This window comes from Triticum dicoccoides, chromosome 6B (genome assembly GCF_002162155.2).
Source record: "Triticum dicoccoides isolate Atlit2015 ecotype Zavitan chromosome 6B, WEW_v2.0, whole genome shotgun sequence".
Taxonomy (NCBI): Eukaryota; Viridiplantae; Streptophyta; class Magnoliopsida; order Poales; family Poaceae; genus Triticum; species Triticum dicoccoides.
In genome coordinates, this window is record NC_041391.1 from 526,685,190 (window position 1) to 526,829,368 (window position 144,179).

The window sequence follows — 144,179 nt, forward strand, 5'->3', positions numbered from 1 at the left end:
CGTCACCCGATTCGGGAGATCCAGTTCTATGGTTTCCGCGGAACAGCTGTCACCCGGAGGAAGAGGGGCACCCATGTAGTCCTGCTGTGGCATCCCAATTGGCCTGTCAGTCATACATATATATATATATATATATATAAAACAATGATGATATTCTTCTCCTGCGTTAGCTCCTTGTGAATGCAGTGACTGCTTAGTCATCCATATTCTCCTCAAACAAAACCTCTATTGGTCCAAGTATAAACTGGGCTTGTTAGCATAATCATTATACAATCACATTCCCTGTCGGCATCGTGCTATTTTATGCTGCCTGCTAGATCAAATCAGGTTTGTTCCGTAGTGGCTTCCATTGTCAGTTTTATCAATTGCAGAATTCAGTGGCATGTACTACCCTTTGACTCACCGGTCATTTCCCCATGTCCACATCATTAATTTAGAAATCATCCTTGTCTGCACACGGAATCTGGCGCTCCGATTATCAAATCCTCAATGCTGGCGTAGATGCCCTAGGTATGCGTGTGCGCCACAGTGAGCACGGGATAACAACATGTAGTCTACTGCTGTACGCCAGTACTGTACTGTACTGAAGTACTGGTAGTGGTATAGTATTAACAGGGATGGATAGATAGGGTTTCCTTCTGAAAAGAAAAGAGAGAAGGACTGGGTGGGTAATATGGTGGTCAATCCGTGGGCAAGGTGCAATTGTGACTGTCGGTAGTTGGACCAGGCCACGGAAACGGCGGGGGCCATATGAGATAGGCGGGGCCAGCCGGCCACGAGCCATGCATGCACAGTGCATGGCTAGTGGTGTGGTGGGCGTTCGCAATCTAATAAGTTGTACTGTAGTATGCAGGTCACCCGCTCCTTGGGCATTATGTGTGCATCCACTTAACACATTTGCAACTGCGCCCGAGGGGTTGGTCTCCGTCCTGTCCCCATCCATGCACATGGCGTGATGTTGGAGATTGTTCCTGTGGATTTTTCTTTTCTCTCTTCTGCTCCAGTGTGCGACCAAGAGCGCCACTGCTCATGCCTCAGGGAGGCAATGTAGTGCAAATAATGCGTGCAGAACCATGTCTCCATGCAATACAGGCCTTTCTTTCTTTGAGCATTTCACGCGCAAGCAGGCAGGCAGCTAGCTACTTGCTTGCTGGTGAGCTGCTTTCGCTGTCCGGGCAGTTTAGCGCCCAGAAACAGATGGGCATGTTGGTTCCGGGCGATATGGCCGCGAGGCCAGATCGTCGCTGGCAGATGGATCCACGAAAGCAACAATTCCCCTGTAGGCTCAAGATCAGAGGACCCATGCGTGCATGCTTGTTCCTCTCCGTGCATGCACAACAAGCACATACGACGAACGACGTCACAGCGTCGTGACAGCGACGAATGGACGAATAAATACGCACCGCCTTATTACTAACGCTGTCTGGCGATCTCATTAGCAGGTGCGCAGTATTCGTCGATTTTGCCAAATGAATGATGGGGCCGAGTTATTAGCTGTAGCTGTACGATGGCTAACTATCACTGCACTGCACGCTACAGTGCTGTAAGTGCGATCGCTCGCGCGCGTGCATTCAAACGGCCTGGCCCCGGTTCGGTCGAGCCTAAGTACGTGCATCTATCGATCGATCGATCACTGTATCGTGCCGCAGAAAGTACCTGTCACCTTGCTGTGCGAGATCTGGCGGTCGTCCATGCATCAAACCGGGCTGGAATGTTCACAATGCCTCACTTTAACTTAATCGGCGGTGGCGGTACTTGGATGGATGGATCCTGGGCGGTCGAGTTCTTATTAATAAGTCCTGCCGGAAGCTGCGCCCAGCATGCAGCTGGTAAACGATCCATGCGTACGGCGGACCCAATTTACGCACCGTCCTGCCTTGCGTGCGGCATGTGCGCGGGCGGGCGTGCCCCGGAGACCGACAGTGAGGTGCTTTCTCCGCGCGGCGTGTTAAACGAAGGTACTACGTCCTCGACGAGAGGGGGAGAAGGAAATCTCCGGACGGATCGATGAGCAGGCGCATCCACCAAAACTGCTAAACATCCTACGGAGAATCACCTCGCGTACCCTCCCTGACGCGCGCATTTGCTTCGCCTGCGGCATTCGCGTGTGCCTACGAAGATTCCACGCTGAACGGAACGCGGTACTGGCTACGATCTCATAAGTTCGGAACAGAAGTAGGTCGTCTACCGCTTGCTTGCTGCTTTGGGAGATTGAATTCTTGGAGAGTAAAAACCTCTCCCAACGGTTGAGTTGAGTGAGTGTGCGTGGTTTTTGGTACTTCCGTCTTCAGGTACCTGGTTTCGGCACGCATTCAACTGGTTTGGTGTGTGTTTTGGCTCTTCATGAAAATTGGAAGTAAATGTTGTGCTTGGGGTACGTTGCTTCTTGTAGCTAGATTACATTCTGGAGCATAGAGTATGAAGGCAGAGCTCGGTCAAACGTGGGTTGAGCATTTGGGGTAGTACCACTTATCTGTACCTCGCTGTGTGTGGTGGACTCAGCAGGGGCTGCGGTAACTGAAGCCCCAGCCCTGCTTCCTCTGCCCGAACCATGAGGTTGAGGGAATACCATCAAGGTCGGGTGGTAAGTTATATGCCATGAAGCCTCCACATTTGTCACGTGGAAACCAAATTCTCAATATAACTTGGTAGGCAGTACTACTGAAATGGCAATAAACCGTTAATGAATTGTGAAGCTTACCTGATTACACAAATATCAGGCGAGTACCACTACGGATTCATTACATAAAAGTGAGGAAAAACGAACCTTACTGCTCCACCCATCAATTGTTCCGTAAGTACACATTACAATCTCAACAAACTACGGATATGGTCAAAGCATTTGGTTCTGACATCCAGTCGCTCTCGGTAGGATCTGCCGATAATAACTTAAGGATCAAAGACCAAGGAGTGAATAGATGACTACAAAGTTTAAGTTAGTGTTAGTTTCGTAGAAATGCAACTAAGGTGAATCACCCTATACAATAGAAGCAACTAGCTAACAAACTAAACAATTCAAAAAAACTAAACTAAACAAGATAAGGGCATCTCTAGGAGATCCCCTATCCTAAAAGTTCAAAACATTTTCTCTATCTCATTTTCCTATTCTTTTATTTTGCCAGTTTTTCTAAACCTTTTCAAACTTATTAGAACATATTATTTAATAAACTTGAATGTTGATGTACACACAATTCAAATATATAAGAATTTAATATTCCCAAACATAACCATTCAAAGTGAAACACAACATATGGTCCAAATGAACTAAGAATCTAAATGAACATGAATACATGATATGCTGTAAGAGCATATAACAGATGCGTTGAATAAGCCGCGCGCTGGATAAAACGGATATATAGCGCGCGACCAAAAATAGCGCTCCAGCAATCACGCTATAATCCCGCGCGCAATAAACAACATTCAGCGCGCTGGGAAAAACTGCAGCGCGTGCCCTATATTTCATGCACCAGCTCCAGCGTTCTCGGTATTTTGTGCGCCAGCTCCAGCTCCAAGCGCCGGCTGGGCGCGCGCGCTGGATTTACCACGTCTGATGAAGCGCTACAGCGGCATGCTAAATTTTACAGCGCCTGAAAAAGCAACCACCCTCCCGCGCGCGCTAAAACGCTATTTTAGCGCTGCAAATTTTTTTTGGTGTGCCACCCTACCGCACGTCTGTTGAAGATGCTCTAAAGGTATCAATGACGCTTAATAAAATCTTCTTGAAGCAGATCGCGAGCTTGACGCTTCTCGATCGTTCGGTGTGCTTGAGGGAAGGCCTCAATCCTGTTTGGGTCATGTTCCGACTTCATGGAGTGCCCATTGAAGAGATACCCAAATTCATCTAGGTTCTCTCTCTCATCCTCAATAATCATGTTGTGCAAGATAACACATGTTGTCATGATCTGTCATAGGGTCTTAGGTTTCAAATACTCAAAAGAGCCATCGACAATCGTGAAGTGTTTTTGAAGCACACTAAAAGCTCCCTTGACATCTTTTTAGTAGATTATTGGCAATCTGCAAAGGGAGATTTCTTGTTACCTTTAGGTTTGTCCATACTCTTCATAAATGTGGCCCATGGAGGATAGATGCCATCGTCAAGGTAGTAACCATGTTGTACTCATGGCCAGTGACAACATAGTTGCAAAGTGGATTGTCATCGACAACAAGGCATGCAGGTCGCTGGAGGAGAATGCGATCATTGTGAGAGCCAAGCATCCCAAAGTATGTGTGCCAAATCCAAAGATCATGTGATGCAACAGCCTCAAGAATGATGGTTGGATCGTGGCCATGCCCTCGGTACTATCCTTCCCATGCCACATGATACTTTTTTCCATGTCCAATGCATACATTTAATTGATACAAGCATCCCTGGCCAACCTCCCTCTTCATTTTTCGCCATTATACTTTCGGTATCTTCTTCAGTGGGAACCCTCAAGTACTCCAATCCATAGATCTTGATCACAGCTGCTTAGAATCGTCTCACACATTTGAGATATGATATCCTCCCCAATACAAACATAGTCATTAATGGAATCGTTCGGGCATCCATAAGCGAGGACTCACACGACTTACTATAATCTTAACCAATGAAGTTGCACTTGTTGCTCTTCACTGCATTCCTTCTCGGTTGAAACCAAGGATTATATTTCTCCACATCTTTTGCAATGGTGTTAGAGAGATACAAGTGCATTGGGAATTGTAAGTGGGATATAATGCATTCGGCGCAAGCAATCCCTCACTAGACAAAAATGACCCATGACCTTATCTCAAAGAAATAGTCTTGACCAAAATGAGAACCGTGTCTTGGTGTCATAATATCCTCCATCATGACCACCACGACCATCAACTCCAATTCATCACCTTCTTCTTCCTCCTCCAAAGATGAATCATCAAATATCATCTCCCACAACCTCTTTATCTAAACAGAAGAGAGTTTAATAATCCATTTGAGAACTTCCATTGATGAAAAAAATGCAGTGGCAATTTGACAAACATCTTGTGTGCGGACGGGGTTGGTGTGATGGTGGCGGGTAGTGAAGCCCCGACTAGAGGGCCAATGCAGCGGAGAACACCGATGACGCCACCTAGCATGTCACATTGACGGTTCGAGCGTGGTGGCGATGAACGTGGATGGGAAGTAGGGGTAGCGGTGGCGGTCTAATTTGCCGACTACAGCAATGCCGACCGGCCAAGGATGGTGATTGAGCTTCCTACGCCATATCGAAGGTCGGCCCATCGGTTTTCGGGAAAAAAATGACCTTGGCGGCAACCGAGCGGAGTTAGGGGACAACAGGCTCATTGGTGGCAAAAAAGCCGATTTTGGTGCCATCAAGTGAGGATAAGGCGTAGAAGAGGTTCGCTGGGCAATGTGACGATGTTGTGATTTAATTCCTTCACCAATGGGGGTGCTACTAAGACGACGGGGGCGACGATGGCGAGGGGTTATTTGGCACCAAGAGGAAGGTCGAGTGACCGCCTAAATATCCTGAGAAGCCGCATGTCTAGACTAAAACTAGGCGGAACGACTATGCTTTGAGGATGAAAAGTTATACTCCTTCTGTCTGGAATTACTTGTCATAGAAATGGATGAATCTAGACGTATTTTAGTTCTAGATACATCTATTTTTATCCATTTCTACAACAAATAATTCGGGGCGGAGGGAGTATTTTTTTAGGGAGATACAATTTTGGGGATTTTCTAGATAGGCCTTTGATGTCTACTACACAACTTTGTTCTTGTATACTTTGTTGAGCCTCTAAGCGCAAGGTTTTGTAGGCCAGCAACAAGTTTTGAATGGCTAAGAACTTGTAGCGTTGTTGCAATTAATTTTAGCTTGTGATATGCTGACTTTGGTTGTTGCCTCAGTATGAATTAATTCATTTGCACATTGAACTTTTTGAGAAGATATGTCATAATTAATGCGTTTCTTTAGTTTTTTAAGATACGTACATGGTGGTTTTCTAAATTCCTAGAAACTCATTTTTTCCCTACAATTGTAACTGATTTAGCTTTAAATATTACAGGATGAACGAAAGTGTTCTTACCTGGAGTGAGTTGATCAAGAGTGGCTAACGTCTCTAAAAATGTGCCTAGCAAAGCTATGGAGCATGTATGAGGAAGTGAATAGAGATAGGCTTAGACAAAATGTTGTCAATGCTGAAGAATATTTCAAGATATGAGAAGAAAAGAGGAAGATGGAGAATGAGCTCAAAATTTTGAAATTAAACTTTGCTAAGATGGCGTTTGAGAAAGAGGAGGTGAAGGGGAACATTGCATGCACTAGTGCAGAAAAGCCTAGTTATGGCATGGAAAAAATGGCCTTGCCGGCGTGGACATCGGCGCCACCAATATGGTGCCCTCAACTTATTATTCTTCTTAACAAGATGAACAGTCTCGTTGTGTAGCTCTTTAATCTCCCCCTTTAGCGAGGCATTCACCTGTTGCACACTATTGATGGTATAGTGATGAGCCTCTAGGAGATCTTTGTTGAGCATCTCCACATCGTACACCTCCTCGTTGTTGCCTCTGAAATTGGCCATGACCTGATGCACTTTAATTTGTTAGAAACATAAATAATTTTTTAGACAAATTAGTTCAACATATGCACTCCTAGTGTGGCACACAAATGTGGATGCCACACTTGTGGCACACAAGTGTGGATGGCAACAAACATGCCATGTGTATCAAAATGTGATTTCGCACTAATTTGGCTCACAAGTGTGGAGACCAATTTGGCCACCACAATAACCATGGCATGCCACACTTGTGGCACACACGTGTGGATGGCAACCAAACATGCCATGTGTATCAAATGTGATTTCGCACTACTTTGGCACACAAGTGTGGAGACCAATTTGGCAACCACAAAAACAGTTGCATGCCACACTTGTGGGGCACAAGTGTGGATGGCAACCAAACATGCCATGTGAATGTGATTTCACACTAATTTTGCACAAGTGTAGAGACCAATTTGGCCACCACAAAAACAGTGGCATGCCACACTTGTGGCACACAAGTGTGGATGGCATCCAAACATGCCATGTGTATCAAAAATATGATTTCACACAAATTAGTTCCTAATTTTCCGTACCTAGTCACTTCACATTGGATTCAATGTCGTGGAGGGGATGAACTCACCGACGATTTGTAGTCAATGCCGTGGAAGGGGATGAACCCTAGCAGTTCATCACCGCCATCGACGAAACCCTAGCGATGCAAATCCAACAGAACCAAATCAAACAAAATCAAAGGAAATTAAATCAAATGGTTGTAGAGTAGGGCATGGAGAGAGAGGGAGAGGGAGATTTACTTGTTACCTAACGACTGGAACCCGCCGGAATCTGAGGGCAATGACCGGAATCTGTTGGCGAGAGAAAGGGGATAGAGAAAGAGGATCGAGAGAGCGAGGGAAGAGATAGGGGGAGCGGCAGCAGAGAGAGAGAGAGAGAGAGAGAGAGAGAGAGAGAGTAAGGGTGAGGCGAGGTGGTCGTTGCCCTCGACTTTGACCCCCACTGACTCCTAAAAATTATGGGCTTGGCTCAATAAGCAAAAAAGTAAATTTAGCAAATAAAGTAAGAATAAAAGCAATACATTATTCTTAATTTTAATAAAATAATTTTCTTAACTTAATAAAAGTAATACAAAATAATAATAGTACTTTAATAAAAGTGAAAACAATATTCTTAAATAGTAGACGCAATTAAAATAAAAGCAATATAATATTCTTAATTTAAGAAAATAATATTCTTAACTTAATAAAAGTAATACAAAATAAGTACTTTAATGAAAGTTAAAAAATATTCTTAAATTAGTAGAAGCAATTAAAATAAAGGCAATATAATATTCTTAATTTAATAAAAATAATATTTGTAACTTAATAAAAGTAATACAAAATAATAATAGTACTTTAATAAAAGTCAAAACAATATTCTTAAATTAGTAGAAGTAATTAAAGTAAAATAAATATAATATTCTTAAATTAGTAGATATAATTAAAATAAAATAAATCAAATATTCTTAAATTAGTAAAAACAATTAGACCCCATGTCATGTAGTGCTGAAGTGGCAACGCGTGACACGCCACAACTAAACATAATAGTGCTTGTGTACCATGTTATACTACGCTAACACTATATTACACCTTGTACAAAGTGTGGATTCCATATACCTGTGACGTCCAACTATTTTCCTATGCCACCACTATGTCCCTAATAATGTCATACCAAATAAGCCGACGCCACCAACATTTGAAAAAAATATTGATGCCATCGGTTGAAATTGGCGCACCAGCAACAAAAGTCGTGGCTAGCATTTTTTCTGCTAGTGATGGAAAAAAAATTCCTTCGAAACATCCAAGATTTATTCTATGTAGATGCTAGCAATGAGAAGGGGGAGGGGTGTCTACATACCCTTGTAGACCAAAAGCGTTAACGATCTAAAGATCGTGCTTGGTGTAGTCATACACCCTTTGCGACCCAATGGGATCCAGCGCCATACGTACGTCACCTCCGAGATGTGCACACGTACACTACAAGAAATATGTCAACTTGTGACCTTGACTATTGGTCATTGAAAGATCATTGTTTTTTATTTGTGACCTTTTTATGACCAAAAACAGAAGGTCAAAAGTTGGCGGTCGTAAACTGAAATTAATGACCTTCTTTGTGAGAAGGTCGTAGACGTTTACGACTAAAACAGAAGGTCGTTGAACCCATGACCTTTTGTTTTGGTCACTGGCTGTTTGCCCAGGCCACGTCGGATCCGACGTGGCAAAATTGCGACCAATTGAAAAGGTCAAAAATTAGAATCGGCCCGGTCCAATTAGGTGTTTATATGGGCCGAGCCCATTAATTCAGCCAATTTAGTGTATTTTTTCTGTCAATTTCTATGGGCCATACTTCCATATTAGGGGGCCTTGGCCTTTTTGCAATATATTTATTTTTTTATTTTCTAAGGCTTTTTTGTTTCACTTTTTAAACAGACCAATGCTTGTTGGGCTGTGGCCTTTCTCAGCCAATTAGTTGTCCACTATTAGATCTCAGATTTTGAAATAAATGTTTGAACAAAATTGTTTGGGCACAAGACCTCTTTAATCCAGTTACACACACGCATCCGACATTGTTTCATATTCAAATCAGAAAAAACTCAATGTCGAATTCAAATCATCCATCATATCACATCACATAACACATCTCCCAGGTTTAGATAACATAACAAAATCATCTCAGGAATACATTTCCTTACACAAGAATTATGGCACATCTACTACTATCCTAACATGTACGTATATGCATGTGAGATTGCTTGACCGGCGCATGCATCACTGTAGCAGCCAAGCAAGTAGGCATCGTTGATGTCTACTCACAGATTTCCTCGCACCAGAGAAAGATCAAAACAAAAAATATTAGTAACTTTAAATCAGAAAGTATATCCACATCACCATAAAATAGTTGCAAACCATCACACAGAAGGCAAATACTATAAACTGATGATTAGTAGGCACGGACATGATTCAGCTACGTAATGGCTACCACAAGCAAAAGTGACAAGTGTGTAAGCAAGCTGCTAGTGTACACAAGGTGATTGAGCTCCTGTTTAGTACGCATACACGGTAGGCTACTGCTGCTAGTGTTCTAAGCCAACAGAGCATGCTATAGGAGAAGAAAATAGGGAGCTAGGGCTAGAAGATGGAGCCGACTCACTAGAGAGCTTGTGGTCGCCGCCGTACAAAGCCGCCATCACGCCGGTCGCCTCAAGAAGCACCACCGCGCCGGAGATGGTGCCAGACGTGTGCAAGAGCAGAGCACCTGCTGCATCCATTTCCAAATAGAACAAGAACAAAAAATTAGGAAGGGCTGCAAACAAATTAGGAAGGGTTTCAAAAAAGAACAGTTATTTAGAATGACAACAGAAATTCAGCTAGTACCATGCTTTTCGTTCTCCAGCTAGTTAAAATGAGATACTCATTCATACAAGAAAACATAGACACAATATGAATATTCATTGCACAAGTGCAAGTCATGCAAAATACTTCACTGCAACACATTGCGCCTAAACTTCGCATAAGATATAATTGATAAAAATCAGTTTGCTGCTACTGCCATTGGAAAACCGGCACCGAATTGAGCGGTAATAGAGATATATTTGATAAAAATCAGTTTGCTGCTACTGCCATTCAAAATCTAACTGACCAACTGGTTCGAACACTAGGCAAAGTAAGACATAAACAAGTAAATCGGCACCGAATTGAGCGGTAACAGAGAGGGGAGGGGAGACGTGCAACTTACAACATCACTCATGGACTTCCACTTCTCACCACCGACCTTGCCAATCTGCAATTCAACCAACCTAAACCATATCAGGACACATAATTTTTTTTGACCAGTGAAAACAGCAGGAGAGCCTCCTATTGTCGTTTTTCTTTCATTATTTAAATAATGTTAACCATGGGTTAACATTATAGAAAATGTTTGATTTACATGGCTAAAACAAGGATACAGGAGGTTTAAAACTAGCCTATGTAAACCAGGGGGGTCACAGAGATAAAGAGTTTGAAAATCCCTCTAAAAAACTCAAATTTTGGGGGTTGATCCTATAGCCCAGGATCACAAAATCTTCCTTAAGCTTCCTCAGCCACTCAGCATGCGTGGCCACCTCTCCATCAAAGATCTCTCTGTTGCGTTGCTTCCAAATATTCCAGGAAGTTAATATAGTTATGTCTTTGAACAAAGGTCCTCGCCACCTCACTCTAGCTCTCTCATATCTGTGTTGTATGTCTGGATCATTGTCCCAATCAATGTCCACAACCTCCCAGCATTTGGCGGCAAAAGGACATTCATAAAATAGATGAGCATTTGTTTCTACAACTCCCATATTGCACATTGGGCAATCATGATCTTCTCCAATATTAAAGTGCCTTCTTAGCAGCAGATCTCTTGTGTTGACCCTGTCATTTAACATCAACCATGCAAACACCTTATGTCTCATGACACACTTAGACTTCCAAATGGATGTGATGCATGGGGGAGCCAATACATTTCTGAACATGTATTTGTAAAACTTCTGGGGTTTGAAATCCACATCACCCCAGCAAAGAATCCACTCATCCGTTCCCATAGCTTCCAGGTTAATTCCTTCCATGATCTCTCGTAGATTATCCAGTTCAGTTCTGGCTTCCATTGACAGTGGGAGCATAAAGTTATCCGCGTGATCATAGTTGTTGTAGTACTGTGCCAACGAGATGTCTTCGTCTTTAGCAAACGAGAAAAGATGATCATGAGATTCCATCAAGGGTATTTCGTTTATCCAGACATCTTTCCAAAGAAGAACCGTGTCCCCCGCGGCCGGTATACATGTTGTAATCCCATGGTAAATATCCATCAGAGAGAACATGTCACGCCACCAAAAGGAGCAACAAGGTGGCTTCGCGTGGGGGGTGTATCGTCATAATGGGCATTCCAAACTAACATTACCCAGGGGACATCTTGCTTATGAATGAACTTATGCAAGTACTTGAGCAGAAGAGCCTTGTTTTGGATTTGCAGGTTTAAAATTCCCAGTCCCCCTTTTTTCTTTGGACGACAGACCATTTCCCAAGCAGCCAAGGAGTGGGTTTTAGCATCCCTATCCACTTCTTTCCTCCACAGAAAGTGCCTCCTTGATCTGTCAAAGATCTCAATCAACTTGAGTGGGAGTTTGAGAACACACATAGCAAAGGATAATAGCGACGAAAGCGCGGAGTTAATCAATTGTACTCTCTCCCCGTAGGATAGCCAGATAGCTGATCCTGTCAACCTCCTCTCAATTCTGTCGACCAAAGGCATTAACTCTCTAACAGTGGGTCTTGTTGTGCCCAGAGGCAAACCTAGATAGGTAAAAGGCATGTCCCCCACTTGACATCCAAGAGCATTGGCCAGATCCTTAGTCTTTTGAGCATTTAGATTGATTGGCATTAATTGAGACTTAGTATAATTAATTTTTAGGCCAGTTGCCCGGGCATAAGAATCAAGAATGCCTTTGATTGTCTGTAGCTCTTGTTGACATGCATGAAGAATGATTAATGTATCGTCTGCATATTGAATGACTGGATAATCTTCAGAAGCAGGCTGGTTAATTGGTAATGAAATCAAACCATCCATCCATGCTTTATTAATCAAAGACTGTAATAAATCTGCCGCAAGCACAAACAACAATGGTGAAATTGGGTCCCCTGTCTCACCTCCCGCTTACATTAGAATTCTGTACCAGGTATACCATTCAGAAGAATTGAAGAGGATCCAGACTGCAGCAACATCTTAATCCACATGCACCACCTATCATCAAAACCCTTGCATTCCAACATTTTCAAAATGAAAGAGTGTTCCATCGTGTCAAATGCCTTCTCGAAATCAAGTTTTAGAATTACAATTTCCTTGCTAGAGTGTTTGCATTGGTGTAAATATTCGAAGGCCCATCCGAGGCAATCCTGAATTGTCCTAGTTTTAATGAAACCATACTGGTTACGATGAACAGCCTTTAAAATCCAGCGTTGAAGCCTTTCAGAGAGAATCTTTGTTATAACTTTGAGCACAAAGTTTAACAAGGAGATTGGTCGGTAATCGTTGACAGACTCAGGCGTTAGCTTCTTCGGTATGAGAGTGATTAATGACGTGTTCAAGCATTGCAAATTTATTGTCCCTTGCCAGAAGTCCTCACAAAGGGTGTAAAAATCTTCTTTTATTATATCCCAACATACTTTGAGGAAAAGCCCATTGAAACCGTCTGGCCCTGGTGCACGATCAACCGGAATGATTTTGATCACATTATCAATTTCTTCTTTCGAGAATGGAATAGAAAGTTCCTCCAAACCCTGACATTTTTGGACTAAGTCTGCAAGCTCAAAATCATAGATAGGTTGAGAAGACACTCCCATTCTCCTCTTAAAGCAATCGTAAAATGCTGCAGCTTTTTCCTCATGATTTTCTATCAATCGTCCATCAGGTAAAACTAGAATGGTGATTGCATTTCTCCGCAGTCTTTCAGTTGCACGCGCTTGAAAATATTTAGTATTTTCTTCACCTTCGATAGCCCACCGAAACGTGCAACGTTTTTTCCAGTACTCACTTTGATATTTAAGCAATCGTAACAGATGTGCTTTAAGGATTTTTCTAAAATTGGCTTCAGGGATATATAGCTGTCTCAGATCCTCAAGGTTGTCAATTTGAAGCAAAATTCTATTACAGTTTTCAATTAACAGTTTAGGTTTTGAGATTGATTTGCTCCATTTTTTTAAGGCATACCTCAACCTCTTTAATTTTGCAGATATTCTAGTAGGACTGGAGGAGGCCTTTATGGGAGCATTCCATGAAGATTTCACCACCTCTAAAAAACCAGGGTGCGAGGGCCAAAAATTCTCAAACCTGAAAAGTTTAGATCTTGGGATTGATGTTTCGACATATAGAATACAAGGCACATGATCAGAGATTGGACGGGCAAGAGGTTTTGCAATTGTATTGGGGAATTTCAAAAGCCATTTAGGGGAGGAAAAAAACCAATCTAATTGCTCGAGTAAAGGAGTTTCCTGCATGTTACTCCGAGTGTACCTCCTCCCCTTAATAGGGATTTCCAACAAACCAAGATGACTGATAATCTCATTAAACTTAATCACATCTTCCACATTTCCACCTGGGAGGTTTCTGTTTTCCAGAGAGCGCATGAAGTTGAAATCACCCATGAGAAGCCAAAGATCATCAGGTTCAATATTTAGGCTGTCCAACCAATCAGTGAACATTACCCTCTCCAGTCCATCGCACGGCCCATAAATATTAGAGAGGAACCAACTTTCATTTGTTTGAACCGAGGTCATTTTCATAGTTATTGCAAATGAAAATTGATGGATTATTTGTCCCAAAAATTGGCTGCTGCACCAAATAATAACTAAACCACCCGAGGCACCATCAGATGGGATAAACTCAAACTTATCAAAACGTCTTGGGCAGCACTTCCTAATAAAAGAATGATCAAAGTCAATCTTCTTAGTTTCCTGAAGGCATACAATCGAGCAGTTGGATTCATCAATCTTGTTACGAAGTGCATCACATTTGGAGCTAGCATTTAGGCCGCGAATATTCCAGCACAAAATATTCCACATAACAGTAGCCATTTAAGTTCACCACACTAATCAGGAAAGTAAATAAAAAAGTTCAGGAGACTTCTAAGAAATTGCACAACTTAGGAGAATAGATAGTGAAATAAAAAGGCCTAGGCCTCGTCCTTCCCCAGTCCTTTGAGAGGCGCCAGAAGCTTCTCCTTGGTGAGTTCTGTCAGTGGAATGGCACATTGAGTTGTTCCCAAATATTGCAGAGTTTCAAGGGAAGTGGGGGGAGGGACATGAGCAGAAGCCGAAGTTTCAGCAGTGATCGTGCCATGCTGCATCTCCAGCACATCCGGATTCCTCCGTGGTTTGACATGTGAGGGTTTGCGTTTATTATCTGCCAAAGAGGGAGGTTTAAAACCCTGGTACCTAGTAGCGCGTACACTACGTCTGACTTCAGAAATGTCAAGCGGTGTAGTCATTCTTTGCTTTCTCTTGTTCATGGTCCCATCTATATCCATCACCTCAGGTTGTGAATCAATCAGAGGGCTGTTAAACTCTTCCACAACCATGGACTCAGCACCAATCAGTTGACAAGCTCTATGCATTTGAACATCCACAAAGTCACAACAGATCGACCAAGCCTCATGAGGAAAACAGATAACATTTGTGCCCGTAGCAAAGGGTGAAAATGGGAAGTAAGAGAAACATGTCGTACCCACAAGATCCACCAAAGTAGTCTGTAAGCCCTCCGCAAACTTGAACCAAATCTTAACCTCGTTGTCGCCCTCAGATTCCCAACAGAGTCGGGGGGTGAACACAGTACTATAAAAGCAGATCATGAAGGAAAGCCAGTTCTCCTCTTCTCCATGAACTTCCACAACCACTTGATGAGCATTTACCTGTTGAAAAGAAAGAGTACCAGTAGGGCTACCCTGAACAAACTGGTCAGCCACATCTTCAATCATTGCAACATGTTCATTCCAAAGGCGTAATCCATCATCAAAACCAGAATCAGCAGTCTGAATCCCATCCATCATAGAAGGTCCCTCATAACCAGTGTAGTTTCTGTAGCTAAAACCTTGATACACATGTGGAACTGGAGGAAGCACTGGCCATTCACCCCAGCCCTGCTGCAGTGGAGGGGGTTGCGGAGCAGCCTCCCAAGCATTGGCCGCATTCTGGAGCTGCCACACTTGTGCATCATGCTGCTGTTGTTGCATAGCATTTAGAAACGGGAGATGTTTAGGATGTGGTGAAGCACCCAAAGGCGGCGGTGCTTCCTCATTCCCCTCAAGCCCCTGACTAGGATTCCTGCCATTGAACACATAAACAGGGACCGCCCAAGATGTGCCTAGCCCACTGATGTCAGTAAATCTCTTGATCACAAGACTGAAATGCACTTGAGCAATCTCATTGATCAGAACACGAACTAACACGCGCAACTTACGGTGCCCAGGTCGGTGCCAGTACATACACCTTCCAAAACATGACATTGCCTTAATGATGTAGTGCTCTGTTTGATAGTTTAGGGGAAAACCAAGCAACATGACCCAGGCATCTCTTTCAATGATAGGTCTACGCATATTCGGCCATTCATCGTGTCTCAGCAGATAGAAGCTTGAATGCTCATCTAAAGGTTGCTCCCCTCTACTAATCATCGTATCTTTAACAAGACTGTCATTGAAATGGATTAAACCCACGCAGAAAGGATAGATCTCACCCACCACAGTAGGCGCGCCATGATCATCTCGAAGAACTCGATGAACCTCAGCAAGAATAGCTTCTCTTTGCAGATCTCCAGGGGGCGGCACCGCCATCACAAGAGCATGTTGCGAGTGATCCAGCAGCGGATCATCCACAATGACCATGTTGCGCTGAAGCCTTCCCTCCGGACCGTGATGAATGTCCATCTCCCCCGGCACAAACTGGTAGGGCAGCACTGGTAGGTTCGCCATCGGAGATTCAAGGTTTCTGGTGGGGGAGAGTTCGAGGAGAGGGGTGGAGGAGGACGCAGGGGCGCAATGGTGGCGGGCGAAACAGAGCAGAAACTGTGGCCTCGGGAATCAGGATGTTGTTGATAGGTTGGAGAGGATGTGAAACGTCCGGGGTATTTTTGGTATGTCTAACAGAAGAATCTGCCCTCTCTCCCCCCTTTCGCTTGACAATCCAAATTTGCCTCTTATCCTTATTCTGTTGCGCCGGATTCCCCGATTTTCTGCGCCAAATCTTTTTCTTCCTGACAAATATCGGAGAGGTATTGTACTTCCCCGAAATCCGGTCTTTCCTTCGCCAAACAACACGGTTAAATGAACTTGCACGAGACTAGCAATTCCAATGGACGTGCCCTCTGACACCACAAATATTGCAACATCTATTATCAATAGAGCACATGGAAGAAACATGACCCAAGGTCCTACATTTTGTGCACCAAACTAAATTCGCCATGTGTGTTGTCTCATCATTTTTCTTAGGGGGCTGCTTATTGGGCAAATTCACATTATCACAATGCACTGCGACATGACCACGTCTCCCACATAACAAACAAATATGAAGCTTGTTGAATATAAATTCCTTAGTAGGCAGAGAAGAAATACCAAGTACCGATTGAATAGTATCAGTTGAATAACCAGCTTGCCTTAAATCAAGAATTTCCTGAAGATTTGCATCTGCGATTAACTCCCAAGATAAATTCATAAAAGTACGTCCAGAGAAACGTTTACCAGTAACCCGAAGATTGTCCCGATTGATACAAACATGAAGGCTCCCAAAAACCATCTTATCGGAGGAGTCATCCGAAACGAGGGCTTCATTAGAAGATTGAGCTCGCCTCAAATTATGGTTATTCAAATCTTGATCATGTAAAGACGCCATGCTGAAATCCGGAGGCAAAAGATTGAATTTGGCTAATTCCATTCTAGATGAGGTATCTCCTTGTGCACTTTTACGAAGAAACCCTAAAGGACTTCTGATAGCCATAGGTGATCAAGCAGAAACCTCTGGAATCACATCATCAAGATGCCACTCAGATCCATCCCATGCATACTCCATAGAAGTATTGAACAAACGGAAATGACACACAAAATTTGGCCAGACACGATCCTTCAAACCATAGATGAAATGTCCAATGCGATTAGAAGCCACCGAGAACCGAAAGGATCGATCACCCAATTTTTTGACATTGAAACCTTTGGCCAAACCTCCAATACAACATTGTAAAACCACTCCAACAGCCTCTACAGAGAGAGGAAAGGAGGACGAAGAGAAAGAGATAACCAAGAAGAATTCCTTGGTTCCGGAAGAACTTTCAAAATGCACCGTAGATCTAAACTTGTCACATACCTTCTGCTCCACCTTAAGCCCCGGGGCAAAATCCCAATGGATGAGACTAGCCATTGGAACACAAGCGGATCACTACTCACCATGGGAGATCTAGAGGGAAGGGAGGTGGGATGTGGATCAAGACACATAATTCACAAGGAAACTCATCTCGCAGCATCACCAGTTCGAACGAACAACAAGACAGAGGCGGGTGGGGGACGCTTACTGTCGGTGTCAAAACCGGCGGATCTCGGGTAGGGGTCCCAATCTGTGCGTCTTAGGCTGGTGGTAACAGGAAGCAAGGGACACAATGTTTACCCAGGTTCGGGCCCTCTCGATGGAGGTAAAACCCTACTTCCTGCTTGATTAATATTGAAGATATGTGGAATACAAGAGTAGATCTACCACGAGATCGTAGAGGCTAAACCCTAAGAGCTAGCCTATGATGGTATGATTGTATATGTGATCGGCCTTCTAAGGACCATCCTTTCCGGTTTATATAGACACCGGAGAGCTAGGGTTTACATGGAGTCGGTTGCAAGGAAGGAAACATAATATCCGGATCGCCAAGCTTGTCTTCCACGCAAAGGAGAGTCCCATCCGGACACGAGCCGAAGTCTTGAGTCTTGTATCTTGACGCTTCTATAGTCCGGACGATGAATATAGTCCGGCTGTCCGGATACCCCCTTATCCAGGACTCCCTAAGTAGCCCCTGAACCAGGCTTCAATGACGATGAGTCTAGCGCGCAGTCTTGTCTTTGGCATTGCAAGGCGGGTTCCTCCTCCGAATACTCCAAGATGATTATCGAACACGTAGACCGTGTCCGGCTTTGCAAGATGATCTTCACATACCCTAGCATAAATCCATTCTGCTGGAAATTTTTGCACGTCGTGCCCTTGTATCGTGGCCTGGTCCAACACGAACCGGCGTCTCCTACTCCACCTCGACTCGCGTCGCGAGGCGGTTTTATTGGCACATCCTGCCAAAGCAGAGATCGTGTCCCCCTTAATACGGGCTCTTTTGTTAACATGGGCATATGTGACCCCACGGCGACCGTTGGTATGATTCCGTGTATTTTTAGATAAGTCTCAAGCGGTCACGCTGAAGACTCTTGGTATTCATCCCTTTTATAAAGGAGTCAAGGCCTTCGCCTTTTCACCACCTCTCCTGCTCCTCCTTGCCCCTCGAGTTCCAGCACTCAAAACCCAAGCTCCAGCCCCCCAGATCCTCCAACATGTCCGGATCTGATGCAACAGGCCGGTGGGTGGCCTCCTCGATTCAAGAGGAGTATATTGCGAAGCTTAGGGAGGTTGGATACCTGACCGCCGATATCCAGCACAGGCTTCCTACTCCGGGGCAAGTCATCCCCACGCCGAAGCCCAACGAGAGCGTCGTGTTTATCCCTCACTTCCTCCGAGGCCTAAGCCTCACCCTCGACCCCTTCGTGAGGGGGCTCATTTTCTACTACGGGTTGGATTTCCATGATCTGGCTCCAGACACCATCCTCCACATCTAATCCTTCATTATCGTGTGCGAGGCTTCCTCCATGTCAACCCACACTTCGGCTTATGGCTGAAGACCTTTAATGTGAAGCCGAAGATGATCGAGGGGTGACATGCGGAGTGCGGAGGCGCTGTAATAAGCAGAAACGCCGATGCCCCGTGGCCAGAGGGTTCTTTGCCGGAAGTATCCGATGTATGGCAACGGAGATGGTTTTATGTCACTGCTCCCAGAGGCACAAAGTGGGCAGCTGCCCCCCGAGTTCTGCTCAGGCCCTCCGTCACAGTTGGCGTCTTGGACCAATGTGGGACGGAACTATGGGCATGCTGGCGATGTACCAGAACTACAGAATCGCATCCGGGAGCTTATTGAGAGGGACATAAATCTTGTCAACATAATGCAAGTGATGCTAATCCGGCGGATGTTTCCGTGCAAACGTCGGCCTCTCGGGATGTGGGAATTTAATCCGGAGGGTCCGTGGACTATTAAGCACTTCTTCAGCCTGAAGCTCGAAGGGATGTGTAAATTATTCTTCGGACCTCAAGTAAAATGTCCGGACACCACCGAGGATGCGGGCCTAAGCTGAAATCGCCTAGATGCCCAAGTAAGTAACTTCAAAGCTGGACACTTCGTTTATATTTACCATAACCTTTATTCTGAAAACCCTGCCGTGACCAGGAATGGCTCAACAAGGCGGAGAGAATCAGGTGTCCGCCGCCACTTCCTGAAGGCTCGCCTGGTCCCACTATTGCAAAGATGCTGGGCCGGGCGCTCAGCAAAATCCCTTCAGGGAAAGGCAAAGGAAAGGGCAGTGAAGCCGAACTTCATGCGCTACGCATCCAGACCGGGGAAATCGCTACCTCTCCTATGGAGGATAGCCGGAAATGGGAGGTCAAAGCCTCCTCCCCACGCGGGAAGAAGAGGGCCGCCTTCGAAGATTTGGAGGCGGAGACGCCCAAGCAAGGGAAGAAAACATCGCCCGAGGGCTTTGCCACGACGGGCATCCTCACCGCATCATGCCCACCAGGGGGGCAACTCTCCACCGAGCCGTAAGTTATTCATTAATTCAAAAGTGTGGTGTTACTCCAAGATCCGTAACCAGGACTTTGTCTTTTCTAGTCCAGCGAGCAGCTCTTCTTAACAGAGTTCGTCTTCGGGGGACCTTCATCCGGAGATGATGGAGAGTGAGACTCCACCCACCTCTCCGCTTCATGAAGCGGGCGACACAGAGGTGTCATCATGGAGGAGTCCGGATCTGCCGAAGCCGGAGGCTAATACGTCAGCCGCCCTGAGCCTGGAGCATTTGGCTCCCACGGGGGGCGATGAGAAGGGTCCGGCGCAGTTTAGTGTCCGGCCGGACGCACTGACGGGTCGCCTGGAGCGAGCCGCGCTCTTTGAGGAGCACCGCTCCTTAATGAGCACGGTGCTCACGAAGATTTCATCCGCTACCAGCGGCTTGAATGAGGCATTTACAAGCCTGCTCAAAGGCTTTGAGGTATGTAGTAAAAAATGCACAACTTTTTGGTTATGAAGCACGCGCTAGGTGTGCTCCCTATAGATAGTAGCCCCTGAGACTCTGGTTGCCCACCGTAGGTGGCAAACGGGGGATCATATACTAATGGCTGCGCCGTATATGTGCAGGTGTACAAGGAGTCGACAGCCGACCAGTCTGTTGAAGCTGCCGAACTAAGGAGGCAGATCGGATCAATTGATGCCGATATCACGCTGGTGAATAAGCGGCTGGAGGAGTCACAGGGTATGTGCTCGGCTTTCCTTATTATGATGTATAGGGAAATGTAAGAGGGGCGGAGTATAATGCCATGTGGTTGCACTGCAGATGGTGCTGCTGCCGCGGAGGCCCTGAGGGCGGAGCTTGTTCAAGCCAAGGAACAAGCTCGGGCTAGCAATGTGTCTGCCCTAAAGACGGCCGAGGAATTGAGTGCCGAACAGGCTGCTTATCGCCGAAGTGAAGAAAGGATAGTCGAAATGGCTGGGGAGTTAAAGAATGCCACCGACCGGTACGCACTCCTCGAAAAGGAGAGCTAGGCTAGTTCGGCCGATCTGGAGAAGGCACTTAATGCCGCCAAGGAGATGGGGACCGAGATCCGCAGTATGCGGGAAGAACTCCAACAGGCCGACAAAATCGTGGCTGGGGGCTCATACTTGCTGCGGATGAAGTTCTTGGATCCCAAGTATGCTCCCCTGGCGGGGCGCTTGAGTCCGGCAGATGCATATGCGGACTTGGCGGATAGTACAGCTAACGCTGTCAAGTTCTTCGAGGGTCAAGGCGATTGTCGGTGTCAAAACCGGCGGATCTTGGGTAGGGGGTCCCGAACTGTGCGTCTAGGCGGATGGTAACAGGAGACAAGGGACACGATGTTTTTACCCAGGTTCGGGCCCTCTCGGTGGAGGTAAAACCCTACTCCTGCTTGATTAATATTGATGATATGGGTAGTACAAGAGTAGATCTACCACGAGATCAAGGAGGCTAAACCCTAGAAGCTAGTCTATGGTATGATGGTTGTTCGTCCTACGGACTAAAACCCTCTGGTTTATATAGACACCGGAGAGGGCTAGGGTTACACAGAGTCGGTTACAATGGTAGGAGATCTACATATCCGTATTGCCAAGCTTGCCTTCCACGCCAAGGAAAGTCCCATCCGGACACGGGACAAAGTCTTCAATCTTGTATCTTCATAGTCTTGGAGTCCGGCCAATGATGATAGTTCGGCTATCCGGACACCCCCTAGTCCAGGACTCCCTCAGTAGCCCCTGAACCAGGCTTCAATGACGACGAGTCCGGCGCGCATATTGTCTTCGGCATTGCAAGGAGGGTTCCTTCTCCGAATAATCCACAGAAGATTTTGAACACCAGGATAGTGTCCGGCTCTGCAAAATAAATTCCACATTCCACCATAGAGAGAATAATATTCACACAAGTTCAATCTGCTGACGTATTTCGTGGCATGACATCACACCACGGCCAAACCTTTACTCGAATCATTTTTATTGTTCCACCTCAACGCGTTTAGCGAAGCGGTTCCCTTGGCACGTCTTGTCAAAGCAGAGATCGTGTCCCCTTATTCCGGGATTCTCATCAATACGGACGTGGGTAACCCAACCGCGCCACTGATTGCGGCGCTTGGGAGATAAGCGAGTTTTACCGGGCTGGCGGGGACACATAGTTTCGTCCGCCCATATATAAGGGGATAAGGATCCACCTTTTTACCTATGCCTTCTTCCTCCTTTGCTTATCCATCTCCGTGCACTCGAGCTCCAGTGCCCAAGCCCGCACATCTCACCTCAACCTTTTCCAACCATGTCTGGAGCGAGAGGCAAGTGGATGGCCTCCTCCGTCACGGAGGGACACATCAAAAAGTTGCACAAGGCTGGATACTTGTCCAGCGATATCGTGCACCGGCTCCCCGACGAGGGGCAGCTCATCCCCACCCCCACGCCTCATGAGAGGGTGGTATTCCTTCCCCATTTCCTCCGCGAACTGGGCTTCCCACTCCACCCCTTTGTCCGGGGGCTCATGTTCTACTATGGCTTGGATTTCCATGATCTGGCCCCGAATTTCATCCTCAACATTTCGGCGTTCATCGTCGTGTGCAAGGCCTTCCTCTGCATCCAGCCCCACTTCGGCTTATGGCTGAAGACTTTTAATGTCAAGCCGAAGGTAGTGGGCGGCAGCCAAGCGGAGTGCGGAGGCGCCATGGTGGGCAAGATGCCCAACGTCATATGGTTCGAGGGCGCCTTCGTGGAAACCATCAAAGGGTGGCAATCGGGATGGTTCTACATCACTGAGCCGCGTGGCCCTGAATGGGCAGCGGCCCCCGAATTCAGATCTGGCATCCCCACACGGCTCACCTCCTGGAAATAGAAGGGCCTGATATGGGGCGATTCAGAGGAGCTGACCGGACTCCAAGCCTGCGTCCAAAAGCTGGTGAACAAGAATCTCAAGCTTGTCAATGTAGTCCAGGTCATGCTCATACGCCGGATCCTCCCGTTCCAACAACGGGCCTTCAAATTGTGGGATTTTGATTCGGCACAACACCGAACCCTGAGCAGGCTCTTCGACACTACGTACGAAGATGCCTGGAAGGTGCTGTTCAAGGGCGCCGAGGCTCCCGCATCCGCTACCGAAGATCGCGGATTCAGCTCGCAGCGTCAAGCCAGCGAGGTAAGCTATTTTACCCTTTATGGGACACTTTTGTTTCATAGTTTGACTCTATGCGGGATCTAAACTCCCTCACCTTTGATAGGACTGGTTGAAGAAGGCCGAGCAGGCTAACTATCCGGCTCCTTTGCCAGAAAACCCAGCGGACGCCCGTTTGACAGGGCTGCTGGTCCCGGCGCCTCATGTGGTGCCGGTGAAGAAGGCCAAGAAGAAGGCCACGGGAACCCGGAGGAGTTCCCGGCGCCAGGTGTTATCGGATTCATTGTCCGATGACTCCGAGGCGGACTCCTCCCACGAAGACGAGGAGGAGAAGAAAGAGGCCTCTCCCCTAGCAGGGGGAGAGAAGAAGAGGAAGGCTTCCTCAACGGGGGAGGCCGAAGGGTCCAAGAAAGGAAGGACCGTTCCCCCAGACTGTTTCACCAACACCGACGATGGCGAAGAGGAGTGGCCCTCAAGGGCCAAGCCCCTGGCGAGATCGTAAGTGTCCGGATTCCTGAATAACTCATATTTTTTGTTTTTGTCGCATAGTGTCTTCTAACGCCGTATACGACCATGTAGTCCGCCCAAGGATGATCTCCCCGCTTCGTCGAGCGGGTCCCTGGGTTCGTCGGATGTGAATAGCACTTCACTTCCGACCGCCTCCTCCCCCCGTGATGCAGACGACGCCGAGGTGGGGTACCAGAAGGGGACCAACCAGGAGGAGGAGGCCCCAGAGGTGCCACAGGGCAACCTCCCGGACTTCAGACCGGACTCCGCACCGGAACCTTTGGTGGTTCCGGAGTCCGGCGGGCGGCCCCTTCGTGAGAAGGGCAAGACAGCGACGCCGGTGGCCTCCGTCCAACCAGAGGCGCCGGATAGCTTGCTGGAGGCGCTCAACGGCGCTTCCATCGACGAGGAGCACCGCACTGTCATGAGTGCGGTGATTCAGAGGGTTCAGCTCGCCAAGAGCGGGCTGACCGAAGCCTGCACCAGCCTTCTAACATGCTTTGAGGTATGTGATTAGAATGTGTAAAAATAGTACCGCATAGACAGTAGCCCCTGTTGCTCAGTTCGGTGTTCAGAAAGAAAAACCGAACTGAGGATCTAAAAAGATATACGCATGAGTCTAACAAAAATATGTCAATATGGGAATGCAGGCTGCACTGCTGACCTCTGCCGCACTGACTGCGGAGGTCAATTCCTTGAAGCGGAGCCTCGAGCGGTCCGAGATCGAGCTCAACCATGCCAAAAAGCAGCTCGAGGACAAGGAAGGTAAGTAACACCTTATTAAAGTTGTACCTTATAGAAAAGGATTTGGTTGCAAAAAAAGAAAAATGACAGGAATAACGTGGGTACTCCAGGGGCTGCGAACGAGGTGGCGACCCTGAAGGAGGCGGTGTCCACGGCCGAACGCAATGCGGTCGCGGAACACGCCGAGCGAGAGAAGCAGGAGGCGCGGGTGGCGGAGGTGCGGCAAGAGCTCCAGGCTCTCGTGGAAAAACACGAGAGTTTGGAGCGTGACTCGAAGACTCAAGAGTCCAAGCTCGCGTCGGCTCTTGAGAGTGCCAAAGCCGCTAAGGCTGAAGCCCAGAAGGCCCTCCAGGAAATTGAGGTAGTAAGGAAGATAGCGGCGGGTAAGGCATTCTTCATGCAAAGCAAACATGTAAAAGTGAATTACTTGTTACTTACCCGAATTCGGAGCTCTCTAGGAGCGTTCGCAGATCTGCCCCGTAGCGTGTCCGATGCTACCGCGTTCTATAGAGCCGAGGAGGGGAGCTCGACGGAAAAGGTGTTCTGGTCTCAGTATGCTGAGGCCGGACATCCGGTGCCCCTGAGCGACCAGCTGAAGCAGCTGGTCGAGCTCCACAAGGTGGCCGAGTAGGCCATGAAGGGCCTCATAGTTCAGCTGTGGACCAAAGAAGCCATGCCTGGGAGCTACTTCGGTCTGGTGCGGCGGCTGGTGGACGCCTGTCCGTGGGTTGACGTCGTCAAGCACTCCGCCTGCATTGAAGGTGCCCGTCGGGCCCTTGCCCGCGCTAAGGTGCACTGGGGCAAGATGGACGCCGAGAAGCTTGTGACGGACGCGCCACCGCCGGGCAAGGAGTATCGCACGCCCGAGATGTATTATAAGGGTGTCCTGAAGGGTGCCCGCATTATTGCGGGTGAATGCTCCAAAGATGTAATTTCGAGTAGACTCGCATTTTGTTATCCTGTGCGCTGAAAACTTTGTTCATATGCGCTAAGCAACGCTTGTTAATTTAAAATATTACCTTCTGTGCGGCCGTTTATCAAATCTGAGAGATGGCAAGTCGTTGGCTTTGGCCCCCATGCCACGAGTGCTGGGGTGTTCGGGATAAACTTGAGCGCTCTTGTTCCCATTTGTGGGTCCATCTAGGGAGGCGCTCAACACAACGAACGAGGCAATCGGACTTATAATGCTTGAACACTCTCACTTAGCCATAGAATTCTATAATTTTAAATTTTGGTGAAGCCCCTAGTGTTCGGAAGGCCGAATTCGGGGCGCTATCCACGCCTGGGCCGGACAAAGCCGGTTCCTCGCTCTAAGCGGCATAAGTCTTTAGGGACTCGAAAAAACCTCTCGAACAGCGACCGACTCTCGCCCCATCATGATAGTCAGTTTTAGCTTTCTCCACTGAGGTGCTCAGCCCAGCTCAACTGGGGCACAATCGCAGTGGTTCTCCCAGCGCTACCTTAGCCAATATAACGGAACGTAAGGTACCAAAACATGGGAGCCGGGCAAACCCAACTATTGACCCAAGACATGATTCGGAGCCGATGCATATAATGCTATAAGTTAGGGGTGCCGCACTTGTGAAAGTGTTCGGACTTAGCACACCATGATTTGGGGAACTTAAGCCCCTGGTGTATTTGTCCGTACCAAAGCGTACGGATGCAACATGTCATAATTGAACATATATATAAAAAAGGAATGCAATGATAGGCAAAAAGCGATGCATTCTTTATTCAAAAAAATACTGCAATGAATGCAGAACGATACAAATAGTGCGATAAGCAAGGGGGGGGAGTATTTAACATGTCCCCTTCCGAGGGTAGGCTGCGGAATGGTGTATAAAACAGGTATAATGCTCGTAATGGAGACCACCTGGATACTCGTCGTAGCTTTTCTGCTTCCCTGGCTGTTGCGTCGTGAGTTCGGCGGGTCTACTGCCGGGCAGGGCCTCAGGGAAACGGAGTCCTGAGGATAAGAAGAAAAAAAAGGAAAAAAAAGGAAAAAAAAGATGACACATTTGGGAGCCCCTGGTGTGGTTGAGCCGCACTCTGGGCATGCCGTGGTCGTGCCCCTCCCCCTATGCCCATGGTATCTCCAGAGCGTAGTGATGTACGCGTGGCACTGGTCTCGCAATTTTGCGAGGGCCGGGGTTGGGGCCGCATTGCTACGCGTGCTCGGAACGTGCCAGGTGGTCTTGTTGTAGGTTACTCCGGGCGCGCTTGACGGTGTCCGGTCGCTTAACGGCCGGACTCGAGAATTGCCTTAAGAGGCTGCTCTGCACTTCCGCCGTGAGAGCCGCTGTATGCTCCTCCGTTTGGAGAGAGCGTTCCGTGTTTCCGTTGACCGTGATGACTCCTCGAGGGCCTGGCATCTTGAGCTTGAGATATGCGTAGTGCGGCACCACATTGAACTTTGCAAATGCGGTTCGTCCGAGCAGTGCATGATAGCCGCTGCGGAACGGGACTATGTCGAAGATTAACTCCTCACTTCTGAAGTTATCCCGGGATCCAAAGACCACTTAAGGTGTGACTGAGCCAGTACAATTGGCCTCTACACCTGGTATGATGCCTTTGAAGGTCGTCTTTGTGGGTTTGATCCTTGAGGGGTCTATGCCCATCTTGCGCACTGTATCCTGATAAAGCAGGTTCAGGCTGCTGCTGCCGTCCATCAGGACTCTAGTGAGGTGAAATCCGTCGACGATTGGGTCTAGAACCAATGCGGCGAATCCGCCGTGGCGGATGCTGGTGGGGTGGTCCCTTCGATCAAAAGTGATCGGGCAGGAGGACCATTGAACTTTGGGGCGACTGTCTCCATCACGTATACATCCCTGAGCGCACGCTTCCGCTCCCTTTTGGGTATGTGAGTTGCGTATATCATGTTCACCGTCCGCACTTGTGGGGGGAAACCCTTCTGTCCTCTACTGTTCGGCGGTCGGGTCTCTTCCTCGTCATCGCTATGCAGCCCCTTGTCATTGTTTTCGGCAATTAACTTGCCCGCCTGCTTGAACACCCAACAATCCCTGTTGGTGTGATTAGCTGGCTTTTCGGGGGTGCCGTGTATCTAGCACGAGCGATCGAGTATCCGGTCCAAATTGGATGGGCCTGGAGTAGTTCTTTTGAATGGCTTTTTCCGCTGACCGGGTTTGGAGCCTCTGAATCCGGCGTTGACTACCGTATCTTCAGTTTATCACCGTTAATGCGGCGTTTGTGCTTATTGCGACGCGACCTGCCATTGCTGTCCTTGGTATCCGGACTACCAGAATGTTTGGTGAGGTTGTTACTGCAGGCTAGCCAGCTGTCCTCTCCCGCACAGAAGCGGGTCATGAGTGATGTGAGGGCTGCCATGGATTTCGGCTTTTCCTGTCCTAGGTGCCGGGCAAGCCACTCGTCACGGATGTTATGTTTGAAGGCTGTAAGGGCCTCTGCATTCGGACAGTCGACGATTTGATTTTTCTTGGGTAAGAACCGTGTCCAGAATTGTCTGGCCGATTCGTCTGGCTGCTGAATTATGTGGCTTAGGTCATCGGCGTCTGGTAGTCGCACATACGTGCCCTGGAAGTTATCAAGGAATGCGGTTTATAGGTCCTCCCAACACCCAATTGATTCTGCTGGCAAGCTGTTGAGCCAATGCTGAGCTGGTCCTTTAAGCTTGAGTGGGAGGTATTTGATGGCGTGAAGATCATCACCGCGGGCCATGTGGATATGAAGGAGATAGTCTTCGATCCAAACCGCGGGATCTGTTGTGCCGTCCTAGGATTCAATGTTCGCGGGTTTGAACCCTTCGGGAATTTGATGATCCATTACTTCATCTGTGAAGCATAGCGGGTGTGCGGCACCTCTGTATTGGGCTATATCACGACGCAGCTCAAGCGAGCTTTGTCTAGTGTGTTCGGCCCGGCCGGAATTGCTGTATCTGGCGTGACGGTTGTCGTCGCGCATCGTGGGGTGCCCACGCAATCCGTAGATCGATCTTGATTGTCTTGCCTTATCCTCCAATATGTCCAACAAGTCCGGCGCGTTCCCCCGTGACTTTGTACTTTTCGAGCGACGCCGGGGTATGGCTTTAGTGGAGGGCCTAGAGGCCTCTCTGTCGCGGCCACGAGGTGGCTGGTCGGCCGTATTGTGCGCTGGTGATGTAGGTTCATGTGCTTCCTCTTCTAATCGGGGCAGCAGCTTGCGTTTGGGGTAGCTTTTGGAGGGGCGTTCGAGTTCATGCTCTTCGGCCGCAAGGACTTCAGTCCATCTGTCGGCTAGCAAATCTTGGTCAACTCTAAGTTGTTGCTGCTTTTTCTTTTGGCTATTTGCCGTGGTCATAAGCCTGCGTTTAAAACGCTCTTGTTCGACAAGATCCTCAGGCACGACAAATTCATCGTCATCGTCGAGGCTTGCCTCGTCTCTAGAGGGAGGCATGTAATTATCATCCCCTACCTCTTTGTCTGCCGCTCTCTCATGAGGGCTGGCTTCTCCATCCTCCTGTGCCGAATCTTGCTGGAGGGGGTTGTCTTCGACACTGTCCGGGGTGTTATTATCTCCGGTGCCGGAATCTCCATTCTTGCTGTGGTGGGATTTTGAGCGGCGTCGCTGACGCCGGCGTTTAGGCTATTTTTTGGAGGGGTCATCCTCCGGCATCGTCGTCCATGCCGTCGATGTCTTTGGAGTCGAAATCTAGCATGTCGGTTAAGTCATCGACAGTGGCTACGAAGTGGGTGGTGGGTGGGTTTTGAATTTCTTCGTCGTCCGCATCCCAACCATCCTGGCCATAATCCGGCCAAGGCTCTCCTGATAAAGAGAGGCACTTTAGCTAACTCAGGATGTCACCAAAAGGCGAGTGCTGAAAGATGTCCGCAGCGGTGAACTCCATGATCGGTGCCCAATCGGGTTCGATTGGCAGGAGCGCGGAAGGTTCGGGGTCCGGATGTCGGATTTTGGGTTCCGGCAGACCCTTGAGGTTCAAACATTGGGGTGCGCCTGGAGATCTCGCCCTCTACTACCTACCTGCACCCCGCCGCCATGCCAGGATCTAAGCTATCAAAAGAACAACACAAGAGACACAGTGTTTATACTGGTTCAGGCCACCATTGCGGTGTAATACCCTACTCCAGTGTGTGGTGTGGTGGATTGCCTCTTGGGCGGATGATGAACAATACAAGGAAGAACAGCCTCGCGAGGGTCCGTTCTTGTGGTGGTGTTGTCCCTTCGGAGGGGTCGATTCGAGATGCCTCTATACTATGGTGGCTAGCCCTATTTATAGGCAAAGGCCCTGGGCCTCTTCCCAAATATTGAGCGGGAAGGGCGCCAACAATTGGCCATTTTGAAGGGGAACATCTGGTACACTTATCCTGACTAAAGTTGGTCCTCGCCTGTCAAAGGCTCTGGTGGTGACGCCGGCTTGGGCTCCGCGATGACCTCCATCCTGCCGTTGGACTGGTCTTGGTCTTGTTGCACCGGAACGGACGCCTTTGCTTGATACTCTCGCCTGCGCTTGCTCCCTTTGCACCAAGGAGGAAAGGAGGACACTGCGCGGGCTGGCACCCGCCTGGCGCCTTTGGTCGTCATGGCTTGCGTCATGGGCACCTTGCGAGGTACCCCGCATTGATCTCTCCGCCTCCTCGCGAGCCAGCCTGAGGAGGCCGCGCCTGAGGAAGCTCCTTGTTGCCCGCCCCGCGAGGCTTGGCCCCTCGCGAGGGTCTTGAGCTTGCGTTGATGAAGAGGGCCGTGTTGGGCCCCCCTTTGAGCCACGCCGCAGGCTGCAGGCAGGCAAGTCTGGGGACCCCCGTTCCCAGAACACCGATAGTAGCCCCCGGGCCCAAGGCGCGCCCGGACTTGGCCAAGCAGAGAGGCGAAAGGGCAAGAGTGAAGCGCCGCGGGCCCTAACAGCCTGCGGCCTTGGGCGCCGCGTGGCGGTTGATTGGATATGGGTGGCACTGTTTGGTGCCACGCTAGGCGGACTTGCAGTTGTACACAACCACTCCCCTTTCCATTGCTCGAGCGCCCTCTGTCCTTCCTCCTCTCGAACTCCAGCTTCTGCTTCCAAGCCAATCTCGAACCTTTCCTCCCCCTTTTCGTCACCATGGCCCCGACGAAGAAGGGAAGAGGGAAGGGACCCGTGCCTCCGCCTCGCTTGCCATCGTCGGCGGCCCCCGCCGTGGATCGGTCGATCGTACTCAATCGAGAGGGCTTGGGCAAGGTCAGCTCGGCCCTGGCCACCATCTTCAATGAATGCGGGAGGACGACGGCCTGGCCCGCGTCTCGCTTCTCCATCGACAGGATAATCACCGATGTCCCTTATTTCGTCGACGCCCTGTGGGCGGGGCTAATTCCCCCCTTTTCCGATTTCTTCAACGCCATGCTCTCCCACTATCAGATCCACATGATGCATCTGGGGCCTGACTCCATTACTCTTCTTGTGGTCTTCGCCTTCGTTTGCAAGGCCATGGTAGGCATCCTCCCCTCGGTTGCCTTGTTGCGCCACTTCTTCTCTCTGCGCCTTGTCGACCCCGCCCAATGCTTGGGGTGCGTGAGCTTCATTGCTGCACCTGAGACAGCGGCCTCAGGGATTGACTTTGGCCTTCCTCCGCCTGCGCCTGGGTTCTGTGAGCGGTGGCTGTATGTGGATGTGGGGGTGCCCGTCCCCCTGCTGTCGAAGCCGACTTCGCCCGCTGTCCCTAATTCAGGATGGGGCCAGGAGACGCTCACGAGTCCCCTGCTCATCTTCGTCTGGCGTCGCTTCGCGTGCTTGAGATCGCTTAGCGTGACGGCGCCCAAGGTGGTAAAGGAGTTCCTGCTATGCCGTGTCGCCCCTCTCCAGCGCCACTCTCGCCACATGTGGGCCTTCAGCGGGCGTGAGGATCGTATGAGGCTCCAGGAAGAGGACCTGACACCTGAAGCGTTGAGGAAGGTGCTCTTGGTCCTGACTGGGGACCACAACCCTGGCAGCATCCAGCAAGGGGGGGCCTTGCTGTACCTCTGTTCGGGCAGGAGAGACTTTGTGAATCAGATGCCCGTCTTTGACGAATGGGGACCGTGCCCCGCCGGCCTCCAGGGGCCTCGCGAGAATCCAGTGGCGGTGGCCGCCCTTTCAGTTGGCCAAGGCGACTCGTCCTCGAGTGGCGGAGCAGGGAGGCATGAGCCGCCGGGGGCCGGGGAGGCCCCCACCGGGGTGACAGCGTCAGGTGACGCGCATGAGGGAGCAGCTCCTGAGGCCCGCGCTGCTGTGGCTAAGGGCGGCGTCCAGCCGCCCGTGGCTGAGGCCCTTGAGGCCCCAGCCACTCTTCCTGATGAGGCGACTGGCAGCGCGCTTCAGGCAGACGCCCCCGACGCGGATCGCCTTGACGCTTCTTCTTCGTCGCAGGTTGACCCCTGCACCCAACTCTTGGGTCACTTTCATGTGGACTTTGAGGCCCTCCGAAAAAGAAGGGAGGCTCTAGGTGACGACTACCCTTGTCGCCTGCTGAAGCGTAGGAAGTACTTTGCCATCGATGAGTAAGCCTCCTCCCTTTCTAGCCCCTGATCCTTCTGCTGCTTTTACTGATTCTTGCTCCGCAGGGCCCTTCCCGTTGAGCTCACGGAGATGACTGAGGATCCATCCCCATCGTCGCTGCCCTCTCCACCGTCCTCGAGCGCTCCGAGCAGCAGAGCCCTTGTGGTGAAGTCGGTTGGAGAGGCGGACCACCCTGAGGCGCACCGCGGCCCTGTGCGCCTCGCAACCTTCCTTCGCGAGCCTTCTCGTGGCATAGCCAGCCTGCCGTGGGCTTCCCGTCTGGCCGCGGACCGCGGTTGGTTGAGGTACTCTCGCCATTCTTTTGGCGATGGGCTGGCTCTAGGTCGGGCGTCTGGCGAGGCGTGCCCGGCCATCGTGAGGGTGCCAGCCCCCAGCCCCCTGCCCGGAGGGGGAGCGCTGATTCGTGGCTCCCGGCGCCCGCTTGGGGCGGATGACGGTGTGGAAGACATACTCAAGCGCGCCCAAGAGTGTCGTGCTCTTCGCCAAGGGTTTCTTCGGAGGGTGGCTGACGCGGTGAGCTTGCTCGGCGAAGAGCTTGCTGATGAAGACGCGTGCCTAGAGGCCGAGGGCCTGCGCCTGGCTGCAGAGAGGCATGAGCTGGAGGGCACTGTCGCCCTTGCGCGCCACCAGCGCGATCTTGACAATGAGGCGGCCAAGGCGTCGCTAGCGGCCTCTCGGGAGGTCTGTTCTCGAGCCGTCGAGGAGGCTCGGGAGGCTGACAGGCGGCAAGAGGCGACGGAGGAGCGGGCACGGGAACTCCTGGCCTGGTGCCACTCACTGGAGGAGCAAGTGGAGCTGCGCGAGTCGGCCCTGGCGTCAATGAAGGTGGCTTCAGGCGACCCGGCAGAGATCCAGAAGCGTGAGGAGGCGCTGACGCTGGAAGCCGCCGAGCGCGTACGCCAGTATGAACGCCTGGAGACAAGGGAGCGCTTGGTGACGCAGGCAGAGGATGATGTTGCCGCGTGGGAAGCTTGTGTTCTTGAAGTGGTTGGACGCTAGGTGGCGACGACCCGCTCGAACCTTGAGCGCGGGCTCGAGGATAGGCTGGGGTTGATCCGGGTCGAGGACGAAGGTAGGACCGCTGCCTTGAGGGTCAAACTGGAGGAGGCAACGCGGCGGGCCGATGCTTTTCGGGCCGCCCTTGAGGCTGCACAGGGGGAGTTAACCACCTCCCACGCCGAGGTGCTCCTCCCGCGCCAACGGGTGGATGAGGCTGAGGCCGTCGCGCGCCAGAATGCAGACGAAATGCGCCAGCGGCGGCTTCTGGAGCACGAGCACAGCCCCATGTTCACCATGCTCCGGGAGAGAGCCAACACGGCCTTGGGTAACATCTGCGAGGCGGCCGTTGGCGAGCCGCACGCAATTAACTATGCTGGCAACCTTCAGTTCTTCACCGACGTGGTGACGCAGCTGGAGGCGCGGTCGGTTAGAGCCGACAGGTTGGTGGAGGAGAGGAGCCGCGCCATCCTCGGGCGCGCCTTTTCTTGTGTCTTCAGCCATCTCCGGAACATGGATCCTCACTTTGACTTCGACGCCGCCATCGCCCCAGTCCCCCAGGCCGTCCGGGACGACCTGGCGCACTGGATGGAAGACCATGTGGATGCCCTCGTTAGGGCCTTCGCCTCAGATAACGACGACATGATCGTGGCTGCTGATGAGGGCGACATGGTGAACGGCCCGGACGCCGCCAATGGCGGCGCAGAGGGTGATGGCGAGGCCAGCGATGCCAGCAGCGGTCCGGGCGGTGCTCCTGAAGACGCATTGGGGGATTTATCCGACTGACTGCACATCGTTCCTATTTCTTTACCCTGCATGAATAGAACTCAGGTTTCATCCTGATGGTTGTCAGAGCATTTTGGGAGGGGGAGCCCCTCATGTAAAACTTGTGCTCATCGTACTGGTATACACTTACATCACCCGCACACCCACGCCAAGTGGTTAGCTAAGCGGCGAGCTGGTTTGCTAATTTACCTTGTGTCCCGTACGGGCCTTAGGATAGCCTATGGGAGGCCGTGGTGCTTCGGGCATCTCCTGATTGAGTCCGTAGGATCTGTAGTAAAAACCCTCCTGAGAGGATGCGGCGGCGGCAGTCTGGGCTGCACGCAAGCTAGGCCAGACCCGGCTCGCGAGGGGCTCGCGGGGGGAGGCAGCTGAGGCGAGGTGGTAAGCGAAACGCGAGAAATTGCTCGAACGAGACTAAGCACCCCTTCCCCAGACACACGCAAATCTCAAATTCGAATCCAACTTAAATTCGGCAAGGGAAAGCGACAACCAAAAGGGAAAGGGAATAAAAGCAGAAAAAGGCCGTGTCCGTCACCTAGTCTAGTCTTGGACGTCTTCTCACCAGCGCGGAGCTAAGTGCTGCCACTGGGTGTGGGAGGGAGCCCTAGGGCCTGAGGCCGGCACCCCTGAGACTCTGGGGCGTGTACAACCCCACTCATTATTACGTGAGAGTGTCACGGGGCGGCGAGCTTCACACGCACTGGGCCTTCTTCACAGGTACCGGCCTTGCTTCATATCGCCAGACGAGGGCCCCGCCTTGCGCCACACTCTAGTGCCATCAACGACGACCGGAAACCAGGACGCCGCCGATGGGGTAGAGCGGTCGCCAGCGGTTCCCCCGACGACCACGGGTTCTCCGCCAGGGGCAGGCCCTGAGGCACCTCACCAGCAGAGGGCCTACCTCCTGAGAACATCTTGCTCCGAACACCGCGGTGGTGATGCCGGATCTCGGCCCCTCTCCGGCAGCCCCCGATGCCCTCCTCCTGATGGGTAGGAGACTGCGGGAGCGGGGCAGCTGCTCGCTGCGGCGACCTGCACCTCCTGCGATCCATGATTAGCGTATGCCTGCTCCTGAGGAATTAGTGGTACCCGGTAATCGTCGCTTCCAGTGTGGCCAGTGGGGCCATCGCGGGGCTCCTGGAAGAGCTCAGCTTCTGGCGCCTCGTCCTCCCAGCTTGGGCTGAGGAGCGAGCCTTGTTCTCCCTCGTGCGGGTGCCCTTGGTCCACCATGTGGGGTACGTATTGTTCTGGGGCCGTCATCCCGAAGGTCGTGCCATAGTGTTCCGCGTGCCATGCAGCCCTACTCGATGCGCCCTCCTGGGGATGGTAGCGCGGCGGCCTACTGGGGCCGTGGGTTGCGTCGAGTCCTCCTTCGCTGGCCGGGGGTGGAGGCAGCGCTGCCTCCGGCCCGGTGCTGACAGCCTCGTTAGTGTTGGAGTAGCCTTGGAGCCCGCGGGCGCGCACGGAGCCCCCGCGCGGGCCGCCCTGGACCTGAGATGGGAGCTGGGTGCAGAAGGGGTGAGCCCCTGAGGCGGCAAAGCCCAGGAGCTCTGCCACCCGCTCAAGCAACACGCCGCGGCCGCTTTCCAGCAGCCTGCACTGTAGTAGCTCTCGGGCCATCGTGAGCGCGGCCCTTGAGTTTGCCTGCTCCCGACGGGTGTACGGCGTTGTGGCCGCGGCGTGGTTGAAGGTCCTTGCTGCCGACCGCGCCTGCCGTGGTGTGAGAGCTGTCGAAGCCTGTCCGCGTCGCCTGGGGCACGGGGTCGCCTGAGGCGAGCGGTTTTGCACGGGCGGGCCATGCCTCCCAGGGATCAGGGTTGCCCGCTTGGTCGCCGGACATGGCGATGACGATGCGAAGTGGCAGAACGTGGATTCCGGCGCACCCCTACCTGGCGCGCCAAATGTCAGATTTCGGGTTCCGGCAGACCCTTGAGGTTCAAACACTAGGGTGCGCGCGGAGATCTCGCCCTCTACTACCTACCTGCACCCCACCGCCATGCCAGTATCTAAGCTATCAAAAGAACAATAGAAGAGACACAGTGTTTATACTGGTTCAGGCCACCATTGCGGTGTAATACCCTACTCTAGTGTGTGGTGTGGTGGATTGCCTCTTGGGCGGATGATGAACAATACAAGGAAGAACAGCCTCGCGAGGGTCCGTTCTTGTGGTGGTGTTGTCCCTTCGTAGGGGTCGATTCGAGATGCCTCTATACTATGGTGGCTAGCCCTATTTATAGGCAAAGGCCCTGGGCCGCTTCCCAAATATTGAGCGGGAAGGGCGCCAACAATTGGCCATTTTGAAGGGGAACATCTAGTACACTTATCCTGACTAAAGTTGGTCCTCGCCTGTCAAAGGCTCTGGTGGTGACGCCGGCTTGGGCTCCACGATGACCTCCATCCTGCCGTTGGACTGGTCTTGGTCTTGTTGCACCGGAACAGACGCCTTTGCTTGATACTCTCACCTGCGCTTGCTCCCTTTGCACCAAAGAGGAAAGGAGGACACTGCGCGGGCTGGCACCCGCCTGGCGCCCTTGGTCGTCATGGCTTGCATCATGGGCACCTTGCGAGGTACCCCACATTGATCTCTCCGCCTCCTCGCGAGCCAGCCTGAGGAGGCCGCGCCTGAGGAAGCTCCTTGTTGCTCGCCCCGTGAGGCTTGGCCCCTCGCGAGGGTCTTGAGCTTGCGTTGATGAAGATGGGCCGTGCTGGGCCCCCATTTGAGCCACGCCGCAGGCTGCAGGCAGGCAAGTCTGGGGACCCCCGTTCCCAGAACACCGACACCGGAGAAGAGTCCAGCACCTTGGAGTCACGAGCTTCACAAGGGACAGGGTCAATATTCAGCTCCATGGCCGTAGAGGTAGCAGCCCCCGAGGCGGTGTCTAGCCACCCATCCTCGATCGGCGCAGTCGGCTCCGAGTTAAGGGTCGGAGCGGACTCTTGTGTGGCCTCCAGGGCACTGTCCGACGGCAGAGCTAAATCATGCCCATCGTGACAGTGCGGCGCGCTCGGCTGTGGCTCGAATCCGTCGAAGATCAAGTCTCCGCGGATGTCAGCCGTATAGTTTAAACTTCCAAATCTGACCTGATGGCCAGGGGCGTAGCTTTCGATCTGCTCCAGATGGCCAAGTGAATTGGCCCGCAGTGCGAAGGCGCCAAATACGAAGATCTGTCCGGGGAGAAAAGTTTCGCCCTGGACCGCGTCGTTGTTGATGATCGAAGGAGCCATCGGGCCTATAGGAGACGACACAGAGGAACTCTCAATGAAAGCACCAATGTCGGTGTCAAAACCGGCGGATCTCGGGTAGGGGGTCCCGAACTGTGCGTCTAGGTGGATGGTAACAGGAGACAAGGGACACGATGTTTTTAACCAGGTTCGGGCCCTCTCGGTGGAGGTAAAACCCTACTCCTGCTTGATTAATATTGATGATATGGGTAGTACAAGAGTAGATCTACCACGAGATCAAGGAGGTTAAACCCTAGAAGCTAGCCTACGGTATGATTGTTGTTCGTCCTACGGACTAAAACCCTCCGGTTTATATAGACATCGGAGAGGACTAGGGTTACACAGGGTCGGTTACAATGGTAGGAGATCTACATATCCGTATTGTCAAGCTTGCCTTCCACGCCAAGTAAAGTCCCATCCGGACACGGGACGAAGTCTTCAATCTTGTATCTTCATAGTCTTGGAGTCGGGCCAATGATGATAGTTCGGCTATCCGGACACCCCCTAGTCCAGGACTCCCTCAGCGATGAAGAAGTGGAGAAGCTTTTCTGGTCGCAGTTCCATGCTCCCACTCGCCCGCTCCCGCTGAATGAGAAGGTGGCTGCTATGGCGGAGCTCCACAGGCTATCCGGGCTGGCAATGCGGTCGGTAATAGACCATCTTTGGCCGAAGGGGCCTAAGACGGACAACTATTTTGGTTTGGTGCAGCAGTTCCTTGGAGTCGTGTCTTAGATTGACGCCATGAGGAGGTCGGCGTGCATAGAGGGTGCGTGGATGGCACTGACCCGCGTTAAAGCCTATTGGACGGATATGGAGGCCACTGTAATAGCGACCCAGGATCCGGCGGGAGGCCAATATCCGGCCGAGCACTACTTGGTGCAAGTGACGGAAGGTGCCCGCGTAATCACTACTAGGGAAAAGGCTACTAGCAGCATGAGTAAAATGGCTACTAGTGTCGGATTTAGGGTTCCGGCAGACCCTTGAGGTTCGAACACTGGGGTGCACGCGGAGATTTCGCCTTCTACCTACCTGTTCCTCACCGAATCGCTAGGATCTAAACTACAAAAAGAACAACACAAGAGACGCAGGGTTTATACTGGTTCAGGCCACCATTGTGGTGTAATACCCTACTCCAGTGTGTGGTGTGGTGGATTGCCGCTTGGGCTGATGATGAACAATACAAGGAAGAACAGCCTCGCGAGGGTCTGTTCTTGTGGTGGCGTTGTCTCTTTGGAGGGGTTGATTCCAGATGCCCTATACTATGGTGGCTAGTCCTATTTATAGGCAAAGGCCCTGGGCCTCTTCCCAAATATTGAGCGGGAAGGGCGCCAACAATTGGCCATTTTGAAGGGGAACATCCGGTACACTTACCCTGACTAAAGTTGGTCCTCGCCTGTTAAAGGCTCTGGTGGTGACGCCGGCTTGGGCTCCACGGTGACATCCATCCTGCCGTTGGACTGGTCTTGGTCTTGTTGCACCGAAATGGATGCCTTTGCTTGATGCTCTCGCCTGCGCTTGCTCCCCTTGCACCAAAGAGGAAAGGAGGACACTGCGCGGGCTAGCGCCCGGCTGGCGCCCTTGGTCGTCATGGCTTGCGTCATGGGCACCTCGCGAGGTACCCCGCCTTGAACTCTCCACCTCCTCGTGAGCCAGCCTGATGAGGCCTTGCCTGAGGAAGCTCCTTGTCGTCCGCCCCGCGAGGCTTGGCCCCTCGCGAGGGTCTTGAGCTTGTGTCGATGAAGATGGGCCGTGCTGGGCCCCCTTTGAGCCATACCGCAGGCCGCAGGCAGGCAAGTCTGGGAACCCCCGTTCCCAGAACGTCAACAACTAGCAGCGTGGGTACCCACACTACTAGTATCGCGCTACAACTAATAGTTAGTAGTAGCATGGGTTCAACCCGCGCTACTACTAACAAAGTTAGTAGTAGCGCGTTTCCACCCACGCTACTACTATTATGAACCGGCGCTACTACTAAAGAAATAGTAGTAGCATGTCTATAATACCAACGCTACTAGTATCCTAAATACCAGTAGCGTGCAAATTTGTCCCACGCCACTACTAACGAATTAGGAATTAAAAAAATAAAATTGACAAATTCCATTTTATGCATACAATTCAAAAAAACACTAGTGATGGAAATGTCGTTATTCCTGATTATACTATTACACTGTTGCCGTATCTACTATCATACAGTTCCTCATTCTAACATCCTCACTCCAATAATAAGAAAAATGAAAAGGAAAAATTGCGTTAATCTACCAGTGTAATGTCCTTATTGACGTTGGGATCTGAGCGGCTGAAGGGGGCGAACAAGCGGACATTGCCTTCGTCGACATCGAGGAAGATCCTGATGAGGGGCGCCCGGGTGGAGGGCGCGGAAGAGGTTGCGGAAGGAGCAAGAGGAGCGGACGGCGCCAAGCCACGAGCGGCAAGTGAGCGTGGCACGGACGAGGGCCGGCAGGCTCGGCAGGCGGAGGAAGATCTCAAGGAGCTGGTCTTGGCCGAGCGAGGATATGGTGGTGGTTCCGTCAGCGGCAGTAGCTAGGGTAGTGGTAGTGGCCGTGGAGGGAATCCACGGAGGTTTCGCCGCTGGAGCATCCGGCGGCAGCAGCAACAGCTCGCTGCTCATAGCTCGAGCCTCTCCATGTGTTAACCTGCAGGAGAGAGGGGAACATGGCAAGATGAGATAGTGTTCATATTATTAGGAAGAAGTAGGCCATTGTAGCTCACATAAACAGATCTGCTACTATGCAGAACACAAGCACCTGTTATAGACCTATTTGCAGTAGGAGCCAATGGAACTGAAACACAAGTAGGACATGAACAAACAGTGAAAAAAAATAGAAGGACGACCTTGTGTGGTGGCCAAGGTGCAGAAGGGTGTCCTCCTGGTCAGCTCGGGCATCCTCCTGCACCAAATCGAACAGAAAAAGTTTGAAGCATGTTGAATAACTAAAAATACATGTATATAATTTAGAAGCAACAGAAGCACATATATCTCCTGTTTTCTTCCTCAAAGTGTGCATATAGATAGGTCAGATTTTAGATATGTTAAGCAGGGGCAAGAGTTTTCCGTCAATCAACCTGCCGCAATAGTACTAACTAGACTAGTCAGGTACGAATTCGACAGCAAGGAAATGAACACAAGAAGCAGTAGCAACTCCAAATTTTGCACCTTCATTCAGTTGACAGATAGCAGCAGTCTGGCGCGCTTTGCTAACATCTTGAGAAATTCAACTAGACCAATCGGCAAACTAAATTATAGTGAATTTTTGCGGGAGCAAGCAAAATAATTAATTAGCAAACAATGCAGTCAGTGTCCATCTTATTCAACACAGTCTGACCAAGCAGCAAAAATTCAGTAAAGCATGTATGTATGTAGATTCAAACTAGAAGAACCTTGACATTGACATTGAACTGTTGCTGCTCACCCATAGAGAGAATACCTGAAGTTGATTTCAAATACCAGGGTTTCTCAAAAACAAGCTGAAGTTTATTTAAAATAGGTCGTGTAATAGCTACCATACATACATAGATATACTACAAAGAGCACATTGATTCTGCTCCTACTAATTATTCTCATTTTTTACCATTCACCACAAGTTCAATTAAAGCACAAAAGGCTAGTATAAGTTTTTCTCTTGTAATGCTTCAATTCCATGAACTAAAAAATAGAAAATAATACCTCTGTATAGGCCATGTCATGATAGGAGAAGGTACAACAGGACATATTTATAAATATAGAACATATGTGTTCAGGCTGACAATATAAGGTTTTCTACGGGCCTCATGAAGAGGCGAAAACATAGCAAATCTAATTACGAAGGGGCAATTAGACTGACTGCATAACCAAGGAAGCTAACACCATTGAAATATCACATACCGGCATCCATAGGCAACCTATCAGAACAGCGGCAGCAAAGACTGATGTGCATAAGCATGGTAAGAAGTATTGGAACCTGACGAGTCAAGTCCACTGCAATTACTAGTGGCTCTCCCTAATCAGGATGGATTGGGTTCCTATGCCTAATCAGCTTGGCATTTCCGCAAGTGTCAAATTTTCCTACTGTCTCCAATCACAGGAAAATATCAAACTTTTCTCCTCTCATCTCGTCTCTGAAGAAAGGTTCAGTTTTATTAACTTGTCCTCTCTAATGTTTCTGTAGCAAGCAAATTTGATGACCCATGAGCGAAGCAAAAGGAAGAGGGGAGTGAGTACCTTGGCTCGATGACTGCGCGACGGAGCTGCATCTCCACGGCCTCCGGTGCCGGTGCCGATGTCGTGGTTGTGGGGGTGGATCCAGAGCTCGCTTGCTTGGACAGGGAGCAGAGGAAGGGCGGCGTCCTCCCAAGAGAGAGAGAGAGAGCCTGAAGACAATACTAGCTAGTGACAAGCATGTTTCGTCGATTCCGTCGCGCTTTAGTCTCCTCTCGTCACAGGGCAACCTAAAGCCGATGCAGCAGAAGCAGAAGTAGTAGGCGCAGACAAGAAAGCTTGCGAGGAAGTTGCCACGCTCGTAGAAGAACTCTGCCTTCTCCACCTTGGTGTCTTCATCGACCTATATATCATCACAGGGTTGCAGGTCACTTATGTTTGAACAAAACCAATAATACACCATTAATTACTGTCAAATAAACTTACGTGGAAGACACGGACGCCGAAGAACTCGATGCGACAGCCGTGCGGAGGGTGGCCCTTGAACGGGCCCTCCATGTAGCCCTAGTGCCGGAACTTGAAGACACCCATGGGCGGGCCGCTGTACACGTCCAGCACCTCGATGGCGAAGCCCCGGGGGAACGCCGTGAGGAACGGGGTCGTGGCCGACTCCAGCGACTCCGTGTCCAGGTCGTAGATGCGGTGCTCCGGCGGCAGCATGGTCGCCAGGAACGCGTTGTAGCCGCCCATGGCCGTCACCCCCTCACTCCTGGTCTCCCTCCTCACCTGCTGGGTCGCGCCATGACCGGTGTTGGCGCAGAGAAGGGTGGATCTGGGCGCCTGGTCTCCCTCCTCTGCTGCTCCATGGGGGACGGGGGAGGCAAGGTCGCGGAATAAGGGCGACCGGCGCGCCGTGTGGCCGCGGGAGGAGGAGGGGATCTGGATGGGACGACGGTTGGTGGGGTGGGGTGGATCGGGGGTTGGGAGTGTGGATCGGGCCGGGGTGGACACGCTTAGCTGTAGCGTGGGGTCTTACCTGCGCTACTACTACTTCTTAGTAGTAGCGCCGGTTTTATACCCCTCGCTACTACTATGGCCTATCCCCGGGGCATTGTTGGAGACCATTTAGTAGCAGCGCGGATTTATACCCCTCACTACTACTATCAGCTTAATAGTAGCACGATTTTTATACCCCTCGCTACTACTAATTAGCAGTAGCGCCCATTTTTAAACCGCGCTACTGATAAACTTCTGTGTATAAGGTTTTTCCTAGTAGTGAATAGAGGTGCAGTGCTCGAAGGATGTGTCATTCGAGTGATAGGTCGAATTATTGTAGAGAACAATGTTTAGTTTAATTATGAGGCTATGTTTATACTTTTGCCCGAAAGTATGATTGTCCCCCCCTGTGCGGCCGTTTCTTATATGTATAAGTAGTCCGAAAGATAGCAGTCGTTGGCTTCAGCCCCCACGCACGTAATGCGGGGGTGTTCACAAAAAAATGTGCTTAATCACACTTGACCCAACGTCTTGGTCCATAAAGAAGGTGATTGCACGTCGAACTAGGCAACCAGACTATATAGCTGTAACACTTTCGCTTAGCCATGGGAGTATAATGGTGGGGCTACTATGTAGCCCCTGGTACCTTAGCGTGCATCCGAATACGGGCGCGTGTGTACATGGCCGGGAAACGGCGCTTCGTTAATGCGGAGGAATCTTTAGGGATTCCGGTGAGTCTTCGAGTGGTTGAAATATCTCTCGCTGTATCATGACGGTCAGTTTTCGGCTTTCTCTACTGAGGTGCTCATCCGAAATAACCAGGGCACAATCGCAGTAGTTCTCCTTTGGCCTGCCTTAGCCGGATGATAGCGGAACGTAAGGCGGCAAACCAAGGATCCGGGCAAACCCAACATTTGACCAAAGACATGATTCGGAGCTGATGCATATACGACCAAACTCGTGACGCCGAATACTCCCGAGGGTATTCGGTTTTGTAAAAGAAGATAGGCTGACTAGAGCCTATTGTAAGCCCTTTATACCTAGGTACGTGCAATTTAGTGTACCGTGGCCAAATGCCAAAAACGGCAGTATCCTCTGTGGGTATAGAACCCATGGGATGGTTTAAATAACAAGAGGCACTAGAAAAGGTTTACACAGGGGCTTAATTTAAAAAGAAACCTATTGCACGGGGCCCTGCTGCACGTCTGTGCCTTTGTCTCTATTGTGCCGTATCCTGGAAGGGTATTGCGCGAACGTTGTCTATAAAAAAAGAAAAAATTTGTAGGAGGTTGTAATGTAAGTATGCTATTAGTACTAAAAGTGTAAGCTATTGGCCTGCCAATAAGGTCGAGCCAAGCGTGGGGCTGTATTAAATATATACAGCCCCTGGTTTCCATTATGAGATTACATATACGGTGCCCTGTTTGAATTTTATCCGGGCGACCGGACTCGTCTAACCGTGTCTGTGGTTGTAATGACCAATCATGTTTTCTAGTACTGGGGGCCGCTTATAGTCCGGCCGCCAGGGCCGTTGCGTACTCCTCTGCGCGTGAAGGGCGCTCTATGATTCCGTTAACGATGATGACGCCACACGGACCGGGCATCTTGATTGTAAGGTGGCCATAGTGTGGCAATGCGTTGAAGCGGGCGAAGGCCGTTCTTCCTAGCAATGCATGATAGCTGCTTCGGAAGGGTGTGACAGTGAAGAGCAGCTCTTCGCTTCTGGAGTTGCCTGGGGAGCCGAATATTACTTCCAGCACGACGGAGCCCCTGGCACGGGCTGCAACGCCTGGTATCACCCCTTCAAAAGTGGTGTTGCTTTGTTTAATTTTGGATGGGTCTATCCCCATTCTGCGGACAGTGTCTTCGTATATTAAATTTAGACTGCTGCCGCCGTCCACGAGGACACGGGTGAGACGGTATCCGTCGCTTATTGGGTCAAGCACCAAGGCCTATGATCCTCCTTGCCAAATTGTAGTTCGGCCGTCCATGTGATCGAAAGAGATCGGATGGGACATCTAGTAGTGAGACGTGGGTACAACGGGCTCTACATCATGCGCTTCTATGAGCGCGCGTTCATGCCTTCTCGTGGATGTGTGAGTCACGTGGATCATGTTTATTGTTTTAACCTCTGGCGGGAATTTTTTCTGTCCCCCAGTGTTCGGCTGGTGAGGCTCATCCTCGTCTTCGCTTGGTGTGTCCCTCCCCTTGTGTTCGGCGTTTAATTTGCCGGCGTGCTTGAAGACCCAGCACTCTCTATGGGTGTGGTTCGCAGGTTTCTCCGTGGTGCCATGAATTTGGCATAGTCTGTCCAGGACTTTGTACATACCGGACAGTCCATCTTTACCGCCTTTGAATGGCTTCTTTTGCTGATCAGGTCGAGAGTCCCTGAATCCGGCGTTGACCGTCGTGTTGTCTGGGCTCTCTTCCTTGTTTTGGCATTTGTTTCTATTACGCCGTGGCTTCCCGTTGCCATCCCTTATTTCGGATGTGCTGGGTTCGCTGGTGCCTTTACGGGCTAGCCAGCTATCCTCACCCGCACAAAAGCGGGTCATAAGGCTTGTTAAGGCCGCCATTGTCCTTGGCTTTTCTTGGACGAGGTGTCGGGCGAGCCATTCGTCACGGATGCTGTGTTTGAAAGACACTAAGGCTTCGGTGTCTGGACAATCGACAATTTGATTCTTCTTAGTGAGGAATCTGTTCCAAAGCCTGCAGGCGGACTCTCCGGGTTGTTAGATTATGTGATTTAGATCGTCTGCATCTGGAGGCCGGACATAAGTCCCTTGGAAGTTGGCCCTGAAAGCGTCTTCGAGTTCCTCCCAACTCCCAATTGAGTTTTCGGGAAGGCTTTTCAACCAGTGTCGAGCTGGTCCCTTCAACTTGAGGGGAAGGTATTTGATGGCGTGGAGGTCATCCCCACGAGCCATGTGAATACGCAGGATAAAATCCTCTATCCAGACCCCTGGGTCTGTCATGCCGTCGTATGCTTCTATGTTGACAGGTTTAAAGCCTTGTGGGAATTCATGGTCCAGTACCTCTTTGGTGAAGCACAAGGGGTGAACAGCCCCTCTGTATCTGGGCGCATTGTGGCATGTAGTCGGTTGTTGTTGTTGTGTTCGGGGTTGATTCCGAACTGGTATCTGGCTTGTATGAGCATTTGGGTGACCAAAGTCCCTCGCTGGGTGGGTCTTCTAGATCCATATATGGACCTGACTGCACCGGCCTTCTTGTCCGGATGTTCGCGTGGATCGTGCGCAGTGTCCACAGCCACTCTGTTATGGTTGTGAAGTGGTACGTCTGGTTTCTTGGTCGGATTTTCTTTTGGTGGAACGGCCGCGTCATCGAACTCTGGCAGTAGCTTGCGCTTTGGATAGCTTTTCGTATGGCGGTCATCGCCATATCTTTCTTTAGTGTCTAGCACTTTATTCCATCTTCGGCTGAGCTTTTCCTGTGCGGCTTTGAGCCATTGCTTCTGCATTTTTAGACTTCTTGCGGTGGCCATAAGATTTCTGTGGAGGTTGTCTCGTTCCACTTGTTCGTCCGGGATGATGAATGCATCGTCGTCCGGACTGTCTTCCTGTTCTGGGGCGGTGTCATGAGCTCGTCCCTCCGGATCATTGTGATCGGGTATTTGCTCTGAACTTGATTTGGCGTGACCTGGCTTGTCCTGCTCCATCGCTGGGTCCGTGTGATCGTTATTGATGTTGAAGTTTGCGGGTATATTAGCCCTTATTGCACTCTTGTCGCTATTTTTGCCATTGCTGGACTTTGATTAGCGTCTGTGCCGCCTTTTTGGCTTTTTCCCGGGTGTTTTATCTTCCGGTTTATCGCTGTGGTCCTTATTGGGCGTATCTACCATGTATATATCATCGGACCAGGTAGCAGTCCCGCGCCCCGGGGATTCTGGAGCTTCTCCTGCATCATTGTCCATACCGTTGATGTCTTCGAAGCCAAAGTCATGCATGTCGGTTAAATCTTTGATTGTGGCAATGAAGTGGGTGGTGGGCGGGCATCGAATTCCTTCGTCGCCTGCTTCCCACTCGGGCCGGACATAGTTCGGCCCAGAGCCTCCTGACAAAGAGAGAGACCTTACTAGGTTCAGCATGTTGCCAAAGGGCAAGTGCTAAAAGATGTCCACAGCTGTAAACTCCATTACCGAAGCCCAGCCTGGCTCGGCTGGCTCAAGAGCGGGCGGACCAGGGCCAATAGCCGGATATGAGTCCGGGGGCCCAGGGTAACAGGCCTCCACAGAGGTGGGACCTGTGTTCGGCTCCACGGCTGATGAGTGCGCGGCCCGCGGGGCGGGGTCCAGCCCTCCGTCCGTAGGCAACGCAACCTGCCCTAGATGTAGATCCAGGGTTGCCTCAGGGATGATGTCCCGAGTATTGCCCGACTGCAGGTCTAGGCCGTGCTCGTCGTGACTGTCCGGCGCTCCTGGCACAGGCTCGAATCCACCGAAGATCAAGTCTCCGCGGATGTCTGCCATGTAGATCAAGTTTCCAAACCTGATCCGGCGGCCAGGGGCGAAGCTATCGATCTGCTCCAATTGGCCAAGCGAATTGGCCCGCAGTGCGAAGCCGCCGAACACAAAGATCTATTCGGGGAGAAAAATCTCACCCTTGACTGCGTTGTTGACGATTGAGGACGCCATCAAGCCTCGAAGCGACGACACAGAGGAACTCTCAATGAAAGCACCAATGTCGGTGTCAAAACTGGCGGATCTCAGGTAGGGGGTCCCGATCTGTGCGTCTTAGGCTGATGGTAATAGGAAGCAAGGGACACAATGTTTACCCAGGTTCGGGCCCTCTCGATGGAGGTAAAACCCTACTTCCTGCTTGATTAATATTGAAGATATGTGGAATACAAGAGTAGATCTACCACGAGATCGTAGAGGCTAAACCCTAAGAGCTAGCCTATGATGGTATGATTGTAAATGTGATCGGCCTTCTAAGGACCACCCTCTCCGGTTTATATAGACACTGGAGAGCTAGGGTTTACATGGAGTCGGTTGCAAGGAAGGAAACATAATATCCAGATCGCCAAGCTTGTCTTCCACGCAAAGAGAGTCCCATCCGGACACGAGCCAAAGTCTCGAGTCTTGTATCTTGACGCTTCTATAGTTCGGACGATGAATATAGTCCGGCTGTCCGGATACCCCCTTATCCAGGACTCCCTCACTTACCACGGAGACCTGCTTGACGCCGAGGTGCTTCTCCTTGTAATCCTTCCTAAAGTTGTCCCTGCGAAGACGAAACACGCACCAAATCCTCGGTCAGGACGCGACGCCACACCACAGAAGCAACACGAATCGAACCAGGAACCAAGACTGGGACTCACATGAAGATGAAGAAAGCGCTCGGGGGCGCGTGGGCTTATTGGGGTCCTTCTCAGCCTTGATCTTCTTCACCGCAAGCCTGCGCCACCACAACGGAAACAACAGCAGCAAACCAAACCGAGTCAGAACCCGACGTGAAATAGCAGCATCCACCACAGGAAACAAAAACGAGACAGGAAGACGAGGGAGGGAGGGTTCGGGACCTGGAGTTGCCGGCGCGGGAGCCCACCTTTGTTACTATGTTAAAGAAAGTTGATTTGCCAACATTGGGTAACCCCACCTGCATGAAACATGAATAGTAAACTTCATATATCCTCTTATTCCTCTACTTGGCAACAGCAGAATAGTGCGCCAATCAACATTCAACAGAAGAGTAGTCCATTATGATTTATATCGAATAAAGGATTATTGTTAAACACCATCAATGAGACTAGAAGTGCGGCATTGGCAACTCATGAAACTTCTTGAACAATAGTAGTACATAGTAACATGCTAGTGTTGTCCAAGAAGACTGAGTTACATGCATAAAACTACAATTCGTCCACCCTGAGCAGTCAAGATAAACACATGCCAATCTAACCAACTGCAGCTTCTTCTTTTATAGTCTACAACAACATAGTTCAGTAGTAAATCAGAATAGAATCAATCTATTATAAGACAACATAATGCTCATTTAACAAAATATCAACACCAAGCACCCATTCAACTGCACCAAATTAACAGTACCATAATCTATATGGTTAATTTTCAAACACACATGTGAAATCATATTGTCAAATGCATGCACATATACCACTAATATCTTTGCAGCAGCATTTGTCTGCCATTTTACACATTAAATTAGATTAAGAATGTGAAGCAGTGCATCTCCATTTTCACGACACTGAGAATGATATCAGAAAACAAAATCGACCAGGTTACAAACAGACAGCAAAGTAAGCAAGCGAGCAAGCAAAACCCTGCAGCTCAAATGATTTCTAGCGGATCCAGTGGCCTTCTTTGCACTCATCTGTTAAATGAAAGACACTTGAACACAAGTCTAGGAGCTAGAATCAGAATCTACATTGAACTAGATAGGAAACTAATTCAACATACAGAAGGCATGTGCAGTATAAAGATTAGAGACTAGAACTAGATTAATATGTAGCTGCCACAACAAGAATGATTAATTCCAACAGGATAATCAGGTCCATATATTTAAGTCAAGCCGGGAGCATGGAGCAGCAATAGCCTTCCCACTTCTTTCTTGTCCATGCCAGGAGCCAACAGGATAATCAGGTCCATATATTTAAGTCAAGCCAGGAGCACGGAGCAGCAATAGCCTTCCCACTTCTGTCTTGTCCATGCCAGGAGCTTGCTAGCGTTCGAAACCAGCAGTTTCTGTAACAAGTAACTGAAACTATGTAAATGTAAAGAAAAAGAAATCTAAAGGTGTATGAGAGCACATCAACCAGATTCAGGATTCGGCTATACCTCCTCGGACAACCTTTTAGATGGTGACTTGTCAACATTGATGGGTGGCAGCGTGGATCGGCGAGCACCCGCGAAGAGAGGAGAAGAAGACGTCGCTGCAGCGTGCTGTGGGCAACAACCCGATTCTCCTCATGCATCGCATAAATCACCAGAAGTTGAGAAGAGCCCCAGGCTTGTCATAACCTGTATGGTTATATGTAATTTTTAATTCCAACAACTATATGTTTTGAGTTGTAATAAATAAGTAGATGCTTACTGCTTATTCTCCTTTTTTTCTCAATTTCTTGGTGTAACGAACTTTGTTGGATAAAAAAATGTTTTGAAGTGGAAGGTCATGTTATAAATAAGAATAGTTGAATACAAATAACCAAGCTACACAATATTACTATGTTATAAATCAGACATGGGTTAGACAGAGTAATGTCTTGTGTCAGGATCAGATTGCATGGCAAGACTACAACATCTTACAGAGGCAATTCTGATTTCTGGTTGAGCATGCACATTAACCATTAGCATGTGCAGATATGCAGCATCGTTTGAACAGGGTACAGCCTGGGAATTTTTAGCTGTTTCGTAAATACCTAAGAGCAATAGACTCCTCTAGCCTTGGACAAACAACATCTTACAGAAGCTGACACGCAGACGCAGCGGGACAAACATGCGAGGGTTTCGCATGGGGTGGGAGGGCGAGGGAGGAGGTACCTCGCAACCGATGAGGTTCTTGGCGTAGTCCACGACCCTATGCCGGCGCCGCTCCGCCTCCTCCGTTGGGTGTAGTCGCAGCAGCACCTCGCGGGCAGCCGCCTTCGTGGACCACAGCGCCGGCGAGATGGTCGGGGGCCGCGGCCGCAGCGCCATCAGCATCATCCCACGCGGCTGCTCGTCCGGGACCCAGCCGAGGCTAGTGGGTGGCTCAGGCCCACGCCATGTGGTTGGGGGAAGCCATGGCGTCGCCGCCCCCTTGTTCGAGTTGCTGATGGAGGGGCCACGCCGGTGCTGGATCTAGCGCCCGCTGGCCTCGATGTTGCCGGATGTGGCAGACCGGCGGCGAGGGGAGAGGTGGGTGGCGAAGAGGAAGGCAGCGGCGAGGGGAGAGGTGTGGCAGAGAGAGGGGGATCTGGATCGGGGGTGGAGTGGGAGTGGCGGCGTCGCCATCGATTCGATCTGAATCGGGGGAGTGGGAGTTAGGGTTTGGGAGGTAGGAGCGGAGGGAGTTACAGTGGTGTGTGATGGATGGATGGATGGATGGATGTGTGCCTTGTCATCGATGCGTGGCACACACCTTTTCGCCAATGAGAATTTAAGTTTATTTTCTGAGTGTAGAAATGGTTTTTTAAGAACATATGAAATCTTAATGGAAAATTGGATCATATTTTGTGAAAATGCTTCAATATTGTGCACATGTGTGTATATTGGGATGGGGGTTTTATTTCTTCGCACAAAAAGTCATTTTTCAATTTTTGGAGTGGTAATAATCGAGTTTTTTGTGAACGACCTAGCAAATAGTTGTTGTAAAATTGGACCAAATAAATTTTCTAAAATACTAGGCCATATCTAATGCACAATTGACCAAATAGTTGGGTGTCAAAAGTTTCGACCCACCTCTATTGAAAAAGACAAATTTCCGCCTATTTAGCTGGAAGCGGGTCAAATTTGAATTGCAGCTACCTCATAGTTTGCTATTTATTTTTTCTAAAAATCATTTCTAGGTACGAAAGTATCTATTTAATCACAGAAACATCAAAAAATTTCCAATATTCAACCACTAGCTAGGAACGGTCATGCCCGCCATTTTGACCGCATTTTGAAATAGGCATAAAAAATTCAAAAAAAATCAAAAAATTGGAAAACCTTCACATTGTGTCATTACATGCGACCAAGTTACCAGGAAAAATAATAAACTTTTAATACGGCAATTATTTTTAAAAATTGTTCTCAAAAAAGAGCTATCATGCGTGAAGATTCATGGCTTTCAAGCCAAATGATCAATCTTGTGGCCATGTTCATGGCATAGTTTGTTCAAATGATCTCATATTGTGCACAGGGTTGCATCTTGGAATTCCAAACAATGTTGCCTAAGGGAGTTTTCACTTTCATTGCACAAAAGAGCCATTTTCCATTTTTTGAGTGCCCCAAGTGAGGTTTTTTTGTGAAGGACCTACCAAATAATTCTTGCAAAATTGGACCAAATCATTTTTCTAAAATACTAGGCCATATTTAATGCACAATTGACCAAATGGTTGGGTGTAAAAAGTTTTGATCCACTTCTGGTACAAAAGACAAATTCCCACCGATTCAGCTGGAAGCGGGTCAAATTTGAACTACAGCTGCCTCATAGTTTGCTCTTTGTTTTTCCAAAAATCATTTCTAGGTACAGAAGTATCTATTTAATTAGAGAAACATCAAAAGTTTTCCAAGATTCAACCACTAGCTAGGAACGGTTAAGCCCGCCGTTTTGACCACATTTTGCAATGGGCATAAAAAATTCAAAAAAATCAAAAAATTGGAAAACCTTCGCATTGTGTCATTATATGTGACCAAGTTTTCAAGAAAAATAATAAACTTTTAATACGGAAATTATTTTAAAAACTAAAAAATGAGCTATCATGCGTGAAGATTCATGGCTTTCAAGCCAAATGATCAATCTTATGGCCACATTCATGGTATAGTTTGTTCAAATGATCTCATATTGTGCACAAGGGTGCATCTTGGAATTCCAAACAATGTTGCCTAAGGGAGTTTTCACTTTCATTGCACAAAAGAGCCATTTTCCATTTTTCGAGTGCCCCAAGTGAGGTTTTTTTTGTGAAGGACCTACCAAATAATTCTTGCAAAATTGGACCAAATAATTTTTATAAAATACTAGGACATATTTAATGGACAATTTACCAAATGGTTGGATGTAAGAAGTTTTGATCCACCTCTGGTGAAAAAGACAAATTCCCGCCGATTCAGTTGGAAGCAGGTCAAATTTGAACTGCAGCTGCCTCATAGTTTGCTATTTATTTTTTCCAAAAAATATTTCTAGGTACATAAGTATCTATTTAATTAGAGAAACATCAAAATTTTTCCAAGATTCAACCACTAGCTAGGAATGGTCAAGCCCGCTGTTTTGACCGCATTTTGAAATGGGCATAAATTTTTTTTGGAAAACCTTCGCATCGTGTCATTATATGTGACCAAGTTTCCAGGAAAAATAATAAACTTGTAATACGGAAATTATTTTAAAAATGTGTTCTCAAAAATGAGCTATCATGCATGAAGATTCATGGCTTTCAAGCAAATGATCAATCTTATGGCCACATTCATGGCATAGTTTGTTCAAATAATCTCATATTATGCACAAGGGTGCATATTGGAATGGCAAACAATGTTGCCTAAGGAAGTTTTCATTTTCTTTGCATGGAAAATTCATTTTCCATTTTCCGAGTGCCTGAAATGAGTTTTTTTGTGTGAAGGACCTACCATATATTTGTTGCAAAATTGGACCAAATCAATTTTATAAAATACTAGGCCATATTTAATGCACAATTGACAAAATGGTTGGGTGTCAAAAGTTTTGATCCACCTCTGGTGAAAAACACAAATTCCTGCCGATTCAGCAGGAAGCGGGTCAAATTTGAGCTGCAGCTGCCTCATAGTTTGCCATTTATTTTTTCCAAAAATAATTTCTAGTTACATAAGTACCTATTTAATCATAAATACATGGTTTGGTAGTGATACGTCGAGGTTTGGATGGTGGGCGAGGGCCCCAACTCTAGAGCGCGTAAACTCGCATGCCCACCGTGTGGTCACCGCGTGACTATGGCGTTGCCATGTGTTCTGAGCGGCCTAGGCATGTCTAGTGGGTTGGGCACTCCCTAGGTAGGTTCTAGGAAGAAAATCACAACATAAGATTCTCACGAGGAGACCGATCGATGCTCAAACATGAATAAGCAGCCAAGTGTTTGATTAGCGGTACGGGAAATGCACATGGCTAATGGGTGTGAGTTTTGGCTGAGGATGATCAGTTACTAAGAAGACCATCTTCACAAATTTTTAGCTCAAAAGGATTTGCCTAGGTGGTAATTGCTTTGCAAAGTACCACACTGGACATAAATACGAATGTTGAAGCCGGGCTCAAAATAATGAATGGATTGAGCTGGCATTTGGTGGAGGATGGTTATTTGGGTAGAGGAAAGCACTGTAGAAAATGGATACCATTTGGACATGCCAAAATGGTACTTCCTTCACAAAGTGCTGCTCTGAACAGAATAGGAAAATGAATATTGTTGAGTTATTTTTGAACTAGGCAAGGAAGATTTTTGACATATTTGATGAAGATATGATCCAAACAATTTATGAGAATTTTTTGGGATTTTTGGGAATAACAGAAATATAGGTTGCTTCATAACCTAGGGAAAAAATTAACACATGGACATGACACATAGGCAAAACTGATGAGATGGCGCCTAGTCATCACAACCCACCACAATCTACAAGGTTATGACCATCTATATTGGTCGTTAACAACTAGAAATAAGGCAGTGGACCAACACTGTTTGCTTTATGACCATTTCTTGTAAGGAAATTACGACCTTTCTGACCAAAATGGTCGCAATGGTTTAGGGTTTGGAGCCCCCCGAAGAGCTTTTGACCAATTGGTCTCAAATGGTCATAGATCTATGACCAATTCTTCTAGGGTCACTGACAGAGGGTCACTAGTTGACATATTTCTTGTAGTGGTATGGCTCGGTGACGTCTCTGACTTCTTGATCTAGCAAGGGAGGGTGGAGAGGTAGATGGGATCTAGGCCAACACGAGGGCATGGTGGTGGTGGTGGCAGCGGAACACTGTCAGGGATTCGCCAAGCGCTACGCAGAGGAGTAACAAGAGGGGAAGGCGCCAAGGGGTGGAAGGGTTGCTGCCCCCTACACTTCCTCACCTTTATATAGGAGTTGGGGGTTGGTGGCTTGCCCTCGAGCTCCCCGGGGTCGTTGGTCAAAAGGAGGGAAGGAAACCCCCTCCTTTCGATCCCCACCGATCGCGGTCCCCCCCTTTTAGGGATCTTAATCTTATCCCTTCGGGATATGATCCTCTTCCTTTTAGTTGGGATCTTGGTGCGCCTAGAACAGGAGTGTGGGGACTTCCCCCACTATCGAAATCCATGTGGGCTCCCATGCAGGTGGGCCCCACTATGGAACCATCTAGAACCTTCCCGATAAAAAACCGAAAAATCTCAAACATTTTTTGGAACCCTGAATATGACTTCCCATATATAAATCTTTACTTCAAGACCATTTCGGAGCTTTTCGTGATGTACCATATCCCATTCGGGACTCTGAACAAAATTTGTTCTTGCCATTATTAATATCCCAATACTACCATAGTGTTACCGAACGTTAAGTGTGTGAGCCTATGGGTTCGGGAACATGTAGACATGACCGAGACTCCTCTCTGATCAATAATCAATAGCGGGACCTGGATGCTCATATTGACTCCCACATATTGAACGAAGATCTTATCGGTTTGAACCACAATGTTGAGGATTCAGTTAATCCCATATACAACTCTCATTGTCCGGCGATATGTTGCGTGCCCGAGATTCGATCATCGGTATCTCCATACCTAGTTCAATCCCATTACTGGCAAGTCTCCTTACCCGTTCCATAGTACAAGATCCCATGACTAAAATAATTAGCCACATGCTTGCAAGCTATTCATGATGTTGTATTACTGAGAGGGCCCAGAGATATCTTTCTGTCACACCGAGCAACAAATCCCAGTCTCGATCCTTGCAACCCAACGAATACTTTTCGAGAAACATGAAGAGCACATTTATGATTACCCGGTTACGAAGTGAAGTTTGATAACCCATAAAGTATTATTTTTGTATTTGGGAGTGGCACGATCTCATGGTCTAAGGAACAGATACTTGACATGAAGAAAGTTGTAGCAATTAAACTAAGTGATACGATCTGATGCTAAGCTTACAATTGGGTAGTATGTCCATTGCATGATTCTCATATTGATGTGATCCTGTTATTAAATGACAACCCATGTTTGTGGTTTCAAAACCTTAACCATCTTTAATCAACGAGATAGTCTAGTAGAGGCTTACCAGGGACACAGTGTCTATTTATGTATCCACACATGTATTTAGGTTTCCGGTCAATACAATTATAGCATGAATAATAAAAATTTATTATGAACAAGTAAATATGATAATAACATCTTTATTATTGCATCTAGGGCATATTTCCAACAATCTTCCACTTGCACTAGAGTCAATAATCTAGTTTACATAGTTATGAATCTAACAACCATCGAGTTCTGGTGTCGATCATGTTTTACTCGTGATAGAGGTTTAGTCAATGGGTCTGCCACATTCAGATCCATATATACTTTGCAAAGCTCTATGTGCTTGATGCTTCTCCAACTAAGTGCTCCAAATAAGTATCTGGTCTGAGACTTTTAATCATCTAGATCAGTGTCAAAGCTAGCATCGGCGTAACCCTTTACGACGAGCTTTTATTCACCTCCATAAGCGAGAAACATTTCCTTAGCCCTCTTTAGCTACTTAAGGATATTTTTGATTGTTGTACAGTGATCCGTTCCTGAAGCACTCTCGTACCTTAAGCCAAACTTATGGCAAGACACACATCAGGTCTGGTACACATCATGGCATGCATGATAGCGCCTATAGTTGAGGCATAGGGGATGACTTTTATCCTTTCTCTTTCTTCTGTCGTGGTCGGGCTTTTAGTCTTACTGAACTTCACACCTTGCAACACAGGCAAGAACCCCTTCTTTGACTGGTCCATTTTGAACATCTTCAAAATTTTGTCAAGTTATGTACTTTGTGAAAATCCTATTAGGCGTCTCGATCTATCTCTATAGATCTTGATGCCCAATATGTAAGCAGCTTCACCGAGGTCTTTCATTGAAAAACTCCTATTCAAATAACTGCTACTTGTGATAGGAGTTGGGATTTCCCTGAAGAGGAAGGGTGAAGTAGTATAGTAGTAGAAAGTATTTCCCTTAGTAAAGAACCAAGGTTTATCGAACCAATAGTAGATTCACGCAAATGACCTTTAGCAGTACCTACACACACAAGAGAAAATACTTGCACCCAACGTCAGCAAGAGGGTCGTCAAGCCCCTTGTACTCGTTATTTACAAGGATTAAATTTGATAGTAGGAGATATATAAATTTCAAAATAAAATAAATATAAATAAATCGCAAACAAGCTATTTAGGTTTTTGTGGGGACCCCGACTCGCAAGTCGTGATCACCGAATGCACGTGTACAGTGATCCCAGAGATCAATGCTCACTGAACACACAGAAGCTGAATAACAAGAGTCTTACATCCATACATACCGTCTTACACAAATAGTGACCAACATGGTCAAGTCTTACATCGATAAAGCCTTAAGGGCTGAACATCAAATGAAACATAGCAGCGGAAATCGTCGTCGATAAGTAGAACCCATGCCATCTGCCTTAACCCTACAGGCAATCTGACTGGGAACGTCCTAGTTCGCATGATCGTCTCCAAAGAACTCTTCTTCGAACTCCGGTTCTCCCATGCCTGGTCAATTAAATAACCAGTGGCAAGCCAATGAGTACTTTGAATGTACTCGCAAGCAACCCATGATTTGGTTCAAGGTACAGTAATGCATGACATAGGTAAAGTTTTGCATAAAGCTAGTTTTGAGTGCAGGACATGTTCAACATCCTATAAAGCATGCATCAAGAGAATTCAAGTAACCATAAGATCTGGTCACAGATATCAACATAAATAGAAAGGGGCACCAACCCATTTATCATAAACAGAGAGGGCACCAACCCATCTCAATCGTGTCAGGTCCTCTGACTTGATCCAAGACAACACCATCATCTCACACACACACCGGGTTTGAAAACAAGTGGACGTAGCCCAAGAGCGGTTACCCAACTGTCCTTGACCGTGGACACGGCTATTCGAATAGTTTTACACTCTGCAGAGGTTGCACACTTTACCCACTAGATCCGGGGAACTTCCGTGTCATCCACGACCCGCGGTACCTCAAGTACCCGGGGTAAGCACCCGATCACTACCTTTCCCTAGACGACACTAACATGGAGTCCACTCGATTGGTAGTAACCCCCGTGCCGAACATTTCACATCATAAAGTTGTGGAGCCTCGCTCCCATTTTCATCACATACCACAAGCACGGGGTACCAACGGTGTGTCCGGTGCCCTGTGAAAACAGTCATGGCCGCCCTACCTGGCACGACCCCGTCCCAAGAGAGAGCACCAACTCTCCCCCGTCACTAGTAATGCGGGCCCCAAGCTAGTATCGGTCTAGGTACTCAATAATGCCCTTTCCCATATAAGGGTAGAGTGGTCGCGCATGTAAGGTTGGAATAACGGTCGCAACTCCGACCAATCCGTTTTGAAAACAACACACACCTTCCTTGGCACACCACTTCGTCATCAAGTGGTCACCCTTCTCATCATCTCCCTCGGGCATAGGTGGCACCCGACGGGGTTTTCGAAAAGACGTTTGAAATCACATTGCCTCCTTCACCATGCACAAACCCACCCCATTTGCGTAGCATCTACATTTGCATCCTATCTACTCCCATCGGCATAACCCTCATAAGAAGGTAGGGCCATGCACACTGCAAGTATCAACGAGGAAGTAATCGTGGTAACCAACCCACGTGGTTCACCATCTCATCATGATTCCGATGCATCGATAATAAAGAGCTAAAAATGACATGCATATAAAGGGGTATCATAGTCATGGTCAAAGGGCTGCTTGCCTTGGTTGGCTTGATCTTCAAAGTCTTCAGGCTCTGCTCCTCCTTCTTCCTCAGCTACCTCGTCAAACACGGGATCTAACGTCGCAAGAAAACAACGGGAAAATAAGACAATAATAAAAACAGAAAAGTCAAAGTGCTCACAAAAATGTCAACTTATTTTTGTAAAATACTAAGAGGAAGGCTAGGAAGGGGACAACTTTTGGTTTTGGTTTTGGAGCAGCAAAATAGGAGTTATGGATTTTCAAAGGCCTATTTAAATGCTAAAAACCACATTTAAATATTTACAGAGAATAAAAGGTGGTTGGATTTGAATGAAAGTTGCACCATTAAATAGGTTGCAATATTCTAGGAATTTAGAAATTGGAATCAATGCATTTGGATTAATATTCTGCCCTGTGGAATTTTTGGAAATAATACAGAAAAGGAAAAAGAGAAACGGCGCTGTGCCACTGGGCCAGAGAGGCCACAGCAGCAGCAGGCCCAGTGGGGGGGAAACCCAGCCCACGCGGCCGCCACATCGAAGGCGTAAAGGCTGAATACGCCTTCAGCCGACGGCGGATCGGTGCGCGCGCGCGCGCACGTTTTAAACCTGACGGGTGGATCCCACCCGTCAGGGCGTGTGGCTGACGAGCCGGCCCCACGGCGGCCGTCGTCTACCTCCGGCCAGAGGCGACGGCGAGCTCGCCGGCGGCGATACAGGGCACAGGAAGGGGCGCGGAGGCTACCGTTGGACTCAGGAGCGAGTCGCGGTTCTGGTGGTGGTGGAGACGGTCGCCGGGGTGGCCTGCTTCGCCGGCGACGAGGTCCCGCGGCGGAGGTGCTTCGGGCGCCGGTGGTTCCGGCCGTTTCCGGCTGCAAAACGAGGGGGAAAGAGAGGGGAAAGCATCAGTGAGGCGAGGGGAGTCCAGTTCGAGAGAGAAAAGGAGCGGAGGAGGCCTGTACCCGCAGATCGACGGCGACCCGAGGCGGCGGAGCTCGAGCTCGATCTCGAGCTCGGGCGGCTCTGGAGAGAAGTGGGTGGTTCCGGGGGTGGATTGGGTGTGTGGAGGGGCGACAGGGAGGAAGAGAGAGGCTCGGGGGCACCTTATATAGGCTGGCCGCGGTTCACCGTAGGCGTGGCCTACGGGCGCCCGCGGGATCGGCTCTGGAGACCGTGGGAGAGGAGTTGGAGCTGTCCACGGCGCTCGTGGGGATGGAGTAGGGCGCCAGTGAGAAGGAGAGAGAGCGGGGGAGGGTTCTGGCGCCCGCGCGTGTGAGGCCGGCCATTGGCCGAGCCGGGCGGCGTCGGGCACGCGCTGCAGGAGGGGAGAGAGAGGGAGAGACAATGGGGACGGCACGGCGGCGTGTCGCAGACGTCGAGACACATCAACTGGCGCGATGGGAAGGCACGAGGCGGTCGGGAGGCGCGGTGTCAACGGTCGGCGCTCTGGCAGGCGCTCCAGAGCGCGACTTTGGCCGGCATCCGCGGGTTTTCCGCGTCGCGCGCGCGTCCTTTTCTGTCTGGAGGCTACAATGGAAGGGGGCAAAACCTGGAAAGAGCCTGGGATGCTCTGGGGTGCAGAGGGGAGAGAGAGAGGCTGGGAGAGAGAAGGGAAGCTGTTGTCCAGAGAGGACAAACGTGATTCCCTCCTTCCTCCACATTGCTTCCTCGGGTAGAAAAGTGTCTAAGTGACAGAGGGGAGTGAGGAGGGGTTGTGGCAAAAAGATGAACTCAAGGAGATTAGTGAAAGTGGCAAAAATAGGCCTTTTAGTATTCTGCCAGAAGGTGTTTGATGGAGTTTTGGGTAAGCTAATGACTCCCACTGGCCAAGATACTCCAAGGGGTGAAATTTCACATATATTTAGGGCCTTCCACCCATTTTGAGCTTATTTGAACAAAGTTGCCAATGCAACTTTTGCAAACCCTAGAAATGGGCAGAAATGGATTTGTGTAGATCCAGTGGAGTAAATCATTTCTCCTTGATGTACCACTTTGTGTGGTGGCCTTATTTGGTCACATGGTCAGGCTCACCAAAGTTGGGGTCTTGGAGAAAAAGTTGGTAGTGCAAAGTAGTTCAAACTTGATTCTGGTCAGAGAGGGTTTTGAGGCACTTTGACCAAGACTTCCTCTTCTCCAACCTGTGCCATTTGGTCCAGATGCATCATTAGACCAATGAAGCATGTCCACCAAGTTTGAGAACATTTGGACATACTTGGCATTGTAAAGTTGATCAAACTTCAGAATGGACAGAGATAGTTTTGAGGGGTTTTGATGGTGTTATCATGTTCTCCAAGTCCTGAGGCTTGGCAAGATCATCTAATATGTCATATGTGACATGATAGAATTTTCCTGGAATTTTTGGAGAATATTTCCTTTGTAAATATTTCAAAAGCTTGAAATATCCAGGAAGGGTTTTAGAGGGATTTGACCAATATTTTGAACATGACCAGGTGTTGAAACTCTTATATATGGACAATATATGTCCTATGAGTTTCCATAAATTTTGTCAAATATTTTTAAAACAATAAAATAATTTTTCCCTATTAAAGACCATTTCTGGCCTTAAGAAAAAGCCTTTAAATAAAATAGTAAAACAATTTTTAAAATTATAGATTTGTGGTTCCTGGGCATCCTATATCTAATAGGAGTCAAATATATTTTTGGAATGATTTTTACTGCTCTTAATCAAGTACTTGCAGTGCAAACCTCAATTCAGGGGTTTTTGGAAAACTAATTTTAGAAAATACTTTCTGGCCAAATTATTTTTGTAAGAAAATTCTATATAGCACTATTCACCTGGCATGGTCATTGGTCAGGAGCTTGGGGTAAGGAGATGGAATTTAGAGGGTAGAGTAGTTGACTTCAAGAAGCACTTGAAAGAAACACAGAGAGGAAACCAACTCCAAATAAAAGCCAAATAATGCAAAAAAAAGTTTTTGTTGGTCCAAACTTTCATGCTTTAATAATGAAAATGAAATGTTACAAAATGCAGGGTGTGACAGACCTACCCCCCTTACAAGAATCTCGTCCCCGAGATTCCTAAACTAGGCTTAAAAGAGATACGGAAATTCGGATCTAAGGTAGTCTTCACGCTCCCAAGTTGCTTCTGCTTCAGTGTGGTTGCTCCATTGGACCTTGAAGTACTTGATGGTGCGCCTTCGAGTGCGTCGCTCAGCCTCATCCAGAATGCAGATGGGCCGCTCACGATAAGTCAAATCAGGTTGAAGATCAATGGCTTGATGATTGACGTCCTTGTAGAGGTCGGGCTTGTCTGGAACTTGGAGACACTTCCGGAGTTGTGACACGTGGAACACGTTGTGCACATCAGAAAGTTCAGGTGGAAGTTCCAACTGGTAAGCCACCTCCCCTCGTCGCTCAGTGATCTTGAAGGGCCCAATGTATCTCGGAGCGAGCTTTCCCTTGACATGAAAGCGATGGGTTCCTTTGAGAGGGGTGACCCGGAGATAGACATGGTCTCCAACTCGGAAGTTTATGTCTCTGCGACGTGAGTCCGCATAGCTCTTCTGCCTTGACTTGGCAGACTTCAGACACTCTCGGACAAGCTGGACTTGCTCTTCTGCTTCACGAAGGATATCAGGCCCAAAGACAAGTCCTTCTCCGGCCTCCGACCAGTTGAGAGGTGTACGGCACTTCCGCCCGTATAACACTTCAAATGGTGCCATCTGAAGGCTGGCCTGATAACTGTTGTTGTAAGAGAACTCGGCGAAAGGGAGGCAATCTTCCCACTTAGCTCCATAAGCTAAGACACAGGCTCGGAGCATGTCTTCGAGTATTTGATTCACTCGCTCGGTCTGACCTCCGGTCTGTGGGTGGAAAGCAGTGCTGAAGGACAACTTGGTCCCCATAGCCTCCTGGAATTTCTTCCAAAACCTTGAGGTGAACTGGGTTCCTCGATCTGACACAATCTCCTTGGGAACACCATGAAGGCTCACGATTCGGTTGATGTAGAGACTGGCTAACTGGTTCCCCTTGTAGGTCGTCTTGACAGGAATGAAGTGGGCCACCTTGGTCAAATGGTCAACGATGACCCATATTGAGTCATGTCCCTTGCTTGACCTGGGTAAACCGGTGATGAAGTCCATCCCGACTCTGTCCCACTTCGATTCAGGCACCTTAAGGGGTTGCAACAATCCAGCGGGTCGCTGATGCTCAGCTTTGACTCTCTGGCATACGTCGCATTTTGCAACATAGGTGGCAATCTCCCTTTTCATCCCGTGCCACCAAAATTTTTCCTTCAGGTCTTGATACATCTTGGTGCCTCCAGGGTGGATGGAATATGGGCTGTCATGAGCTTCTTGCAAGATCAGGTTCTTGAGCTCAACCTTGTTGGGCACGCAGATGCGATTCCCAAACCACACAATTCCTTCCTCATCTTCTGAGAATCCTGAGGCTTTGCCTGCCTTGATCTTCCTCTTGATGCCTTCAATACTCTCATGCCCCTTCTGAGCTTTCTTGATATCATCCATCAAGGTAGGCTTAACTTCGAGGCTGGCCAAGAATCCTGGTGCAACCAGTTCCAACCCGAAGCTTTCAAGTTCTCCATACAAGGCGGGTAGCTTGTGCTTTAGCATAGCATTCAAGGAGCAAGCCTTCCTGCTCAACGCGTCTGCTACCACATTAGCCTTTCCAGGGTGGTATTGAACACTGAGGTCATAATCCTTTATCAACTCCAGCCATCTTCTCTGCCTCATGTTCAATTCCCTCTGAGTGAAAATATACTTCAGACTTTTGTGATCCGTGTATATCTCACATCGCTTCCCCAAGAGGTAATGTCGCCAAGTCTTCAGGGCATGAACCACTGCTGCTAGCTCAAGGTCATGAGTAGCGTAGTTCTCTTCGTGAGGTCGTAGCTGCCTTGAAAGGTAGGCCACGACTCTGCCTTCTTGCATCAGAACACCTCCCAGTCCGATTCTTGACGCATCACAATATATCACAAACTCCTTGTGTATATCTGGTGTGGCCAGAACTGGAGCGGTGGTTAGCCTCTTCTTCAGCTCCTGGAAGCTTTCTTCGCACTTCGGCGTCCATTCGAACTTCTTGTCCTTCTTCAAGAGCTGAGTCATGGGTCGGGCAATGCTTGAGAATCCTTCAACGAACTTGCGGTAATATCCCGCGAGTCCGAGGAAGCTTCTGACTTCCTTCACATTGCTCGGGGATTGCCATCCAGTCACGGCTTCTATCTTGGCAGGGTCGACTGACAATCCCTCTTCTGTTAGAACATGTCCCAGAAATCCAACTTCACGCAGCCAGAATTCACACTTGCTGAACTTGGCATACAGTTGGTGCTCTCGAAGCTTGTCTAGGACCATCCTCAAGTGTTGCTCGTGCTCTTCTTCCGACTTCGAGAAGACAAGAATGTCATCAATGAATACGACGACGAACTTGTCCAAATATTCCATGAAGACCTTATTCATGAGATACATGAAGTAAGCTGGGGCATTGGTCAACCCAAAGGACATGACCGTGCATTCATACAGGCCATATCTGGTTATGAATGCCGTCTTCGGAATATCTTGGGGTCTGATCTTCAGTTGGTAGTACCCAGATCTGAGGTCGATCTTGGAGAACACCTTGGCCCCATTGAGTTGATCAAACAGATCTTCAATCTTGGGAAGTGGGTACTTGTTCTTGATTGTAACCTCGTTGAGGGAGCAGTAGTCAATGCATAAGCGGATGGTACCGTCCTTCTTTGCCACAAACAGAACAGGTGATCCCCAAGGGGAGGCACTAGGGCGGATAAATCCCTTCCTCAACTGCTCTTCCAACTGCTTCTTCAATTCTGCTAACTCCTCCGATCCCATTCTATAAGGCTTCTTATAGATGGGTCCCGCTCCGGGTATGAGCTCGATGATGAACTCAATGTCCCGATCAGGAGGCATTCCTGGTAGCTCATCAGGAAAAACATCGGGATACTCGCGTACTACCGGCACTTGCTCCAATCCAACTTCAGTCAGACAGTTGACTTGGTTGGCTTGAGCAGAGGAGGGATTGGAGGCAAACTTAACTTCGACTCCTCGGCCATTGGTCATAGTGACCGTCCGGTTGGCGCAATCAATCAAGCCTTGGTGCTTGCTGAGCCAATCCATTCCCAAGATCACATCCAAGCCTTGTGATTTTAGGATGATAAGGTCTGCTAGGAAGTCTACCCCGTTAATGGTAATCCCGACTCCTTTACATCCTATCTTGGCTCTCATCTCTGCTCCAGGGGTTTGTACCACCATAGGGTTATTCAGGGGTGTAGGGGTCATGCCACTTTTTAATGCAAAACTTTGGGTGACAAAAGAATGCGTGGCTCCAGAATCAAACAAAACAGTTGCGGGTGCTGAATTGACAAGGAACGTACCCAGCACGACGTCCGGGTCTTCCTGGGCTTCTTCTGCGTTGACATGATTCACACGACCCCTGCCATTGTTGGGCAAGTTGCGGGGAGCTTGGTTCCTTGGTGGCATTCCACGGCCTTGTCCCGGGTTCTGCGCATTGGGGCGCGGGGCGTCAGGCTTCTTGTTGGGGCAATTCTTGGAGTAATGCCCTGGCTGTCCACATCCGAAACAAGTGACTTGATTGGGGACGACGCCCTTGCCAGCATTGTTATTGGGGTTGTTGTAAGCTGGCCTGGGGTTGGCATACTGCTGAGGTGGATAGTTGGTGCGAGGTGCAGGAGCTCTTGGCTGCTGATAGGTTGGCTTGACCGGGGCTGGCTGCCACGGGCGAGGCTTCTGGTTGCTGGAGCTACCCTTGCTGATCATCTTGCGCTTACGAGTGTCATCCAAGGCACGTCGCTTGTCCTCAAGCATGAGTGCCTTGTTCACCAGATCGGGAAAGGTTGGGCAGTCACACACAACAAGCGAGTACTGCAGAGTCTGGTTAAGGCCTTCCATGAAGCGCTCCCTTTTGGCAGCATCAGTGCTGACATCTTCAGGGGCATACCTTGAGAGAACACTGAACTTCTGCATGTACTCCTTGACAGTGCTACTACCTTCTTTCAGGGCTCGGAACTCACGCTTCTTGATGGCCATGATTCCAGAAGGGATGTGGGCCTTGCGGAATTCCGTCTTGAAGGTGTCCCAAGTGATGTCTTGCTCAACATGCATAGCCTTGAATCCATCCCACCAAGCTCTGGCAGTCCCCCCGAGACAGTGGGCAGCATACGCCACTTTATCACGGTCCTCAGTGCATCCGACTAGTGCCAGCAGATCCTCAATGGTGCGGACCCAGTCGTCTGCATCCAGGGGTTCAGCAGTCTCAAAGAAAGTGGGTGGTGCATGCTTCTTGAACTCCACCAGTGTGGAACGTCCAGGGCCGTGCCCCGCCGGCTGGCGGTTGACAGCCTGAGCAATCATCTGGAGGGCTGCAGTGTTGGCTTGGCGCTCCTCTCGAAAGGCTTGGAGAAGCTGAGCCATATCCATGCTTGGAGGAGGTGGTGGTGGTGGAGTCTGTCCTTGGGCTTGGTCCTGGCTGGCTCCGGCCTCAGCAGAACCTCCGGCTTCTTGCGGCTGGGTAGAGGTACCAGTACGTGTTACAACAGGCATCCTGTTGGAGCGGTCAAGGTCTCATGATTGGGAACAACAATGAGGGAAAGCAGTAGAGATGGAATGCCTAGCAAGGGGGTGGTGTGACACAAATTAAGTAAAACAAAGGCCAGAAGGGCCAAACTCATGCATTAAAACCAAATGGGGAATGTAGTCGTTTACAAGCTCCCAAAGGGAAAGTACGACTTCATCAAAGCAAGTTGAAAGCAAACACAACCTAACATGGTTTCACAAGAACCATTACAAGGACTCGACTTCGCAAAAGGGGTACACGACCTATCCTACCATAGGCTACGAGCTAGCCTATCCTAGTCCTGAACGGAGTCTAAGTGGTGGAATGCTCGGTCGGGTATTCTGGCTCCTCTGGATCTTCCTCCTCATCTTCATCTGTCTTGGTCTCCTCATCGCTCGAGGAAGCGGGGGAGTGAAGGAGCAGAACACGGCGCTGCTTTGCTGGTGGCGTCTTGAAGAGGTTGCGGTACTCCTTTGCCGTCATACGGCGTGGCTGAGGTGGTCCCTCGGCATGTGCGACCTGTGGGGGTTGTCCGCCTCGATACGCTACTGCGGGCTGTCCAGGGGGCGCTCCATCCTTCTTGATCCTGTCTGCCTTCATCTGAACTATGCGGAGGAGCTCCTTGGTCTCGCGGAGTTCCTTCCGAAGCTCCGTCGACTCCGAGGCCAGGTGTTGTGCCAGACTGTCGGCACACAAGCTGAAGTAGGTCTGGAAGCGGAGAGAAAGTCCCTCGTCCAAGGGTGGTGCTGGTGCGCTGCTCTCGTCATCACCTTCCTTACGATAAGGCAGGTAACGAGTGGCTGGCTCTCTCGCCATCTCTGGCAGGAGATCCCGGAGGCGAGTCAGCGCCTTGAGGGCAGCAGTCTCCACGGCGAGAAGCAGTGTCGCCATCTGGGGTCCCTCAAAGAACCAGCTCGTCGGGGCGTCATTCGCCCTCACGACTACCTCCACGTGATACTCCCTCTTGGTGCTGTCGACCCAGTGCTCGTGGTAGGAGAAGGTGGGGACTCGAGTGAACTGGCACTTCCTGAGGCTATCCTCAAGAAGCACAGGAAACCCAGTGGTCAGGAAGTCCTCGGGTACGGTGGCCATCTACAAAAAGTGGAAGGGAAAGGGTCAATAAAGGAATGTGACCTATGTTTGGGATACTAACATAAACATAGGTATATGGGTAACCTGGTGGATAGTCTCGCTCTAACTAACGTCCATGCTAACTAAGGCTTCCTACAGTCAGGATGGCTCTGATACCAGCTCTGTGGGGACCCCGACTCGCAAGTCATGATCACCGAATGCACGTGTACAGTGATCCCAGAGGTCAATGCTCACTGAACACACAGAAGCTGAATAACAAGAGTCTTACATCCATACATACCGTCTTACACAAATAGTGACCAACATGGTCAAGTCTTACATCGATAAAGCCTTAAGGGCTGAACATCAAATGAAACATAGCAGCGGAAATCGTCGTCGATAAGTAGAACCCATGCCATCTGCCTTAACCCTACAGGCAATCTGACTGGGAACGTCCTAGTTCGCATGATCGTCTCCAAAGAACTCTTCTTCGAACTCCGGTTCTCCCATGCCTGGTCAATTAAATAACCAGTGGCAAGCCAATGAGTACTTTGAATGTACTCGCAAGCAACCCATGATTTGGTTCAAGGTACAGTAATGCATGACATAGGTAAAGTTTTGCATAAAGCTAGTTTTGAGTGCAGGACATGTTCAACATCCTATAAAGCATGCATCAAGAGAATTCAAGTAACCATAAGATCTGGTCACAGATATCAACATAAATAGAAAGGGGCACCAACCCATTTATCATAAACAGAGAGGGCACCAACCCATCTCAATCGTGTCAGGTCCTCTGACTTGATCCAAGACAACACCATCATCTCACACACACACCGGGTTTGAAAACAAGTGGACGTAGCCCAAGAGCGGTTACCCAACTGTCCTTGACTGTGGACACGGCTATTCGAATAGTTTTACACTCTGCAGAGGTTGCACACTTTACCCACTAGATCCGGGGAACTTCCGTGTCATCCACGACCCGCGGTACCTCAAGTACCCGGGGTAAGCACCCGATCACTACCTTTCCCTAGACGACACTAACATGGAGTCCACTCGATTGGTAGTAACCCCCGTGCCGAACATTTCACATCATAAAGTTGTGGAGCCTCGCTCCCATTTTCATCACATACCACAAGCACGGGGTACCAACGGTGTGTCCGGTGCCCTGTGAAAACAGTCATGGCCGCCCTACCTGGCACGACCCCGTCCCAAGAGAGAGCACCAACTCTCCCCCGTCACTAGTAATGCGGGCTCCAAGCTAGTATCGGTCTAGGTACTCAATAATGCCCTTTCCCATATAAGGGTAGAGTGGTCGCGCATGTAAGGTTGGAATAACGGTCGCAACTCCGACCAATCCGTTTTGAAAACAACACACACCTTCCTTGGCACACCACTTCGTCATCAAGTGGTCACCCATCTCATCATCTCCCTCGGGCATAGGTGGCACCCGACGGGGTTTTCGAAAAGACTTTTGAAATCACATTGCCTCCTTCACCATGCACAAACCCACCCTATTTGCGTAGCATCTACATTTGCATCCTATCTACTCCCACCGGCATAACCCTCATAAGAAGGTAGGGCCAGGCACACTGCAAGTATCAACGAGGAAGTAATCGTGGTAACCAACCCACGTGGTTCACCATCTCATCATGATTCCGATGCATCGATAATAAAGAGCTAAAAATGACATGCATATAAAAGGGGTATCATAGTCATGGTCAAAGGGCTGCTTGCCTTGGTTGGCTTGATCTTCAAAGTCTTCAGGCCCTGCTCCTCCTTCTTCCTCAGCTACCTCGTCAAATACGGGATCTAACGTCGCAAGAAAACAACGGGAAAATAAGGCAATAATAAAAACAGAAAAGTCAAAGCGCTCACAAAAATGTCAACTTATTTTTGTAAAATACTAGGAGGAAGGCTAGGAAGGGGACAACTTTTGGTTTTGGTTTTGGAGCAGCAAAATAGGAGTTATGGATTTTCAAAGGCCTATTTAAATGCTAAAAACCACATTTAAATATTTACAGAGAAGAAAAGGTGGTTGGATTTGAGTGAAAGTTGCACCATTAAATAGGTTGCAATATTCTAGGAATTTAGAAATTGGAATCAATGCATTTGGATTAATATTCTGTCCTGTGGAATTTTTGGAAATAATACAGAAAAGGAAAAAGAAAAACGGCGCTGTGCCACTGGGCCAGAGAGGCCACAGCAGCAGCAGGCCCAGGGGGGAAACCCAGCCCACGCGGCCGCCACGTCGAAGGCGTAAAGGCTGAATACGCCTTCGGCCGACGGCGGATCGGTGCGCGCGCGCGCACGTTTTAAACCTGACGGGTGGATCCCACCCGTCAGGGCGTGTGGCTGACGGGCCGGCCCCACGGCGGCCGTCGTCTACCTCCGGCCAGAGGCGACGGCGAGCTCGCCGGCGGCGGTACAGGGCACGGGAAGGGATGCGGAGACTACCGTCGGACTCAGGGGCGAGTCGCGGTTCTGGTGGTGGTGGAGACGGTCGCCGGGGTGGCCTGCTTCGCCGGCGACGAGGTCCCGCGGCGGAGGTGCTTCGGGCGCCGGTGGTTCCGGCCGTTTCCGGCTGCAAAACGAGGGGGAAAGAGAGGGGAAAGCATCAGTGAGGCGAGGGGAGTCCAGTTCGAGAGAGAAAAGGAGCGGAGGAGGCCTGTACCCGCAGATCGACGGCGACCCGAGGCGGCGGAGCTCGAGCTCGATCTCGAGCTCGGGCGGCTCTGGAGAGAAGTGGGTGGTTCCGGGGGTGGATTGGGTGTGTGGAGGGGCGACAGGGAGGAAGAGAGAGGCTCGGGGGCACCTTATATAGGCTGGCCGCGGTTCACCGTAGGCGTGGCCTACGGGCGCCCGCGGGATCGGCTCTGGAGACCGTGGGAGAGGAGTTGGAGCTGTCCACGGCGCTCGTGGGGATGGAGTAGGGCGCCAGTGAGAAGGAGAGAGAGCGGGGGAGGGTTCTGGCGCCCGCGCGTGTGAGGCCGGCCATTGGCCGAGCCGGGCGGCGTCGGGCACGCGCTGCAGGAGGGGAGAGAGAGGGAGAGACAATGGGGACGGCACGGCGGCGTGTCGCAGACGTCGAGACACATCAACTGGCGCGATGGGAAGGCACGAGGCGGTCGGGAGGCGCGGTGTCAACGGTCGGCGCTCTGGCAGGCGCTCCAGAGCGCGACTTTGGCCGGCATCCGCGGGTTTTCCGCGTCGCGCGCGCGTCCTTTTCTGTCTGGAGGCTACAATGGAAGGGGGCAAAACCTGGAAAGAGCCTGGGATGCTCTGGGGTGCAGAGGGGAGAGAGAGAGGCTGGGAGAGAGAAGGGAAGCTGTTGTCCAGAGAGGACAAACGTGATTCCCTCCTTCCTCCACATTGCTTCCTCGGGTAGAAAAGTGTCTAAGTGACAGAGGGGAGTGAGGAGGGGTTGTGGCAAAAAGATGAACTCAAGGAGATTAGTGAAAGTGGCAAAAATAGGCCTTTTAGTATTCTGCCAGAAGGTGTTTGATGGAGTTTTGGGTAAGCTAATGACTCCCACTGGCCAAGATACTCCAAGGGGTGAAATTTCACATATATTTAGGGCCTTCCACCCATTTTGAGCTTATTTGAACAAAGTTGCCAATGCAACTTTTGCAAACCCTAGAAATGGGCAGAAATGGATTTGTGTAGATCCAGTGGAGTAAATCATTTCTCCTTGATGTACCACTTTGTGTGGTGGCCTTATTTGGTCACATGGTCAGGCTCACCAAAGTTGGGGTCTTGGAGAAAAAGTTGGTAGTGCAAAGTAGTTCAAACTTGATTCTGGTCAGAGAGGGTTTTGAGGCACTTTGACCAAGACTTCCTCTTCTCCAACCTGTGCCATTTGGTCCAGATGCATCATTAGACCAATGAAGCATGTCCACCAAGTTTGAGAACATTTGGACATACTTGGCATTGTAAAGTTGATCAAACTTCAGAATGGACAGAGATAGTTTTGAGGGGTTTTGATGGTGTTATCATGTTCTCCAAGTCCTGAGGCTTGGCAAGATCATCTAATATGTCATATGTGACATGATAGAATTTTCCTGGAATTTTTGGAGAATATTTCCTTTGTAAATATTTCAAAAGCTTGAAATATCCAGGAAGGGTTTTAGAGGGATTTGACCAATATTTTGAACATGACCAGGTTTTGAAACTCTTATATATGGACAATATATGTCCTATGAGTTTCCATAAATTTTGTCAAATATTTTTAAAACAATAAAATAATTTTTCCCTATTAAAGACCATTTCTGGCCTTAAGAAAAAGCCTTTAAATAAAATAGTAAAACAATTTTTAAAATTATAGGTTTGTGGTTCCTGGGCATCCTATATCTAATAGGAGTCAAATATATTTTTGGAATGATTTTTACTGCCCTTAATCAAGTACTTACAGTGCAAACCTCAATTCAGGGGTTTTTGGAAAACTAATTTTAGAAAATACTTTCTGGCCAAATTATTTTTGTAAGAAAATTCTATATAGCACTATTCACCTGGCATGGTCATTGGTCAGGAGCTTGGGGTAAGGAGATGGAATTTAGAGGGTAGAGTAGTTGACTTCAAGAAGCACTTGAAAGAAACACAGAGAGGAAACCAACTCCAAATAAAAGCCAAATAATGCAAAAAAAAAAGTTTTTGTTGGTCCAAACTTTCATGCTTTAATAATGAAAATGAAATGTTACAAAATGCAGGGTGTGACAGTTTTAGTAATATGATTTAAGTGGACCCCGGGTCCATAGCTTTCACTAGAAGCAATTGATAATGGTGGGTACACAAATTACTGTTGGGCAATTCATAGAATAACACATAGTTATGATGTTATTCATGGCATGATCAGTACACAAGCATTACGTTCATGACAAGTAGGCCGAAACAATTCTACATCTACTACTATTACTCCACTCATCCGCCGCTATCCAACTTGTATCTTACGGTATTAAGTTCATAACAAACAGAGTAATACATGAAGCATAATCACATAATGTAGATAGAATAAAGCAAAACAATATGATCAAACCCCATCGTTTTATCCTTAGTAGCAACAATACAATACGTGCCTCGCTACCCCTTTTGTCATGAGGTGAGGACATCTCAAGATTGAACCTACCACAAAGCACCTCTCCCACTAAAGATAAACCAATCTAGTTGGCCACTCTAAACGGATGGATCGGAGAGAAATACAAAGCTATAATAGTCACATATAACAAAGTTCAGAGATAACTCAACTACTTTCAATGAACAATCTAATCATAAACCCACAATTCATTGATCCCAAAAAATGCACCGCAAACGATTACGTCAAATCGATCTCCGAAAAGAACATTGTATTGAAGATCATATATATATATATATATATATATATATATATATATATATATATATATATATATATATACAAAGAGAGAGAGAGAGAGATCCATCTAGCTAATGCTATGGACCCATAGGTCCTGTGGGGAACTACTCACACATCATCGGAGGTGCAACAAGGTTGATGTAGAAGCCCTCCATGATTGATTCCCCCCTCAGGCAAAGTACCGGCAGAGGCCTCTAGATGGGATTGCAGAAGAACAGAGCCTAGCGGCAAGAAAATTAAATGTTTCGGGTCTTGCTCTAGGGGTTTGGCAATATTTTGGAATTTATAGCATTGGAATTAGGTCAAACGGAGCCACGAGGGGCCCACAAGACATCAGGGCATGCCTAGCCCCCTGGGCGCATCCTGTTGTCTTGTCGTCTCCTCGTCTGGCTTCTGGTCCTCCCCTGAAGCTTCTAGGGTCCCTCCTGGTCTAGAAAAAAAGTCAAAAAGTTTTGTCATGTTTTGGACTTCGTTTGGTAAGGATTTTCTGTAAAACCAAAAACATGCAGAAAACAGCAACTAGCACTAGGCACTGGGTTAATAGGTTAGTTCCCAAAAATGACATAAAATTGTGCACAAAGCATACAAGATTGAGAATATAATAACATGAAACAATCGAAATTATATATACGTCCGGAGACATATGAGCATCCCCAAGCTTAATTCCTGCTTGTCCTCAAGTAGGTAAATGATAAAAATAGAATTTGTGATGTTGAATGCTACCCATGTCTCATCATGTAATCTTTTTATGGTTTGAATGTTTGAGACACGTTGAAGTAATTAATATCACCATAATAATATCCATGAATACTAGAAAATAATAATTACTATTCAAAATATAGGATGCCTAACAAATGTTATCCATACTCATTAATTATGTAAGAATGGCATGACTCCGTCTTCCTCTATGAATAGTTTTCCAAACACGGTGAACATTTTTAAAATATACAATTTACATTTTTATAATATATGATGACCATTTTTAATTACTCGGTGAACATTTTTATATACGTGATCATTTTTCAAATATATGGTGAACATGTTTTCATAACACGGTAAATAATTTCTCAAACACGATGGACATTTTCTAAATTTACGCTGAATTTTCTTCTAATATACATTGAACGTATTTTCTACAGTAATCAAATGTATTTTTTGTTCATTTTGCTAAACAATCACTTAGTTGACATTTCAAAACAACATTGTATCTTCATGTGTTTTTTTGTGTGCCATTTACCTTCTAGAATTCTTCCCAGGTAAGCATCTTCGTTCTAGAAAAATGAACATCCAAATAGTCAACACATGAATGAAACAGTAAACAAACAAATAAAAAATTGAAACGGTCAGCCGAAGTAGTTAGAAAATTGGAGGAAGCAGAAAAGAAGGGTAAGAAAGTTAATGGCCACAAAATAGTCAGCCTGCCAACAATCTGTCTTAGAGAAGGCTAGTCAATTTGACGCCAATAGGCATCACCAAGGAGGTCTCCAAAAAATGAGACCACCAAATCTGAGTCTTTTTGTAAAAAGACTACTAAAAAGACCTAGTAGGGTTCTTTGCTTGTGAAGCAAACCTATGAGAAAAAAAGGAAAACAAAATTCTTAGTTTTGAGTTGATGGTGGACTTGCAACTAAGGAGGAAAAAAAGTCCTAGTCCAGTTGCAAGTCAAGGGTGGAACTGGGAAAAAAGGATTAAGGGCCTAGTTGCATGTCGATGGTGGACTTGCAACTTGGACAAAAAAAAGATTCGGGGCTAGCTCAAATGGTTGACTTGAAAATTACGAAAAATCTTGGACCTATTCCGAGTCAATGGTGCACTTGCAACTGATGCTGAAAAAAACTCGGGCTCAATTATGAGTCAAATGGTGGACTTGCAAATTGGGGCAAAAAAGATCAAAGTGTCGAGTTGCATGTCATGGTGGACTTGCAATTGCGACAAAAAAGGGGCAACCCAATTAGGAGTCGATGGTGTATTTTCAACTGGGATAATAAAAGGGTCAATCCTATTTGTGAGTTGATGATGGACTTGCAATTGGCTGCAAAAAAACCGGTCAAAGAGCATGGTGCCCCCATGTTTTGTTTTGGTAATTGATGACAATCCCTATGGACTAATGTTTGGCTTGAGTTATATTTGAAGGGTTTGTCCATATGCATTACTTGAAGACCATTTGTTGGTTTCACGGCTATTAGAAGAAGATTATGTGTAGACCAATGTGCCACTCAAGGAATTATCCGAAGATTGGTCATGCAAGAGTTGAGCCTATTGCAAGCATGCATGTCTTGAAGAAGATTGTGTGAACATTCATGTTTACCTTAAAGACATCATCTTTATAAAGAGAGAAGATAAGATACAAGGTTGACCAAGACTAATTCCAAGAGTGATTCAAGTTGATCAACACACTAAGTGTAGAAGATGTACCGAGAGGGATTAAGTGATCCCATGGTATTGTAAGCATTGGCCATTACACTTTGTGTATTAGCCCATGATCTATGTGAGGTTTCTTTGAGGGTTATGTTTGTTTTCATGGGCGTGCATCAAAATGAAGATCTCATATGACCCATGGAGGATGACATCAAGTGTGATCATCATCATGATTGCGTTGTGCAAGTTCAAGTGGAGCATCATGAAGAGATCACATGCTTGAAGTTTGGCATCCATTCTCATGATAATGGACATGTGAAGATATGCCTAAAAGAGCCTCGCACATAGTGGAGTATGGGGAGCAATTCACTAGTCTTCATCAAGTCAGGGCAATGAAGAAAAGCGGTCCAACTTGAGGAGGTCAAGATTGTCATCATCTAGCTCAAGTGGATTATGCGCAAGGCAAATGTTTGATCTTGACAGGTTTTATATTTTACCGGTCTCATGTAGTTAGTTGGGAGACTAGGTTATAGGATTGATTGCCGTACTATCAAGAGGGGCTCTCGAGTGAGTAGCTTGATCATACCATTCATTGAGAGATCAAACCATTGCATCCTTGGCATCACCTTTATTGGTTCTTATTTGGTTTTTCTCTATGTGATGTTTTAGAGTTTGTGTTCGTCTTCTTGTGAAACTCAAGTTCATCGAAAACAAAGTTCGTATGCATTTGTGTTTTTGGTGTTGGATATTTTGCTGATTCATATTTGGGGAAGGTTATCTTCCTTATCCTATTGGCATTTCTTCTCCATTGCTAGTTCTTTCGGATAGTGCTTGTCATCATCTATCCAACAAGCTCAAGTTTGCTGATTTTTGAGTTCGTTTGCAGAAGTTATGGCAGCTTTGGTCTTACTTGAGTCTTCTATTTTGTTCTGGTATTCCTGATGGTAATTAGCGGTAGTACCGCTTGTGCGGTACTTCTGTTGGTGTGCCGCGGTTACTACTAGGAGGGTCCCTGTTACCCTTCAGGAATTATGGATAGTGCCGCTTACTCCTAGCGGTAGTACCACTTGTGCGTACTTCCGCTGGAGTACAACATGCACTACTATGGATTTCTCTATTACCCTTCTGGAATTCAAAGTAATACCATTTGCGCCTAGCGGAAGGACCGCTTGTGTGGTACTTCCGCTGGAGTACCAAGCACACTCCCATGGAAGTCTATGTTACCCACCGACTAATTCGCGGTAGTACCGCTTATCGAAGGCGATAGTATCACTCTCATAGTACTACCGTGCCAGTTCCGCGCCGGTCCTCAGTGGGTCTAGGTGACTACCCTATAGTTAGCTGTAGTACCGCTCCCCTGAGGGTAATACCATTTAAGGCAGTTACAAAACATAATGGTTGGATTCATGGGGTCCTATAATAGGGGGTCTTCTTCCCCAATGACCTGAATGGTTCTTAAGCAAGCTTTTCCTCTATTGTTGACCTCCAAAAGCTTAGCTTTCTCTCTATTCCTCCCATGATTCTCGCATATTTTTAAGGGAGAAGAGAGAGGAGACCTTGTGGATCTAGATCTTGGAGTTTTTTTTTTGCGTTTTCCTTGTTCTTCCTCTCATATTCCTCCATAGCTTCCGTTGCTTTGGTGGGATTTGAGAGTGTGGGACTTGAGCACTTTGTGTGTCCTTGTCATTGCATTAGTTGCATCGTCTGAGTTCTCCATGTTGATATGTGGAAGTAAAAGTTGAGAAGCTTATTACTCTTGGGTGTTTGGGCACCCTAGAGCTTGCGACTCTTAGGTGCTTGGGCTCCCTAGATGATTGGCGATGTCGCAGAGCTCAATCATTGTGGTGTAAAGCTCCGAGCAAGCTTCGGGGTCCCCAATTAAGTTGCAGAAATTGCCTTGAGCAATTTGTATGGGTTCGATGACCGCCCCCAAGGGTCACCAATTGTATGGGTTTGGTGACCTCCCTCAAGGGCCTCTTAGTGGAATCACGACACCTTGCATTGTGTGAGGTCATGAGTAGAATATGGTGGCCCTAGTGGCATTTTGGGGAGCATTGTGCCTCCACACTGCGCTAACAGGGATTAGCATCCGCAAGGGTGTGGACTTTGGGATACATTGTCGTCTCCACGTGCCTCGATTATCTCTTACCCGATCTCTTTTCTTATACACTTACCTTGTGATAACCTTCGCACTTGAAGTTGTATATCTTGATATCACTTAGTTGTTTATCTTACTTAGCATAAGTTATTGGTGCACATACTTGAGCCTAGTATATTTAGGTTTTGTGCTTGACAAATTAAAGGCTAGTTTTATTCCGCATTTGTTCAAGCCTAAATCATAATTGTTTTAAAGCGCCTATTCACCCTCCTCTAGGCAGCATCCACGTCCTTTCGACCGGGCCCAGTTGCGGGTTGAGGGTGGACTTGTACTTGGGAAAAAGGTCAGTCACTCAGTTGCATGTCAATGGTGGACTTGTAACTAGGACAACAACAAAGGGTTAGGCCCAGTTGCGAGTTGTAGGTTGACTTGCAACCATGACAAAAAAAGATCAAAATCGTAGTTATGAGTCAAATGTTGTCTTGCAGGTAGGATAAAATAGGAGTGGCTAGTTGCGACTTGATGGTTGACTTGCAACTGGGCCAAAAAATACTTAGTGCCTAGTTGTGAGTTGAAGGTGAACTTGCAATTGAGGCGAAATAAAGTGAGGCTGAGTTGCAAGTTAAGGGTGGACTTGCACTAATGCAAAAAAAAGAGTCGGAACTAGTTGTGATACAAAAGAAACATCGAGCCTAGTTGCATGCCGAGGATGGACTTGCATCTGGAGAGAGAAAAATGTCACACCTAGTTGTGAGTCAAGGATGCACTTACAAGTGAGGAAAAAAGGATCAAGTACCTAGTTGCATGTCAATGTTGGACTTGCAACTTGGACAAAAATAGGGCCGGGCCTAGTTGTGAGTCGTCGGTTGACTTGCAACTGTGGCAAAAAAGGATCAAGATCCCAATTGTCAGTCATGGTTGTCTTGAAACAGGGATAAAAGGGGTGGACTCAGTTGCGAGATGATGGCTAACTTGTATCTGGGACAAAAAATCATCTCCTAGTTGCAAGTAGATGGTGGACTTGAAACTGAGGAAAAAAGTCTGACCCAGTTGTAAGTTAAGGGTGGACTTGCAACTAATGTAAAGAAGTGTTGGGCTCAGTTGTGATACAAAAGAAATATCGAGTCCAATTGAGAGTCGAGAGTAAACTTGCAACTGGAGACAAATAAAATGTTGAGCCCACTTGCAAGTTAATAGTGGTCTTGCAACTCAGGCATAGAAAAAAGTTTGGCCTGAGTTGCAAGTTGAAGGTGGACCTCTAACTCAGGCAAGAAAAAAGGTCGCACAAAAAAGGGTCGCACAAAAGAAAGGCGTCGGATCTAGTGAAATAGAAAGGGGAGATGAAGAGAGGGGGAATGGGCATAGGAAAAGTAGCCATAGAATGGAGGTGATAAAAGAGGTAGTGAATAGAGCACCCTATCTCTTCCGCATTTACAAAGGAGGCCAATAACAAACGACAATGATGGCCCATAAAAGTAAAGCAGAGACCAAACAAAAATAGGCCTAACAAAACAATTGGATATTGCGATAATGCGGTATGCGCGTCCATGCACTACCAGAATAGGGATCTATGCTGACGGCCCACTACCGGCGGCACAGGGGCAAACCCCATCCGGATACCCCTATGCAGACGACAGCCATCGGCATAGCCCGAGCTGTCAGCATAGTTGGCTATGCCGACGACCTCCGTACAGCTGTCGGCATCATTGCACCGTCGATAGTTTCCCCTCGTGTGACGGCACCTGATGGCGCCGTCAGTTATACGGTCGAACCAAAATCCGCCACATGGCACCGATATGTCGACGGCCTGGCCATTGGCGTAGCTCTAGATCTATGCCGACGGTGACCCCGTCGCATACCCGTGCCACATGGAGGCTGCTAGGTCATCCTGGTGCAAGTATATGCCAACGGCCGGACCGTCGGCATAGATCTAGAGCTAAGCCGACGGCCAAGCCATCGGCATATCGATGCCACGTGGCGGCTGATACATCCCAAACGTATCTACTTTTCCAAATAGTTTTGCTGTGGTTTTGGACTCTAATTTGCATGATTTGAATGGCACTAAGCCGGACTGACGTTGTTTTCAGTAGAATTGCCATGGTGTTGTTTTTGTACAAAATAAAAGTTCTCGGATTGAGTTGAAAATTTACGGAGAATTACTTCAGAATATATAAAAAAATACTAGCGCAAGAAACTACCCGAGGAGAGCAACCAGGGCGCCCCCTAGGGTGTGCCCCTCAAGCTTGTGGGCCCCTGGAAGCCCCCACAATCCTAACTCCAACTCCATAATTACCTATTTTCCATGGAAAAAATCAGGGAGAAGGAATCATCGCATTTTCTGATATGAAGCCGCCTGTCGGTGTCAAAACCGGCGGATCTCGGGTAGGGGGTCCCGAACTGTGCGTCTAGATGGATGGTAACAGGAGACAAGGGACACGATGTTTTACCCAGGTTCGGGCCCTCTTGATGGAGGTAAAACCCTACATCCTGCTTGATTGATATTGATATTGTGGATGTTTACAAGAGTGGATCTACCACGAGATCAAGGAGGCTAAACCCTAGAACTAGCCTATGGTATGATTGTAATAGTTGTTGTTGTGTCCTACGGACTAGAGCCATCCGGTTTATATAGACACCGGAGAGGGCTAGGGTTACATAGAGTCGGTTACAATGGTAGGAGATCTACGTATCCGTATCGCCAAGCTTGCTTTCCATGCCAAGGAAAGTCCCATCCAGACACGGGACGAAGTCTTCAATCTTGTATCTTCATAGTCTTGGAGTCCGGTCGATGATGATAGTCCGGCCGATGATAGTTCGGCCGATGATGGTAGTCCGGCTATCCGGACACCCCCTAATCCGGGACTCCCTCAGTAGCCCCCGAACCAGGCTTCAATGACGATAAGTCCAGCATGTGTGTAGTCTTCGACGTTGCAAGGCGGGTTCTCCTTCAAGTTCTACGTACCTGCCGAACAGTGTCCGGCTTCCTCATCAATGTTGCGCGTCTTGGCTTCCATGCCCAATAATGGCCTTCTTCCACGCATCATGCGAATGTGAAAAGCCAGGGTGTCTTTTATGTTTTACCCCCTAGTTGTGCGAATAATCTGCCTATAAGGGAGGCAAGAATCCAGATCCAAATCACCATCTTCCTCCCGTAAATACTCATCGGAGCGCTTTCGACCAAGAATCCATTCCATCATGGACCGTCAACGCGGCTCCTCTTCTCGCGCTCCCAGCCTTTGCCAGGAGATTGGAGGAGATGCTCTGTTCCGCACAACGAGCTGGTGAAGCTCCAAGCGGGGGGATATCTCCCTCCGGCCTTTATGGTTCCGGTTCGAGCCGGGCTGGCCACCTACAAAGGTGGGAAGCAAGCGGAGGTTACCCCAAGTCCCAACAAAGGGGAGCGGGTATGCTTCGTCCCCTATCTGATAAGGGGGCTTGGATTTCCTGTACATCCATTCCTCCGCGGGCTCCTGGAGTTCTACGGACTCCAGCTTCATCACCTCACGCCCGCCTCAATCCTGCATATTGCTGGTTACGTAGCTCTTTGCGAGCTATTCGTGGGCATCGAGCCCCATTTCGCACTGTGGAAGAGGTTGTTCTGCCTTGTACCCCGTTCTCACGAGGGGTCCATATATCAAGTGGGCGGCGCCGAAATATGGCGCATTGCCGGGACCGGATATCCATCCGGAACCCCTAAGAAGGCGTCCGAAGACTGGCCTTCGGAATGGTTTTATATAGAAGACGCTCCGCTGCCGGACCCTGTTCGGATCGGCCTCCCGGAGTTCAGCAATGCTCCTCTGAAGAAACGCCTTAGTTGGCGTCCGCGGAGCCCCCAACTGGAGGAAGACAAGAGCGTCCATTATTTGATGGGCCGAATAAGGTTACTGGCCCATGCCGGGTTGACCATGATTGGAGTCATGGCGACATGCATTATGCGGGGGGTGCAGCCACTACAATACAGGGGCCACCCCATGTGGGATTTCAACGGGGAGGACGATGCCACCCGTCATGGCCGCAAAGGGCCGGATTCGGTCGAAGATCTGGTGACGATCCTGTCCGGCCTGTATAAGGGGGAGAAGGAGGATTTCCTTCGGACGAACCCGTTAAATGGGTTCTCCATGAATAATCCCCGGCCTTGGGTAAGCGAACACTCTGCGTGCCCGACCCATGCTTTTTGAAACTTAAGTTTCTTATATTGTGTTCTTCTTTCGACGCAGGAGCTGCGCCGGATCGTGGAGGAGATGCTAAGTCCAGCTCCGCAACCCGAGGATCCAGAGAGATCCCGGGATCCGGCCTTCGAAGAGGATCCGGACATAATGGTGGAGCTAATCGACGGGGTGTTCCACCAGCTCAGCATGGACAATGCTTTAGTCGCCATCACGGCCGACTATCCCGGACTATATCCGGCTTCCCAGGTGATTGCGACCAAAGTCCTGACACCGTCATTCCTTCCTTGCTTATTTCTGACCACCGTATACGATGGCGCTGTGCAGGAGGCGCCCCTAGGGCAAGAAGCCGAGCCCGCGGTGGCTGGCCAACAAAGGCCAGTCCGGACCAGTAGGCGGAAGAGGAGCGCGGCGCGGACTGAAACGTCGCCGCAAAGGTGTAGCTCACAATCCATTATTTAGAGCAACGTTCCTAGGAAGCGTTTGAGTGCTCATGACTTTCGTAGGGAAAAAAGCGTCCGCCGGACTGCGGGCGTGGAGGTTGCCAATCCAACCTCTACCAGCCAGGCTCCAGCACCTGGTCTGGAGGGGGAGGCGAGCGCAAGGCACGAGCCGGATGTTCCTCCGACGGAGGATGCCGACAGACTGTCCGCCACCAAGTCTGAGGTGGAGAGTGCCCTGAATCACAGGCGCCGCCGGATAGTATTTCGTGACACGTGCTTCTCCCCCGAGGCGTTGAATGCCTTTAACGCGGGGGACGCGCACCTTCGTGCTGCTCAAGATGGTTTTACCAGAGCCACGGAGCAGTATGTAAAAGACATACGGGTAAGAGAATTTAATAGTTGTATATGCCAGTAGCCCCCGAGACTTAAAGTAGTTATATTAACTGATTTAAGGATCATATGAAACGTAGGATCTTACCGAGAAGAATACCCAACTGTCTCAGGAGCTGCAAGAGTGCAAGGCCCAACTTGAGGCCGCACTCTCTGGCACAGGGGGAAACACAGGGACCTCTCCTGGTAACGCATTATTTTAGAAAGATAAGTAGCGTTGGGCCTGTGCGCAAGTCTAAAAAATGACGTTGCAGGTGCTGCCGGACAAGATCCGGATAGGCAAGAACTTCTGCGCCAACTAAAGGCCGGCGAGAGGGTGCTGCATAAGGTGCAGCATGAAAGGAACAAGCTCCAGGATGCCCATGCCCAGCTTGGAGAAGAGCTGAAAGGCGTTCGGGCCGAGCTGTCGGGCTCCGTTAAGGAGAATCAGCGGCTTCGTCGCAGCATCTATAGTAAGTGCTTGAGCGAACTCCTTTGAAAAGAAGAGTTCAGCGAGGAAGTCAATTTGACAGAATATGTCTGCAGGTATGCTCACAGGTCGCCCTGCGGAGGAGATGCCCGTATCAACGGGTGATCAACTTCCTGAATTGTTGCAACTAATCGAACGAGTTCGGCAGGCAATGAGCGGCGTCATCCAGGCTTTATGGCCAGCCTTCTCCTTACCCGAGGGTCTTGGGGAGCTTGCGGAGAAGCTTCAAGGAGTGCGGCAGCGCTTCCATTTATGGAAGATTTCGGCCTGCCGCCAAGGTGCCAGGGAGGCCTGGGCCATGGTAAAGATGCGGTACAAGAAGGCGGATCCCAACCACATGGCCGAAGTCAGACCTGTGGGGCCCGATGGGAAGGAGATCCCTGTGAGTTTAGTATACGGCCAAGTAGAGCTGGCCGCTAAATTTTCCCAACAGGACTATAAATTAGACAACCTGTTAGACGGGATTGAGGAAGAATACAATCAGTCGATTTGACAATGTATTATAAAATGACATATAAAATGCCTTCTAGCCGGATTGTAGATCATTTGTCTTTGCCGACCTTTTCGCTTCGACCTCGGGACCCTAGAGTCCGGAGTGTGTCCGAATACCTTCTTGGTTATGAAACAACCGGGGTATGCATGGAGACCAGGCATAGGGGTCATTAGTGCTTTATCAGACAAGTGCCCAACTAGTTATGTTATATTACATGGGTAGTAAGAAACATCTTCCAGGGAGAATAGTTCCGTTAAGGGTTCCTTTCCTCTGGGGGTGGCATGCCCTAAAGTGCATGTCTGGACTGCGAAAAAAGCAGAAAAACATCTGGGGGTAGATAAATAAGTGGATAAAAAAATCATCTTTTAAGTCACCGACCGAATATTCCCTTAAGAATGCTAGCTTTCGGCTTCACCCAGTCTGAGGTACACATCCGGCTGACCCGGCAGTAACAATCGCAGAGGTGCTCCCTTTACCTCCTAGCCGAACAATCGGGAACATAGGGGTAAGCACAGGAGCCAGGCAACCCAGCTTGGCCAAAACTTAAGTCATATCGATGCATATAATGGTGAATAAAAGGTACATGTGGAGGCTTGACACATGTGCTGGGCATGAAGCCCTTATAATTAAGCTTCTGGTAAAGAAGCCCCCAGGTATAATGAGTGCGGATAGCACATCAATTGCACGCGAACGTTGCGCAAGTAGGCCCTTTAAGGCTTTGATGAATAGGGTTGAGAAGAAAAAGAAAAAGGCAGCTGAAGTAAAAAAAAATTTGGATGGGGGGAAAGGGACGAACTCTTAGTCCGGCGCTAGGCATAGAATCTTCGGAGGCGGGCTGCGTTCCATGGGTTCGGCTCGAGTCGGTTATCCGATGCATTTCGTAGACGGTACGCTCCGCTGGTCAGGACTTGATCGATGATGAAGGGGCCTTCCCATTTGGGCTTGAGCTTGTCCTTTTTCTTGTCCGGCAGGCGTAGAACTAGTTCGCCAACGTTGTAAGTCTTGGCCCGTACTTCTCTGCTTTGGTATCTTCGAGCCTGTTGCTGATAAAATGCGGAACGAGCCTTGGCGATGTCGCGTTCTTCCTCCAATGCGTCCAAGCTGTCCTGCCGATCCAACTCGGCTTCTCTTTCTTCGTACATGCGCACTCGAGGTGAGTCATGAATGATGTCGCAGGGCAAAACTGCTTCTGCGCCGTATACCATAAAAAATGGTGTGAATCCGGTAGTACGGTTAGGCGTTGTCTGCAGCCCCCAGAGTACGGAGTCGAGCTCCTCTACCCAGTGCGTGTCAGATTTCGTAAGGGACCGCACTAGTCTGGGTTTGATGCCGCTCATTATTAGACCATTTGCTCATTCCACTTGACCGTTGGTTTGAGGGTGATAGACTGAAGCGTAATCGAGCTTGATGCCCATATTTTTGCACCATGATTTAACCTCATCGGCTGTGAAGTTCGTGCCGTTATCGGTGATGATGCTGTGGGGGACACCGTAACGGTGTACTACCCCGGATATGAAGTCTATCACTAGTCCGGACTCTGCCGTTTTAACTGGCTTGGCCTCTATCCATTTGGTGAATTTATCCACCATGACCAATAGGTATCTTTGCTTGTGGGTTCCCCCTTTAAGTGGTCCAACCATGTCAAGCCCCCAGACCGCGAACGGCCAGGTAATGGGTATAGTTTTGAGGGCGGTGGGTGGCATATGGCTCTGATTAGCAAAGAGCTGACAACCGACGCATCTTTGGACTAAGTCCTGAGCATCTGCTCGGGCCGTCGGCCAATAAAATCCTGTACGGAATGCCTTTCCTACAAGGGCCCGGGCTGCAGCGTGGTGTCCGCCTAGTCCGGCATGAATTTCAGCCAGGACGTTTCGCCCTTCCTCTTCGGAGATACACCTTTGAAGGACTCCGGTTGTGCTTTTCTTATAAAGTTCTCCCTCATAGACCTTGTAGGCTTTAGATCGCCGGACAATGCAGCGGGCCTCATTTTGGTCTTCGGGAAGCTCCTGCCTAAGCAAGTAGGCGAGGAATGGTTCTGTGCATGGGGCAATTACTGCCATTATGTCGTGGGCTGAAGGAGTTATGTCATCGGCTGAATCGCCGGTTGGTGCGGCTTGTTCCGGTTTGTTATTTCCGGACTCCTCTTCCCATAGTACGGATGGCTTGAAGAGCCGTTCCAAGAAGATGTTAGGAGGGACAGCGTCGCGTTTTGCGCCGATGCGTGCCAGTACGTCGGCTGATTGGTTATTATCCCGGGCTACGTGATGGAATTCAAGTCCTTCAAACCGGGCTGACATTTTTAGGACAGCATTGCGATATGCTGCCATTTTTGGATCTTTGGCGTCAAAGTCTCCGTTTATTTGGGATATTGCAAGGTTTGAATCCCCGCGCACCTCTAGGCATTGAATGCCCATGGAGATTGCCATCCGGAGACCATGTAAAAGGGCCTCGTATTTGGCTGCGTTGTTGGAGTCCGTGTACATTATCTGAAGTATGTATTGGACTGTGTCCCGGCCGGGGACGTCAATACGACGCCAGCCCCCAATCCGGCTAACATTTTAGAGCCGTCGAAGTGCATAATGCAATTGGAGTATGCGCCGTACTCTTTAGGGAGTTCGGCTTCGGTCCATTCAGCGACAAAGTCAGCCAAAACTTGTGACTTTATAGCTCGCCGAGGTTTGTAAGTTATATCAAATGGTAAGAGTTCAATGGCCCATTTTGCAATCCTGCCCATCGCGTCGCGGTTGTTTATAATGTCGTTAAGTGGTACTTCAGAGGCCACTGTTATCGAACACTCTTGAAAGTAGTGTCGGAGCTTCCGGGATGCCATGAACACCGCGTATGCTATCTTCTGATAGTGCGGGTAACGGGACTTGCAGGGGGTTAACACAGTGGATACGTAGTATACTAGTTTTTGAAGAGGGAATTTATGCCCTTCTGTCTCTCGTTCGACGACGAGTACCGCGCTTACAACTTGATGCGTTGCTGCGATGTATAACAACATTGGTTCGCCCAGGTTGGGCGCAGCCAGGACCGGATTTGTTGCCAATATGGCCTTTATTTCTTCGAGTTCAGCGGTGGCAGCATCCGTCCACTCGAAGTGTTCGGTGCGCCTAAGGAGGCGATAGAGGGGCAATGCCTTTTCTCCTAGACGGGAGATAAAGCGGCTTAGAGCCGCCATGCATCCAGTCAATTTTTGTATTTGCTTGAGGTCTTTTGGGATATCTAGCTGTGACAGAGCTCGGATCTTGGCTGGGTTTGCTTCAATTCCTCTACCGGATACGATGAAGCCCAGTAGCTTTCCAGCTGGTATGCCGAAAACGCATTTTTCCGGATTCAGCTTGATGTCATATGCTCTGAGGTTGTCGAATGTGAGCCTCAAGTCGTCTACTAGAGTTTCGACGTGTTTAGTTTTGACGACTACGTCGTCTACGTATGCCTCTACTGTTTTGCCGATCTGGGTAGCCAGACATGTCTGAATCATGCGCTGATATGTTGCGCCGGCGTTTTTAAGTCCGATGGGCATCTTGTTGAAGCAGAATGGTCCATATGGAGTAATGAATGCCGTTGCGGCTTGATCCGCTTCTGCCATCTTGATTTTATGATAGCCGGAGTATGCGTCCAGGAAGCACAATGAATCGTGCCCTGCAGTGGCATCGATGATTTGGTCGATGCGGGGGAGGGGGAAGGGATCCTTTGGGCAGGCTTTATTTAGGTCTTTGAAATCGACACATAGGCGCCAGGATTTGTCCTTCTTTGGTACCATTACCAGGTTTGCTAGCCAATCCAGATGTTTGATGTCTCTGATGAATCCGGCTTCCAATAGTTTGGCTAGCTCTTCTCCCATTGCCTGTCTTTTGGGTTCGGAAAATCGTCGAAGAGCCTGTTTGACTGGCTTGAATCCTTTTAGGATGTTTAGGCTGTGTTCTGCCAATCTGTGTGGGATTCCAGGCATATCCGAGGGGTGCCAGGCAAAAATGTCCCAATTTTCCCGAAGGAATTCTCCCAGTGCGGCGTCTACATCAGGGTTCAATTGTGCCCCGATGGAGGCCGTCTTTGTCGGGTCCGTTGGGTGGACCTGGAATTTTACTATTTCATCTGCTGGTTTAAAGGAGGTGGACTTGGATCTCTTATCGAGTATCACATCGTCCCTATTCACCGTAGAGCGCAGCGCGGTGAGTTCCTCTGCCGCTAGGGCTTCAGATAGTGCCTCTAAGGCTAATGCGGCTGTCTTGTTTTCGGCGCGGAGTGCTATGTCCGGATCACTAACGAGAGTGATTATTCCGCCGGGCCCAGGCATTTTGAGCTTCATGTACCCGTAATGGGGTACGGCTTGAAAAATTGTGAATGGCTCTCGTCCTAATATAGCGTGATATCCGCTGTTGAACGGGGCCACTTGGAACGTGACTTCTTCGGATCTGTAATTGTCCGGCGAGCCGAATACCACATCGAGTGTGATTTTTCCTGTGCAGCGCGCCTCCCGGCTAGGGATTATTCCTCTAAAGGTTGTGCTGCTTCGCTCAATGCGGCTCCAGTCTATTTCCATTTTTTGAAGGGTTTCCTTGTAGATGAGGTTTAATCCGCTGCCGCCATCCATGAGGACCTTTGTAAGTCGAAAGCCGTCCACTATTGGACTAAGTACCAGTGCGGCTGGAGCTCGGGCTGTTCGGAATTTAGGTTCGTCGCTGGCGTTGAAGGTGATGGCTGTGTTGCTCCATGGATTAGTTGTTGCTACTTGGTAGACTTCGGCAAGGCTGCGGATTGTTTGTTTCCGCATATTGTTTGATGCGAAAGTCTCGAAGACTGTTGATACCGTACCGGTATTGTTGGAGTGGTTTTCCGAGGCTAGAAGCTCCTCTCCACTTTTGGCCACTTGCCGTAATATCCAACATGCTCGAAGGCTATGTGTTGGGACGGCGCCTTCTGTATTGTGAATTTTACAGGGTCCTCTAAGCCATCCCTCCAGTACGGTTCCGTGCCCTCTATGGGGTATTTGCTTTTTGATTTTTGTATCTGGTGCCTGAGTGTAATGCACCCTTTTGTTGCGGACTAGGGTTGTATTCAGGGCCGGATTGTCCCAAAACTTATTTTCGGTTGTCCGGAAACTCTCCATCGCACAGTACTTTCGTACTATGGACGCCAGGTCGGCGAAGCGTGTAATTTCACGACGGCTGACGGCGTTCAAGATTCCCTCGTCCGTGCAATTATTGCAAAAAATTGAGATTGCGTTTTCCTCTCGGCAGTCCTTTATCCTGTCCATAACCAGGAGGAATCTGGCCCAGTAGTGATGTACTGTCTCAGCGGGCTCTTGCCAGATTAGAGATAGATCGCATATGTCTGGGCGGGTGGGTGGAATTAAGTCCGGAACCCTACCCATCTCAAGGCTCGAGGGCCGAGAAGTTTCCAAATTTGGAAGCTTGGATTGCTGGACGTTGTCCAACGAGTCTGGTCCGATGCCTGACTTTAAGTTTAGTGCTTGATCAAAGTCTGTCCCTCCGCGGGAATCCGGCATGGGGGGTTCGGGAGCCCGGACATGCCTAGTTTTCAATACAGGAGAAGAGTCGCGGCATTGGTCCTCTACCACTGCAACATGGTGGGTGGCCTGGGGGGAGTTAATCTCTCTCAGATCGGTTTTAAGCCCAATCTGATTGTAGTCTGTAGCGACTCCCAGGACGGCGATGCGATCCAAGAGCTTGTTTATGGATGAGAGCTCTATTGGATCCAGCCGCTCGGCGAATTCCGAGCTGACGTGAAGATTGCTGTTGACGACTTGAGAGGTCATTGTCGAAGCGGTAGCCGGACAGGCGGTCATAAGAAAACCACCTAGCCGGATTGTTTGGCCGGCGGCCGAGGCTCCTTTGGCGAAAATACCGTCCTTGAAGATGGGTGGAGGCATCCTTCCTATCGGTGACGGCACAGAGGAACTCTCAATGAAAGCACCAATGTCAGTGTCAAAACCGGCGGATCTCGGGTAGGGGGTCCCGAACTGTGCGTCTAGGCGGATGGTAACAGGAGACAAGGGACATGATGTTTTACCCAGGTTCGGGCCCTCTTGATGGAGGTAAAACCCTACGTCCTGCTTGATTGATATTGATATTGTGGATGTTTACAAGAGTGGATCTACCACGAGATCAAGGAGGCTAAACCCTAGAAGCTAGCCTATGGTATGATTGTAATAGTTGTTGTTGTGTCCTACAGACTAGAGCCATCCGGTTTATATAGACACCGGAGAGGGCTAGGGTTACATAGAGTCGGTTACAATGGTAGGAGATCTACGTATCCGTATCGCCAAGCTTGCCTTCCATGCCAAGGAAAGTCCCATCCGGACACGGGACGAAGTCTTCAATCTTGTATCTTCATAGTCTTGGAGTCCGATCGATGATGATAGTCCGGCCGATGATAGTTCGGACGATGATGGTAGTCCGGCTATCCGGACACCCCCTAATCCGGGACTACCTCACCGCCGCCACCTCCTGTTCTTCATCGGGAGGGCCGATCTAGAGTCCGTTCTGGGCTCCGGAGAGGGGGGTTCGACGCTGTTTTCATCATCAACCTTCCTCCATCACCAATTTCATGATGCTCATCGCTGGGAGTGAGTAATTCCTTCATAGACTTTCTGGACGGTGATGGATTGGATGGGATTTATCATGAAATCGAGTTAATTTTGTTAGTGCTTAATCCCTAGTACCCACTATGTTCTGAGATTGATGTTGCTATGAATTTGCTATGCTTAATGCTTGTCACTATGGCCCGAGTGCCATGATTTCAGATCTGAACCCTTTATGTTTTCATGAATATATTTGAGTTCTTGATCCGATCTTGCAAGTTATAAGCACCTATTACGTGTTATGATCCACATACCCCAAGGTGACAATAATTGGGATTCTTTCCGATGATTACCATAGTTTGACGAGTTCATGTATTCACTATGTGTTAATGCTTTGTTCCGGTTCTCTACAAAAAGTAGGCCTTAATATCCCTTAGTTTCCTTATGGACTCCACTGCCACGGGAGGGTAGGGCAAAAGATGCCATGCATGTTCTTTTCCATAAGCACGTATGACTATTTACGGAATACATGCCTACATTACATTGATGAATTGGAGCTAGTTTCGTGTCGCCCTAGGTTATGACTATTACATGATGAATATTATCCAATCACTAATACAATGCCTACAAGCTTTTCACATATTTTTTGCTAAGTTATTATCACTACTGCTGCTGTTGCTACTATCACAATTACTGCATAACTAGTGCTACTACTGTTACTGTTACCATCGCTATCATTACTACTATCAAACTACCATACTACCATGCTACCGATCACTCTGATGCAGATATTTAGTCTCAAGGTGTGGTTGAATTAATGACTCAACTGCTATCACTTACACATATTCGTTGGCTCCCCTTGTGTCAAATCAATGAATTTGGGTTGAACCCTTGAAAAGTATTGTGACCCCCTATACTTGTGGTTTATCAAGACCTTTTTTGGCACCGTTGCCGGGGATCAAACCTATATTTGTTGAGTCACTCGGGATATATATCTGTTGATCACTATGAAGAATCTTAAGGATGATAGAATCAAGATCGTTCCCTCTAGAACGAGGGGAGGTAAGGAACTGTTATCCAGCTCTGCACTTTATTCGCCTTCTGTTTTGAGTAAGCTTGCAGCACCACGACCTCCTACTAATTCTGAAATGTTGCAAGTAATTGATGATGCTACTTCTGCTATGAATGATGCTACTACTTTGCTTGATGATAATGTGCCACTAGGTGAATTTCTTGATGAAAAACTTGCTAAAGCTAAAGAATTAGAGAATGCTGAAACTGGTGAAATTACTGAAACTGTTGAAGTTATTGAAATTGAAAATTATGAAAAACCTATTCAACCTAGCTCTCCTAGATATGAATTGCCTAAGATACCTGAGGGTTATGTTATGGATGGAGAGGTATCTATGGAAATTTCTTGCTTGCAAGGATGGAGATGATCTTAAGAAATTACTATGTAAGCTGAAAGAAAATTCTTTAAATGCTAGAATGAAATATGATCCTAAGTTTGCTACTTCACCCATCTCTGTAACTGATATGGATTACGAATTCTCTGTCGATCCCGAGTTAATTACTTTGGTTGAATCTGATCCCTTCCATGTGTCGGATGTTGGGTTCTGGCAGACCCTTAAGGTTCAAACTCTGGGGTGCGCGCTAAGATCTTCCCCCTACCACTCTACGTCCGACCGCCTCGCGAGAATCTAAGCTAAACGATGAACAACATGAGGGACACAAGATTTATACTGGTTCGGGCCACCGTTGTGGTGTAATACCCTACTCCAGTGTGTGGTGTGGTGTATTGCCTCAGGGGCTGATGATGAACACTACAAAGGACGAACAGCCTCGTGAGAGGTGTTCTTGAGCTGGTGCGATGAACTGCTTGGGTGAGTTCAATCGCCTATCGATCTAATGGGAACCCGATGAGATCTCTCCGATGAGATCTCTCTCCTTTCTACTATGGTGGCTAGCCCTATATATAGAGGCCCTGGTCCTCTTCCCAAATATTGAGCGGGAAGGGCGCCAACAACGGCCATTTTGAAGGGGAACATCTAGTACAAGTTATCCTGACTAAAGTTGGTCTTCGGCTGCCAAAGGCACTGGCGATGACGCCGTCTTGGGCTCCACGATGACCTCCATCCTACCGCCATGCAGGACTTGGTCTCGTTGCACTGAAATGGCAACCTTTGCCTGATGCCTCGGTACTCCACGCCTGTGCTTGCCCCCTTTGCACCAAAGAGGAAACGCGCGGGTTGGTGCCCGCCTGGCGCCAGCCTGATCTCGATCGTCACGGCTTGCGTCACGAGCACCTCGCGAGGTACCCTTGACTTGATCTCTCCGCCTCCTCGCAATCCTGCCTGGCGAGGCCGCTCCTAAAGAAGCCTCGTGTCATCCGCCCCGTGAGGCTTGGCCGCTCGCGAGGGTCTTGAGTCTTGCGCCGACGAAGATGGGCCGTACTGGGCCACCACTCGAGCCACGCTGCAGGCCGCAGGCAGGCAAGTCTGGGGACCCCCGTTCCCAGAACGCTGATAGTAGCCCCCGGGCCCAAGGCGCGCTTGGACTTGGCTTAACAGAGAAGCGAAGGGGCAAGTGCGGACCGCCACGGGCCCCATCAGCCTGCGGCCTTGGGCGCTGCGTGGCAGTTGATTGGACGTGGGCGTCTCCGCTTCCCCACGCTACCTCGGCAACTGCTCGACTTGACAAGTCCCTACATGCAGAAATGGGTCATGATTACCTGTGATCGTGGAGGCCGACGGTTGGCGTCCTCCGGACTATAAGTACGGACGGGCGAGAGCCCCCGCAGTCCATCTCTTTCTGCTTCACTCCTGCTTCCTCGCCCTTGCTCCACCTTGCACCGATGGCGCCAATCCGCCGGTTTTCAGTGGAAGAGAAGGGGAAGCCCCCCCGAGAGGGTCCCGACCCGCTTCCGCCGAAGAAGCGTCTGGTCCTCGGCCGCGACGTGGTCGCGTGGCAGGAGACATCGAGGCCTTGGTATGAGCGGCTGCCGCCTAGGTTTCCGCTGCCCTTGTACGCCTGAGCCAAGGGCTCTGGAGAAGGAGACGTTGTAGGACCTTCAGAAGAGGTGTCTAGAGGGGGGGGGGGGTGATTAAACACTAAGTATCAGAGTTGCAGTTTTTAACTTCTTTAAGTTTGAGTGGAGTTTAGGCACAAGTTTAACATTCACAATACATAACAAGCAAGCATGCAAAGAGTATATGAGCAACGGAAAGTAAAGCATGCAACTTGAAAGAATGTAAAGGGAAGGGTTTTGGAGGATTCAAACGCAATTGGAGACACATATGTTTTTGTCGTGGTACCAATAGGTGGTGCTATCGTACATCCACGTTGATGGAGACTTCAACCCACGAAGGGTAACAGTTGCGCGAGTCCACGGAGGGCTCCACCCACGAAGGGTCCATGAAGAAGCAACCTTGTATATCCCACCATGGCCATCGCCCATGAAGGACTTGCCTCACTAGCGGTAGATCTTCACGAAGTAGGCGATCTCCTTGCCCTTACAAACTCCTTGGTTCAACTCCACAATCTTGTCGGAGGCTCCCAAGTGACACCTAGCCAATCTAGGAGACACCACTCTCCAAGAAGTAACAAATGGTGTGTTGGTGATGAACTCCTTGCTCTTGTGCTTCAAATGATAGTCTCCCCAACACTCAGCTCTCTCTCATAGGATTTGGATCTGGTGGAAAGAAGATTTGAGTGGAAAGCAACTTGGGGAAGGCTAGAGATCAAGATTCATATGGTAGGAATGGAATATCTTGGCCTCAACACATGAGTAGGTAGTTATCTCTCAGAAATAGGATGCTGGAAGTGTAGGCTTGTTCTGATGGCTCTCTCTATGAATGAAGAGGAGGTGGAGGGGTATATATAGCCTCCACACAAAATCTAACCGTTACACACAATTTACCAAACTCGGTGTGACCGAATCAACAAACTCGGTCAGACCGATTTAGTAAACCTAGTGACCGTTGGGGTTTTCGGTGGGACCGACATGCAACTCGGTAGGACCGATATGGTTAGGGTTAGGGCATAACGTAATCTCGGTGAGACCGATTACACAAACTCGGCGAGACCGATTTTGGTATAGCTAACCAGAGAGTTGGTCGGGCAAACTCGGTGGGACCGATTTTGGTAATAAGTTAACCAGAGAGTTTGCATTGTAATCTCGGTAGTACCGATTGTTCAAACTTAGTGAGACCGATTTTGGTAATGGACATACACAGAGAGATTACAATCCTATCTCAGTGAGACCGAGATCCCTATCGGTGAGACCGATTTGCCTAGGGTTTGTGGCAGTGGCTATGACATCTGAACTCGGTGGCGCCGGATAGAAAGAATCGGTGGGGCCGAGTTTGACTTTAGGTTTAGGTCATATGTGTGGAAGTGGGAAAGTAGTTGAGGGTTTTGGAGCATATCACTAAGCACTGTGGAGCAAGAAACTCATTAAGAAACACCTCATCCCTTCTTGATAGTATTGGCTTTTCCTATAGACTCAATGTGATCTTGGATCACTAAAATATAAAATGAAGAGTCTTGAGCTTGAAGCTTGAGCCAATCCTTTGTCCTTAGCATCTTGAAGGAACTCCCACATCCTTTAGTCCATGCCACTCCATTGTTGAACTTATGTGAAACATACTAGATAAAAGTGTTAGTCCAACAAGAGATATGTTGACATTAATTACCAAAACCACCTAGGGAGCACTTGTGCTTTCAATCTCCCCCTTTTTGGTAATTGATGACAACATACATCAAAGCTTTAGATAAAGATATAAAGAATAGCAAGTAAAGCTTTGGAAAGACATGTAACAAGCATAGGCTCCCCCTACATGTATGCAATCATGTGAATATGGAATATAGAAGCATGTGAGAGCATAACCATGATAGAGTAGGCAATGTGTTACATGTATCTTGGCCATATGCATCAGAGCAAAGAATATTAAAGAAAATACCTTCATGCTCATGAGTCCTTATTGCAAACAGTATGTACATTAGCAAGAATTCCTCATACACATGATTGTGATGCATACACTTACCTTGTAGTCTTGAGTTGGCTTAGGATGGAATGAACCTGCGTAAACAAGGTTAGATAACACATGTACATCTACTAGCCAGAGCAAATAGAAGAAACCACAAGAATACCAAGACTGGGATGACATGTAGAGAGTGAGTACTAAGTACCACATTGGATTAGACATGTCCCCAAGGGTAAAGATATGCAATGAATTTGAATGATTTCTTCCCCTTAGATGTCTTGCTCCCATTGAATCTAGCATGGGATACTGGGAGAAGGTAGGGAATAGAAAATCAGAGCTGAAAGATATAAATAAACAGAGCTAATGTAAATAAGCACATATGAACATGTCTTTCCCCTCAAGAAGACATGTGGCATCTCTCCTCTTGAACATCATCTGGGATCCTTGAGAAATACTTTCTACTTGAGTATTCTCTCCCCCTGGAGATCTCTTTCTCCCCCTGTGGAAGTAATACTCTCTCCCTTTGTCAAGTGATAAGCTTTGATGTGATCTCTCTCCCCCCCTTTGACATCAATTTCCAAGAAGGGTTTGATCCTTGAGTCACAACACAAAGCATTTATATAAATGTGATGCCTGTAGAGGACAAGATTCATTGAGTGGAGCTGGATCAGAAGAAACACAGAATAAGTGGCAAACTATCTTTCCTGTTGTGAAATCGGGGGCACCGAGTGGTATGCTTCGGTTGTACCGAAATGATTCGGTTGGACCGAAAACAACAAATCGGTGAAACCAAGTTCATCGCAGAGAAAACACTTGTCACCTCATCTCACTAGACTAGTAAGATCTCACAAAGATTTGCAAGGAATTTACTGAATGATATGCAATGAATTGGATGCAGAAAATGCAGAGCAAACAGAAAGAAATCTAGATGAAGTTTTTTTGAAAGGGGAAACAAATATGCATGAGACAAATGCAAAATCACAGAAAAGAACACAAGAGAACTTCATCTAGAGATGGTTGGCGACAAGGTCACCTATGTTAGAGTATATTGACCTAGGAGTCAAGTGAGATTACTTGATCATAGCTCATACTCATCGTTTAAGCTCAAAATGGCGTTACCATTTTTCGTTTAAGCATCTTGATGTATTCACATCTTGTCGAGTTGCTTTAGCTCATGACTCGGAGTAAAGCTTCTCTAAGATGGAATAACATACCTTGGTTGGTGGTGTTGACCATGTAGTTGAACTTGTGTGGGTTGCTCAAGGTTGATGTAGCTCATCAAGAGTTGGGAGCACCACTTGGAATTTAAGCCCATCTACCTACATGGGTTAGTTCTTGCAAGGAAGAGCACTTGTGTATCCAATAGTGATAATCATGAAGCTCAACATAGAATTTGTCAAAGGATATGTTTGAATGGTTCCGTGCTTCCTTGTCTTCAACCACCATAGTGTAGAGACTTGGTGATGTAGAGATTGCTCAAGATGTGAGTAGATTACAATCTCATGGAATTTGATTCAACCAAGTACCTACATGGGTTATATAACATGGAAGATGCAAACATATCCAAGACATAAGATTTTCATCATAAGAGAAATATCAAGGATTAGTCATAAGCTCATGTCTTGCATGTATCCAATGGAGTTTCTACTCCAAGTTTGAAGCATCTATGATGTTCAATTCTCCTCTCAACCTGCAAAACACTTTCTCATCAAGAGGTTTAGTGAATATATCTGCTAATTGCTTTTCGGTGCGAACATGCTTAAGATTAATGTCACCCTTAGCAACATGATCTCGAATGAAATGATGACGAACTTCAATATGCTTAGTTTGAGAATGTTGTATGGGATTATGATCAATTTTGATAGCACTTTCATTGTCCCAAAGCAATGGAACATGTTTCACATATATCCCATAATCTTTAAGAGTTTGGGTCATTCAAAGTAATTGAGCACAACATGAACCAATGGCTATGTATTCCGCTTCGGCGGTAGATAAGGATACCGAGTTTTGTTTCTTGGAGGACCAAGACACAAGAGATCTACCAAGAAATTGACAAGTACCTGAAGTGGACTTTCTATCAACCTTGTCTCCGGCATAGTCCGAGTCGGAGTAGCCAACAAGATCGAAAGAGGCCCTCTTAGGATACCAAATGCCAAAATTTGGTGTATGAATTAAGTATCTCACTATCCTTTTTACGGCCTTAAGATGACAATCTTTAGGAGCAGCTTGATATCGTGCACACATGCACACACTTAGCATGATATCGGGACGTGAAGCACATAGATATAACAATCAACCAATCATAGAGCGATAAACCTTTTGATCAACCGGTTCACCATCTTTGGTCAAGTCAAGATGTCCACTAGTAGGCATGGGTGTAGTCATACCTTTGCATTCTTGCATATTGAACTTCTTGAATAGGTCCTTGGTGTACTTTGTTTGAGAGACAAAGGTACCTTCCTTAGTTTGCCTGATTTGCAAACTAAGAAATAATTTGAGTTCACTCATCATAGACATTTCAAACTTCTCCGACATTAGCTTCCCAAACTTTTCACTAAAATGAGGGTTAGTGGAACCAAATATAATATCATCAACATAGATTTGGCACACAAATAGTTCTCCATTGACCCTTTTAGTAAAAAGAGTAGAATCTATTTTTCCAATTTCAAAGCCTTTTTCAATAAGGAACTTGATCAAGCATTTATACCACGCTCTAGGAGCTTGTTTAAGACCATAAAGGGCTTTGTGAAGTTTGTAAACATGATTTGGTTTCTTAGGATTGACAAAGCTGGGAGGTTGCTTAACATAAACTTCCTCCTCTATTTCACCATTTAGAAAAGCACTTTTAATGTCCATTTGGTACAAGGTGATATCATGGTGATTAGCATAGGCAAGTAAGATGCGAATGGACTCAAGTCTAGCAACGGGAGCGTAAGTCTCACCATAGTCCATACCTTCGACTTGTGTCTAGCCTTGGGCGACGAGACGTGCTTTGTTGCGAACTACTTGTCCATCTTCATCTTGCTTGTTGCGAAACACCCATTTGGTACCGATGATGTTGTGGTTGTTGTCGGGCTTCTCAACCAATGTCCAAACTTGATTCCTCTCAAAGTTGTGTAGCTCTTCATGCATAGCATTTATCCAATCTGGATCTTCCAGTGCTTCTTTAACCTTCATAGGTTCAATGCTAGAGATGAAAGAATAGTTTTCACAAAAGTTAGCTAAACAAGTTTTAGAGCGAGTGATTCTCCCGGTTTGAATATCATTGTAGATTTGCTCGATGGGATGGTCTTTAGCAATTTTTGCTCAAACTCGTGAAAGCTTTTGCTTGGTTCTTGGTTGAACTTCTTCTTAATCTTGTTCTTCTTCTTGGCCTTCTACATTGTTGGCGTTGTCGTTCTCTTGTCGTGGTGGAGAAGGAGGTTGTTGACGTTCATCTTGATGCACTTCCTCGTTTTCTTCATCTTGATGTGTCCCACTTGTGGATGCTTCCGTATCAACTCTTGGTTCGCCTTGTAATGAGGTAGAAGCTTCTACTTGGACGGACGAGGTACTCTCCTTCACCTCCGTTGGATGAATCTTGCCAATAGACAAGTCTTGGATTGCTTCCAAGGGATCTTTGTCTCCTACATCAATTGGCAATTTCTCTACTTGCGAGCCGTTAGGTTCATCAAACTTCACATCTACCGTCTCTTCGACCTTTTGGGTGAAATTTTTGTAGACACGATAAGTGTGAGAGTTTGAGCCATAACCTAGTAGGAAACCTTCATGAGACTTAGGAGCAAATTTAGAACGATGATGCTTATCAAGAATGTAGCACTTTGAGCCGAATACTCGAAAGTATCCAACTTGGGGTTTGTTACCGGTGAGGAGCTCGTATGCCGTCTTGCCGAGTAGCTTGTGAAGATACAAACAATTTGTTGCATGACAAGCTGTCTCAACCGCTTCTGCCCAAAAGTGCTTCGGTGTCTTGTACTCATCAAGCATCGTTCTCGCCATCTTGATGAGCGTCCGGTTCTTCCTCTCAACAACTCCATTTTGTTGAGGTGTGTACGTAGCCGAGAACTCGTGTGAAATCCCTTCTTCATCAAGAAAGGTGTCCACGTTTGCGTTCTTGAACTCCGTTCCGTTGTTGCTGCAAACCTTCTTGATCTTCACTTCAAACTGATTTTGAGCCTTCCTGGCGAAGTTTTTGAAGATCTTTTGGACCTGCGATTTATCATCGAGAAAGAACATCCACGTAAATCTTGAAAAATCATCAACTATAACTAGACCAAATGAATTTCCACCGAGACTCTTGTAAGCGTTGGGACCAAAAAGATCCATATGAAGTAGCTCAAGTGGCCTCCTTGTGGTCATGACATTTTTCACGAGATGCCTTCCTCCAACCTGTTTACCTGCTTGACAAGCATTGCAAAGTCTATCCTTATCAAATATGACATCGTTAACACCAAGGATATGATTCCCTTTAATAAGCTTGTCAAGGTTTCTCATGCTAAGGTGACCTAGTCGTCTATGCCATAACCAACCTTTTGAGGATTTAGCAATGAAGCAAGTTTTAGGTTGAGCCTTTCTAGAGAAATCAACAATGTAAATATCACCTCTACGTATATCGGTAAAGACCATTTTATGATTGTCTCAACGAAACACTTGGCAATCTACTTCAGTAAATAGGACATTGAAACCAAAATCAGCAAGTCTAGATACTGCAAGTAAGTTGTAGCCAAGAGATTCAACGAGCATATATAACATTTTGAATGGAGCTATCATGTGAGATGGCCACCTTACCGAGGCCAACCACCTTACCCTTTAAGTTGTCACTGAAAGTGACATACTTTCAAGGACTATCATTTTCAGCAAGCTCATGAAACATGTCTTTATCTCCGGTCATGTGATCGGTACATCCACTATCAAGAACCCATTCCTTTCCTCCTGACATATATCCCCGAAGATTTTCCATAAGGCCAAAGTGTCTCATTGCATTGTCAAGATCGAAGTCACTATCCTCATCCTCATCATAGTATCCATGTTCAACATTGTCATGTGGTGGATCAAGTCCTAGAGAGGGTAATTCGTCAGAGTGAGTTTGACAATGATCTTGCTTATGAATTCTTATAGCTTCGGAAATAATATCACCAATAATTCCAACATCTCCTTTGGCACGCATAAGATTTGTAAGTTCAAATAGACGATCACCAAACATAGGATCACTAGTATTCATCTTACTCAAGTCAATAGACTTATGAAGAATTTCATCTAGATTTTTCAAGGAATAATTTGGAAAGCGTTCCTCAAGAAATTTCCATATAGTGTAGGCACACTCAAGAGTAGGCAAGTTTATAATTAAGTTTCTAGGCCTTTAGTGATAAGATTAACAGTTCTAAGATTCCTAATCATGTCAATTGACTCATCAAGAGTAGGATGCATAGGATCAACATGAGGAGCACAAGGGCTAGCAATGTACTTGTTCAAATGATATTGATTGAAAATTACAAGCATCTCATTTTCCACTCATGAAAATACTCTCCATCAAGTATAGGCACTCTATGTCTAAGACTCGCCAAAGTAGACTCATCCATCTTCCTCCAATGGTGATTAAACCAAGGCAATGGAGACCAATGTTCTGATACCACTTGTAGGACCTTAAGAAGAGGTGTCTACAGGGGGGGGGGTGATTAGATACTAAGTATCAAAGTTGCAGTTTTTAACTTCTTTAAGTTTGAGTGGAGTTTAGGCACAAGTTTAACATTCACAATACATAACAATCAAGCATGCAAAGAGTATATGAGCAGCGGAAAGTAAAGCATGCAACTTGCAAGAATGTAAAGGGAAGGGTTTTGGAGGATTCAAACGCAATTGGAGACACGGATGTTTTTGTCGTGGTTCTGATAGGTGGTGCTATCGTACATCCACGTTGATGGAGACTTCAACCCATGAAGGGTAACGGTTGCGTGAGTCCACAGAGGGCTCCACCCACGAAGGGTCCACGAAGAAGCAACCTTGTCTATCCCACCATGGCCGTCGCCCACGAAGGACTTGCCTCACTAGCGGTAGATCTTCACGAAGTAGGCGGTCTCCTTGCCCTTACAAACTCCTTGGTTCAACTCCACAATCTTGTCGGAGGCTCCCAAGTAACACCTAGCCAATCTAGGAGACACCACTCTCCAAGAAGTAACAAATGGTGTGTTGGTGATGAACTCCTTGCTCTTGTGCTTCAAATGATAGTCTCCCCAACACTCAGCTCTCTCTCATAGGATTTGAATTTGGTGGAAAGAAGATTTGAGTGGAAAGCAACTTGGGGAAGGCTAGAGATCAAGATTCATATGGTAGGAATGGAATATCTTGGCCTCAACACATGAGTAGGTAGTATTCTCTCAGAAATAGGATGATGGAAGTGTAGGCTTGTTCTGATGGCTCTCTCTACGAATGAAGAGGAGGTGGAGGGGTATATATAGCCTCCACACAAAATCTAACCGTTACACACAATTTACCAAACTCGGTGGGACCGAATCAACAAACTCGGTCAGACCGATTTAGTAAACCTAGTGACCGTTGGGGTTTTCGGTGGGACCAACATGCAACTCGGTAGGACCGATATGGTTAGGGTTAGGGCATAACGTAATCTCGGTGAGACCGATTACACAAACTCGGTGATACCGATTTTGGTAATTAGCTAACCAGAGAGTTGGTCAGGCAAACTCGGTGGGTCCGATTACTCAAACTCGGTGGGACTGATTTTGGTAATAAGTTAACCAGAGAGTTTGCATTGTAATCTCGGTAGTACCGATTGTTCAAACTCGGTGAGACCGATTTTGGTAATGGACATACACAGAGAGATTACAATCCCATCTCGGTGAGACCGAGATCCCTATCGGTGAGACCGATTTGCCCAGGGTTTGTGGCAGTGGCTATGACATCTGAACTCGGTGGCGCTGAATAGAAAGAATCGGTGGGGCCGAGTTTGACTTTAGGTTTAGGTCATATGTGTGGAAGTGGGAAAGTAGTTGAGGGTTTTGGAGCATATCACTAAGCACTGTGGAGCAAGAAACTCATTAAGCAACACCTCATCCCTTCTTGATAGTATTGTCTTTTCCTATAGACTCAATGTGATCTTGGATCACTAAAATATGAAATGAAGAGTCTTGAGCTTGAAGCTTGAGCCAATCCTTTGTCCTTAGCATCTTGAAGGAATTCCCACATCCTTTAGTCCATGCCACTCCATTGTTGAACTTATGTGAAACATACTAGATAAAAGTGTTAGTCCAACAAGAGATATGTTGACATTAATTACCAAAACCACCTAGGGAGCACTTGTGCTTTCAGACGCCGAGCGGCACCGCCAGCGCCGTCGGCGACGCCGACGAGCCACAGCGGTGCGCTTCGTCGCCCCTGGGGTCCATGCTAAGGGTTCTTCTCGCGATCTTGTGCTTCACGCCGCTATGCCTCCATGCTCTTGGATTCGCCTTCCTCCCTCCTTCGCCTTTGAGATACCACCAAGGGGGCCTCTGGAGCTCTGGCTGCAGTATGATGCCTGCAACACCCTTGCGACCGGAGTGGAGGTCGAAGTTGTCGCTCCGGGCAAGGTCTACATGACCCGGGGCTGGGGCGAGATCGCCCGCGTCTGCCGGACAGGGGGTGCCCTCATAATTCATCTTGAATACGATGGCGCCTCCTTGATGTTCTTCGAGGTCTTCACGCGGATGGACGCTGACTGGAGTTCTGCCCCAAGGAAGGCGACCGGGGCACCAAAGTGGCGAGGGCCAGGCCTGCCAACCGGTCCCCCAACAGCTCCTCTGGTAGTAGCGGAGAAGCCGGAGGGTCCAGCGACTCCCCTGAGCTTCTCACGACTCCGGAGACGAGCGATGACATCTACGAGCCCCCAAGCTCGCGTCGCACTCGGAGCAGGGCAGCCACATCTGGCCGCCGACGCCACTGATCTGGATGAGGTTGGCTCCGGTGCTTGGTGGCCCACTGTTGATGATGGCGTCTTCTATGATGGCGCACGTAGTTAGCGTTCCTTAGGATTGGCTCCTTTTATCCCCTGCGAGGAATCAAAGAAACACCCCGCGGGGGTATGTAAGGCGTCTGCCATGTCTTTTGTGAATATTATCCTTATCATGGAGCGATGTTAGATGCTTGTCCTGTCTTGGCTCGGCTCCCGCTTTCTGTCCTCACGAGGGCTTGGTGCTCTACACTGACAGGTGCCGGTCGCCAGGCAGGCTTCAGCTGTCGTTGGTGTGACAGGTCGCGATGCTGTGGTCAAGGCCAGGAGGTGAGCGGCCCAAGGTCCAGTAAGAGCCCCCGAGGCGCGATGCTCAGGAGGTCCCCTTTAGCGCTCAAGCAGCCTCCATTGGGCAAGAAAGGAAGGCAACGTCGTTGTGATAGAGCCGCACTAGGCGAGTGGTTAGCATCGCGTTGATTTAGCTTTTGCAGGGGCGTGACTTATCTCGTGAGCTTGGAGTCATTATTCGGCGAGGTGCCTGGCTCGCGCGCCGGCAGCTGGGGTGTCACTGGGTTGGATCCTCATGAGATTATCCCCTCTTCCCTGCACTTTCCTTTATGCTCTACGTCCTCAGGCCCCGACCCTCGAGCGAGCTCAGCCGCCGCTGGTATGACAGGTCGCGATGCCGTGGGTCAAGGCCAGGGGGTGAGCGATGGAGAGCCAGTAAGAGCCCCTGAGTCGCGATGCTCAGGCGCCCCCCTTTTAATGCGCAAACGGATCGCACGGGAGAGAGAGAGAGAGGGAGCTCACGATGCCCCCATGCCATTCCTTAGGCGGATCCTGCACACCAATACGAGGAAAACAAGGACTGCCATTACGGTTGCCAGCCAGCCATGGGTTGCTCCGAGGGAGTGACCGTGGCACCGAGGGTCTGGTGAGGTAGCGCTTTGCGGGGCTGCTGCGGCCAGAGCTCGACCACTCAGATTTGTCGATGTTGCAGGGACGGACCCATCCACAAGCTTCGTGCTAGAGCGAGTGGCTCCAAAGGTAGGTGTCAATTGAGCAGGTGATTATCTCAAGAAGGTTAAGCATGGAGAAGAAAATCAACTTAGATAGGTGTAGAAAAAGGCACACACCACTGGGTCAGGCCCAAGCGGCTTGGGGATGATGCAGCCCGAGGGGCGCCCCCAACAAGGTAAGCTGAAGACATAAGAAAAACGGATACATGCCGCGGGGACAGACCCATGCGACCTGGGAATGATGCAGCCCTGAGGGCTCTCCCAGCTGAAACGAAACTTGAGAGAAGTCACCTGGTACCATTGCAGAGCGAGTGTCGGAGTAGTTGATGGTGCGTGGTGAGGAAGCCGACCCTCACGACCCCTCGGTTCTCCGAGCCTCGAGAGGCTCGGGAGGTCCGGGCGGCTCGGCGAGGTCCATCTCCATTTCCTCCAGGAGTGCGTGATGCTTGGCCACCTAAGCTTCCAGAATGCTCCTCATCAGGCGGTGGTGGGCAGCAACCGCGTTCGGCAGGCCGAAGGGCATGCGAACGTAGCTGTGCGGGGGACCCTCGCAACTCCCCACGCACGAAGGCCAGGAGCGCTCTTGTGATGCGATCCGATTGAGCCCTGGGTAGTCGATGCAGACGCGCAGCCCGCCATCCTCGCCTGGATGGGGAGCTACGCTGGGCAGGCGGCGGTTGCCATGCATGACTCTCGATTCCTGCAAGTCCTGAGCGACCTTGGTGATGAAGTCCTGAGGGTTGGGCCCTCCTTGCCTTATGCCTTCCTGAGGGAAACGTGTCGCGAAGCACGCCTCCAAGTGGTGCCCGAGCGCCTCCCTCGTGATCTTGGCAAAGTCAGTGGCTCCCCAGGAGAGAGCCCCCGAGCCTTGCCCGAGGAGGGCGCCGGGCGCGCCTCCCTATGCGACGGAGGGCAGCGCCCCTTGGATGGGTGCATGCCCGGATGTGGCGCCTCCGGAGGTGCCTATCTCCTAAGGCCTTGAGCCAGGTGATGTCTTCTTCTTCTTGGGGGCTGCTTCAGGAAGGTTTCCACCCTTGCTGTCTGGGTCCTCGATTGAGGCGGCTTGGAAGGCGCGCTCGAGAGAGCACACCGCATCCTTCTCTTCACAGGGGACCGTGATGACTCCGCCACTTCCTGGCATCTTGAGGAAATTGTAGCCACGGTGAGTCACTGCCATAAACTTGGCCAGAGCGGGATACCCGAGGATGGCATTGTATGGCAGGTGAATGTGGGCGATGTCGAAGTCAATGAGCTCGGTACGGTAGTTCTTGTGCTGCCCAAAGGTGATAGGGAGGCGGACCTACCCTATCGGGACAGTGGAACCATCAGTGACTCTTGAGAAAGGCTTGGTTGGTTGAAGCTTATCATATGGCACTTGAAGATTGTTGAATGTCTCGATGGACAGGACGTTGAGCCCAGCTCCACCGTCGATGAGGGTCCTGGTAACTTGCACATTGCTGATGACTGGGGAACAGAGCATCGGGAGGACACCGGCTGTTGCGGCGCATTTGAGCTGATCGGCTGAGCTGACTGTGATGGAACACACGGACCACCTGAGGGGGCTTGTGGCCTCAGGCTTGGGGAGGACTGCATTCACCTCGCGAGCAAACTGCTTGAAGATGCAAGCGATTGCACGCGGCTCCTGGAAGCCCCCAGCCCCCTCGTCCTGATGATGGTCATCATTCCTTCTTGGTGGTGGTGGCAGAGGGGGTAGCCCTGCGTTGCCTTGCGGGCGATCCTCACGAGGCTGATCCCTCCAAGCCCCATCGCGAGGCTGGTCCTGCCAGCGGTCCTCGCGAGGCTGGTCACGCCACCCCTGGTGAGGGCCACGGTCGTCCCATCGTCCTCCTCCTCTTCCTCCGCCTTGGCCGTAGCCCCGATCGTTGCGCTCGGGGTGTCGACTGACACGGCCTTGTCGCACGGCCCTGAGCTCTTGGCATTCGTTGGTGTTGTGGGTATGGAGGTCGTGGTACACACAGTACCGGCTGCCCTTGGGCGACTCCGGCTGGTCCCTGCCGTGCTTCATGTCCGGCTCTGCTGCAAGCACAACTGCTCCCTTGCGCTTCACATACTTGGCCTTGGCTTTCTTTTCTTCTGGATCTGTAGCCGGGAGCTCGAGAAGGGAAAGACGTACCTCCTTAGCCCTTGCGCACTTGGTCGCCAGGTTGAACAACTCCAGAGACATGCACCTTGACGTCGTGGATTGCCAGCTCCTCCTTCATCTTGACGTCATGAACGCCATCAGAGAACGCCGAGATGATGGCCTCCTCGGTCACCTGGGGTATCTTGAGGCGAGCGTTGTTGAAGTGCTGGATGTACTTCTGCAAGGTCTCTCCGGGTTGCTGCTTGATGCGGCGCAGGTCACCCACGGCCGGTGGTCGGTCGCGAGTGCCCTGAAAATTGGCGATAAAGCGAGTGCGCATCTTGTCCCAGGAGGAGATCGTGCCACGGGACAGGTTCGGGAGCCAGGTGCGGGCACCGTCCTTGAGTGCCATGGGAAACCAGTTCGCCATGACTTTTTCGTCCCTGTTGGCTGCTTTGATTCCCAGCTCGTAGAGCTGTAGAACTCCATGGGGTCGGCAGTGCCGTCGTAGGGAGGAGGCAGGTCGGGTTTGAATTTGCCTGACCAAGTGATAGTGCATAGCTCAGTGGTGAAGGCGCGGCAGCCTGCGGTGGCCACTGGAGCTCTCTGCTGATGCGGGGCTTGCTCCTGAGGATTCCCGCGCACCGCTGCCTGGAGCAACGCGGGGTCTTGACGTGCTGGCGCAGGGATGCGGTCAGGGTGTGCCGGTGCCGGGAGCACGCGAGCACCTTCTTGGGGACAAGGGATTTCTTGGCAGCTCCTTTCTTGTTGCGCGGGCGCAGGACACGGTGGATCTCGTCCTGGGGCCGCGCGCCTAGGAGCCAGGGCGCCTTCTTGGGGAGGAGGTGGCGGAGGCACCTCCTGGGCTGCACCACCAGCACAGGACAGAGGGTGAGGCAGCGAGAGGGACGGTGCAGGGGAGCCCCCTGCGGCGCTGACAAGCTCGGTGATGCGAGCGAGCCACTCCTCGTACAGGTCGTCGATGGGACGGTAGTGCAGAAGCTCACGCGCCAGGAGCAACATGGCGTGCGCATTCATGGGGGCGCGACGGGCGTGGGATGACGAACCAGCCGGCGTTGGCGGCAGGCAATGGGGAACGACGGGGACATCCGCCGATGGGAGCCATCTGGGCGAGTGGGTGGCGAGAGCAGCCCGACACTCGGCGCGAGCCCGACGAGCATCATCCATGGACATGACGGGAGATCGGACGCGGAACAGCGGAAGAAAGATTCTAGCGCACCCCTACCTGGCACGCAAAATGTCGGATGTTGGGTTCTGGCAGACCCTTAAGGTTTGAACTCTGGGGTGCGCGCGAAGATCTCCCCCCTACCACTCTACGTCCGATCGGCTCGCGAGAATCTAAGCTAAACGATGAACAACACGAGGGACACAAGATTTATACTGGTTCGGGCCACCGTTGTGGTGTAATATCCTACTCCAGTGTGTGGTGTGGTGGATTGCCTCAGGGGCTGATGATGAACAGTACAAAGGACGAACAGCCTCGCGAGAGGTGTTCTTGTGCTGGTGCGATGAACTGCTTAGGTGAGTTCAATCGCCTATCGATCTAATGGGAACCCGATGAGATCTCTCTCCTTTCTACTGTGGTGGCTAGACCTATATATAGAGGCCCTGGTCCTCTTCCCAAATATTGAGCGAGAAGGGCGCCAACAACGACCATTTTGAAGGGGAACATCTAGTACAAGTTATGCTGACTAAAGTTGGACTTTGGCTGCCAAAGGCACTGGCGATGACGCCGTCTTGGGCTCCACGATGACCTCCATCCCGCCGCCCTGCAGGACTTGGTCTTGTTGCACTGAAATGGCAACCTTTGCCTGATGCCTCGTTGCTCCACGCCTGTGCTTGCCCCCTTTGCACCAAAGAGGAAACAAGGACACTACACGGGCCGGCATTCGCCTGGCGCCAGCCTGATCTCGATCGTCACGCCTTGCGTCACGAGCACCTCGCGAGGTACCCTTGCCTTGATCTCTCCGCCTCCTCGCGAGCCTGCCTGGCAAGGCCGCTCCTGAAGAAGCCTCGTGTCATCCGCCCAGCGAGGCTTGGCGCCTCGCGAGGGTCTTGAGTCTTGTGCTGACGAAGATGGGCCGTACTGGGCCACCACTTGAGCCACGCTGCAGGCCGCAGGCAGGCAAGTCTGGGGACCACCATTCCCAGAATGCCGACACCATGGTTATGAAACTGAAACCATTATGGCACGTCTTACTAAGTTGAATGATATAGCCACCTTATTGGCTCACGAGGAAAAAATCACTATTAGTATATTCTTACGTTGTTTCCTTTTTCATTAAAGGGTGATGCTAAGATTTGGTTCAATACTCTTGCTCCTGGTTGTGTTCGTAGTCCCCAGGATATGATATATTACTTCTCTGAAAAATAGTTTCCCGCTCATAAGAAACAAGCTGCCTTACAGGAAATATTTAACTTTGTGCAAATTGAAGAAGAGAATCTCCCTCATCTTGGGGAGGAACATGTATTTTCGGAAACTAGGGGTAAAGAAGCTGAGTGTGACCCAACTAGGGGCATAAAACCAATTATACCAAAAGGAAAAAGAAAAAGAAAAATTATGGGACTTTGCATACTTCTAGTGAACCTAAGATAGAAAAACCTTCTAAAGATACTAATGATGTTTCTATTTCTGATCTGAAGCACAATCTAGTAATGAACATTCACCTAGTGATAATGACAATGACAATGACAATGATGATGTTCATGTGGATGCTCAACCAGACAATGATAAAGAACCTGATAATGATGTTGAAACATGAGTTGTTATTGATTGCAAGAAAAGCAAGGTCACTTTTCATATCAATGGGAATGAGCATACAATACACTTTCCGAAGAAGCAATTCCAAGTGAATGGTATTAATGTTATTGAGAAAGGTCTAAAAAATACTATTGGAAATTTTGAAATCCCTCTTCCTACTGTCAAAAAGAAATTTGAAACTCTTATTATAGGGGAGATGCATATCCCCGTTGAGGTAACCTGTTGTTATACAAATGTTCTTTAGTTTCATGTCACTCAAAGGTAGTTTGTTAATAAGACTTGATCAACCTTATTAATGGATTCTTTTTGAGGGGCATGTGGCCAACGAATTTAGTAAGAAGAAACCTTCTACATCCCTTATGTTATTTAAAGTTAATAAAGTAGAAATGCAATGATTTTCCGGTTTTCTAAAATTTCTGTGTAATAAAAAATGACCAAAAAAATTAATGTTCTCAGAATACCCTGAAAATTTAGTATGATTTTTTGTGGAATATATAAGAATTTTTGGCACAGAACACAACCCAGGGGGTGCACCTGTGAGACACAAGCTCACATGACGCACCACCCCCTAGGGTGCGCCATGTGGGCTTGTGGGTCCGACAGTGACCCACTCACTTATCCCAGCCACTCACTCCCTTCTTCTTCCTCCAGAAAAAATCACTTGCTTGCTGAAACCCATGTTCTTGCTCATTTGGCTGCAATTTTCAATCTCCTTGCTCAGAACTTCATTTCCAAAACTGTTTTGTGAGATTGTTCACTACTGCAGGATGCCGCTAACGCGACACTACAGTCAAAGACCCTTCGACGAAACTGTGTGCGATGCATTAATCACAAACGATGATGTAATAAAACTGTCAAAAATGATATGAAGTGTTTGCAATGGCAGAGACATCAAACACGATTCAGATTATAGTTGCATGTGCGAAGCGTGGCGTATAGTTCATTGGAATGAACTGTTTGCGATGAGAAAACACAACAGAAACGGCCAGCCAGATCAAAGTGTGTGTGATATACGGCATACAGTTCACTCACACGAACTATTTGTGATTAGGCAACACAACAGAAACAGTTAGCCAGATCAAGGTGTGTGCGATATACGACATAGAGTTCACTCGGATGAACTATTTTTGATTGGGCAACACAACAGAAATAGTCAGCCAGATCAAGGTGTGTGCGATAGAGGGCATACAGTTCATTCTGATGAACTGTTTGCATTGAGACAAGAGAACAGAAACGGTTCAACTTAACAAGATGTGTGTGATACGCGACAAACAGGTCCATAATCCTAAATGTGTGCAAAGACAGATAATTACACAGACGATTGCTGCTAATAAGTCGGGTGTGTTATGCGCAAACGCTTCCTGGTATACAAATGTCAGCGATTGATGAATTCATCACCGAAGGTTTCCATAGTATGATATGTGTGTGATGTGATTGCATATAGAACAACAACATATATACTAATAAGGACATCATTACATAACAAAATTAAACATCCAGTTACATAGGTGGCTAGTACACACATGAAATTTGCACACACCAAAGTAAACAATTACATGCATAATTAACTAGGATAAACGATCATCTGATCATCATGTTCTTGTGATGCTTGCCGCCGCTGCTTTGCTGGTGGCTCGATCTGGCCTCATCGATTACGGGAAGGAGGCACTCGCTTATGTCAATGATCCACTTGTGCATCTCATAGCATGTGAACACGCTCTTGGCCGCGAACTTGAGGTGAGCTTCATCTAGTTACCGCATCAAGGCCCCGTGCCAGGCTGTGGGGTGCATTCTATTTGCATCCTGCTTCATCTTTTTGTAGTAGGGGGTCGATGATGGCCGAGGTGAGTTCAACCCAAGGTAGTCAGAATCCTGACCCGACTGCTAGAATCCTATGACTTCACGACCTTATGAAAGCATGTTGATCCAAATCCCACTATGAATCCAGGTCAGGTAGAATCCATGTTGAGTCGCAATCCAAATCATAGAATCGTGTACAAAATTTCACAATCCCGACTATGCTATGGACTATGTCCGATTCTACTAATTTATCTAAGCCGTTTGTTTAGTTGTAGCAGAATAGTATAGCATCATCCAAAGCCCTTTTCATATACCTCATGGACCTTTATTCCCCTTCCAAGCCCAAATTCTCAGCCACTGACATATTTGATCTAGCTCTCAGAAATGCTAGATCAAAATTGAGGATCAGGCATGAAAAGGAGGCTGCTCCAAGATTGATTGGAGAAGGAGAGCAAGACCCTTCAAGGTTTAGCACTGTAGGTCAGATAGACATGTGATCTACTATTCACGCTCTCTAAAAAGAACCTAAGTAAATTTCATGCATTGAAGGTTTAAATGTTTTATATATTTCCCTGTCATATATGTTCCATACATGCGAGCTAGATGGTAGGTTAGCCATAAAAAGAAGTGGAATACAATTAGCATTGATGTGTACGTTCTTTGCTCCTGTTAAAACTCTATAGAACCCATATAAATTTCTTGTGTGTATACAAAATATCTTATTTGAGTAAATCTAGTAGAATCCTCGATTCCACGACTCGATCTTACAACTCGATTATGTCTAAGGAAAATCGATCCGACTCCGAATCCCGACTCTGACTACCTTGGTTCAACCAGGGAGTCCTTCTTCGTGCTACCCCAGACCTTGTAGTGGCCATGGATTTCTACAAGGTTCTTGCAGGACAAGCCCGTAACCTTGAGCGATTTTACATCTTTGGTGGTTTCCACTGCAGCGTACTTGTAGTCGGTGTTGTTGATAAACCTGGCGAAGCGGTCGCAAGGCTTCATGGCCATGCAGTAGTGGTAGATGAGGACAGGATGCACACACACAAATGGGTGACGACAACCTTCTGATCTTTCTTTGATGACCACCGGTGTTCTGGAGGTCGATGCCGACCACTTCGTACTTGTCCCGAGCAAGCAAGTGCTACATGGTGTTGATGTAGTCCACCACGGTTGGGTCGATGATGTACACCACCGAGAGATTGGTCTCCCTCGCGTGGGTCTCCACTTGATTATAACACCCTGGTTTTTGGCCCTTTCTTTTTCTTTTGATTTTATTTGGTTTTGCTTTGATTTTTCTTTTTGGAGCAGTTTTGTGTACTTGAAACCCGGGAGATTTTAATTTCTTCCTCAAAGCGGTTTTCATTCTCAAATCTTTCCCTAGATCATGCCATTTACCATTCTATCCCAACCCCACAATTCTTTTCTTGGAAATAATTCTTTTTCTATTAAAGGAATAACCTTATTTGCTCTAGGCTGTGAAGCGACCTATATTTCTGCCACTACCAAAAATCCCAAATAATTCTCTTAATTTTTTTGGGTCATATCTTCCACAAATATGTCAAAATCCTTCCTTGCTTGGTTCAAAAATAATGCATCAAAAGATGGCCATACCTAGATCTATTCGTGTTTTTACGCCTAGCTACGGGCGTTAAACGATAGCGCTTGTTTGGAGGCAACCCAATTTTATTTTTGTTCTTTGCTTTTTTATCCTGTTTAGTAATAAATAATTCATCTAGCTTCTGGTTAGATGTGGTTTTATGTTTTAATTAGTGTTTGTGCCAAGTAGAACCTTTGGGAAGACTTGGGTGAAGTCTTTGCGATCTTGTTGTAAAAAACAGAAACTTTTGCGCTCACAGGAATAGCTGTCATTTTTTACTGGAGAGTGATTTTAGGTTGATTATTTTTGCAGATGATTAAAAGACAAATTCCTCACGTCCACCAATTTATTTAAGAATTTTTATAGTTACAGAAGTATTCTAAAGTTACAGCTGTTTTTGACAGATTCTGTTTTTCGTGTGTTGTTTGCTTATTTTGATGAATCTATGAGTAGTATCAGGGGGTATGAACCATAGAGAAGTTGGAATACAGTAGGTTTAACACCAATATAAATAAAGAATGAGTTCATTACAGTACCATAAACTGGTGGTTTATTTTCTTATACTAACGGAGCTCATGAGATTTTCTGTTGAAGTTTTGTGTTGTGAAGTTTTCAAGTTTTGGGTAAAGATTTGATGGATTTTGGAATAATGAGTGTCAAGAGCCTAAGGTTGGGGATTCCCAAGGCACTCCAAGTTAAAATTCAAGGACAACCAAAATCCCGAGCTTGGGGATGCCCCGGAAGGCATCCCCTCTTTCATCTTCATCTATCGGTAACTTTACTTGAGGCTATATTTTTATTCACCAGATGATATGTGTTTTGCTTGGAGCGTCTTGTATTTGAGTCTTTGTTTTTTAGTTTACCACAATCATACTTTCTGTACACAACTTTTGGGAGAGACATTCATTAATCGGAATTAATTAGAATACTCTATGTGCTTCACTTATATCTTTTGAGCTAGACAATTTTGCTTTAGTGCTTCACTTATATCTTTTTAGAGCACGGTGGTGGTTTTATTTTATAGAAATTATTGATCTCTCATGCTTCACTTATATTATTTTGAGAGTCTTTTAGAACAGCATGGTAATTTTCTTTGGCTATAAAACTAGTCCTAATATGATCGGCATCCAAGATGGGTATAATAAAAACTTTCATATAAAGTGCGTTGAATACTATGAGAAGTTTGATTCGTGATGATTGTTTTGAGATATAAGGATGGTGATATTAGAGTCATGCTAGTAGAATAATTGTGAATTTGAGAAATACTTGTGTTGAGGTTTGCAAGTCCCGTAGCATGCACGTATGGTAACCGTTGTGTAACAAATTTGAAGCATGTGGTGTTTCTTTGATTGTCTTCCTTATGTGTGGAGGTTGGGATCGCATGATGGTTAACTCCTACCAACCCTTCCCCTAGGAGCATGCGTGTAGTCCTTGGTTTTGATGACTTATAGATTTTTGCAATAAGTATGTGCGTTCTTTATGACTAATGTTGAGTCCATGGATTATACACACTCTCACCCTTCCACCATTGCTAGCCTTTCTAGTACCACTCAACTTTCACGGGTACCATAAACCCACCATTTACTTTCCTCAAAACAGCCACCATACCTACCTATTATGGCATTTCCATAGCCATTCCGAGATATATTGCCATGCAACTTTCCACGGTTCCGTTTACTATGACACACTTCATCATTGCCATATTGCCTTGCATGATCATGTAGTGACATCGTATTTGTGGCAAAGCCACCATTCATAATATTTTTTTCATACATGTCACTCTTGATTCATTGCACATCCCGGTACACCGCTAGAGGCATTCATGTAGAGTCATATTTTGTTCTAAGTATTGAGTTGTAATCCTTGAGTTGTAATCCTTGAGTTGTAAATAAATAGAAGTGTGATGATCATCATTATTAGAGCATTGTCCCGTGTGAGGAAATAAAAAAAAGGAGGCCAAAGAAGCCAATGAAAAAAAAGAGGCCAAAAAAAGAGAGATAAAGACAGAAGGGACAATGCTACTACCCTTTTTCCACACTTGTGCTTCAAAGTAGCACCACGATCTTCATGATAGTGAGTCTCTTATTTTGTCACTTTCATATACTAGTGGGAATTTTCATCATAGAACTTGGCTTGTATATTCCAATGATGGGCTTCCTCAAAGTGCCCTAGGTCTTCGTGAGAAAGCAAGTTGGATGCACACCCACTTAGTTCCTTGTTGAGCTTTCATACATTTATAGCTCTAGTGCATCCGTTGCATGGCAATCCCTACTCACTCACATTGATATCTATTGATGGGCATCTCCATAGCCCATTAATATGCCTAGTTGATGTGAGACCATCTTCCTATTTTTTGTCTTCTCCACAACCACCACTCTATTCCACCTATAGTGTTATGTCCATGGCTCATGCTCATGTATTGTGTGAAAGTTGAAAAAGTTTAAAAAGACTAAAGTATGAAACCTTTTCTTGGCTGAAACCGGGGTTGTGCATGATTTGAACATTTTGTGTGACGAAGATGGAGCATAGCCAAACTATATGGTTTTGTAGGGATGAACTTTCTTTGGGCATGTTATTTTGAGAAGACATGACTACTTTGTTAGTATGCTTGAAGTATTATTATTTTTATGTCAATATTAAACTTTTGTCTTGAATCTTTCGGATCTGAACATTCATGCCACAATAAATAAAATTACATTGATAATTATGTTAGGAAGCATTCCACATCAAAAATTCTGTTTTTATCATTTACCTACTCGAGGACGAGTAGGAATTAAGCTTGGGGATGCTTGATACGTCTCCAACGTATCTACAATTTTTTATTGTTCCATGCTATTATATTATTTGTTTCGGATGTTTAATGGGATTTAATATGCTCTTCTATATTATTTTTGGGACTAACCTATTGACCGAAGGCCTAGTGCCAGTTTTTTTTGCCTATTTTAGAGTTTTGCAGAAAAGGAATACCAAACGGAGTCCAAATGGAATGAAACCTTCGCGATCTTTCTTGGACCGAAAGCAATCCAGAAGACTTGGTGTAGAAGTCTAGAACACCACGAGGAGGCCACGAGGTAGGAGGGCGCGCCTAGGGGGGTCGGCACGCCCCCACCCTCGTGGGCACCTTGTAGCTCCACCGACGTACTTCTTTCGCCTATATATACTCTTATACCCTAGAAACATCAGGGGGAGACACGAAACCACTTCTCCACCACCGCAACCTTCTGTACCCATGAGATCCCATCTTGGGGCCTTTTCCGGCAATCTGCCGAAGGGGGAATCGATCACGGAGGGCTTGTACATCAACACCATAGCCTCTCTGATGAAGCGTGAGTAGTTTACCACAGACCTTCGGGTCCATAGTTATTAGCTAGATGGCCTCTTCTCTCTCTTTGATTCCCAATACAAAGTTCTCCTCAATGTTCTTGGAGATCTATTCGATGTAATTCTTTTGTGGTGTGTTTGCCGAGATCCGATGAATTGTGGATTTTTGAACAAGATTATCTATGAATATTATTTGGTTCTTCTCTGAATTCTTATATGCATGATTTGATATCTTTGCAAGTCTCTTCGAATTATCGGTTTAGTTTGGCCTACTAGATTGATCTTTCTTGCAATGGGAGAAGTGCTTAGCTTTGGGTTCAATTTTGCGGTGTCCTTTCCCAGTGATAGTAGGGGCAGCATGGCACGTATTGTGTTGTTGCCATCGAGGATAAAAATATGGGGTTTATATCATATTGCTTGAGTTTATCCCTTTACATCATGTCATCTTGCTTAATGCGTTACTCCGTTCTTATGAACTTAATACTCTAGATGCATGCTGGATAGAGGTCGATTTGTGGAGTAATAGTAGTAGATGCAGAATCGTTTTGGTCTACTTGACATGAATGTGATGCCTATATTCATGATCATTGCCTTAGATGTCTTCATAATTATGTGCTTTTCTATCAATTGCTCGGCAGTAATTTGTTCACCCACCATAATACATGCTATCTTGAGAGAAGCCACTAGTGAAACCTATGGCCCCCAGGTCTCTTTTCTATTATATCGCATCTCTTTTCCATTATATTGCATCTCGTTTACTATTTTGCAATCTTTACATTCCAATCTATACAACAAAAATACCAAAAATATTTACTTTACTATCTTTATTAGATCTCACTTTTGCGAGTGACCGTGAAGGGATTGACAACCCCTTTATCACGTTGATTGCAAGGTTCTTGATTGTTTGTGCAGGTACTAGGTGACTTGTGTGTCGTCTCCTACTGGATTGATACCTTGGTTCTCAAAACTGAGGGAAATACTTACGCTATGTTGCATCACCCTTTCCTCTTCAAGGAAAAAACCAGGGCATGCTCAAGAGATAGCAACGGCCTGTTTGAAGACCCAACAGTTCCTGTTTTATGATTTGCAGGCTTATCGGGTGTGCCATGAATCTGACAGGGCCTATCAAGGATTTTATCTAAGCTGGATGGCCCGCCTTTTCCTTTGAAAGGTTTCTTCAACTGACCGGACTTCGGACAACTGAATCCTGTGTTGACTGTCGTATCGTCTCCATCGTCGTTGCTGCTATTCCAACATTTGTTTTTATTGCGGTGAGGTTTACCATTTTCGTCCCGTACCTCAGAGGTGCCGGGGTCGCCTGAGCTGTTGCTTCTACGAGCCAACCAGCTGTCTTCGCCTGCACAGAAGCGGGTCATGAGTGCCGTTAATGCTGCCATGATCTTTGACTTTTCCTGCCCTAGGTGTCGGGCGAGCCATTTGTCATGGACACTGTGCTTAAAGGCCTCTAAGGCTTCGGCATCTGGACAACCTACGATCTGGTTCTTTTTAGTTAAGAACCGATTCCAAAGCTTGCGGGCTGATTCAACTGGTTGCTGAATTATGTGACTCAAGTCGTCAGCATCTGGTGGCCGTCCATAAGTGCCCTGGAAGTTAGCCCTAAAGGCATCTTTCAAATCTTCCCAGGTTCCAATGGAGTTTTCTAGGAGGCTGTTTAGCCAGTGTTGTGCTAGTCCTTTCATCTTTAGGGGGAGATATTTGATGGCATGGAGCTCGTCTCCTTGAGCCATATGAATGTGGAGAAGGAAGTCTTCAATCTAGACGGCCGGATCCGTCGTTCCATCGTATGGTTCGATGTTTACGGGTTTAAACCCTTCCAGAAACTGATGTTCCATAACCTCATCAGTAAAGCATAAGGGATGTACGGCTCCTCTGTATCTAGCGATGTCGTGGCGGAGATCGGCTGGCATCTGGGTTCGGTACTGATCCCGAACATAGTAGCAGTCATCACAGCGGGCTTCATAGCCATTATCTCATGCTGGGGCATGTCTCCTTGATCCATAGATTGATCTGGTCTGACCAGCTTTATAGGCTAGGTCACGTTGCAAGTCATATGTATATCCCGTGGCTGTAGTCTTCCTGCCTTTCAGCGAGGGGGTGCGGGTTGGTGTTCGGCTTGATATGCCGCTTTGTCCCGTCCACGTGGTGGTTAGTCGGGTTGGTCTGCCTGATTGTATTTCGATGGTATTAGTTCAAGGACTTCGTCATCGAATTGAGGCAGCAGCTTGCGCCTAGGGTAACTTTTGACAGGTCGCTCTTGGCCGTATTCCTCGGCAGCCAGGACCTTAGTCCACCATTCGTTCAACGTGTCTTGCTCTCCTTTGAGCTGCTACTGCTTCCTATTCAGGCTCCAAGCTGTAGCAATAAGCTGTCACTTGAAGCGTTCTTGGTCAAGGGGTTCCTCTGGGACAATGAAGTCCTCTCACCAAGGCTGACCTCCTCTTTGGATTTTGGCATGTAGTTGCTGTCCTCCGCGTCTTTGTTGTCAGCGTGTCCAGGGTTATATTCACCTTCTTCCCATTTGTCCTGTTTGGATGTGGGCTTGATAAGGTGTTCATTATCTTCGGCGCCATCCGGAGTCTCGTTGTCTCCGGTCCCGATATTACTATCCTTCTCCCGACACAAAAGAGAGTGATGCCGCTGACGTCGGTGCTTTGGTGGTTTATCGACGGGTATATCCTCATCTGGGCTTGGGTTCTCCTCGTCGTTCTTCAGAGTGTCCACCATGTATACATCGTATGTTGAGGTGGCCATCCAACAACCCGTAACGGGTGGGACTTGGCTTTGTTCAGCGTCAGCATCGTCGTCCATGCAGTCGATGTCTTCGGATGCATAATCCAGCATGTCGGTTAAATCCTCGAGTGGGTGGGGCTTAAAATTTCCCTCTCTTAGCCCTCAGTCTAGGCTGGGTGCAGTTCGGAGGTAAAGCCTCCGTGATGGCGAGAGACTACATCAGACCCAACACTTCATCTAAGAGCGGGAGCGGGAACCGCGGGTCTGCCGCAATGTGTTTGGCTTGGAGTGCCTGATCGGATCCGCTAAGTGCAGACCTCGGTAGTTCGACACAGTTTCCCAGAGCCAGGTTTAAGCCCGCGTCTGGATCTTTGGAAGGAAGTTCGATAAGGGGAAGAAGTACGGCTGGGTTTACGCTCCTATCTTCGGACGATGAGACCTGCCCCGGATCTAAGGCTGAGGCGAGTGCTGGTGTTGACCCCTAGACGAGATCCGACAGGGGATCCGAAGAGTCCTCTTGGATGGGACGCGGAGTGGCGGCCAAGGTCGCGAACCCATCAAAGACCAAGTCTCCTTGGATGTCAGCAACATAATTCAGGTTTCCAAACCTGATCTGGTGGCCCGAGGCATAACTATCAACCTGCTCGAGGCAGCCGATCGAGTTGGCTCGAAGCACAAAGCCACCAAACACAATAACCTATCCAGGAAGAAAAATCTCCCTGGACACAGCATCACCAAGGAAGAGGTGAGCCATTGATCCTTCTGTCGACAATATAGTGGAGCTCTCAATGAAAGCACCAATGTCGGCGCCAAAACCAGCAGATCTCGGGTAGGGGGGCCCAAGCTATGCGTTTGAGGATCAATAGTAACAACGGAGAAGGGACACAGTCTTTACCCAGGTTTGGGCCCTCTTAATGGAGGCAAAACCCTACTCATGCTTGATTATATTCAAGGGTATAGGGGTTAAAAGAGTTGATCTACCGCGAGATCGATTTGGCAAACCATTGATAGCTAGCCTAGCAATGTTGTATCCTGCCTCCGATCTACCCTCCGGTTTACATAGATACCGGAAGGGCTTAGGGTTGTATAAAGTCGGTTTACATAAAGGAATAAGACATCCGGACACCTATACTTGCCATCGACGCATGTGAGAGTCCCCACCGGACACGAGAGATAATCTTTTGTCTTGTGTCTTGACGTCCCACCAGTCCGGCCCACATCAATAGACCGAACGCCCAAGCACTCCCTAATCTAGGACTCCCACAACGATCAACTCGGTGGGACCGATGCGCTAGGTTTAGGGAATAACATAATCTCGGTGAGACCGATCACATGAACTCGGCGGGACTGATTTCAGTAATAGGCTCATAGAGAGTTGGTCAGGCAAACCCGATGGGACCGATTCGCTCATTTCGGCGGGACCGAAAGGTTACAAAAAGGAAACATGGAGTTTGCATTGCGAACTCGGTGGGACCGATCGCACATTTTGGTGAGACCGAAACGTTACGAAGGGAATAAGGGAGTTTGCAATCCCATCTCAGTGAGATCGAGATCCCTATTGGTGAAATCGAACTGATTAGGGTTTGTGGCAGTGGCTATGTCAAACGAACTTAGTGGCGCCGGATAGATCAATTCGGTGGGGCCGAGTTCGACTTTTAGGTTTAGGACATATGTGGAAATGAGGAAGTGGTTGAGGGTTTTGGAGCATATCACTAAGCAATTTGAGCAAGTAAGAAATTAAGCAACACCTCATCCCCTTTTAATAGTATTGGATTTACTATGAACTCAATGTGATCTTGCATCACTAAAAAGAAAAAGTAGAGTCTTGAGCTTGTTGCCAATATGTGTCCTTAGCATTTTGAGGGGTCCACATCTCTAGTCCATGCCATGCCAATCATTGGACTTTCTGAAATGATCATCTTGAAAGAGCATTAGTTCAATGAGTTGTATGTTGTTAAGAATTACCAAAACCACCCATGGATTAGTTGCACTTTTAGGGATCATCTTATAATGCTACCGACATACTAATAAAAATAAGACCCATAAAGATAAACATCATATGCAATCAAAATATGTGACATGATATGGCCATCATCATCTTGTGCTTTTGATCTCCATCTCCAAAGCAACATCATGATTTCCATCGTCACCGGCTCGACACCTTGATCTCCATCGTTGCGTTGTGGTCATCCCGCCAACTATTGCTTCTACAACTATCGCTACCGCATAGTGATAAAGTAAAGCAATTACACGGCGTATGCATTTCATACAATAAAGAGACAACCATAAGGATCCTGCCGGTTGCCGATATCTTTTACAAAACATTACCATCTCATACAATAACGTATATCACATCATGTCTTAACCATATCACATTACAACATGCCCTGCAAAAACAAGTTGGACGTCCTCTACTTTGTTGTTGCAAGTTTTACGTGGCTCCTACGGGTTTCTAGCAAGAGCCGTTCTTACCTACGACACAAAAAACACAACGGTGATTTATCAAGTTTGCTATTTTAACCTTCAACAAGGACCGGACGCATTCAAATTCGATTCAACAAAAGTAGGAGAAACACACAACCGCCAGCCACCTTTAGGCAAAACTAGTTGCATGTCTGTCGGTGGAACTGGTCTCACGAACGTGGTCATGTAAGGTTGGTCCGAGCCGCTTCATCCAACAATACCGCCGAATCAAAATAAGACATTGGTGGTAAGCAGTATGACGATCACCGCCCATAATTCTTCATGTTCTACTCACGCATATCATCTAAGCATAGACCTAGCTCGGATGCTACTGTTGGGGAACATAGCATGCAATTTAAAAAAAATCCTACAATCACACAAGATCTATCTAGGAGATGCATAGCAAAGAGAGGGGAAGAGTGTGTCCACATACCCTCGAAGACCGAAAATGGAAGAGTTTGTTAACGTGGTTGATGTAGTCAAACTTCTTCCCATTCTGACCGATCAAGTACCAAACGTACGACACCTCCGAGTTCTACACACCTTCAGCTTGATGATGTCCCTCGAGCTCTTGATCCAGGAGAGTGTCGAGGAAGTATATGAGTTCCTTCAGCACGACGGTGTGGTGACGGTGTTAGTGAAGTGATCTGCGCAGGGCTTCGCCTAAGAACTGCGAAAATATGACCGGAGGCGTAAACTGTGGAAGGGGGCGCCACACATGGCTAGAAATAGTTGATGTGTGTTCTAGGCGCCCCCTCCCCATGTACATAAAGGAGGGAGAGGGAGAGAGGCAGCCCTAGGCGCGCCCCAAGTAGGAGGAGTCCTACTTGGGCTCCTAGTAGGATTCGCCCCCCCTTTCCTTTTACCTAAAGGGGGAAGAAGGGAAGAGAGGGGAAAGGAGGGAAAGAGGGGGTGCCGCCCCCTCCTCCTACTCCAATTCGGCCTCCTTCCTTGGGGGGCACGCCACCCCTCTGTGGGCTGGTGTTCTCCCTCCTAAGGCCCATATGGCCCATATCTTCCCCTGGGGGGTTCCGGTAACCCCCCTGGGACTCCGATATGTACCCGATACATTCCAGAACACTTCCGGTGTCCGAATACTATCATCCAATACATCAATCTTTACCTCTCAACCATTTAGAGGCTCCTCGTCTGTCGGATTATGGATTCCACAAACCCTTGAGAGGTTCGAACACTGAGGTGCGTGCGGAGATCTAAACCTACCCAGTCTGCCTACTCGCGATCCTCCCAAGCCTCGCGCGTCAAGCTCAAAGAGACAAAGAGACACAAAAGTTTATCCTGGTTTGGGCCACCTTGCGGTGTAATACCCTACTCCAGCGTTTTGATGGACTGCCTCGAAGGGCTGAGGATGAACTAGTACAATGGATGAAATGGCCTCAGGAGGTGAGGTGTTCTTGAGCTCGAGGGAGCTGGTGTGGTGTGAGCTAGTTCGACTTGTCCTTCCTCTGTGGTGGTGGCTAGTCCTATTTATAGTGGCCTTGGTCCTATTCCCAAATGTTGGCCGGAAGGGATCCCACAACAGCCGAATTTGAAAGGGCACAAGTAGTACAACTTATCCTGACAAAAGTAGTCTTCGCCTGCGAAAAGCATCTAGTCGTGACGCTGCGGTGGGCTCGTTGATGACCTTCGTCCTGCCGTCCTGGTGGTCTTGGTCTCGTTGCACCAGAATGGAAACCTTTGGCTGATTCCTTGGGACTCCACGCCTGTGGCTTGCCTTCTTTGCACCGAAGAGGAAACCTGCGCTCTGCACCCGCCTGGCGCCTGCCTCGCGGCCGCCTGGCCTTGGTCGTCATTGCTTACGTCAGCTGAGCCTCATGAGGTAAACCTTGCGTAGAACTCTCTGCCCCTCGGGAGCCAGCCTGAGGAGGCTGATCCCTTCGGGGGTCTTGGCGTCGTTCGCCTCGCAAGGCTTGGCCCCTCGTGAGGGCCTTGAGTTGTTTGATGTTGAAGGTGGGTCGTACCAGGCCGTCAATGGAGCCATGTGGTGGACCACAGGCAGGCAGGGCTCGATACCCCCATATCCAGGACACCGACAGTAGCCCTCGGGCCCAAGGCGTGCTCGGACTTGGTTTCCAGGTGAAGCCAAAGGGCAGGTGCGGAGCGCCGCGGGCCCTAACCGCCTGCGGCTTTGATGACACATGGCGGTTGATGGGATGTGGGCGACTCCGCTTCCCCATGCTGCCTCGACAACCGTTCGACTTGACGGGATGATGCGGCATGCAGATGGTCATGATGGCACGAGGTCATGGAGCCCGGTGGTTGGCCTCCCTTGGCTATAAATGCGAGGGAGGGGCAGAGCCCCTCGCCTATCTCTCCTTCGTCTTGCTCTCGTCTGCTTCTTCTCTACTTCACCTCACTCTCATGGCGCCGATCAGAAGGTACTCCGTGGCTGAAAAGGGGAAGACCCCTAAGGATGGGCCCTATCCTCTCCCGCCGAAGAAGCGGCTCCGCCTCCCTCACGACGCCAACACGGGGCAAGAGGTGACCAGGCCTACGCCTGGCTTCCCTCTCCCCATATACGCTCAAGCTCAGGACGAAGGTGTGCGCCATCGAGTGGTGCCCGATGATGATGGAAGGGTTGCCATTGCCCTGCCGACCGCACCATGGACCCATGCCGAGGGTAGACCATGCAAGTTCGTGGTGTGGGCGGTGATGCCTCCCAACACCTGGATCCGACTCCTGCGGTTCTTCGCTAGTGAGCTGCCTCCGAGGGGGCCGGTTGAGCTGTGGCTGTAGTACGCCGGGTGTTGCAGATTGGCTACCGGAGCTGAAGTCGAGGTGGTGCCACCTGGAGACGTCTTCATGACGCGAGGATGGGGTGAGGTCGCCCGGGCTTGTCGCGCAGAGGGAGCCCTGGCGATTCACTTTGCATATGACGGTGCGGCCACCTTGTTCTTCAAGGTCTTCAATGAGGAGGGCAAACGGCTAGAATGCTGCCCCAGAGGAAGCGGCCCGCGGGACGCTGCAACGGGCGCCGGGCCCGCTGTTGTCCTCCTTGGCGCCTCGTCTAGCAACAACGGCGACTCCTGGGAATCCAGCGACTCTCCTGAGCCCAGTGAGTCTTCAGAATCGAGTGACGACAACTATGTGCCGCCCAGCTTCCGCTGGAGTCGGAGTGCAGCAGCGGCTGCCACCCGACGTCGCCAGTGACGCCATAGGGCTTAGTAGCTGCTTTCCCTACGCGGAATGAAGATCAGCCCCCGTGGGGTTTGTAAGGATTGGAATGTACTCAATATCGGTGTTGCTTCTTTTGATTTTGTGATGAACTCATGTATCCCAGTTTGGCATGGTTCCTCCCTTTTCTTTTTCCTTGGCAGCACGACGCTCTATGCCAATAGGTCCCAGTCCTCAGACAGGCTTTAGATGTTGCTAGTATGCCAGGTCGTGATGCCGTGGTCAAGGCTAGGAGGTGAGCGGCCCGAGGTCCGGTAAGAGCTCATGAGATGCGATGCTCACGAGGTCCCCCTTGGCGTGCAAGTAGCTGTCCAGAGAATCGAAAAGGGGAGTGAACTCCCAAAATGGAACTGCGAGGTGGGGTGCGCGGGGAGCGAAGCTGGTGCCGCAACGAACCGAGACTTATCTTTTGGTGTCTTGGTCCATCAGGGAGATGGTGCCTACTCCCGCGCCTGTGGTACCATTGGGCGCAACATGCATCGGCCACCTTCCTACCTCGCTCGCCTAGGTGCTCTACGCCCTCGGGACCCGGCCCTCGAGCAAGCCCAGCCGCTGCTGGTATGCCAGGTCATGATGCCGTGGTCAAGGCTATGGGGTGAGGGCTGGAGAGCCAGTAGGAACTCCCAAGACGCGATGCTTGGGAGGCCCCCCTCTAGTGTGCAAGCAACTCACGAGGCCAGATGGTGGTCGTCCAAACCGACCCGTGGCCCATGGACAGATGAACCTGTAGGTTAGACGACAGGAAAGACCGGGAACCCCTGCGGAGCGGGCCTGCAGCCCAGGGTGTAGGACAGAGGCACCGAGGACTTGGCGAGGTGGTGAGCGCGAGGCGGGTCGCGAACCAGAGCTTGATCCCCGAGTTTATCAGCATTGCAGGGATGGACCCGAGCACAAGCGTCGTGCCGATGTGAGTTGTCATGCAGCGGTGTGGGAGAGGTACTAGCGAGCAAACACATGGGGGGGGGCGTGATGGCAGCGGTCGTAGGGTGACAATCATAGGTAAACTCACAGAAATGGTTAGATAGGCCTGGTGAATGCAAATGATACATGCCGTAGGGCCGAAACCAGATGGCCTGGGGATGATGCAGCCCGAGGGGCATCCCCAGACTAAACGAACTAGAGAGATGTCACCTAGTACTGTCGCTGAAGAGGTGTTGAAGTAGCCAAAAAACGCGCGCTCCTGGAGTCGTTCCTCACGAGCCGCTCTGGTGCCGAGCCTCGAGAGGCTCCTGTGGGTGCTCCTCCATCTCCACCAGGATCGCCCTGATACCTGGCCTCGTGAGCCGCTAGGGCATCCCTCATGCAGCACTGGAACACCACAGCTGCGCCTGACAGTCCAAAAGGCATGCAAACGTAGCTGTGAGGTGGTCCCTCGCACCGGCTGACATGAGACGGCTAGATGAGCTGCTAAGACGCGACCCTGTTGAGCCCGGGGATGTCGATGCAGACATGGAACTCCTTACCATCTTTAGGGCAGTGAGCTGCACCTTGCGACAGACGACGATCGCCTTGCAGAACCCTTGCTTCTTGAATCTCCATGATTGCCTTGCTGATGAATTCCTGACCACCTGGTGCCTCACGCCTGCTGCCTTCTTCTGGGAAGCGTGCTCTGAAGAGTGCCTTGATACGTCTCCAACGTATCTACTTTTCCAAACACTTTCGCCCTTGTTTTGGACTCAAACTTGCATGATTTGAATGAAACTAACCCGGACTGACGCTGTTTTCAGCAGAACTGCTATGATGTTGTTTCATGTGTAGAAAACAAAAGTTCTCGGAATGTCCTAAAATCCTCGGAGGCATGTTTAGGAAAATATAAAAAATACTAGAGAAAGAATCAAGACCAGGGCCCCCACACCCTGACCACGAGGGTGGGGGGTGCGCCCTCCCCCCTGGGCGCGCCCCCTGTATTGTGGGCCCCCTAAGGCTCCGCCGACCTCAACTCCAACTCCATATATTCCGTCTCACGGAGGAAAAAATCAGAGAGAAAGTTTCATTGCGTTTTACGATACGGAGGCGCCGCCAAGCCCTAATCTCTCTCGGGAGGGCTGATCTGGAGTCCGTTCGGGGCTCTGGAGAGGGGGATTCGTCGCTGTTGTCAGCATCAACCATCCTCCATCACCAATTTCATGATGCTCACCGCCGTGCGTGAGTAATTCCATCGTAGGCTTATTGGACGGTGATGGATTGGATGAGATTTATCATGTAATCAAGTTAGTTTTGTTAGGGTTTGATCCCTAGTATCCACTATGTTTTGAGATTGATGTTGCTATGACTTTGCTATGCTTAATGCTTGTCAGTAGTGCCCGAGTGCCATGATTTCAGATCTGAACCTATTATGTTTTCATGAATATATGTGTGTTCTTGATCCTATCCTGCAAGTCTATAGTCACCTATTATGTGTTATGATCCGACAACCCCGAAGTGACAATAATCGGGATACTTCTCGGTGATGAACGTAGTTTGAGGAGTTGATGTATTCACTATGTGTTAATGCTTTGTTCCAGTTCTCTATTAAAAGGAGGCCTTAATATCCCTTAGTTTCCACTAGGACCCCGCTGCCACGGGAGGGTAGGACAAAAGATGCCATGCAAGTTCTTTTCCATAAGCACGTATGACTATTTACGAAATACATGCCTACATTACATCGATGAATTGGAGCTAATTCTGTGTCACCCTATGTTATAGCTATTACATGAGGAATCGCATCCGACATAATTATCCGTCACTGATCCATTGCCTACGAGCTTTTCACATCTTGTGCTTCGCTTATTTACTTTTCCGTTGCTCTGGTTACAATCACTACAAAACCCAAAAACATTACTTTTGCCACTGTTACCTTTATTATCAAACTACTTTGCTACTAAATACTTTGCTGCAGATACTAAGTTATCCAGGTGTGGTTGAATTGACAACTCAACTGCTAATACTCAAGAATATTCTTTGGCTCCCCTTGTGTCGAATCAATAAATTTGGGTTGAATACTTTACCCTCGAAAGCTGTTGCGATCCCCTACACTTGTGGGTTATCAAGACTAATTCCTGGCGCCGTTACGAGGGAGCATAGCTTTATTCTCTGAGTCACTTGGGATTTATATCTGTTGATCACTATGAAGAACTTGGAAGACGCTAAAACCAAGATCTATCCCTCAACTATGAGGGGAGGTAAGGAACTGCCATCTAGCTCTGCACTAGATTCTCCTTCTGTTATGAGTAAGTTTGCGACACCTAAACCTGCTACTGCTATGAATTCTGATATGTTGCATGTTATTGATGATGCCACTTTTGCTATGCACGATACTTATGATGAAACTACTTCTGTGCGTGATACTACTTTGCCATTAGGTGAATTTCTTGATGAACAACTTGCTAGGGCTAGAGAGAATGAAATTATTGAAGATGCTATTAATGATGATAGTGATGATGAAAATTCTCCCAATGATTATGAATTGCCTGTTTTTTCGGAGGGTTATGTTATGAATGAAGAAGCTGCTAGAGCTATCTTTGCTTGCAATGGTAGATATGATCTTAAGAAATTATTAGCTAAATGGAAGCAGCATTCTCTTAATGCTAGAATGAAACCTAACCCTGCTTTTGCTACTTGACCTATCTATGTTACTGATAAGGATTATGAATTCTCTGTTTGTCCTGAAATAATCACTTTGGTAGAATCTGATCCTTTTTGTTGCCTTAAATCTGAAACTGTTGTGACACATCTTACCAAGTTGAATGATATAGCCACCCTATTTACTCATGATGATAAATCTCGCTACTATTATATCCTTAAGATATTTTCGTTCTCATTAAAGGGTGATGCTAAGACTTGGTATAATTCTCTTGCTCCTGGTTGTGTGCGTAGTCCCCAATATATGATTTATTACTTCTCTGCTAAATATTTCCCTGCCCATAAGAAACAAGCTGCCTTGCGGGAATTATATAATTTTGTGCAAATCAAAGAAGAGAGTCTCCCACAAGCTTGGGGGAGGCTTCTCCGATTACTAAATGCTTTGCCTGATCATCCTCTCAAGAAAAATGAAATACTTGATATCTTTTATAATGGACTAACTGATGCTTCCAAGGACTACTTGGATAGTTGTGCTGGTTGTGTTTTCAGGGAAAGAACAGTCGATAAAGCTGAATTACTATTGAATAATATGTTGACTAATGAAAATAATTGGACTCTTCCTGAGCCAATTCCTGAGGCAATTCGTGAACCAGTTGAGCCAACTCCTGAGCCTATTCCTAAACCCACTCCGAAGAAGAGAGGTGTTTTGTTTCTGAGTCCCGAAGGTATGCAAGAGGCAAAGAAATCAATGAAAGAAAAAGGTATTAAAGCTGAAGACGTTAAGAATTTACCTCCTATTGAAGAAATACATGGTCTTAATATACCGCCTATTGAAGAACCACATTTTCTTGATAACCCGACACAGGTAGTAAAGGTAAATTCTCTCTATAGATATGATAAAGTTGAAATCCCCTCTACTAAATTTCATAGCCCATGCTTAGATGAATTTGATGACTTTATGGCTAGACAAGAAAGTTTTAATGCTTATGTTGGTAGAGAGTTAAAGAATAATGCTTTCGAGATAGGACGCGTAAGTGATAATATGGCTAGAGTTAAAGGTGAACTTAAACTCATTAGCAAATATGCGTCTATGGTTGCCACTCAAGCTGAGCAAGTACTTAAAGCTCAAAATGATTTGCTTGATGAATTAAATAATAAAAATGACTTTGCTGTTAGAGTGGCTACTAGAACTGGTAGAATGACTCAGGAACCTCTGTATCCTAATGGCCATCCTAAGAGAATCGAGCAAGATTCTCAAAGAAATAATTTAGAAGCACCTAGTTCTACCAAAAAGAAGAAAAAGAAAGACGATAGGACTTTGCATGCTTCTGGTGAACCTACTGTAGACAGACCTGAGAATCCCAATGATATTTCTATTTCTGATGCTGAAACACAATCAGGTGATGAACATGAACCTAGTGATAATGTTAATGATAATTTTCTTGCTGATGCTCAACCTAGCAAAAAGAATGAAGTAGAGATTGAACCTGCAGTTGATCTTGATAACCCACAATCAAAGAATCAACGTTATGATAAGAGAGATTTTGTTGCTAGGAAGCACGGTAGAGAAAGAGCACCCTGGGTTCAGAAACCCATGCCCTTTCCTCCTAAACCATCCAAGACAAATGATGATGAGGATTTTGAGCGCTTTGCTGAAATGATTAGACCTATCTTCTTACGTATGTGCTTAACTGATATGCTTAAAGTAAACCCTTATGCTAAATATATGAAGGATATCATTACAAATAAAAGAAAGATACCGGAAGCTGAAATTTCCACCATGCTTGCTAATTACACTTTTAAGGGTGGAATACCAAAGAAACTTGGAGATCCGGGGGTACCAACTATACCATGCTCCATTAAAAGAAATTATGTTAGAACTGCTTTATGTGATCTTGGAGCCGGTGTTAGTGTTATATTGTAGACTTGAATTGAATAAGTTGACACCTACTGAAATATCTTTGCAAATGGCTGATAAATCAACTGCCATACCTGTCGGTATTTGTGAGGATGTGCCTGTTGTAGTTGCAGATGTCACTATCTTAATGGACTTTGTTATTCTTGATATTCCCGAGGACGATAGTATGTCGATTATCCTTGGTAGACCCTTTTTGAATACTGCAGGGGCTGTTATTGATTGCAACAAAGGAAATGTCACTTTTCGTGTTAATGGTAATGAGCATACGGTACACTTTCCGAGGAAACAATCTCAAATTCATAGTATCAATTCTATTGGAAAAGTTCCAACTATTATTATTGGAGGTTTTGAATTTCCTCTCTTTACTGTCAAGAAAAAATATGATATTCTTATTATTGGGGATGTTCATATCCCCGTTGAGGTAACTTAGTGTTATTCGAAATTTCTCTGGTTCCGTGTTATTCAGAATGAGTTTGTTAACAAGACTTTATCAACCTTGTTAGTGGATTCATTTTGATGATCACGAGATGGATCAAACTAGAAGGCACAACCTTCTGTACCCTCTTTTTATTTCCTATTATGTAGAATGAATAAAGAAAAAATAGTATTATCTGTCTGTTTTCTGATTTATCCGTGCAATAAAAAATATCCCGAAAATAAAAGTGCTCCAAATGCCCTGCAAAATTTAGTATGCTTTTTATGGAATATTTGAGGATTTTAGGCACTGAAACAACTGCAGGAGTGGCAAGCACCAGGCCACGAGAGTGGAGGGCGCCCCCAACCCACCTGGGTGTGCCCCCCTCTACTTATGCATGTACGTCTCCAACGTATCTATAATTTTTGATTGCTCCATGCTACTTTATCTACTGTTTTGGACTATATTGGGGTTTATTTTCCACTTTTATATTATTTTTGGGACTAACCTATTAACCAGAGGCCCAGCCAAGAATTGCTGTTTTTTTGCCTATTTCAGTATTTCGAAGAAACGGAATATCAAACGGAGTCCAAACGGAATGAAACCTTGGGGAACGTGATTTTCTCACCGAACGTGATCCAGGAGACTTGGACCCTGCTCCAAGGAACAAAAGAGGGGGTCACGAGGGCGGAGGGCGCGCCCCCCTGGGCGCGCCCCATACCTCGTGGGCCCCCTACTACTCCACCGACGTACTCCTTCCTCCTATATATACCTATGTATCCCCGAACGATCAGAAGAGGAGCCAAAAACCTAATTCCACCGCCGCAACCTTCTATATCCACGAGATCCCATCTTGGGGCCTGTTATGGAGCTCCGCCGGAGGGGGCATCCACCACGGAGGGCTTCTACATCAACACCATAGCCCCTCCGATGAAGTGTGAGTAGATTACTTCAGACCTTCGGGTCCATAGCTAGTAGCTAGATGGCTTCTTCTCTCTTTTTGTATCTCAATAAAATGGTCTCCCCCTCTCTCGTGGAGATCTATTTGATGTAATCTTCTTTTTGCGGTGTGTTTGTTGAGACCAATGAATTGTGGGTTTATGATCCAGTATTATCTATGGAAAATATTTGAATCTTCTCTGAGTTCTTTTATGTATGATTGAGTTATCTTTGCAAGTCTCTTCGAATTATCCTTTTTGGTTTGGCCAACTAGATTGGTAGTTCTTGCAATGGGAGAAGTGCTTAGCTTTGGGTTCAATCTTGCGGTGTCCTTACCCAGTGACAGAAAGGGTTGCAAGGCACGTATTGTGTTGTTGCCATCGAGGATAACAAGATGGGCTTTTTTTATCATATTGCATGAATTTATCCCTCTACATCATGTCATCTTTCTTAAGGCGTTACTCTGTTTTTAACTTAATACTCTAGATGCATGCTCAATAGCGGTCGATGAGTGGAGTAATAGTAGTAGATGCAGAATCGTTTCGATCTACTTGCCTTGGACGTGATGCCTATATACATGATCATTACCTAGATATCCTCATAACTATGCTCAGTTCTGTCAATTGCTCAACAGTAATTTGTTCACCCACCATAGAATATCTACGCTCTTGAGAGAAGCCACTAGTGAAACCTATGCCCCCCGGGTCTATTCTCATCATATCAATCTCTATCACTTTATTTACTTGCTTTGTTTTTACTTTGCCTTTTACTTTTCACTTTGCATCTATCTATCAAAAATACCAAAAATATTATTTATCATCTCTATCAGATCTCACCCTCGTAAGTGACCGTGAAGGGATTGACAACCCCTAATCACGTTGGTTGTGAGTAACTATCATTTTGTGTAGGTACGAAGGACTTGTGCGTGGTCTCCTATTGGATTGATACCTTGGTTCTCAAAAACTGAGGGAAATACTTACGCTACTTTACTGCATCATCCTCTCCTCTTCGGGGAAATCCAAAGCAGTGCTCAATAGGTAGCAAGAAGAATTTCTGGCGCCGTTGCCGGGGAGGCTCACACAAGCAAGTCGACCATACCAAGTACCCATCGCAATCCCTATCTCTCGCATTACATTATTTGCCTCTCGTTTTCCTCTCCCCCACTTCACCCTTGCCGTTTTATTTGCCCTCTCTTTCTCAATCTCCTTCTCTCTTTCCTGTTTGCCTTTTTCTCATTTCCTTTCTATTTGCTTGTGTGTTGGATTACTTGTTGCCATGGCGCAAGATAATACCAAATTGTGTGATTTCTCGAATACCAATAATAATGATTTCCTTAGTACTCCGATTGCTACTCTTTATAATGATGATTCTTGTGAAATCAATACTGCTTTGCTGAATATTGTTATGAAAGATCAATTTGCCGGCCTTCCTAGTGAAGATGCCGCTACTCATCTAAACAATTTTGTTGATTTGTGTGATATGCAAAAGAAGAAAGATATGGATAACAATATTTTCAAGTTTAAGTTATTTCCGTTTTCACTTAGAGATCATGCTAAAGTTTGGTTTTCATCTTTGCCTAAAAATAGTATTGATTCTTGGAACAAGTGTAAAGATGCTTTTATCTCTAAGTATTTTCCTCCCGCTAAGATCATCGCTCTTAGGAACGATATCATGAATTTTAAACAACTTGATCATGAGCATGTTGCCCAATCTTGGGAAAGAATGAAATTGATGCTTCACAATTACCCTACTCATGGTTTGAATTTATGGATGATCATACAAATTTTTTATGCCGGCTTGAATTTTGCTTCTAGAAATCTTTTAGATTCGGCCGCGGGAGGCACGTTTATGGAAACTACGTTAGGAGATGCTACCAAATTGCTTGATAATATTATGGCTAATTATTCTCAATGGCACACCGAAAGATCTTCTAGTAAAAAAGTGGATGCTATAGAAGAAATCATTGTTTTGAGTGAAAAGATGGATGAACTTATGAAGATGTTTGGTCCTAAAAATACTCCTCTTGATCCCAATGATATGCCTTTGTCTACTTTGCTTGAGAATAATAATGAATCTACGGATGTGAATTTTGTTGGTAGGAATAGTTTTGGAAACAACGCGTATAGAGGGAATTTTAATCCTAGGCCTTATCCTAGTAATCCTTCTAATAATTATGGAAATTCCTACAACAACTCTTATGGAAATTTGCCCTCTGAATTTGAGAGTAGTGTTAAAGAGTTTATGAATTCACAAAAGAATTTTAATGCTTTGCTTGAAGAGAAATTGCTTAAAGTTGATGATTTGGCTAGGAACGTTGATAGAATTTCTCTTGAAATTGATTATTTAAAGCTTATATCTATTCCTCCTAAGCATGATATCAATGAGTCTCTCAAAGCCATGAGAATTTCCATTGATGAGTGCAAAGAAAGAACCACTAAGATGCGTGCTTCCAAAGATGCCTTTATTAAAGCGTGTTCTTCCAATTCTTATGAAAATCAAGATGAAGATCTTAAGGTTATTGATGTGTCCCCCATTAAATCTTTGTTTTGCAAATCTTTATGAAACTGAATATGATCTTCCTTTACCTAGAAGGCGTTCTAAGAATTCAGAGTTTCTAGATCTTGATGATGAAATTGATGAAAGTGGGATTGAAATAAATAAAAACCGAGATGTTGCTAAACCCACTATTTTGGATCTCAAGGAATTTAATTATGAAAATTTCTCTTTGATTGGTTGTATTTCCTTGTTGCAATCCGTGCTAGATTCTCCTCATGCTTATAGTCAAAATAAGGCCTTTACCGAACACATTGTTGATGCCTTGATGCAATCTTATGAAGAAAAACTTGAGTTGAAAGTTTCTATCCCTAGAAAACTCTGTGATGAGTGGGAAACCACTATTAAAATTAAAATTAAAGATTACTAGTTTCATGCTTTGTGTGATTTGGGCGCTAGTGTCTCTACTATTCCCAAAACTTTGTGTGATTTGCTAGATTTCCATGATTTTGATGATTGCTCTCTAAACTTGCATCTTGCGAATTCCACTATTAAAAAGCCTATGGGAAGAATTAATGATGTTCTTATTGTTGCAAATAGGAATTATGTGCCCGTAGATTTTATTGTTCTTGACATAGATTGCAATCCTTCATGTCATATTATTCTTCGTAGACCTTTCCTTAGAACGATTGGTGCAATTATTGATATGAAGGAAGGGAATATTCAATTCCAATTTCCCTTAAAGAAGGGCATGGAACACTTCCCTAGAAAGAAAATAAAATTACCATATGAATCTATCATGAGAGCCACTTATGGATTGCCTACCAAATATGGCAATACCTAGATCTATCCTTGCTTTTGTACCTAGCTAGGGGCGTTAAACGATAGCGCTTGTTGGAAGGAAAGCCAATTTTATTTTGTGTTTTTTGTTTTTTTCTTCTGTTTAGGAATAAATAATCCATCTAGCTTCTGTTTGGATGTGGTTTTATCTTTTAATTAGTGTTTGTGCCAAGTAGAACCTATAGGATAACCTACGATGATAGTTGATTTGATTCTGCTGAAAAACAGAAACTTTGCGTGCACAAATATAGTTTTGTTAAGTCACAGAAACGTGCTTTTGCGTTGATCCTTTTTGCTTCTGCTCAATAAACAAATTTTCCAGGACTTCCTATTTTGGTAGAATTTTTAGAGTTCCAGAAGTTTGCGTTAGTTACAGATTGCTACAGACTGTTCTGTTTTTGACGGATTCTGTTTTACGTATGTTGTTTGCTTATTTTGATGAATCTATGACTAGTAAAATAGTTTATAATCCATAGAAAAGTTGGAATACAGTAGCTTAACACCAATATAAATAAAGAATGAGTTTATTACAGTATCTTGAAGTAGTCTTTTGTTTTCTTTCTCTAACGGAGCTCACAAGATTTCTATCGAGTTTTGTGTTGTGAAGTTTTCAAGTTTTGGGTGAATTCTTTTGATGGATTATGGAACAAGGAGTAGCTTGGGGATGCCCATGGCACCCCCAGGATAATCCAAGGACACCAAAAAGTCAAAGCTTGGGGATGCCCCGGAAGGCATCCCCTCTTTCGTCCACTTCCATCGGTAATTTACTTGGAGCTATACTTTTATTCACCACATGATATGTATTTTGCTTGGAGCGTCTTGTATTATTTGCGTCTTTGCTTGTTAGTCTACCACAATCATCCTTGCTATACACACCTTTTGAGGGAGCCATACATGAATTGGAATTTGTTAGAATACTCTATGTGCTTCACTTATATCTTTTGAGCTTGATAGTTTTGCTCATAGTGCTTCACTTATATCTTTTGAGCGTGATAATTTTTGCTCTAGTGCTTCACTTATATCTTTTAGAGCACGGTGGTGGATTTGTTTTAAAGAAACTATTGATCTCTCATGCTTCACTTATATTATTTCGAGAGTCATTAATAGCATGGTGATTTGCTTAATGTTAATATACTTGGTATTCAAGATATGTGAAACTTTCTTTTGAGTGAATTGAATAATAAGATAAGTTTGATGCTTGATAATTGTTTTGAGATATGGAGGTGATAATATCAAAGTCATGCTAGTTGGGTGATTATGAATTCAAAGAATGCTTGTGTTGAAGTTTGCAAGTCCCGTAGCATGCACGTATGGTTAAAGTTGTGTAACAAATTTGAAATATGAAGTGTACCTGGCTTGTGCATCCTTATGAATGAAGGTCGGGGGCGCGCGATGGTTAACTCCTACCAACCTCCCCCCTAGGAGCATGCGCGTAGTACTTGATTTTTGATCACTTCTAAATTTTTGCAACAAGTATATGAGTTCTTTTGACTAATGTTGAGTCCATGGATTATACGCACTCTCACCTTTCCACCTTTGCTAGCCTCTTCGGTACCGTGCATTGCCCTTTCTCACCTTGAGAGTTGGTGCAAACTTCGCCGGTGCATCCAAACCCCGTGATATGATATGCTCTATCACACATAAACCTCCTTATATCTTCCTCAAAATAGCCACCATACCTACCTATCATGGCATTTCTATAGCCATTCCGAGAGATATTGCCATGCAACTTCCATCATCATCATCATGACATACATTACTTTTGTCATATTGCCATTGCATGATCATGTAGTTGACATCGTATTTGTGGCAAAGCCACCATGCATTATTTTTCATACATGTCACTCTTGATTCATTGCACCATCCCGGTACACCGCCGGAGGCATTCATATAGAGTCATATCTTGTTCTAAGTTTCGAGTTGTAATCCTTATGCTGTAATCAATAGAAGTGTGATGATCAGCATTATTAGAGCATTGCCCAAAAAGAAAAAAAAGAAAGTTCAAAAGAAAAAAAAGAAAGGCCCAAAAAAGAAAAAAAAGGAAAAAGGGGGCAATGCTACTATCTCTTTTTCCACACTTGTGCTTCAAAGTAGCACCTTGTTCCTCATGTAGTGAGTCTCATATATTGTGCTTCAAAGTAGCACCTTGTTCTTCATGTAGTGAGTCTCATAAACTTGTCCTTTTCATACTAGTGGGAATTTTTCATTATAGAACTTGGCTTGTATATTCCTACGATGGGCTTCCTATAATGCCCTAGGTCTTCATGAGCAAGCGAGTTGGATGCATCACTAGTTTTCTTTTGTTGAGCATTCATAGCTCTAGTGCATCCGTTGCATGGCAATCCCTACTCCTCATGTTGACATCAATTGATGGGCATCTCCATAGCCTGTTGATTAGCCTCGTCAATGTGAGACTATCTCCTTTTTTGTCTTCTCCACATAATCCCCATCATCATATTCTATTCCACCCATAGTGCTATATCCATGGCTCGCGCTCATGTATTGCGCGAAGGTTGAAAAAGTTTGAGATTATTTGAGTATGAAACAATTGCTTGGCTTGTCATCAGGGGTATATAAGTTGGGAACATCTTTGTGTGACGAAAATGAAGCATAGCCTAACTATATGATTTTGTACGGATGAACTTTCTTTTGCCATGCTATTTTGAGAAGACATGATTACTTTGATTAGTATGCTTGAACTATTATTATTTTTGTGTCAATATGAACTTTTGTATCAAATCTTTCGGATATGAATATTCATATCACAATTAAGAAGATTTACATTGAAATTGTGCCAAAGTATCACTCCGCATCAAACATTCTTTTTTATCATTTACCTACTCGAGGACGAGCAGGAATTAAGCTTGGGGATGCCTGATATGTCTCCAACGTATCTATAATTTTTGATTGCTCCATGCTACTTTATCTACTATTTTGGACTATATTGGGCTTTATTTTTCACTTTTATATTATTTTTGGGACTAACCTATTAACCGGAGGCCCAGCCCAGAATTGCTATTTTTTGCCTATTTCAGTATTTTGAAGAAACGGAATATCAAACGGAGTCCAAACGGAATGAAACCTTCGGGAACGTGATTTTCTCATGGAACGTGATCCAAGAGACTTGGACCCCGCAACAAGGAACAAAAGAGGCAGTCACAAGGGTGGAGGGCGCCCCCCTGGGCGCGCCCCTACCTCATGGGCCCCCTGCTACTCCACCGACATACTCCTTCCTCCTATATATACCTACATGTCCCCGAACAATCAGAAGAGGAGCCAAAAACCTAATTCCACCGCCGCAACCTTCTGTATCCACGAGATCACATCTTCGGGCCTGTTCCGGAGCTCCGCCGGAGGGGGCATCCACCACGGAGGGCTTCTACATCAACACCATAGCCCCTCCGATGAAGTGTGAGTAGTTTACTTCAGACCTTCGGGTCCATAGCTAGTAGCTAGATGGCTTCTTCTCTCTTTTTGGATCTCAATACAATGTTCTCCCCCTCTCTCATGGAGATCTATTCGATGTAATCTTCTTTTTGCGGTGTGTTTGTTGAGACCGATGAATTGTGGGTTTATGATCCAGTATTATCTATGGAAAATATTTGAATCTTCTCTGAATTCTTTTATGTATGATTGAGTTATCTTTGCAAGTCTCTTCGAATTATCCTTTTTGGTATGGCCAACTAGATTGGTAGTTCTTGCAATGGGAGAAGTGCTTAGCTTTGGGTTCAATCTTGCGGTGTCCTTACCGAGTGACAGAAAGGGTTGCAAGGCATGTATTGTATTGTTGCCATCGAGGATAACAAGATGGGGTTTTATCATATTGCATGAATTTATCCCTCTAAATCATGTCATCTTGCTTAAGGCGTTACTCTGTTTTTAACTTAATACTCTAGATGCATGCTGGATAGCGGTCGATGAGTGGAGTAATAGTTGTAGATGCAGAATCGTTTCGATCTACTTGTCTTGGATGTGATGCCTATATACATGATCGTTACCTAGATATGCTCATAACTATGCTCAATTCTGTCAATTGCTCAACGGTAATTTGTTCACCCACTGTAGAATATCTATGCTCTTGAGAGAAGCCACTAGTGAAACCTATGGCCCCGGGTCTATTCTCATCATATCAATCTCTATCGCTTTATTTACTTGCTTTGTTTTTACTCTGCCTTTTACTTTTCACTTTGCATCTATCTATCAAAAATACCAAAAATATTATTTATCATCTCTATCATATCTCACCCTCGTAAGTGACCGTGAAGGGATTGACAACCCCTAATCGCGTTGGTTGCGAGTAGCTATCATTCTGTGTAGGTACGAGGGACTTGTGCATGGTCTCCTACTGGATTGATACCTTGGTTCTCAAAAACTGAGGGAAATACTTACGCTACTTTACTGCATCATACTCTCCTCTTCGGGGAAATCCAACGCAGTGCTCAAGAGGTAGCAATGCCAGCACCCACACACTTCATCTTCTACCCAAAAAAATCCCCATCCAGCTCAAGCACGAGTTCTAGCTCATTTTGCTGCGATTTTCGATCTCCTTGCTCAAAGCTCCATTCACAAAACTGCTTTGGGAGATTGTTTCTTTGTATGTGACTCCTCCATTGATCCAAATAGTTTTTGTTCTAGTGCTTTATTCATTGCAAATTTTTGCTGCATAGGTGACCATGTTCTTGAGCTTGCATGTTAAATTTATGAGGTCCCAAGCATTTCTAATGCATGATATAAGCTCTAGGCACTTGTAGGAGTAGTTGCTACCATTCTTGTTAAGTTTTATTCACTTTTATTTTGAAGTTACTAAAATTCCAGAAATTTTTCAGAAAAAGAATTATGTCTAGGAGAATGCACCAAGGTGGTTCCTCGGTAAAGAAAGGACCCAGGATTGCTATGCGTGAGCAAGATGTTGAATTACCGAAGGAGGCGGATGTACGAGCTTGTGAGTGGCCATCCGATGATTTTATGTTTGAAGCAGGCTTTAAGGAGGAATTTGACGCATATGTGCGTAATGCTGAGCTGGAGGACTTCTTACAAGATAAGTGTCCTCAGTACTATCAATTGACTGATTCCTCTATGCGGAGGTTTAAATATAACTATACGCGTAATTCTCCTATTGTCCTATTTGATATTTATGATACATCTTACACCATGGACTTAGAGGATTTTACAACTGCTTGCAAACTTCTGTAGTGGGGTAATATTAATGATCCCCATAAATCTGAATTTAGATATTTCCTTTCTAGTATTACTATGGGAGAATCCAGGGACATAACACAAGCTACCATAGGGAGCATTCATTTTCCTTCTATACATTATTTTGCTCTCTTCATTGGTACATGCATTAACGGTAAAGATGAAGCATGTCATACGTGTGTCCCTGATCTTTGTGTCCTCAAGAGTGCTGTGTTGGGTTATAAAGGTTATAACTTGGGGGCAATAGTTGCACGTAGGTTGCAGAATAATGGTAGAGCTGGAGATTTATTTGGAGGAATTTATGCAACCCGTGTGGCTAGTTATCTTGGAATAGCTCCACGAGAGGGGGATGTGATGATACCTCCTGCTTATTTAGATTATGACGCTATGGTCAACCATAATTTTCTTAGGAGGAATGAACCATTCCTCCATTATTGACTAATCTATAACAGATGCAATGTCGTCCATGTTACTCTTCCTGCTCCTCTCCTTTTTGATTATCAGGCAAAAGGAAGATATGTTGTTACCAGGGAGGAAGCAGCTGAATACGAGGGGAGAGCGGAGGCAGCTCGCCAACATGCCGCAGCTCAGGAGGCGGTTTCCACTGCATCTCAGTACGACCTCAGTTACAACTACGAATATCAGCCAGGCTATCCTTGGCATTAGACCAACTTAGGCCAAAATCCTAAGCTTGGGGGAGTACGTATTTCTCACCGACTTTACATTCATGTTCACACACTAGTCGTCGGTGCTCATACTCTTTCATTGTATTATCCATGTTAGTTTAAATTTCTTTTTCTAGTTTTCTTCTTGTGTGTTTGATAAACCTTAAGAAAAACCAAAAAAAAAATAGTTAGTTTAACTTCCATGCTTGTAGTAGAATTAAAATGAAAACACAAAAAGATTTCTCGTTCTTCTTTTTACTTGTTGGGAGCTTTCCCGTGTAAATAGTTTTCTTTTCTTTTCTTTGGGGGTCGAGAAGACCATATTGAAAATTCTTAGTGGCTCTTGTATGCATGATTGTTTATTTAACTTAGAGCCCATATTATCTTGTCTTCTCTTTTGAGTTGAATGCTTGCAGATTCCAGCTTATTCCAACGCACGTGCACTATTATTAATATACACATCATTCGACCGTGCAAGTGAAAGGCAATAATGATGATATATGATGGACTAATTGAGATGAGAAAAGCTGGTATGAACTCGACCTCTCTTGTTTTTGTAAATATGATGAGTTCATCGTTCCTGATTCAGCTTATTATGAAGTAAACATATTTGCAATGACATTTAGAGATTATAGTTGCTTGTGCCAGGCTTGATTAGCTATGAGTTATAATGTTTTACCTTGCGTGCCAACATGCTATTAGAATGATTATGATGTGGTATGATGGGATGGTATCCTCCTTTGAATAAATTGAGTGACTCGACTTGGAACATGTTCACGCATGTAGTTGAAACAAATCAACATAGCCTTCATGATATTTATGTTCATGGTAAATTATATCCTACTCATGCTTGTACTCGGTGTGAATTAATTTTAATTCATGTTCATGACTGTTGTCTCTCTCGCAGTTGGTCGCTTCCCAGTCTTTTGCTAGCCTTCACCTGTACTAAGCGGGAATACTGCTTGTGCATCCAAACTCCTGAAACCCCAAAGTTGTTCCATATGAGTCCACCATACCTTCCTATATGCGGTATTTACCTGCCGTTCCAAGTAAATTTGTATGTTCCAAACTCCAAACCTTCAAATGAAATTCTGTTTTGTATGCTCAAGCAGCTCATGTTTCAACTAGGGCTGCCTATATCTTCCATGCTAGGTGGGTTATTCTCAAGAGGAGTGGACTTCGCTCATTCACGAGAAAGGGCCGGTAACCATGATCCAAATAGATCAAAGCAAATCAAAATAATTAAATAAAACTCCCCCAGGGCTATTGTTAGTTGGAGGCACTCGTTGTTTCGAGCAAGCCATGGATTGATGCTTGTTGGTGGTTGGGGGAGTATAAACCTTTACCATTCTGTTTGGGAACTGCCTATAATGCATGTAGTATGGAAGATACAACCATCTCATAGTTGTTGCGTTGACAGCGAAAGTATGCTGCTCAAAATGTTATTCAATCTCTATTTTAAAATCGAGCTCTAGCATCTCTACAAATCCCTGCTTCCCTCTGCGAAGGGCTTATCTATTTACTTTTATGTTGAGTCATCACCCTCTTATTAAAAAGCACTCGCTGGAGAGCACACTGTCATTTGCATTCATTATTATTAGTTTATATTGGGTATGACTTTACTGGATCTCTTTTACCATGAATTACAATGTTTAGTCAGTCCTTGATCTTTAAAGGTGCTCTGCATTTATGTTTTGCGGTCTCAGAAAGGGCTAGCGAGATACCATTTTGTTATATCATGTTATGATTGTTTTGAGAAAGTGTTGTCATCCGAGTTTTATTATTATGGCTTGCTAGCTGATTATGCTATTGATATGAGTAATTGTGAGACCTAAGAGTTATTGTGAGTATGGTTAGTTCATAATATTGCTGAAACTTGAATGATGGCTTTGCATGTTTACAACAACAAGAGCAAACAGAGTTTGTAAAAGTTTTTCTTTATCACTTTCTGTTTATCAACTGAATTTCTTGAGGACAAGAAAAGGTTTAAGCTTGGTGGAGTTGATACGTCTCCAACGTATCTACTTTTCCAAACACTTTTGCCCTTGTTTTGGACTCTAACTTGCAAGATTTGAATGAAACTAACCCAGAATGACGCTGTTTTCAGCAGAACTGCTATGATGTTGTTTCATGTGTAGAAAACAAAAGTTCCCAGAATGTCCTGAAAATCCTCGGAGGCACGTTTTGGAAAATATAAAAAGTAGTGGAGAAAGAATCAAGACCAGGGGGCCCACACACCCTGTCCACGAGGGTGGGGGGCGCGCCCCCTGTCTCGTGGCCCCCCTGAGGCTCCACCGACCTCAACTCCAACTCCATATATTCCATCTCGCGGAGAAAAAAATCAGAGAGAAAGTTTCATCGCGTTTTATGATACGGAGCCGCCGCCAAGCCCTAATCTCTCTCGGGAGGGCTGATCGGGAGTCCGTTCGGGGCTCCGGAGAGGGGGATTCGTCGCCGTCGTCATCATCAACCATCCTCCATCACCAATTTCATGATGCTCACCGCCGTGCGTGAGTAATTCCATCGTAGGCTTGCTGGACGGTGATGGGTTAGATGAGATTTATCATGTAATCAAGTTAGTTTTGTTAGGGTTTGATCCCTAGTATCCACTATGTTCTGAGATTGATGTTGCTATGACTTTGCTATGCTTAATGCTTGTCACTAGGCCCCGAGTGCCATGATTTCAGATCTGAACCAATTATGTTTTCATGAATATATGTGTGTTCTTGATCCTATCCTGCAAGTCTATAGTCACCTATTATGTGTTATGATCCGACAACCCCGAAGTGACAATAATCGGGATACTTCTCGGTGATGACCGTAGTTTGAGGAGATCATGTATTCACTATGTGCTAATGCTTTGTTCCGATTCTCTATTAAAAGGAGGCCTTAATATCCCTTAGTTTCCGCTAGGACCGTGCTGCCATGGGAGGGTAGGACAAAAGATGTCATGCAAGTTCTTTTCCATAAGCACGTATGACTATTTACGGAATACATGCCTACATTACATCGATGAATTGCAGCTAGTTCTGTGTCACCCTATGTTATAGATATTACATAAGGAATCACATCCGACATAATTATCCATCACTGATCCATTGCCTACGAGCTTTTCACATCTTGTGCTTCGCTTATTTACTTTTCCGTTGCTCTGGTTACAATCACTACAAAACCCAAAAACATTACTTTTGCCACTGTTACCTTTATTATCATACTACTTTGCTACTAAATACTTTGCTGCAGATACTAAGTTATCCAGGTGTGGTTGAATTGACAACTCAACTGCTAATACTCAAGAATATTCTTTGGCTCCCCTTGTGTCGAATCAATAAATTTGGGTTGAATACTTTACCCTCGAAAGCTGTTGCGATCCCCTACACTTGTGGGTTATCACGCCTCCACATGGTACCCGAGCTCCTAACTCGTGACCCTGGCTAGGTCTAAGGCCCTCCCAAGGAGAGCCCCCGAGCCCAGCCTGAGACGGGCACCGGGCGCGCCTTCCTATGTGATGGGTGAAGGTGCCGCGTCCGGGGACGCGAGGCTCAGCCCAACGTCCTCGAGTGATGCTCCTTAATGAGACCCTTGTCCCAGCTGCAGCTTCTTCATCTTGGGGGCGACCTCAGGAGGGAGGACGCCACCCTCGTCTTCAGGATTCTCGACCGCTGGAGCCTGGAAGGCGCGCTCGAGGGAGCACACTACATCCTTCTCTTGGCACACGACAGTGATGACGCCGCCACTTCCTGGCATCTTGAGAATGTTGCAGCCGTGGTGCATAGATGCCATGAACTTGGCCAGTGCTGGGTACCCTAGGATGGCGTTGTAGGGCAGGCGGATGTCGGTGACGTCGAAGTCGATGAGCTCAGTGTGGTAGTTGTTGCGCTCGCCGAGTCGGGTGTGTAGAACCATCGGCCACTCCTGAAAATGGCTTGGTTGGGTGAAGCTGGTTGTATGGAGAGCCTGTCAAATGTCTGAACAGACAGAACATTGAGCCCTGCTCCGCCATCAATGAGAGTCTTGGTGACGACCACATTGCAGATGACGGGGGAGCAGAGCATGGGGAGCGCGCCAGCGGTGGCCGCGCACTTGAGCTGGTCTAAGGAGTTGAAGGTGATGGCGCACTTGGACCACCTGAGAGGGTGAGCTTCTTCGGGCTTGGGGAGTGCCTCGTTCACCTCGCGCGCGAACTGCTTGAAGATGTGGTGGGAAGCTGGGGCTTGTGAGCCACCCAAGATGCAGGCAATGGCTCGAGGCTCCTGGAAGCCCCCAGCCCCCTCGTCCTGGTGGCGATCCTCGTTCCTTCTTGGCGGTGGAGGCAGAGGAGCCACAGCTGCATTACCCTGAGGGTGGTCCTCACGAGTCTGCTCCCTCCAGGCGCCCTCGCGAGGCTGGCCCTGCCAACGATCCTCACAAGGTTGGTCGCGCCACTCCTGACGATGGTCGCGTCCGTCCTAGGGTCCTCCACCTCGGCCGCCTCCATGACCGTAGCCTTGATCGTTGCGCTTGGGGCATCGACCGAGGCACCTGTTGCGGAGGGCCCTGAGCTCCTGACAGTCGTTGGTGTTATGGTTGTGAACGTTGTGGAAGACGCATAACGACTTGTTGCTCTTGGATGACTCGGGGTGGTCGCAGCCGCGCTTCATCTCTGGTTCGACCGCAAGCACGGTCGGCCTCTTGCACTTCACGTCCTTGGTCTTGGCCTTCTTGTCTTCTGGATCAGCATCGGGGAGCTCGAGGAGGGAGAGGCGTCCCTCCTCAGCCCTCGTGCACTATTTCGCCATGTTGAACATCTCCATAGCCGTGCAGAGATCCTCATGGATAGCGAGCTCCTCCTTCATCTTGACATCCCGGACACCAGCAGTGAATGCTGACATGATCGCCTCGCCCGACACCTTGGGGATCTTGAGGCGAACATTGTTGAAGCACTAGATATACTTCTGCAGGGTCTCTCAAGGTTGCTTCTTGATGCGATGCAGGTCGCCCAAGAGGAAACCGACCCCTCGGGTAGGTTCAGGAGCCAAGAATGCGCGCCATCCTCGAGGGCCACCGGGAACCAGTTTGCCATGATCTTCTCACCACCGCTGGCCGCCTGGATGCTCAGCTCATAGAGCTGTAGGAATTCAGCGGGGTCAGTGGTGCCGTCCTACCGTGGAGGTAGGTCAGGCTTGAACTTGCTTGGCCAAACGACATTGCGGAGCTCTGGGGTGAACGCGCGGCATCCTGCCATGGCCACCGGAGGTCGTCGAGGGGGTGGAAACTGGTCCTGGTGCACGCGCACCGCCACCTCCTGCGGTGGTACGCGAGCCTGGTGCTGGGGTGCCGGAAGCACGCGCGCTTCTCCTTGTGGTCGCTGCACCACCTGGCAGCTCACGTCCTCCCGAGCCGGCATAGGGTGCGGCGGGTCGCGCCGTGGTGACGCATGCCTTGGGCCGACAATGACGCCCTGGACCGGAGGTGGTGGAGGAGCCCCGTGCGCCACGTCGCCTGCTGCAGGTGGTTGCTAAGGCAGCGAGCGAGCCGGTTCGGCGGAGCCCCCGTGCGCGACGCTTACGAGCTCAGAGATCCGCTCGAGCCACTCCTCGTAGAGGTCACCCACTGGGCGGTAGCGAAGGAGCTCTCGCGCCATGAGCAGAGCGGCATGCACGCCCGCCTGGCCGCGACGTGCGTGGGATGACGGAGCTACTAGGGTCAGTGACGGAGTAGCGGTGCG

At 47.6% G+C, this 144,179-nt stretch overlaps 2 protein-coding genes and 1 long non-coding RNA gene across 3 annotated transcripts; all 3 read right to left on the bottom strand.

Moving 5' to 3' along the window:
- Positions 1 to 9,357: 9,357 nt before the first annotated feature.
- LOC119321243 lies at positions 9,358 to 48,400 on the bottom strand. The gene is made up of 10 exons (XM_037595013.1): positions 48,392 to 48,400; positions 48,222 to 48,305; positions 48,090 to 48,116; positions 47,500 to 47,576; positions 47,253 to 47,375; positions 47,144 to 47,201; positions 10,288 to 10,332; positions 9,927 to 9,945; positions 9,703 to 9,810; positions 9,358 to 9,485 (listed from the first exon to the last, which is right to left on the bottom strand). The coding sequence occupies exons 1-10, from the start codon at positions 48,398 to 48,400 to the stop codon at positions 9,358 to 9,360; spliced, it is 678 nt and encodes a 225-aa protein (XP_037450910.1).
- LOC119326815 lies at positions 38,892 to 41,952 on the bottom strand. The gene is made up of 4 exons (XM_037600416.1): positions 41,452 to 41,952; positions 41,029 to 41,368; positions 39,663 to 39,718; positions 38,892 to 39,463 (listed from the first exon to the last, which is right to left on the bottom strand). Exons 1-3 carry the CDS (start codon positions 41,521 to 41,523, stop codon positions 39,702 to 39,704), a joined length of 429 nt encoding a protein of 142 aa, XP_037456313.1. The 5' UTR covers positions 41,524 to 41,952; the 3' UTR covers positions 38,892 to 39,463; positions 39,663 to 39,701.
- Positions 48,401 to 48,604: 204 nt separating the features above from the next.
- On the bottom strand, positions 48,605 to 48,946 carry LOC119322676. Its single transcript, XR_005155805.1, has 2 exons — positions 48,770 to 48,946; positions 48,605 to 48,676 (listed from the first exon to the last, which is right to left on the bottom strand). It is a non-coding gene; the product is annotated as an uncharacterized LOC119322676 (long non-coding RNA).
- Between the last annotated feature and the right edge of the window lie 95,233 nt (positions 48,947 to 144,179).

Bases quoted from the DNA above. Each gene is read 5' to 3' on its own strand.
- LOC119326815 (XM_037600416.1), bottom strand. From the start codon at position 41,523: ATGGAGGGCCCGTTCAAGGGCCACCCTCCGCACGGCTGTCGCATCGAG. The intron at 41,369-41,451 runs GTAAGTTTATTT...GATGATATATAG, and splicing joins TCGGCGTCCGTGTCTTCCAC to GTCGATGAAGACACCAAGGT.
- LOC119321243 (XM_037595013.1), bottom strand. The intron at 47,577-48,089 runs GTATATGTGCAT...TGTTTCATGCAG, and splicing joins CTGCTGCAAAGATATTAGTG to GTGGGGTTACCCAATGTTGG. The intron at 47,202-47,252 runs GTGTGGCGTCGC...TCGTCTTCGCAG, and splicing joins CGATTCGTGTTGCTTCTGTG to GGACAACTTTAGGAAGGATT.